Raw genomic sequence first — 144,179 nt, 5'->3', positions numbered from 1 at the left:
AAATTATCTTCGAGTGTCACAATTCCAGAGCGTAAAGCTCTGACTTGTTTTGGCTTGACACTCAAGCAATTAAATGTAGGAATTATACCTTTGTCTCAGGAATGTTGGCCTCCACTCCATCAATTTCCTTCTCTAAGACCATCTAGGTAAGAACAGTCACTCGTCAGCGCACACAGTTCTAGCATAATTGTGCTGCTTTTCCAGGCACTGGGTAGCCCGGGTACTACAGGATTGACAAGTGCCGCTGCTAATCTAAACATTGGCCACACATTTTAATGAATGTTGCCAAATAAAATATCTGCACAGTTAGCTAGCAACGTATCAGAAATTGTTGTAGGTGCAGATGCCTGGATTGGACTATGTAGGCAGATATCCCTAAAAATAGGTAGGCTAGCTCTAGCATCCTCGGATTCAACCATCCCATCCTCTTTTGACACTAATCTTTGCAACGTTGATCTTTTTCAGTTACTCAATCATGTAGCCAGCCACATATCAATAATCATGAAGAGTCCAAACGCAACGTGCAAACGCCATCTATATATTTGCAACTAGCCAGATGTCGTGCTGATGCTAATAGTGAAATATTAACGTTAACAAATTAACGTGGTGCTAGTAGCGGCGTAGCTAATGCTGCTTGCGATGCTAACACACCTTGTTAGCTAGCTAGCCAACAACACACAGAAAAGGCATACTGTTTCTAGGTATACCAAGAATCCATTGTACAGTCTATTTTACATTTACTTAAATGTACGTAGATTGTCTGGTCATAACAACCCTCTTCCAACTTACCGCTTGTCTTTAAAAGCCAGGCTTCTAAGTTTTAAGTGTGTATTTACAGTTTTTTTTCTTTAAGAGCACAATAAAAGGCCCATCCCATCCATGGCCTCCATTTTACTTTCCCAAGTACCGGACAGAGGCTGATGGGAAATGATGTTCGTCTTCTTCTTCTTCTTGAGGTTATGGCTGTTGCAACCAACGTTTCTGAAGTGCATTCCCGCCACCTACTGTTCATGAGTGTGTGGTCGGTTAAGCATTCTCTCAAAATAAACCAAATCAGCACAATTAATCAATAAAAAACATTCAATAAACAAAATCCTTACCTCCACCCCAGTTTCCAGAAGGAATGAGAAGAGAGCCCAACATCCCTCCCTATGTTAATCCCTTCAAGAAACCCCTGAAATTGCAGTTTATCCATGACACCTCATCCAATGAGCACAGCTTGCTCTAAAATAAAGCTATAATTTTAACAATATTTTTTTGAGGCAAAAGGGAGATCTACATTTTTAAAGAGTATATGCGAATTGGTTAATAAACCATTACCAAATTTCAATAGTATACTTTCTCAAAGAATTAGCCTACAGAAAACATCCATAACTGAAATTCTGATTTAGGCCGAATCCCAATACTCTGTCTTACCCCTAGCCCTTAGTTTACGGTAAACCCCTAGCCCTTATGTCTCGAAACTGAGGGGTAAGTATACCTAGCTAGAAATTGTACGTTCCAAGAACGTTCCCAGAACGTTCCCGTTGGTGTAAAGGACGTCGCCTTATAACGTTCCCAGAACGTCCCATATTGGTCTCAATGTGGAGTTCTTTAACCCTTGTGTTATCTTCGGGTCATTCTGACCCATCAGTCATTGTGACCCACTGTCGTATTGCGACAACTTTACCGCATACAAAAACAAAGTGAAGCATTTTCTTTTAATCTTGGGCTGTCTCAGACCCCCCACATTGCAAAGGTTAAAAGAAAATTATTTTTATTTGTTTTTGTATTGGGTAAAATTGGGTAAACACAACGATGGTTCGTTACGAACCTTTGGGTCATGTGACCCGAAGGCAGCACAAGGGTTAAAGGGTAGGAGGACGTTATTTAGCGGCCTTTCAGGACGTTCTGGGAACGTTTAGGGAACCATTATAGGACCTTTCCTCTGTATCAATGCTAACCTTTGCAGAACCTTTTAGTGACATATCAAACCTTCAGGGGACCAACCTATAATGTGTTTTCGGTCCTTATCCCGTTACCTGAACTACTATTGGAACAATATTGCTTCATCTTTATAGAAAATGAACACGTATAGGCTACATCAACTTTGATAGAAATATAAGGAGACCAACATGGGCTATTAGCAGTACTGTAGCTACTTGATTCAACCTGGATTTTCGTGTGTGGGTATTAAAATGAAGAGATACAATTCAAGTTAATGATCTTTTATTATCAGACTGGATGTTGATGCCATCAAGCTCTTAAAAGAAGTCCAACAGAGAAAAGAGAGAACAACGGAACAGAGAAACATAAGTTTTGCCTACAAGTCTTTGTAATTTGAGCGAGTGCGGGTCGCCCGTGAGACTGCCTAGGCGGCAGCCATGCAAGTATGGAGCTAAATCAGGGCCAAATGTTTTGTTAATTCGAAAAAAAAATCTTTAGTCGAAAAACTAAAGCTTGACATTGAAAATGTACGTTTTGGTCGAAAACTTGAAAAATAAAACCATGTATTCAAAGAAGACGGGGAGTCAGGTGGCTGAGCGGTGAGGGAATCGGGCTAGTAATCCGAAGGTTGCCAGTTCGATTCCCGGTCATGCCAACTGACGTTGTGTCCTTGGGCAAGGCACTTCACCCTACTTGCCTCGGGGGAATGTCCCTGTACTTACTGTAACAGTGCGTTCACACTGCAGCGGAGCGGGCGGCGCGTGGCGTCGGCTTCCAATTCATTTTCAATGAAACCAGGCGTTGACGCTCGCGTAGGGCATTGTGGGAAGGCGAGCGGAGCGGAGCGTTGCAAGTTGGATTTTCTCAACTTTATGTAAATGAGGAGCGTGAAAACGCTAGCGTTGGCCAATCGGATTGTTTTCTTGTTTCTTGTAACGTAGCAACCTTTGGTCATGATAAACATTTCTAGGTTTCACAATTTCAAGATGGAGGAGAAACTTTTCGTATGTGTCTGCACACCCAGTTCTGTTCAGAACAAAGTTACTAATGTGACGAGCCTGAATTTAAAGATTACATTAAACTAATAATGCATGGTGCATGGTTGCCGATGTCGTCATTGTTCCTAGTGTGTTTTTATAGCCTACTTTTAAATTCAGTCTCGTCACATTACGTGACTGTTCTGTGCCATTGCTAGCCCAGCCTACAAACGACTGGTTGAGTGACCGGTGGCGTAACATGTATTCTACTGTAATCTTGCACTAGTAAAATCTTGCACTTACATAAATGTTGTGTAAAAGTGGTATTTTGATCGATATTGTGAGTACATGAACCCAAATCTGCACGCTTGGCCATGACTACAACAGTGACCTTAGAGAACTACAACTCTGTATTAACTTGTCTAACACGCCCCCGAGCGTGGTGTACTGTGGGAAGGCAAGAGATGCAGAGCGTTAAAAAACGCTGCAGTGTGAACGCAGCGTCAGTCGCTCTGGATAAGAGCGTCTGCTAAATGACTAAATGTAAATGTAATGTAAGAAAAAATAAGTGTACCAATTTTTTTTTTCAGGTTGAATAATATTTCGATGACATTTTGGAATAATTTTGAATTAACATTTTTTTGTCATTAACACATAAAGGGGAAAATAGGTGGACAGCTGGACAAAGCTGGAACACTTTTAACAAAACTGTCCAGGCCACACAGAGACTCCCGCTGGATGTGAACTATTTACAGTTTTGTTAAAAGTGTCTGAAGAAGGTCTCTTTTCATTTGTTCCTAGAATAGAATAGACAAATACAACTTTACATTAATGCTCTGGCCTGATAAATTACGTTTTACACACTAAACAGAGGTTAACAAAGACACTAGGTTACACTACGCGTTAAAGTAAAAAAAAAAGAACTGAGCTTGACTGACTGTAAAAACACCAGCTACGTACAGTACTATACTGAAGTGTGAAGCTAACGTTAGTTAATGCTAACTTTAGTGCTAGCGATGCTTAATTTACAGCTTTGTCCAGCTGTCCACCTATTTTCCCCTTTATGTGTTAATGACAAAAAAATGCCACTGCGGGGATAATGTCCCAAAGTATCTATTCAAAAAGGCTAATATCTTTCACATGTGGAGTCAGGTGGCTGAGCGGTGCTAGTAATCCGAAGGTTGCCAGTTCGATTCCCGGCCGTGTCAAATGACGTTGTGTCCCTGGGCAAGGCACTTCACCCTACTTGCCTCGGGGGAATGTCCCTGTACTTACTGTAAGTCGCTCTGGATAAAAGCGTCTGCTAAATGACTAAATGTAAATGTCTTACCTGTGCGCTGGCGCCAGCCTGTTGCCTTGGCGGAGCGGACGCCATGCCAACAGCCGAGTCTTCTGCCTCTTTGTTAGGCTGTCACTCATAATTACCGCCTCTGAGTTGAAGCCACGCCCCCTACGCAAAATCGGGGCCAAAAGTCTGAAACTGAAGAAAAAAAACCTGAAACTCAAAAAAAAAAAAAATGAAACTAAAAAAAAAAAAAACTCAAACTCAAAAAAAAAAATTTACGCCGTAAAAAAAAAGTTTTTAATCTGCAAACATGAAATGTGAAACTATGTGAAAATATGAAAGTGAAAATTAATAACTTATTCAAAATTATTCCAAAATTTCATCGAAATATTATTCAACCTGAAAAAAAAATTGGTACACTTATTTTTTCTTTGAATACATGGTTTTATTTTTCACGTTTTCGACCAAAACTTACATTTTCAATGTCAAGCTTTAGTTTTTCGACTAAAGATTTTTTCTTCGAATTAACAAAACATTTGGCCTGATTTAGCTCCATATGCAAACGTCATAGTAGTTTAGTATTTTTGTAATTTTATAGTTCGGTCAATTCTACACCAAAAAACAGAAGAAGGGCAATGTTATGACGATATGACTATTGTGAAGACAGCCAGATGGTGAGATTTTAATGTAGGTTGCTGTAAAAACTTTGATTGGTTTGCTATGTGAGAGCCCCGTCAGCCTCAGTTGACGATTGCGTCAGCTGTTGTCGATCTCTGATGAGTATTTTCTTCATCAAAAATCAGAAGGAGGGCAGTGTTTTAAAGATATGGCGATTGCGAAGATAGCCAGCGGGTCAACATATTTTTGTGATTTGTGTCAAACTTGGAATTTGAGTGACACCGCGGCTTGTTTTGACGTTAGCCGTCAGACTCGGCTCGCCCACTGGCAGTGTGTAGTACTGTCTTCAATGCCACAGCTAAACCTTATGTCAAAAGAAACTCATTTCCGGCGCTTTCAAACAATCAGTGAAATGTGGAGCAACAGCAGCTAGCTTGCCTCTAGCAAACTTATTTTGAATTAGCCATTTCCCCCAACATTAATGTCAAACTTATTGGGTGTGCTCAAGCCTTCGGCGAGAGCACAACCTTTGTTCTCTCACATATATATATATTTATTTATTTATTATTGTTTATTTTCGCCCCCCTAAGGATCAGTCAGTATTTGGACTACATACACAACGGCGGTGTCAAAAGGTTCGTCTTGGTAGCGATTGCGTTGGTTGTATTTTTATTTACGTTCCGTTGCATGGTTTAAGTAGAAATTGCGTTTTTGTGGTGAAAAGTGAAGCTAACGGTGGCTAATTTGCTAGCCACAGTCACTGACGTTACTAACGTCACTACGTCACTAACGTCACGAAAACACGCGTGACTACCTGTAGCAGAACATTCGTTTCACATCTGTTAACTTGGTGGATAGCTAGGCTAACTATAGCTTTACTGCAAGGCAGCTGCAGGAACGCCACAAGCAAAGAGGCCAGGGTGATAACTATTTACTCATTTTACTTTGTGATGTGAAACACAATTATGAAATGTAATGTACAATATTAGCTGATATTATTAAGGAAGTAGGCCCACATCTACTTTTGGAAACGGTAGTCTACTATTTCACTGAAGGATTAGCATCATGACATTAGCCTCTGTTGCCCGGGCAACACATACTACAGTGGTCTATGATGCATCTGTTTTCAATCTTTAAAATAAACATTCCTCACAAATACATTTTCGTTGTAGGATTTATTATGACATTACATTACAAGTAAACGATTTGTGGGTGAAATGATCATTACCTGTGGTTTCAAACCAGTAAATCCAATTCAACCAACGCAATCGCTACCAAGACGAACACAGCAGCAGTCTACTGTACTAGTACTGTACCGTAGTAGTACAATTTACCGGGGCAGCTTCTCCACACAGGGCTATATCGCATTTTGCGTTGTTACTGACAATGATCGCTACCAGTGAGCTTTTTATGAATGAGCGATTTTCCACTAAATAAATGTCAAGCTTATTTACGTTTTGGGGGGCATATTTTCAGTTAGCAGATGGTACTGTTTGAATCGCGATTACATCTTCTACTGCCGGGCAACGTCGTAGAATAATCTTCAAAGGGGGTTCTTTATTAACCCTTGTGTTATCTTCGGGTCATTCTGACCCATCAGTCATTGTGACCCACCGTCGTATTGCGACAAATTTACCTCATACAAAAACAAAGTGAAGCATTTTCTTTTAACTTTCGGGCTGTCTCAGACCCCCCACATTGGAATGGTTAAAAGAAAATTATTTGTATTTGTTTTTGTATTGGGTAAAATTGGGTAAACACAACGATGGTTCGTTATGAACCTTTGGGTCATGTGACCCGAAGGCAGCACAAGGGTTAATGAATGAATGCTATGAGTAGGCTAAATGCCTGAAAATATCATGAGAAGGGAAAAACTTAAAATGACGTTTAAGTCATAGAGATTAGGTCAATTTTTACAACGGTCTGCCCAATTTATTCGTTTTGTTTCAACGATGAGGCTGCCTCTTGCAGGGGAAATGAGAAGACATCTATTTCATTCTACACTTCACTTGTATTTTCAGTTGTAAATGAGCAGCAAAAAAAAATGCTTTTAAATCTATGTCATCTTTATAACTAATAAGTATGCATTTTTATATAAAATATACAGAAATATCAGTTGTAAAAATGTCATTCAAAAACGGACCCCTGTGCAACCGACGCAAGCAAGCACACCCTACAATTTCCCCAGAAATTGTACCCTCTCTAGTTTACGTTTTGGGGGGCATATTTTCAGTTAGCAGACGGTACTGTTTGAATCGCGATTCCATACTGCCAGTGACAACGTAGTAGCTTGTTTCAAAGGGGGTTCGCAGCTGTTTCAAAGGGTGTTCTTAATGAAATATGCAATATGAGTAGGCTAAATGCTTGAAAATATCACTAGAAGGGAAAAACTTAGAGGACGGACCCACCTGCAACCGACGCAAGCAAGCACACCCTACAATTTCCCCAGAAATTGTACCCTCTCTAGTTACTTATTACAATACAACGCTTTGACATAACATGTATATGTTTATTTTGCTCTATTAGCTAGCTACATCCCTTAACATTTCTGACGTGCTGGGCCCCGTTCGTCGTAAGGGTTGAAGCTAAGTTAATCAATTGTCCCTTTAGCCCGTTAACATTAGCGAGATGATTGAGAACAGCAAATATCGGTTCGTCAACGGCTGATCCGCATCCAAATCATGTGGTTAATTTCAATCAGGCTAAACTTATCAGGGAAATCGCACGTGCACGTCCTACTTCTAAAGGCAGGAAAGGTCGATCACCAAAACCGTGATTTTCTAACGGTATGATGGGGGAAAAGACGAAAGAGAGAGCGGTGATAAGCTGTTCTCGCCATCCGAGCAAACTATTATAATGAGTCTCAACGAAGACAATAAGCATATTATCATGGCTAAGTCAAACACCGCTGCCAGAGCAAGCAGCTTGGCAAAAAATTGCCGATAAGCTATGCGAAAGTTTTGGGGAAATGTATAGGCTCATCTTAAGTGCCTCATTACCCCAATCAGATCACATTTCTTTAAATCAGAATCAGAATGGGATTTATTCGCCATGAAAGTTTGCACAGACAAGGAATTTGCTTTGGCAGGAATGTGCATACAATAAACATATAGGGACCTAAAATTTAAATATGTGGACTATCTATACTAAGGGTACATAAACTATCAGTACTAAGTGGGATTAGAATTGAATTAAATATAAAATAAAATATGAGTTGTCGTAAATTACAATATAAAAATACAAATATTACAAAAATACAAATGTACAAGATACAATTTAGTAATGCAGTGCAAAAAGCAGTGTGTTTTAAGCAGGAAGTCATTAGAGTCAGTGTGGTCCCTTGGCCTTGTTGAAGAGGCCAACAGCGGAAGGGAAGAAACTGTTTTTGTGGCGTGAGGTATTGGTCCTGATGGACCGCAGCCTTCTGCCGGAGGGGAGTGACTGAAACAGGGAGTGTCCAGGGTGGGAGGAGTCGGCCACAATCTTCCTCGCTCGCCTCAGGGTCCTCGAGGTGTGCATGTCCTCGAGGGTAGGCAGATTGCAGCCAATCACCTTCTCAGCAGTGCGGATGATACGCTGCAGCCTGCTCTTGTCCTTGGCAGTAGCAGCAGCGTACCAGACGGTGATGGAGGAGGTGAGGATGGACTCAATGATGGCTGAGTAGAAGTGCACCATCATTGTCTTTGGCAGGTTGAACTTCTTCAGCTGCCGAAGGAAGTACATCCTCTGTTGGGCTTTCTTGATGAGGGAGCTGATGTTCAGTTCCCACTTGAGGTCCTGGGAGAGGATAGTGTCCAGGAAGCGGAAGGACTCCACAGTGTTGACTGGGGAGTCACACAGGGTGATGGGGGTGAGTGGGGCTGTGTTCTTCCTGAAGTCCACAACCATCTCCACTGTCTTAAGAGCATTGAGCTCTAAGTTGTTCTGGCTGCACCAGGTCACCAGGTTGGCCGCTTCCCACCTATAATCAGACTCGCCCAATAAGGGTGGTGTCGTCCGTAAACTTCAGGAGTTAAATGTGCCTGCTGGCAGTAGGCTTAATGGAAATTAATAATCGAATGAGATCTTGCTAGCGAAAATAATGATCTCAACTCTTTCAGAATAAGTAGGCTAGATAAAAACAAGGCCAAAGAGTATCTAATTGATACGAATTCATAGACACTTATGAGGATATATGTAGGCTACTACTCTTATATCATGTACTATATATGTGTATATGCATGTAGGCCTATGTGTAAATCCCTCTTTGATTTCATTGACTGGGACATGGCCAGGTAATATGATGAATTGATTCATCAGCTGGTTAAGCACTTTTCTTACAGCAACGCATGCTGCGGCTTTGCCAATGTTTTCTGCATCGCCTATACTGTATAAAAATTTAGCCTATACCTGACGCAAAAAAACTCAAGGCTATGCAGAGTCTGAAGCACAGTTAAAGTTTCAAGTAGCTTTATTGTCAATTTCTTCACGTCAAGACATAAAAAGGAATCGATATGACGTTTCCCACTCTCCCACAGTGAAACATATAAAAAGCACAGGCACAACAGATAAGACAAGACATTTCCTAAAACATAGCGTTACATATTCACATACAGCAGCATAAGCTCATAATAAAGCATAAAGCTTGCTGTGGCGTGTGATATTTGCAATGTATGGCCCGAGAAGGTCTTGCAAATAAATAAGTCCTTGTCGGCTGAATCGATATCGCTCAAACAAAAACTCATCCGTGTGAAATAAAGGATCTTGGCAATCGCGAAGAACTCGATGGAAAGCTAATCAAACTAAAATATAGCTCCTTGGTCAACTGGGTCTCTCAAAAAGGGAGCTGCCATGTTATTTTCCGGGGGTGTGGCAAGCTTATCCAGCTACACTTACGTTAGCCTGCTCTGGAGCAGGTTAGTGCTAATTGATATGTTACTATGGTGATTTATCGAAAGTTGCTTCCACGAACCAAAAAGAGGGGCATTTTTATCTTAGCCTGAAAATTAGCTCGCTAAACCGCTTAGCGAGCTACGACGAATACCCCCCAGGGGCCTGTACTACGAATCAAGATCGACATGCTCTGGATCACTTTCAGTTACCCGGCTACGCAAAGCGTAACAATCGCAATCACGGTAAGTGGTATCACGACGGCGGTTATCAACTCTCTAACTCAACCCAGATCTTTACAATCTAGACACGTGCGCTTTCACATAAAGGGGCGGTGATTGCACCGTATTAGTGATGTGTCGTTCGTGAACGATTCGTTCATTTTGAACGAATCCTTACAAGGACTCGGGAGTAACGAGTCCTCTCAAAGAGTTATTCGTTCATTTTCTCGTGGCCGCGCATCGGGACTGTTGCATAGGCTCGTCCAAGTAAACAGAAATGATTAGTTCATTTCCCGACTCGGTCTTCGGGTACGAGTCTTTGGATCATTTTTCACGTGACCTGCATAGGCTCTGTAGTGGTAGCTAGAGGAAACGCTAGAGGGAACGATTCGTTCATTTCCCGACTTGGTCTTTCTACGAGTCTTTGGATCATTTTTCACGTGACCTGCATAGGCTCTGTAGTGGGAGCTAGAGGAAACGAACGATTCGTTCATTTCCCGACTCGGTCTTTCTACGAGTCTTTGGATCCTTTTTTCACGTGACCCGCATTGTATTTTTTAGTAGAGGAAACAGTTTCCCCATTCCCTTTCGTGTGGCCGCTGTTTTAGTAAGACATGAATGATATTCGCTCAAGTCATCATACTGACTGGTTTTGTTATTTTCACTTTACATTTACACTTACAGTTTAGTGCAGTGTAATTGTTTGCCGTGATAATTAAATGCTAGTGTGATAATAAATGACCAAATCATACAAACTGTCATGATACATTATTTTAATGCAAGAATTTATTTTAAAATAGTATCTGCTGGTGCACATGTCATGCACTAACCTACATGAGAATATGATACGGATAGCCCCCCCCCCCCCCCCCCTTGAAATGAACGAATGACTCAAAAAAAGATTTGTTCATTTTACTGAACGAGATTCAAAGAACCGAATCAGTAAAATGATCCGAACTTCCCATCACTATCTTCTATGAACGGTGACGGCATTATCCTCAAGAATGAGTTAGTGGGCGGGGCTTTTATACCGGTTGATCTCTGATCTCCAACTTAACCTGCTCCCGACCAGGTTAGCCGTTCAGCATGTGTTACCATGGCGATCTACCCCGGTAAAGGCCGAATTATACTACTCCGACTCCGTTACGGACAGACGGACGAGTTCCTCGTCGGAGAGGGCGTTCCCTGTGTCCGTCTCCGTAAAAACGGAGAAGTATAAATCGGCCTTAAGAACATCCTGGGGCCTGTACGTAGAGTTATTATAACTAGAGGAAGCAACTTTTGTCTTCCAAGATGGCGTCCCCATTCATTTCTATGAAAAGTGCTCAGTGGCGCAGTGAGGCAAGCGAGAGCACGAAACTGGACCGTGCCATCTTTCCACTTCCGACTCTTCCGGTCTAGCTTTAAACAGTGGCTCTTTTTTTCCCTAGCTCCGAGACCTCGTGCACGATTGCAACTAGCTGTACACGTCATACTTTGCGACAACCAGTCGCGAGCATAGATTTATATGGTTGCGAGCGTGTGAGTTAAGGCATTGCAGTGGCAGAATGGGGTACAAGTCCGATAAGAATCAGAGACATGATGCAAACTTTACGGAAATGTATGCTGTCACTGTATAGTATTCCTTTCACTTGTTTTTTAGAAATAGGCTATAGGGCTAAATATAGGGCTATTCTAGATGGAACTCATCACATATGTTGTTTTTTTTCTTCGTGATTTGAGTATGATTTCCAACGCATTGTATCGGATTAAATAAACTGTTAACATGAACACATAGCTCCGTCGTTGTTCTCGCCAGGCAAAGAAAGCTTTATAGTTATTTTTGTAACAGAAATCTTCCATAATGCAGACTTACCATAGCTTACAGTCAACTTTATATTCAAACGAAATGCCACGAAATTCACACTGCCTTCAATTTAACATCAGTGTAGAAATGTGGCCTGTGTTTTATATGTTCAACCTACAAAACCAAACGCCTATTAATGGGTATAACGTGATCTAACAAGACTTGGTAATAATGTAATAAATAAAAGCTTGAGAAGTGTCTAAAATATACTTCATTGAACATTTGACTTTGAAAGGGGCATATTAACAGAACTATATACAAGACATTTCCATCAGATATAAGTGGGGGTGAAACATAGTCACTGAAGACCTTCATTGTCCCACAAAAGCAGTCTGGCTTGATGACACGATAATTTAAAAAAAGAATAGCCTAATGGGTGCGTTTAACAAAAGCTTCTGAAGGCAAGGCAATATTATTTAAATATATATCATTTCCTATTGTGGTTATCAGTTAAAGTATTAATCTTCGTCTTTGCTCCAGATAGCCATGTGAACAATCTATGCTCACGCTTAACATAATATAATATTTGCCATCATGAAAAATTTAATCTGTTTTAAAATAACGGGAATAAACTATATTAACAACATTTCATGTATGTGTGACAACCATTTGCTAAACTTGCTACATCAGGGCAGGCAACTCAAGCCATTTTTCCCTGTGCTCATTCAATATAAGTCTGTCTCATTCAGCTCCAGGTAAATCGGCAATCGGCCAATGTGAACATTTGTGCTCGTGCCCTGTTCGTATCCGCGAGCACATTGGCAGGCAACTTTTATTGACGTAAGCAAATAAATGGGGTGCTACTTTACCCATTTCGGATTGGTTTCAAACTTAGCAAAAATCAAGAAAAATTCTTCTATGAAAAAGCTAGTAGTATGAGCCAGGTTCGAGAATCGAACCAAAATTATTGGGGGAGATAGTTTTGTAAATGTTGACTGGAGTTAATAGAATAAAAACGACCGGAAGAGCCGGAAGTCTAACAAGAAATGCAATACCACCTACATCCACCGGGGCCGTTGCTTTAAGCCGAGGGGCGAGGGGTGGGGGCTTGGGCCTGTACTACGAATCAAGATTTGGCGTTAGCGAGGTAACTTCAAGTTCAACCCAGGGTTTTCTGTACTACGACGGAGGATCACTTGTTAAGGCCGATTTATACTTCTCCGTTTTTACGGAGACGGACACAGGGAATGCCCTCTCCGACGAGGAACTCCCTCTCCGTGCCCTCTCCGAGCCCCTCGGAGAGCTCTACGTGCACCTCCTGATTTTCCTGACTATCCGTCCGGCATTTTACGGATACCCCTTGGCTGTGATTGGTCCGTATTAAGAACCGCTTGCGTCAGGGTCGGGGGCGGGGTTGCCGTGACCAACAAAACGGAACAGAATCCTTTGACCGCCATTGCTGTAAGTTTACAATTCATATTTCAGCTAAACATTAAATGTAAATCAGCATCTGAATTAAAATGTGACAAGAAATGGGCAGTGTAGTTGCTGAAAATGTGCTTATTTTATTGATGAAACGGATAATTTGTAAATTTGCTCTGACTTTTCGATAACCTAGCTAGCATCGCAGTGCCACCTACTCTTCTGGCAGTGAAGTGTTTTCAGCACCCACAGGCTTCAGAGTACTATAAATTCAACCAATCCGTCCGACTCCGTCCGTCCGTCTGTCCGTAACGGAGTCGGAGTAGTATAATTCGGCCTTAATTCGGCCTTTAGTCTAATACAGTGAATCAGTCGATGATGCCAATGCAGCTTCACAGAAACAGAGTCCCAGAATAGATCAAACGAAGGCCTTCGTTGAGAAAGTGGTTGTGACAGAGATCAGAGAGAGTTCTGCCCCGTCCAAGTTCTGTCTCCCTGTCCTCGGGAGACAAGTCTTGTACCCCCAATGACAGGGAGAACTCTGATAGGTGATTGGTCAGAAGACCATGGGGCGGGAATGTGGTTGTCCAATTAAATGTCCAGGGCGTTCATGGTGGCACATGGGGGGCAGTCCAAGGATCTGGTGATGTTCAGAGAGGGAGGGGGCAGAGAAGACCCACAGGTCTGCTAAGGGAGGGGGGCAGACAAGACCCACAGGTCTGAGGTAATCCAAAGGGGGGGGGGGGGTTCTCCAGGGAAGGGAGTAGACCACCCCAAGGTCTTGATGGCGTGCAGGGAGATGGGAGCTCCGTCTCCAGGGAAGGAAAGGGGGTTGTGTCTCCAGGAGAAGTGGTGAGGCCGACCAGGCCAGGGTCGATGATGTATAGGGGGAGGTGGGGCAGGGTCTCCAAGGGGAAGGGGTAGATCATCCAGTGAGAAAGGGGGGGGACAGGGGGGCAGGGTCTCCAAGGGGATGCAGGTGGGGCGTTGGAGATGCCCCACCTCGCATCTTTGCTCGCATCTTTCTCCGCCGCCATTACGGAACTACAATACAAACTAGCGCACAACATCAATGACATCAAAAACAGTTTCTTCTCTTATGCTGTTGGCCTCTTCAACAAGGCCAAGAGTTCACACTGACTTCATGACTAAATGTCCTTAAAACACACTGATTTTTGCACTGCACTACACAGTCTTGTACCATTTGTATTTTTTGTAATATTAGTATTTTTATATTGTAAATTACTACAACTTATGTTTTATTTTATATTTTATTGTATATTTTATTTTAATTCTAATTCCACTTAGTATTGCTAGTTATGTACCCTTAGTATAGTTAGTCCTCAAATTCAAATTTTAGATTCCTATATGTTTAATGTTTGCAAAGCAAATTCCTTGTCTGTGCAAATTTTCATGGCGAATAAAACCCATTCTGATTCTGATTCATCGTTCTCACCCACTCCCTCTGTTCGCTGATTGGACAGGTAGAAAGTTTAACCGGAGACATCTGACTTACGTACCTCAAGCCCAGACGCAGTACAGAAGCAAAATCCAAATTGCCCAATTGTACAGAGAGCCCAGACTCTCTGTACAAATGAAATGTACGAGAGTCTGGTTAGGACCAGGCTACTTTGGCCTGGCATCAAACAAGCACGTGCTGAAGGGAAAATTGCGTACTTTCACGGTCCATTTGCTTTCGTTGAGCACCCAATACAGTATGAATCTGTCGATTTATTCGCAGAAAGTCACAAATAAATCACCCATCTGAATCAAGTAGTAGAGTACCTCCTGACCTACTAGTAGTTTAAAAGGTTGGAATTACTCGATTTGTCTAATGATCACCCTGGACCTTAAACAAGCAGAAGGGCAGTAGTTTACAATCGCCCCTTTCATATAGTGATCCCAGAGCCATATAAAAACCCGTTCTCATTCCCAAGTCGTCAAATACAGTATACGCTTTAGGGCTGTGACGGGCGTCGGATGCGGACGCACAGGGTACCCTTTGGCGTCAGTGTGAGACGTCTTGGGGTTTCATCTAACTCCAATGTAAACCCATCCACGGCAATATTGGACGCTTTGAACACCATTCCCATTGGATAAAGCATGGGTGGGATGCTGTTGTATACGGAAGATTTTTCTTATATCCTCCAATATTTTTCCCCAAAACACGAACGTCTCCTTGATAATTCCACAATAATGTGGGTTAATGTTATGTCCATCCAGTTTTTAGAAATTCTGCATCGATTCTGGAAAATAATTAGAAACGTTTCGGATATAGCGGAAAATCTTCAGTCACCATCGCTAGACGATCTATGATTGATGTATTTATTAAATAGGATTTCCTTGTATTTATTTATATTTGTACACTGTTGATATGAAGAATTTTAAGATCAAAATGAATGTGAACCTGACCGGAAGGGGAAGAAAATAGTCTTAGTTTATTATAGGCTAATTATAAAATTTTCTGTTTTAATTTTGCGCTTCATGCATGTACTGTACAGTACCGGAAAGAGATTAGTTGTAGTAAGTATATTATTAATAGTTTAAACACATTTCTCTGTCAGTCTGTTTTCAGAATCAGAAAGGGTTATAATCGCCAGGAAAGTTTGCACAGACATGGAATTGTGGATACATTCAACAGTAAATCTTAAATAAGTGGTGTAAGTTTAAACAAGTGTTACTATACTATACAAAAGGTGCAAAGTCTAATTAACTAATACTAAGGGCACAGGTATGTAAAATAAAATAGGGAGAGGATAGTGCCCAGGAAGCGGAAGGACTCCACAGTGTTGACTGGGGAGTCGCACAGGGTGATGGGGGTGAGTGGGGCTGTATTCTTTCTGAAGTCCAGGGTTGTCAGCTTCCCACCTATAATCAGACTGTGTACAGGGAGAAGAGCAGAGGAGAAAAGACGCAGCCCTGAGGAGATCTGGTGCTGATGGGCCGGGAGTCAGAGACTTGTGTTCCCAGCTTAACGTATTGCTTCCTGTCAGACAGGAAGTCTGTGATCCACCTGCAGGTGGAATCAGGCATGTTCAGCTGGGAGAGCTTGTCCTGAAGCAGGGCGGGATGATGGTGTTTGGTCTTTAACTATGGCTTGAGTGCATAAAAAATTCCTTTAATAAGAATGTTACACAATATATCACATAATGTATTCACAGCTCACATATTCACAGCTCACATTTATGGTGTACTTATTCATTTTCTACGTCAAGCAACATTCTGGATGCCTAAAGGGGATATAGGCTCTAGCTTCTATAGGCTATTAATTGGTTACCCTTAATGAGACATCTTTATCACCTTCTTCTATTTATTAATGCCAAGCATCTGTGTGGCTGTGTTTTTATAATGGGATTTTAGGGCAGCCAATAAATGAATAGTTAAAAACATGACTAAATATATAATTATATACAATGCTTAAATAAATGACTTAATTATCTAATTAAATGCCTAATTGACATTCAAAATGTATGAATTACAAAACACTTTATTTCATAATGGTCACAACGTGACACAACGCGTCACAACGTGTGGTGAAGTAACATGAACGAGACACATCTGTCGCTCCCTGCATTGAATGATTATTGTAGGCGAGATTTATTGAATTTCGCCTAGATGAGGCAGTGCCCGAATCTGTGATGCAGCTGGTAAATATAATGTTGGTTAGTTAATTTTGTGTTCGTTTATTTGGAGTTTGTGTACATTTGCTATGTGGAGTGTTTGCATCAGGCTCACCCGTTCTCATTCCCAAGTCGTCAAATACCGACACTTTGTCATGGCCGTAGGCGTCGGATGCGGACGCACAGGGTACCGTTTGGTGTTAGTATGAGACGTAGACAATTAGGGTTAGGGTTTTGAGTTCCTTTAAGGGTACATAGTCATGGCCTGGTACAGTGAATAATTGGGGTTAGTTAAACACAATTGTTCAATATCATGACCCTAGTCCCAACAGGAGATCAACAGCGCCACCTACAATACCACATTTTTGGGTAAAAGTCGAGGTTCAGATGTCAATATTTCACATCAGGAACCAAGTAGAGCCTTCAGACTGGCATTGTGTTACTCTCCTAATCAAAACCTATCCAATGATATATTTGGTTTGGTCCTATGACGAATTCTAATTTTTACCGTGCTGGACTTCGATCTTGTGTCGGGCATACATTTCAAAGAGACAAGGAAATAAGGTCAAATGCAATAAATCATATTTTGTGTATATAGTGGCAAAAAATTGTTTTACTTACTATTATTGTTAAGGATTTAACATGGGGCCAAATACAACATTTACACAAATGTACAATACAAATAGGGGGTATGCAGTTTTGGTCAAAAATTAGGGTTAGGATTTTGAGTTCCTTTTATGGTACATAGTCATGGCTTGGTACAGTGAATAATTGGGGTTAGTTAAACACAATCGTTCAATATTACGACCCCAGTCCCAACGGGATCAACAGCGCCACCTAGAATAGTTAATTTCTTAAAATTAAATTCGACTTTTTATTTCATCTGAAGCTATAATCCGCCTGAGATTTTGAATTCAGACTCAAAAGGGCTATCTTTAAGTATAATGTTGAGTTTAAAATGTAACGACAGTTACATTTGGACGAATTGATAACTGATAAATTATGACTTTTTAAAGAGACTGATGTAAGTAAATATTACATAGCCTAATAAGCGAATATGGTACTACTTTAGGACAAAGAACATGAATATGAACAGACAGAACTACAATTCCCAGAATTCCACCAGAGTGTTTTGAAGAAAAACATGCGCCATATTTGTAGTCCGCTTATATTCACATTCATGCTAGTTGCTACTGCTAGACTCCATGAATTAATTTTCCATTATTACACAGCTCTTCTTAATGCTGTATAATGCTGCATTCACTTGAATGGGGCTTCCCAACGTTCTGTGGTCAACAATTTTTCCATATTTGACCGTTGCTTTGCATAATTGACCGCTGTCAAGGGAAGTGGCCTTTTTGCCTCGGATTCACGTCTTTCGTAGCACTCCACAAGTAGTCCGTTAACTTATCAACCCCAGCGTATTCCGTTGCTTAGCGACGTCTGAAGTTCAACGTCTGAAGTTCAACGTCTGAAGTTCAACGTCTGAAGTTCAACGTCTTTGGCGAACTATTTCTCTGCTGATCAACACTACAAATAGTAACAAATACATTGTAAAAAGACACACTGTGCTAAGTAATTATTTCGTTTTGGCAAGTAGCCGTGTAATAAGCGGGATAATGTATAGAACGCGGGTCATTATCGGGAAAATAAGCACCGACAGGGCGAACAGCACCCCGACGCAAAGCGGAGGGGTTTTGCTTCGCCCTGAAGGGGCTTATTATATTCGTAAAATGTTACGAATTACATGTTACAAATGGACTGTGAGGTCAGGTTGGGTTGTTGTGTTCTCTGTATTTAAGACTCTGGTGGGAAGCTCCTCCAGCTCACCCTGGAGGTGGTGCTCCTACTGATTGTAGGACAGGGTGGGGCTGTGAAGGTCAAGGGTGAGGAGGGGAGGGGTGAGGCCCACCATAGACCTGTTTGACTATATTCAGGAGAGAGGAGGATATCTCCCAGAGGATCAGGTCAAGGTGAGTGTGTGCAGACAAGTTCATCACAGCCATCCACCTCCAGAGAGCTATTTGTGAAAGTAAACATTAGGGGTGTAACGATACACTCAGCTCACGATTCGATATGTATCACAATACTGGATGTATAATGCAATACGTATCACAATATTTTGAACAAAATTTTTAATGAAACTGAAATTCAATGAACAGATTTATTCCCAAATTGTCTTTGTTGTACATACAATTTAGTTAAGAGTATTAGTGAGAAAATGAGCTAGGACCGTGCAAGCGCGATATTGGTTTTCATATTGGCTTGTAAACGACCGAAGCATGGCAGTTAGCCCCGCCTCTTTCTTCCTCATAGCATTTAAAGCTACAGACACAGAAACAGCACGTCCTGAGGAAAGCTCATTGTGGGACTGCTCGTAGTGGCTGTAATTCTGCACCAGGGAAAGAAACTTCAGATACAGTATTAGGGGACAACTAAGGCCTATATAAAAGCATCCAAAAATAGCATGTCATGGGATCTTTAACTCAGTTCAAGCAATTTCTGTGAATGCGTGCTGGTAGCTCAACCAATAGAAGCAAACGGCCGTTATATTGTACAAATATTGCCATAACTCTACAATACATATTGTAAACATTTTGTATTGCGATTAATTGTTCCACAATATATTGTTTCACCATTTGCCCTCCCTCTCCCAACTGTCCATCTTTCCTCTTTCTCATTCATCATCATTCTGAGGCAGCTGGTTGAAGCCTTGATCAATTTTCACTCCTGGGGTGTCCTCCACTGAGACATTAGGCCAGAGAACCTTCTGGTTGAGGTTCTGTGGTTCCACGCATTATGGTTCTGGACTTTGGCTGTAGCGGCATTATTAAAGAAGGACCCTACACCGAGTTCCTTGGTACATTCCCTACTCTTGTATTTTCTCTCACCCCCCCCCCCCCCAATCCATATTAAAGAGCAATATATCATCAAAGATTTACCATGATGACGAACACAAGGACTTGAGCGAACTGTACTTGAACTGTACATCCCTCCTGAATGGTACCTCCATGGTTCCTACCAGGCGGTTCCATCCGCTGTCTGTCAGCTGGGGGGACTGTTGTTTAACGTTGTGTCTGGGGTATACCCCTTCCAACCAGGTCATTTGTAGTGAGCCTGTCATGAATGGGATGTCCAGCCGTAAGACATGCATCCACACGCAGATGAGAAAAATAATCATACACACTCTCACACAGAGACACACACATGCTTTCTGTCTGTATTCAGCTGACCACAATCTCCTCCATTTCTCTCATATTCTCTGCTATCTCTCTCCCTCTCTCGTTCTTTCTCTCTCTCTCCAGAATTTGAGAACCGGCTGATGTGGTGTTTAGCAAAGTGTCCCCAAAGACCGTCCCACTCTAGAGGAAGTTCTCTCCACCCATGGCTGAATCCAGAGGAGAAGAGGAAAGCGAGGAGACAGAGGAGGAGCAAGAGAAAGGAAAGAAAAGATGCAGAGAGAGGAGGGGAGAGAAAGAGGAGAGGATTCAACGAGTGTTGGAAGAGATACAGGATTCGGGGGAGTCTTTGACGGCACTGTCCTTTGAGGACGCCTCATCTTCTACCTCCGTCTCTGTCCCAGGGCAAGACCAAGAGGTGTAGGGTAGATCACAGGAGCCCCGAGGTGTCCCCTAATAACACCACTGCCACAACAACAACAACCTCACATTGTACACATGGAAAAGGTACACACACAGACAGTCACGGTCATGGCCATGCACCAGTTCATGTTCTCCTGGTCTTCCTTGCTCCTTGTGTTCTGTCTGTCTCCATGCGTGTGTTTTCTGGTCTTGGTTTGGTTTGGTCTCTTTTCCAAGCTCCCTGCACTCCTCTGCCTTGTTCCAATCCCTCAGCTGTTGTTCAATGTGATCACCCCGACTTCTGTATTTATGTATGCTCCCTTTGTCAGTCCTTGTCATGTCATTGTCCTAGTATGTGAGAGTTTTCCCTCCATGTTCTAGAGGTTGGTAAAGAACTACTCTTGGTTTTTAATCCTGTCTTGCTTTTTCCTGCTTTTGTGTCCACCCGCTACTACTACTGATGCGGCCAAGACAAGGTCCCAGAGGAGAACCAGGTCTACATGGCAAGGGTGACAGAATTTGGCAGGTCAGTGGTAAACCTCATCAACTCTGAACATCCTCAACTGAGTTTTCAGATGAAGCAGTGATTCAGACAAAGTTATTCCCCCCAGGGCCTGTGCTGTGTCACCAGTCCCAGAAATGAGTGCTACAGCCCTGCTGCCCAGAGGCCCTGTGCTCATGCTGCCCAGAGGACCTGGGCCTGTGCTACCCAGCACTGAGCCCTCTGCTCCTCCTGAGCCCCCAGCAGCATCCTGGCCCACTCCAGCGTCCCTAACCAGCCTGGCCTTTTTCACCCCCCCCCCTTCTCCCTTTTTCCGGGTTGCCCTCTGAACTCGCCCGGTAACCCTGCCCTGTGTCCCTGGTGGGTGCCCAGCGGCCCTGTCTTTAGGCTGCCCAGCAGCCTTGTGTTTAGGCTGGCCAAAAGCCCCCACGCCCCCAACTGGTAAGTGCTGGACCAGGATCTGATGGGCTGGAGAGGCCTGTTCCCACCGAAGACCTGTTGGACTTCATCCAGGATAGGAGGGTATCTCCCAGAAGGTCAGGCCGAGGTGAGTGTGTGTTTCATACTCACAAACTCGTCTCTAAAGACTGGAACACAAAATCATGTAGGCTAACAGTTACAGAGCACAGACCCTGGATCCCAAAAAGCTGTCAAAGGAAGGTTGGAACAAGGTTTTTATGGAGCCAGACAAACACCCAATTGGCCGGGGACGCGTGAATGATGTTGAACAGATATGAATGAAGCAGACAAGCCCATGGAAAACGGACACCTGAATGATTGATTCTAGTGTGGATAAAGACGGACAACTACACAAGCACAGACATATATACATGTATACATATATAAATATATACATATATACATATATATATATATAAATGTGTATATACATACATTTAGTCATTTAGCAGACGCTCTTATCCAGACATACATACATACATACATACATACATACATACATACATACATACATACATACATACATACATACATACATACATACATACATACAGAGAGGAGAGAGGAAGATATCTCCCAGAGGATCAGGCCAAGGTGAGTGATGTGGTGAGTGTGTAGACAAGTTAATCACATTCATCCACATCCAGAGAGCTATTTGTGATAGTAAATATTCATCACCATTTGCCTCTCCTAACTCTCCTTCATCTTTCTCTCTGTCTCTCTTTCTTTCTTTCTTTCTTTCTTTCTTTCTGTAGGTCATTCTGAGGAAGCTTATTGAAGCATTAAACCAGAGAACATTCTGGTTGAGACCGGTTCTTCTTATCCAGACATCAGGGTGGAGAAACGGAAAGATGGATCCTACTCTGAGATCTGTAGTACGTTCCATTTTGTTGTATTTTGTTCTCAAAAATTACAAATATCTGTAAGCAGCAGTGGCAGATTCCTCCTCAAAATTGCAAAATATTGTAAAATTGACACTTAACTGGCGACAATGGAACCAACTAAATCATTCTCTACTTGCATTTAGATGTGAACCACCACCCCCTTGCAATAGGCTACAGATGCTACGCTTAGAAAACGGAGCCACAGGGACCTGCATAATTGGAAAAAGAATTTGCGTCAATGTTCAATGTAGTCTCACAATATCGATCAAAATGTAAGGGATACTGCCCGACGAGGTGTACAATATCACCTGATAATTGACGATGCGGAGGACGGTTGCTTCCGCGGAGTCCATTAAGGGGCATTATCCCGCTTATACCATGGTCACTAAATATAATTTTACAGTATGTTTTACAAGAAGATTAGCTATCTAACCAGCCATATCACTGTCAAGGGATGCGTATTGATAAGATTTTAACGATTCCGACTCCTTATCAATTCCTGCTTATCGATTCGATTCCTTATCGATTCTCTTATCGATGTTCCCCTCTACAGCCATAGGTCTGTGCGTCCTGCACCCCCACACACACACACTCGTTCTAAACAAATTTCTCAAACTGGCTTTGACTGGCTCTGAAATGAGCTAATACCTACCACCTCTAGGCCTCTTCAGGCCTCTGTTTTCAAAACTAAATCTAGTCGGAGACAGTTTCCTTGTGTTCAAGCTTCTATTACTCAACACCAGTAGAACTTACAGGGGTCCTAACAACAGGGGAAATAACTTCAGTGTCACCTTTCAAAAGAGACCATTTACATGCATGTACTCCAAATGGTTCAACAACAGCTTTCAATGTACTTTGGGTATGTTGTTTAGGCGTTTTCAGGCACATTTAACAGGACTATTAAAAGGTTAAACAATTAAAATGCTAAATTTAATAATGGATTAAAAATCGATACGCTCAGTTTAATAATGCGACACGCGAATGTTTGCTGATAACACACGCCGCCCCGATAACGTGAAATGATCAATAAGATAAATACTAATGGGAGACAAATGCCGGAGCTTTAATGTATGCTTCAAACGACGGGACAGAAGATAACTAGATCGACTACACACAATAAAGGCAAATTGCTTCACACAGTAACAAGTGGTTGTGATCACGTTTGAGCAGTTTAGCTCTACCTTAGATAGTTAGAGATGAAGCGCGAACGTTAGCTGCGCTGCTGCATGCATCGAACACATGACGTTCCAGTAACTTTATTCCATGCTGTGTGTTCAAATGCTTCTTCATATTTGTAGTATTTCCTCCCTTCGACGAAATAGACTTTTTACACGCGTTACAAGTGGCGTTGTTGTCATTTTGTCGTGTGAAATACAACCAAACTTTAAAACGCTTCTTCCTAGTTGCCATGTTTGCTGCAGTCTGTCTATGCGCGAACTTTTATAGTTTATTCAGACAGACGTTCGCGTGTCCCATTATTAAACTGAGCATATCAATTTTTAATCCATTATTAAACTTAGCATTTTAATTGTTTAACGGCACAGAGAATCGTTAACAGAATCGTTAAGGAATTTTGCTAATGATTCCAAGGAATCGATTCACTCGATTCCTTGGAATCGAGTGACTCGATATCCATCCCTATCACTGTCCCAAAATCAATATCAAGATTTTCACGAACAAAGTAGCCTATATCGGCCATTGTCGCCGGCCGCAGCCTGTAGCGAGTTGAATAGCAAATGGATGTGAGATGATCGCATCAAAGTTGACATAATATCCTAACCAGTAAATATAACAGTAAATATAATTTGACAATATGTTTAACATCAAGACTAGCCAGCTCGTGGGAATTTTCTTTACTCAATGTTGTCCTGAGAGCAGAAACATTTGTGATTGGTTTAATCTGACAACCAATCGCAAGAGAGGAGAGAATTGCAGAGGCGGGGCCACCATTTTCAATCTTTTTCATTCTCAACAACGTGCCGCCAGTTGCGTGCAGCCAAGATCGGAACTGGTTGTCATTTCAAAGTATTCAAAGTAAGTATGTAAATGTGATTTTCACACATTACATTTTTTTTTTTTTACCTGCTAGTCCTATCAACATCATGTGTGCCCATTAACCATAAGCGCTAGCTAAGCTAGCTAGTCAAGCTAATCAGGTTAGCTAGAAAGCTTAGCTAAGCTAGCTAGTCAAGCTAATCAGGTGAGCTAGAAAGCTTAGCTAAGCTAGCTAGTCAAGCTAATAAGGTGAGCTAGAAAGCTTGTTAATGTACATTGCATTAAGCTTTACTGTACTCGTATTCAAAAAAACAATGGCTATTTAAGGCAGTGTAGTCTAATTTATATATTTGGCTTTTCTTCATGGCTGTTTAGTCTCATCTGGTCCCAGGGCAGAGACCATCGTTTCCCGCAATTTTGTCTGAGGGCAGGTGAATCTCTCCTGGTCTCAGGGCAGAAGTCATATTTTTCTGTTCTCAGGGCAGGGAGTCAACTGTCTCCTCTGGTCTCAGGGCAGGTTGTCTGAGGGCAGGTGAATCTCCTGGTCTCAGGGCAGGTTGTCTGAGGGCAGGCGAATCTCCTGGTCTCAGGGCAGAAGTTGTATTTTTCTGTTCTCAGGGCAGGGAGTCAACTGTCTCCTCTGGTCTCAGGGCAGGTTGTCTTAGGGCAGGTGAATCTCTCTTTAATGCTTCAGGAGAAATGCATGTTTTTAATTTTTGTCTTTTGTCTTTGCCTGTTAAGGGAAACTTAACCAAGCCAAATGAGCAGTAAGTTATTCAATACTATTTTTTTCCTAATCTTAATTAATTTAATTTGTATGCTACATGTACTACATGCAAAGGGGTAATTTTCCTTTTTCTGGACACACCCGTGAATTTTACAAAAGCCAGCTTGTGTGCTTTTTGGATGGTATTGTACAGTTCCGGGGTATGTTCGAACGCTTCGGACTTGCTCCACTCAAGTAGGTCTGATAACATGGACTGTAGGGGAGGATTCCCATGGGAGGCTTCAGACACTTGTGCATTTTCTTTGGGGTCTGTGAGACTGTTTTGAGGCTCGAGGACATGTGCGACATGTATGCAGATACATCTTTCTCCAAAACTATCTAACCAACTAAAACAGTGTAATCTAATTGATATATAAATTAGATTACACTGCCTTAAATAGCCATTGTTTTTTTGAATACGAGTACAGTAAAGCTTAATGCAGGGGAGTCAGGGGTGCGGGCGGAGAAAGAGGAACAATGCAGACGAGTTTCGACCACAGAGTGTGGGAAAAAGGCTGTATTTTGTGTCTCTATCGCTTCATTTTCAGAAACAACCTTGAAACTGAGTGGAGACGGCACCCGAGCAGGTGGGACGCGTAGGCAAGAACAACTCCCTGCTGCACAGGAGAACAAGCTCAACCCTCTTCTTGTGTTTTTTGTTTTACTGCACTGTATAATATATGCTGGGGCAGGGACAGATAGTTAGTTGGACTTTGTGAACCAGCCCAAACTCTGTTGCGGGTAGGGAAACGTAGACAACCCCAGAGCTCTGTACTTGTTGATTTACAACTGCTGCATTAAAGCTGATATTATGGGACCTCTGCGACTCCAGACCACTCTTTCTAGAACACAGATTTGTGTCATTGAATACCATCATTAGGGTTCTTCCGATAGGAGGGAACTTATTGTTTTTGTTAGTATTCCTATTATTATTATTTTTCCTCTTCTCCGCTAAATGGCTCAATAGCTCAAGAAGTCCTTGACCCGATTTTTTCAAATTTGTCCCAATGATACAACAGGTCACTCACTACTCCCAGACCGCTAATGGCCCATGTACGCCCATAGGTGGCGCTATAAGATGCCTGAAAATTGGTACACATGCCTTATTTCTCATGGGGAACAAAAAAGCCTCAAGAACCCATAAGGTCCGCCATGATGTCCGCCTCTGTCTCTCCTGCCACCCTCAAGCACTGCGCTGACCAGCTGTCTCCCTACAATGTAGGTGAACACCAGAGACAGCTGGTCATCTTTAACACCTCCCTGGAGACATGCCATGTGCCAGCCTGTCTCAAGTCCTCCACCATCATCCCTGTGCCCAAAAAGCCAAGGCCAACAGGACTCAATGACTACAGACCCGTCGCCCTGACCTCTGTGGTAATTAAGTCTTTTGAGCGCCTTGTGCTGGCACACCTCAAAGCCATCACAGACCCTTTCCTGGACACACTGCAGTTTGCCTACAGAGCCAACAGATCTGTGGATGACGCCATTAACATGGCCCTCCACTTCACCCTACAGCACCTGGACTCCCCAGCATCCTATGCCAGGATCCTGTTTGTGGACTTCAGCTTTGCCTTCAACACCATCATCCCTGCCCTGCTTCAGGACAAGCTCTCCCAGCTGAACTTGCCCGACTCCACCTGCAGGTGGATCACAGACTTCCTGTCTGACAGGAAGCAGTGCGTTAAGCTGGGAACACAAGTCTCTGCCTCCCAGTCCATCAGCACCGGATCTCCTCAGGGCTGCGTCCTTTCCCATCTGCTCTTCTCCCTGTACACCAACAGCTGCACCTCCAGTCATCCGTCTGTCAAACTTCTGAAGTTTGCGGACGACACCACCCTCATTGGGCTCATCTCTGACGGGGATGAGTCTGACTATAGGTGGGAAGCTGACAACCTGGTGACCTGGTGTAGCCAGAACAACTTGGAGCTCAATGCTCTTAAGACAGTGGAGATGGTTGTGGACTTCAGGAAGAATACAGCCCCACTCACCCTGTGCGACTCCCCAGTCAACACTGTGGAGTCCTTCCGCTTCCTGGGCACCATCCTCTCCCAGGACCTCAAGTGGGAAGTGAACATCAGCTCCCTCACCAAAAAAGCACAACAGAGGATGTACTTCCTACGGCAGCTGAAGAAATTCAACCTGCCAAAGACAATGATGGTGCACTTCTACACAGCCATCATTGAGTCCATCCTCACCTCTTCCATCACCGTCTGGTACGCTGCTGCCACTGCCAAGGACAAGAGCAGACTGCAGCGTATCATCCGCACTGCTGAGAAGGTGATCGGCTGCAATCTGCCTACCCTCGAGGACCTGCACACCTCGAGGACCCTGAGGCGTGCGAGGAAGATCGTGGCCGACCCCTCCCACCCTGGTCACTCCCTGTTCCAGCTACTCCCCTCTGGCAGAAGGCTGCGGTCCATCAGGACCAAAACCTCACGCCATAAGAACAGTTTCTTTACATCTGCTACTGGCCTCTTCAACAAGGCCAAGGACTCCCATTGACATTCATTCACTTATTTAACTATTATAAGTCCATCTAATGGAAATTCAGTATGCATAAGCCACTTTATCTCAGTATCCGATTGCACTATGTTGACCATTCACGCTGCTCATTCTATTCTTATTTTTAAATATATTTTATTTTATATTTAAATTGTTGTATTCTTAGATTGTTTAGTTCTTAGAAATAGTTAAACTTTTGTACTTTTACTTAATTTAAGATCTGTATATGTTTAGTGTTTTGCACCTCCCTGCCACAGTAAATTCCGTGTTTGTATAACATACATGGCGAATAAACCGAATTCTGATTCTGATGGATTTTGCTGTACTGTCTTAATTTGGTACAACCTTCAAAACCCTTCTCCTCATGAACCATAGATCCAATCGACTTTAAAATTGTTACAGATTTGTAGAATACATGTTTCTATAGGGTGAAATTGAATAAGGAATGCAATACAAAATGGCTGAAAGAAGTGTATTTATGTAAATGTCCACATTGCCACAATATCTTTGTGTTAATAAATCAAATATAATTTTGACTGATGGTTTTTCAAACCTTTTGTGCCTTCAAGATGACATCATTCTGAAGTACCATACGCAATTTCACCTTCATATGTCAATATATGATTGAATTCAATTGAATTGCTCCACAGCATGCGTGTTCCAAATTCTCAGACTCATCCTGTCCCTTGACACTAGGGTGACCACCTGTCGCGCTTTGCGTTGTGTCGCACAGCATTTTCACCCCTTGTCCCGCACGTCTCATATTGAAAATGCTGTGTGATACAGCGCAAAGCGGGACAGGTGGTCACCCTACTTGACACACGCGCGAGCTTGGCGAGACGCACACACATCCTTTCTGGAAATTGTGTGCTGACCAAGCCCCCACCCTCTGTTTTTAGCTCCTGTTTCATTTCGCTTCCAATCGCAGCTCGCCGTTACGAATATAAATTATTTTTCGGCGGCCATTGTTGTTTTCAACTAGTGATGGGAAGTTCGGATCATTTTACTGATTTGGTTCTTCGAATCTCGTTCAGTAAAATGAACAAATCTTTTTTCGAGTCATTCGTTCATTTCAAGGGTGGGGGGCGGCTATCCGTCCACTGCAAACACGTATCATATTCTCATGTAGGTTAGTGCATGACATGTGCACCAGCAGATACTATTTTAAAAGAAATTCCTGCATTACAATAATGTATCATCAAATCAAATCAAATTTATTTGTATAGCCCTTTTTACACGCAAGCATGTCACAGAGGGCTTCACATACGCCCATAGAACTGCCCCTCAACCAACCTAAACCCTCAAGGAAGACAAGGAAAAACTCCCAAAAAACTCTCAACAGGAGAAAAAAATTGAAGAAACCTTGGGAGCAGCAATTCAGAGAGGGATCCCCTCCTCCAGAGACGGTTGGTGAGAGAGAGGAGCAGAACACAGGCTAAACATAGTCATACAGTGTCGATGGGTTTTGAAACACCAAAATCCATTGTTCAACTTTATAGATGTAGGACAGGACCGGGAGACTCGCGACCAGGTCCAGCGTTGGCTGACCGACGACCAGGCAGGTGCTGACAACTCAAACCCCCCACACCACAAGGGATGTGTGTGGGGGGGGACAGAGAGAGGAGAGCAGGGATTAGAGAATGCCAGGAGCAGCTAACAGTTACAGTCATAATAGAATGAGATCCCCACCGGTCAAGTGTGGACTGGTGCAGCAATTTAACAGAGCAAAGAATTGGAATTTGATGCAACCCCACACACCAAGACAGCGACAGCCCCCCTCATTTGGAACATGAAATCTGTTCCAAGGGAAGAGAACATGACAGTTTGTATGATTTTGTCATTTATTATCACACTAGCATTTAATTATCACGGCAAACAATTACACTGCACTAAACTGTAAGTGTAAATGTAAAGTGAAAATAACAAAACCAGTCAGTATGATGACTTGAGCGAATATCATTCACGTCTTACTAAAACAGCGGCCACGCGAAAGGGAATGAGGAAACTGTTTCCTCTACTAAAAAATACAATGCGGGTCACGTGAAGAAAGGATCCAAAGACTCGTAGAAAGACCGAGTCGGGAAGTGAACGAATCGTTTGTTTCCTCCAGTACAGAGCCTATGCAGGTCACGTGAAAAATGATCCAAAGACTCGTAGAAAGACCGAGTCGGGAAATGAACGAATCGTTCGTTTCCTCTAGCTACCAGTACAGAGCCTATGCAGGTCACGTGAAAAATGATCCAAAGACTCGTAGAAAGACCGAGTTGGGAAATGAATGAATCGTTCGTTTCCTCTAGCTACCACTACAGAGCCTATGCAGGTCACGTGAAAAATGATCCAAAGACTTGTAGAAAGACCGAGTCGGGAAATGAACAAATCGTTCCCTCTAGCGATTCCTCTAGCTACCACTACAGAGCCTATGCAGGTCACGTGAAAAATGATCCAAAGACTCGTATCCGAAGACCGAGTCGGGAAATGAACGAATCATTTCTGTTTACTTGGACGAGCGTATGCAACAGTCCCGATGCGCGGCCACGAGAAAATGAACGAATCACTCTTTGAGAGGACTCGTTACTCCCGAGTCCTTGTAAGGGTTCGTTCAAAATGAACGAATCGTTCACGAACGACACATCACTATTTTCAACTGGAATCGCCTGATGGTGTTGGAGGCAGCCACGTTCGGTAAGTCCTATTTTTACACATTTTAAGCAAGAATCAATGATTGGTTTCATGAAAGTACACTACTCTTGAATTATGGTGAAGGTTTTAGCACTTTTAGACCTTTAGATCGTGAGTCTGAAGTGACGGAAAACCGAACTCGAAAAGTAGCTACTGTAGCTCTAGCTTTTTTCCTCTGTGTTTTTAATTAGTGAGTCATTTTGCATCTCGGCGAATTGTTCATCAAAAAGGTCGAGAAGGGCAGCCTTTAAGAGAAAAAGCAATTCCCCACAGACCTGTCGGCTCAGAATTTTGATTTGGGGCGTGAAAGTCTTTGTAATAAGCCTATGTGCCAGGAAGACCGCATAGGCTGCGTTCACACTGCAGCGTTTTTTAACGCTCTGCATCGCTTGCCTTCCAACAGTACACCACTCTCGGGGGCGTGTTAGACAAGTTAATACAGAGTTGTAGTTCTCTAAGGTCACTGTTGTAGTCATGGCCAAGCGTGCAGATTTGGGTTCATGTACTCACAATATCGATCAAAATACCACTTTTACACAACATTTATGTAAGTGCAAGATTTTACTAGTACAAGATTACAGTAGAATACATGTTACGCCACCGGTCACTCAACCAGTCGTTTGTAGGCTGGGCTAGCGAGCTAGCAGTGGCACAGAACAGTCACGTAATGTGACGAGACTGAATTTAAAAGTAGGCTATAAAAACACACTAGGAACAATGACGACATCGGCAACCATGCACCAGGCATTATTAGTTTAATGTAATCTTTAAATTCAGGCTCGTCACATTAGTAACTGGGTGTGCAGACACATACGAAAAGTTTCTCCTCCATCTTGAAATTGTGAAACCTAGAAATGTTTATCATGACCAACGGTTGCTACGTTACAAGAAACAAGAAACCAATCCGATTGGCCAACGCTAGCGTTTTCACGCTCCTCATTTACATAAAGTTGAGAAAATCCAACTTGCAACGCTCCGCTCGCCTTCCCACAATGCCCTACGCAAGCGTCAACGCCTGGTTTCATTGAAAATGAATTGGAAGCCGACGCCGCGCGCCGCCCGCTCCGCTGCAGTGTGAACGCACTGTTAGGCGGCAGCCATGTTTTGGTCGCTTCATCTTCATAAGTTCACCATTTTACAGTTAGGTCTACACGAAAAAGGTCGAGGAGGGCAGCCTTTAGGAGATGTGGGAATTATGCTTTTAGCCAGATGCTCCGATTATTTTTGTGATTTGTGGACTTGCAATTGGAGTGATACTGCGTCCAGGGGGTATATTGTTTTGCCGTTAGCCTCAGAGTCAGACTCGGCTCGCCCACTGGCAGTGTGTAAACAATTTTGTATTTCACTCAATTCTACTCCAAAAACATCAGGGATGACTGCTTGTTGTAGACAAGGGCCTGCTAAAGATAGCCAGTATATATGATTTTTCAAGGCGAGCCTGTTTCATTCGTCATATGCCCTGAGAAAGCAACCTACGTTAGCCAGGCTAGTTTTGCCAATTTCAGTAAGTCAGGCTATTAAAAGGTCTCTGACAATCAGAATCACTGTTTACAGGCAAAGGTCGAGCTGGTCTTTTGTCAGATGTGTATATATTGACCAGTTTAGAGCTAAATACTCTTGCCAGAGCCTGGAATCGAACCCGTGTTTTGAGTGACTTTGCATGGGTCTCCATCAGGTCAACACATTTGGATTCAAGTTCAAGTAATGCCACTGCATTTCACAGTCAAAACTGTAGTTTATGTCAAGTGTAGATGGAAAAAGCTGCATTTTTCACAACTGAACTGACATGGATCCTTTCTTCACTTTTACAGGTCTGGAGGGTCATGCAGAGACCTGCTCAACATAGTTCAATAGAGGATGCTGAGAGCAACAACAGAGAATGCTGAGAGCATCACAGACCCCTTGCTGGACTATCCCTCTCTAGCTGGACAGCTTCATTCAGCTGGCCTGCCTGCCTGCCTGCAGGCCCTGCTTGCCCCTGCCTGCCAGCCCTCCAGAGACAGACAGTCACCCCACAGACACAGAAGCTGTGCAGCCTGCTTTTTTGAGGACATTGATGAAAAAGGATAAATCAGCATTTTTTACTTTGATGAAAGTCTAAATGTTTAATCCTTTCCATGTCCCAGTGCCAAGCTGCTGACTTTGAGTGTCTTAAATTATGAAACCAGTTCAAGTGATAAACTTTTGACCTGAATCCAATGATTATTCATCTGAATAAAAACCACTCAAGAGGAGTACTGCTTCTTTATTAATAGTATTTATGTATATATAATTGCGCAGCTACCCTGTCATTGATCTAGCACCTCCTCAGCACCTGTATTAAAAATTCTCTGGCGCCGTCCCTGCCCAGGGTTGATTGTAACTGGTGTTGGAAAACACATGTAGTAGGGCAAAATAGAGGGACTGGGCAAAGGGTGCTGGTGTGGAAAGTCCCCAAAAACTGTGCAGAATGGGCAGAAAATATTAGATGACATTGTATCGAGGCCCAATTGGAGAAGAAGCCATAGGATATTTACAATTGTAGTAGGCCATTAGATCTGTTTTAAAAGTTCAGGGGTGTAATTTGTTGGATATGAAGCCCCCACCCTCCACTCCAGAGACAGTTGGTGACGGAGAGGTGCAGACATTAAGTTAAACATAGTCATGCGTTAAGAGTAGAGTAAAAAATACAGATCCCCCCTTTCTGAATAAAGTTCGACTGATCTGATTTGTTGATTTCTGTTGCTATGAAAACTAAGCTAACTAACATTTTTAGCTAGCTTGCATTACCATTCAATAGCTAACAAAACATTCGTAAAAATAGCTTGCTAATCGAGCAGAACTTGTTAATGCAGGAGACTCAGAGACCTTAGCGCGTCACTAGCATCTTGTCATATCACGCAGTAGGAGCACAGCTAGATAATCAGCTGTCAGCGCTCTTGAGTACCCAGCATGCAGTGTGGCATGTCTAAAAACGCAAAGACTTGTGGAAAATAGTTCGGTTACAACGGCCATACGAGGGATTTCAGTTGTTGTCTTCGTTCAGTTAGATTTTTGTTATTGTTTGTTAGTTAATATAATCTTATTGGTCACCCTGAGTGTGCATGTCGTGTAGTTTAATGGGAACAGAGAGTCGGCCATTTTACTGTCAGAGGCTGCACTCGCAAGGAGCTGGATGTAGGCTGTACCCTAGCCAGTTGCTTATGAGGCTTTTCTTGAGATCTACTCAAAGAAAGTGAACATCTGTGGTTTTCATGCTATGTTTGACAAAGTTTGAAAACAATGTTGCGGTTGGTATGTATTGATTGTGGGAGGTAATTTTTGGGCTACATCTAAACCTCATGCGGCTGCTGCAGCATTTCTGCTTTGGCATGACCTGCGCTGGGAGAGAGGGAAACAGCATGGACGGGGATAGTGTGCGGGCAGATGTGTCTTTATATAGGGTGAAATGGAATGAGAAATGCAATACAAAATGTCTGAAAGGGGTGTATTTATGTAAGTGTTCACATTGCCTTGATATCTTTGTGTCAATAAATCAAATATAATTTTGACTGATGGTTTTTCAAACCTTATTGGCTTCAGGTGACATCATTCTGATGTACCATGCGCAATTTTATGCAATTTTACCTTGAAATGTCAACCGTTTCTTAACCCTTGTCCCAAAGCTAATACTGTGCCCTTTCTATTCATAAAATCTCAACAGTTGGTGTGTAACAGAGAGGATAGAGAGACTGACTTGTAACCTCATGTTCATGAGTTCAAATCCCCATTCAGCCTATTGTTATTGGCCAAACATGAAGTAGTTTTGCTCTCTTGTGGTCCAACTCTTGACCTTCTACAATGTACATTTTTGTAATATTTTGCAATTTTGCGGAGGAACCCGCATCGCTGCTTGCAGCTATATTTCCATATTGGAATAGACACAAAATATTTCAGTCCTTCACTAGCGCTTATGGTTAATGGGCACACATAATTTTGATAGCACTAGCAGGTTAAAAAAATACACGTTTTAAAAAAATGTGTGAAAATTACATTTACATTACTTTGAATACTTTGAAATGATAACCAGTTCCGATCTTGGCTGCGCGCAACTGGCGGCACGTTGTTGAGAATGCAAATGGTGGCCCCGCCTCTGCAATTCTCTCCTCTCTTGCGATTGGTTGTCAGATTAAACCAATCACAAACGTTTCTGCCCTCAGGACAACATTGAGTAAAGAAAATTCCCACGAGCGACTAGCCAGCTATCCAGCTATGTCATTATTCCCAAATCAATATCAAGATTTCAAAGTTTACTTGACAAAGTATCAGTAGGGGGCGGTGTAGTCTACTTCTTGAAGCTTTTTCATTAATTTCTAATGTGATGTCCGTAGCCAGTTTATGCCAATGCTTGCAGGCCAGACTAGATGTAGTATTGCAACAATTTAGCTGTCGAGTCGTTTTCACAAGGCATGTTTTTATTGCAAAGAAACATGTTAATAATACAATAATTGCGCTTCACAGATTGGCGCCAATGGAAATCATATAAAAATTAAAAAAAGAACGGACATTTTGCACCAGATCAGCATGTTGCACAACAGGTAAACCATTTTGCTAGCAACAGGCCTTTTTTTTTAATTTAAAATTAAATTTGACGTTACCATTTATCGTGAAATTTGATAACAATATAGGCAATTCTGGTATAGGGGCCTTGGAAGGAGGCTGTTTGACAGGGGGCTGGCCATGATGGGCACTGCTTGTCGGTGTATTGGAAGACAATATGTGGCTCCAATCTCTTCTCTCCCGCACTGACGGAGCCCAGTAAGCCCGCAGGCTTCCCTCGCATCTATGGCCTGTCACCGAGATTATTTGACGGCTCTCCAGGCCGGCGTCCGAGAGCCGACCTACAGCGGTGCTTCGAAGGCTGTGATTTGTGTAGACCCTTGAAAGACGCACCTGAAATCATCCAATCCACCAAGCAACTCAAAACGAGTTGAGTGAATACCAACAGAAGAATATTGCAGGGATTTTGAAAAACAAAAATTGGGCCGCTACCCACACGGTTAGCTGTGTTGCTCATTCCATGAATGCACGATCCTTACAAGTTGTACCTCGTTGTAAAGGTGACTAATCAGGCTTTCCAACGATATAAAATACAATACCAATTGGTATTCTTGAAGGGGAGGAATAATCAACAGAAATAACGTTTCCGAACTTTTTTGGAGGAGTTTATGTAGCCAGCGCAATAATTCAGAACGGTGAAAAGACAGTTTTGCTGCAATTACGTAGTAGGTGTCCGTATATCACCTTTTAATGGACACCCCTGCAGCCAATCAGAATCGAGTATCTGATTGGCTGCAGGGGTGTCCATTATCAGCCTCCGCATCGTCCATTATCAGGTGGTATTGTACACCTCGTCGGGCATTATTATCCCTTACTTAACACACATGATGCAAGAAATCCATTACGCTGCCTAGATGTAGCATGATCATATAAAAAACACACAAATACTAATAGTTCTGGCTCTTTTTGTGTAGTAATCCCCTCAGAGTAAAACATTACAGTTATGACTGTATGGGTTATGTTTATGGAATAAATGTGGTTCTAGCCAGCTACTTTAATCATTTAACATAACAACAATATTTTGTGATCATGTTCACCATACGTTACACTATAGCGCGATGCAAATTTAAACACTATTGACTTAGCGAAAACCGTAGTTCACCGTAAGTTGTAAATATAAATGCAATACATCTTCTAACCAGCGGTGGCGGTAACACCTAGGCTACACCTGAAAGAGGGGCCTGAGGAGAGAGTTCTGGTTTGAGGGGCCTGAGAAGAGAGTGCTGCAGTTTTTCTTTTTTTCAAGATCTTTATTGAATTTAATTAACACATTATACATCTATAATGGAATTCATAATATCAATATCAAAACAATATGCATTAACGCAAGGCACATGGTGTAAACAAAGAAGAAATTAAATATAAATAAAATCTGTCATTTTGAAAAGTATTTAAATGAGGGGTCTCTTCAGGGGCGTAGCCAGGACATTATTTCTGGGGGGGCCAGCTCTGGCCAGTCTTTTATTTGGGGTGGCACTTGATTGTCAAAAACTACTATTTTAAAACTCAAACACTGCATTACTCAGAGCGGTAACACTTTATAATAAGTCAACGCTTTTTGGCATTTACTAAGTGTTAACTAATAGTTAGTTAATTCTTTATAAAACGTTTTGAAACATTAACAATACATTATTTAAATAGTTAATAATCTTATTATTAAACACTATGTTGATCATTAATAAACACTGTTAAATATTATAGATTTTATCATACTTTATAGACAGCTTGTTAATATAGTTGCAAACCAGTAGTTTAAAAGGTGTTAGTGGTACATGAGCTGCTATAGAAAGCATTAGCAAATGGTGAACAAACCATTTACATTACCTTTACAAAGCATGAGTAAATAACTAACAACATATCTACTTATGTCTTTAATTAATGTACGCCAAGTCTAATACATTATGTACACCAATACTTAGCAGATATCTTAACAACTATTTTATAAAGACTTACTAATGATGCAACTTCTGATTAGTAATGCAAGTTATAAAGCATTCACTAACTGTTAGTTAAGGCTGTTGCGTGACCTAATCTAAAGTGTGAACTATCTATGCCTTATTAAACATTTATAAGTTATTTATTAAGGTATTCTTGTCCATTCTCGAACCTCACATTCACAAAGGCTGAACATACGTTTCTCAAAAGGAAACAGACACAACACAATGTGATACACAAAATTACTATTTTATTAAAGTAATGACAGGCATGTGTCTTACTAACTTAGCTCTAACGCTACTAGCCGAGAGTGACAGCGGTCGATACGTTAAAACCTCAATTTTATATTTCCCGGCATGACCGAACGGTCGAGGTAAGTTGTTTATTATATGGCATCTTTAGCTCTTTTCATTTAGCTAAAACATGTCGTTTTGTCCAGCTCTACTCAAGTCTTCTCACGGTGTGTTTCAGGTGTTAGCACCTAGCAACCAATCTGAAATATGAGCAACCAAACCTAGCAATCTGCCTAGCGCTTGTCGTTTATCTCTCTGTGTTCACACTTTTCTGCTCTTTTAGAAAGTTAAGAATTTCCTCGTCGCTGTTGATGTCTTCACTGTCATCTGGTTACTAAAACGCTTCGATCTCGCTCATTTTGAAGATGACATCAGCGGAGGGCAATAAGAACACGTATCAGACCGCAGATGAGGTCAATACGCGCATAGATATATATAAAGACTTAATACGCGTCTGGAATGACTACCCATTAGCCAATCAGAACGCTCGTACTGTTGTTGCAATTGAACCAATATGCTGTTCTTATTGGTTCAGAAGACGTTCTCAAAAGAGTTGTTGATATGTTGCCTTGGAGATGTAGTGACGTCACCAGTACAAGTGCAGCTGATTGCTCTGACAAGATGGCGTCTGCTCCAGATTCGCCGTGTTTGATTTGGGATCTTCCCACGTATTGTTGTAGTATATAAGAAACCAAATGTTTACTCTTTGACAGGTCAGCAAACGCTTTGTCGCCTCAATTTGTTAAAACGATTTGAACGTTTTAACAAATCTCTGCTTTCAAAGGCGTTTGCAGACCTGTTGAGGAGTAGCTAAACATTTCCAGTTTATTACAGCCATTTTTGGAAAATAAAATACAGCTTTGGGTAACCAACTTTTATACCAATTCTACTGTATTGCTTCTTAATGGAAATAAAATACTATTTTATTACTCAGGTAAATAAATTAACAGCTATTTCTTCTAAAAAACAAAAACACAACATCTATAGGCCTATAGTATTTCTATAAATGCTTAATAAGGCATAAATAGTTCACACTTTAGATTAGGTCACGCAAAAGCCTTAACTAACAGTTAGTAAATGCTTTATAACTTGCATTACTAATCAGAAGTTGCATCATTAGTAAGTCTTTATAAAATAGTTGTTAAGATATCTGCAAAGCATAGTGTACATCCTGTATTTGACTTGGCATACATTAATTAAAGACATAAGTAAAAATGTGGTTAGTTATTTACTCATGCTTTATAAAGGTAATGTAAATGGTTTGTTCACCATTTGCTAATGCTTTCTATACCAGCTCATGTACCATTAACACCTTTTAAACTACTGGTTTGCAACTATATTAACAAGCTGTCTATAAAGTATGATAATGCAGTTATCAAACACCTTATGAATTGTATTATGAATAAAATACATAATTTTTAACAGTGTTTATTAATGATCAACATAGTGTTTAATAATAAGCTTATTAACTATTTAATAACGTATTGTTAATGTTTCAAAATGTTTTATAAAGGATTAAATAACTATTAGTTAACACTTTGTAAATGCCAAAAAGCGTTGACTTAGTATAAAGTGTTACCCTCAGAGCAGCAGTTTTCTAATGGTATCCAGTGGTTAGCTGCTAGTCTCCGTTGAAGCGCTGTCAGAATGCACGTTGGTTTGTGTCTTGCGCTGTTGATGGGGGCGTGGCCCAACATGTTGCGAATATGGTGCTTTTAGTGTAAGTGACAAATGACAATATAAGATGGCTTGATAATTATTATTTTTTTAAATACTTGTTTTTTGTTTTTTTTTTGTGCCTTGAAATTGGGGGGGGGGGGGCGGCAGGGTGGCCATTCTCTGACCAATGGTGGCCGTGGCCCCCCCTGGCCACCACGTGGCCACGCCCCTGGGTCTCTTCATTTATCTTCTAATAAACCAAGGCCTTTTGCTATCACAGTACATTTCTGGGCTCTTCTAGATTGCATGTATTGCAATGATGGAGAGAGTGCTGCAGTTGGACCCTTCTCATGTGGAGTGCCTGCAACCCGGGAGCACTGACGGTTATACGGCCCTGACAGTTTTACGCCCCTGCTGTTCCTGGTGTATACTATAGGGGGAGGAGTATATACTGTGAAATAATATTGAGGCTTGATATTGTTTTACTTTCAAAACATGCACACTATTACCAATAACGTCAATAGTTCATTTTATAAGCCACAACCTCCGCCAAGTTGCTTAAATAAAGCCTAAAAATAGGCTTCTGGTTGCATCTTTCATCGCAGTTTATCTATTATTACCTCATTTAGACCAGCCTCCTTGTCAGAGAGCTACGTTGTCCCACTCTTCTAAACAGTTACTAACGTTTAGTTAATAATGGGGGGAAACTCAAATTAACAAGGTTAAAGGTTTCGTAAAATTCTTCATGAGCATCGAGAACTAGCCAGTCGACAATCAGTTCCTGCTAGAAAACTATCTATTGATATATAATTGATAATAGGTTGAAATGAATTGATATCAAACCGTAGCTAATCCCTTCTCCAAATAACCCAACGAAGAACAATAACCTTTGCAGATTATTTAACATCTTGTGTCCAGGGGCGGCTGGTATAAATGGTCTAGCAGGGCTAAGCCCTCGCTATCTTTTACAATAAAGTTGAGAAAATTATTGTTAAAAAACTGAAAACATCTAGGCTTACTTTTTCCAGCCCAAACTCATCAGCTACCATTCATAGTGTGTGTGATGCACTCCCCTGATTTGCTGCTAGTTTGGGCTAAATTAATTCAGCCCACAGGCCACTGACTTTTGACCAATGACAGCCGGGGGTGCTACTGTAAAACAGTGGGGACTTGCGAGTGACAGGTGTTTGGCACGCCCTCATGATTTTCTGCTAGTTTGGGATAAATGAATTCAGCCCACACAGGCCATTGACTTTTTCACCAATGACAGCGGACGTATGACAGTACGGTCAGGTGCTAGTGGCAAGTGTGTGAGAGAGTGGGGAATGTGATCGTTGACATGGCTAGAGTTAGCAAAATTTTGAATGGGGTGTATTATTTACTTTCTCATCCGTTTTCTTTGGAAGAAAAATTAGAAGTGAAGCGACTTGGGACCAACCAAGTCGTCAAGTCACCAAATTACACAAAAGGACAAAAGACAAAATCGTACGTTTTCTGTAAGTTGGTTTGAATTTTTTGCTTGAATTTGAAAGGATTCAAACCAAAATATCCCACCCCCTCCCAAAAAATCCCTTCCTCCAAAACACATGACTGACTTCTGCCAGGAGGTGGGTATACAGACAAGTAACCCGTCCAATCATTGGATTGCATTTGGACCGAATGCAATCATTAGTGCCGGATCAGCCTTAAGGATTGGTCATGTTTATTACAGTCCTGCCCGCATATATCGGATTGATTTCATTTTACTGTCAAACCTTTAGATGTATGGTTGCTAACAGGATGTGAAGTTTATTTCAGCAAAAATGTCAAAAAGTGTTTCTCAACAAGATTACCTACCAAAAACGAATTTTGGTGTCAAAGTTTGTCAAAAATGTAGAAGGTGATTTTCAACCGTCGGACCAATAGTCTGTCAGAATGAATTCTCTCTATATTGAACATGGTCTTTCTTCTATTTGGTGAAGAATCCACCCAATAAATTGTGTCATGGTTTATCTACAATACATATTGCAGATTTAATTAGTGCACAAAGAACCAAGACACAAGTTTTTTTTAAGGATATATTTTCTATAAATAGGACATAAAATAATGTGCTGAGATTCAGACAGAATTAAAACGTGTTTATTACAACATGCAACAAAACATACTGAATCATTGGCACACAACAAGCCCTGTGACAGACAACAAGCTTCCTTATAACACTAAATTTATTTTCTAGATGTGGCAGTAGTGCTCCAGATCATCGTAGTGAGATTCCACAGAGCTTGTGGTTCCCAAATAAGCCTCCGGCAGGCAGTATGGCAAGAAGGCACAGTGCCATGAAGGGCAGATTCAATGAATGCGTCCAACAACAGAGGCGAGTCAAAGAGTATACAAAAAAAGTGACAGGGTAAAATAAAGTACAACTAGACAGAGCTTGAGTAGGCTATGCAGATTTTAGGAAGCAGGTTGAGCAGCATAGATGTTTCAGCAAGTTTGTCAAGTAGAGCGCAAGAAAGTGCTTCATAAAAGACTCATAAAAGACTCTCTCTCTTTCTCTATCTCTCTCGCCCCTGCTCCCCCTACCCCATAACTAATTTCCATATTAGATTGACTGGCAGAGGCCAGTCATCTCTTTACCTTCATCCTTGCACTCTCATTTCCAACTGGATCACAGGAAACACCAGAGATGGAATTAATGGAGAAAATGACCTACTCCACAGTGTAAAGTCTGATGTTGGAGGGCTGTTCCGAAGGCTCTGGTCGCCAAAAAAGAAGATGGCTGAGGGATGGAGAGAGAAATAGAGGGATAGAGAGAGAGAAAGAGGGGGGGAGAGAGAGATTAGGCAAACTCATAGCTGTGTGCCAAGCTTAGAGTGGAGAGAGAAACGGCACAGAGAAAGAGGAGAGAGACGTTTCTAATTCTCTAAGACTTCGTCCTGCCATCAAACAGACAATAACAGGTTAGTTTAGGGGATTGGATTCAAGTAAATGCTCTTAATTAAACTTCTTGGTAGATGTTAGTCTGTCTTTTATGATGTAATATTTCAATAATACTTTCCCTGTTTTTTTGTGCAGAGCACTGTTTCACACTCTTCCATCCACACAACAAATGTTCCCTAATAATGTGTAATACATGTATTTAACTCTTTGTGAACGTAAGGTCAATTTTCTTTAAAGGTCCTGTAAAGTAAATTCCATGTTTTGCTTCTAAGTACATTATATATGTGTGAAATTAGTTCCTGAAAGCATGTGCAAAGCGCTAAAACTTTGTCGCACTGAAATGTGGAGTTAGACCGAAGAACAGTTTCTCTTCCGTTTTCAGATCAGGTTTTAATGGGCAGAGCCAAAAAATGCCCTATCTACGTCATTTCGCCCCATCTACGTCAGATCACTGAATGACTCCTCCTGCTGTACTGTTATTGTAGCTTACATCAGCTAGCTAGCTAGCTTCAGGATGTCTCCCACCACCCGCAACTGCATCTTCCCTGGATGCAAGAACTCCAGCTGCGCTGCAACGCCATTTAAGTTCCCTGTTGATAATGAAAAGAAAAATAGGTGGATAGATGTTGTGAAGAGCCACGCTCATGGAAATATATAATTAGTCTAAACCGCTAACTTGATATTAGGTTACTCGGTGTAGAATGAGGGTATTTTGGTGAAATGGTAGCTAATGTGCTAGTAGTTGGAGAGCTCACTGTCTGCTGTCTCTACTGTAAATGTTTACTCCTGTGTTACAGCTCAGGGGAATATTTCATTTATATGCATCTGTATGTTCCACTCATTGAACAAATACATTCTAATTCTATACTGTTTTGTTCGGCTTGACGTAGCGTCCATTATCTGGGTCGTAGGTAGCTTACTTGAGAGAGGCGGCGCCTTCCAGCGAGGGGGCCGAGCTTCAGCTCCTTCAGGCGACACGCCCCCCAAGTCTCGAACAGAGAAGACTGCTAATTTTCTTACGATTTCAAAGCCTAATTTAACATACTTGTCTGTGTTTTTTTTCATTCGAATTTGGATGGGTTGTTAACACTTTACAGGATCTTTAACTTATCAGTTGGTTTTATTGTTTAGTATTGCTTGGTTGGTATTTTGTGCATAGACATGACTCTGGATTTGGAGAAGATTATTCAGTCCATTAAGCATGGGGATCAGGATGGGGTTCAGACCCAACTAGACGCCTACAATGTTGAGGTACCATTTTGCTTGTTACTATGACCACAGCAATCTGCTTTCTGTAACCATGGCTACAGTACTGAGCCTGTTCCCACATCAGACTCATAATGTGCTGTCTGTAGCAATGATATACAGTGTAACAGTAGTCACACATTCAAACTGTCCAAGACCACCATATCTGTTCATGTTTTATGTTAGTACATTTATGAATGCATACAATCAAATTGTTACTCTCCCTTGTCCCCCCGCCTCTTCCCAGTATGCAGAATGTTTTTTCTTCAACGTTGAAAAGAGAGAGAGGAGAAAGGTAGAACTATCATCTTGCCCTGACTTCATGTGCCTTTCTATCTCTCCCTTTCCCACCTGTACATCTGTCTCAGCTCCACTCCACTCTTTGACTGTCGCTCTCTCTCTTTATGTTCCCGGTTCTCCCCTGCCATTTCTCCATCTCTCCCACTCTGTCTCAATCTCCTTACACTTTTCATGTACTTGCTCCTATATTTAGCTCCTTTTCTGTTCGACTGTCACTCTCTCACTCTTTGTTCCATCTCTCTCACTGTCTCGCTGTGTGTCTCTCTGGCCCTGATCCTCACACTGTCTCGGACTCAGGACAATGCAGGCTCAGATTAACCTTGTCATCTGCCTTGAATCCCTCTAATCCACTCAATTTGATCCCTCTTCACTTTCCATCCACTCACTTTCTTGGTCTATACTTTGTTTGTTCAGTTGATTCTTTCTTTTTTCCTTTTCTAATATAATGTTCAAAGAATATACCTCATATTCAGTTTAACCCTCTACCACCTCTCACTCTTCCACTTTCTCTTTCTTCCATGATAATTTATGAATATGTCATTAATTATGTCATGGTTTTGTGCTTTCCTTTGCTTTGGGATCAAAATGACAACAGCAACAAGTGCTGGATGAGGTAAAGCCGAATGAATCAAGGAAGTGTGTGTGGTTGTGTGTGTGTGGTGGGGGGGGGCTTGTTCAACTATTCTTGTGAGTACCCTAAGTCCCCTCAAGATTTGTAAAACAAGAGAAATTTTGAGAACATTTTCTTGGTCTTCCTAAGTTCAAACGTTATTTCCAGGGGGTTTTAGGGGGTTTAGGGTAACAGTACCGTATATGGACACCTGCTTGTTGAACCTCAAATTTCAAAATCCTGGGCATTAACATAGAGTTGGTTCCCACTCTGTTTCTGCATCCACTTTTCTGGGAAGGCTTTCCAATAGACGTAAGTACATTGATGCGAGATTTGTGCCCATTCAGCCAACCTGGCTTAAACCAGCCAACCTGGCTGGTATGGCGTTGGAATTGATCCCAGATGTGTTTTCCCCCATGTACAAAATGAGGTCCATCAAACACATTTGGGTTTAATTCGAATACAATCTGCAACACCAGTGCCCAACTTCTATAATGCTGTGTGGTTGTATGTTGTGGACAGCTTTCCCACAAGAGTGGCAGGAATGTCATTGATACACAATAAAGGTTGCACTAGAAATGCATATGAATGAATAATAAGACAGAAGACAGAAATAAACAACAGATAAAAAGGCAATAGCTGATCTACAGATTTAACAAAATTCCTAATCAATTAATAAACCATGCATCCTTGTTTCATTCCTCTCTCTCACACACTGCCTCATTTCTTCTGATTATCTGATCAGTTCAGACAGAACAAAATGAGGGAGTATGTTCCAGACTCAGACTCAGATTTCAACTCTGACCCAGACGATGCAGAGGTCTCTGATCTTCTCCTTAGACGAGTGAGTTTGCATGTGTGTTTGTATGTGTACGTACTCTGTGTACCTCAAATTCAGAAAGCACAATCCAACCCCAGTTTTATTTCTCACACTCTAACCCTTCTCTCTCCCCTTTTCTTCTCTCCCTTCCGAATCTCTTCTCATTTTACTTCAATCAGAGGCTGGCAGCAGCGTTGGTGTGGTTCATCCGTACCCACCTTCAGCCTGGAGTGTTACAAGTGTGTCTGCGCACGCTCCGCATTCTCTCCCGTGACCGCCAGGGCTTGGCACCCCTAGTCACAGACACGGCTCTCCTTACCCTCGCCCAGCTGGGGGGAATAAGCTCTCTGCCTGTCCTTGATGGCCAGGATGAACAAGAGAATGACAATTACCACTTAGAGCTACACAGCCATGAAACCAGGAAACCCACAGTTGATGAGGTGAACACTTGCGAGGTAGCCTCAGAGGTTTGCTTATTATCAGTGGATGCCAATGAAGGATCTTTCACCGAGACCTGCTCTATAGTTGAAGTCTGCTCCAGTATTACCACCCCGGAGAAGCACAGTGATATGGTGGGTGCTGGCATGATGGTATCCTGCAGTGATCACCACTGCCCCAACGTTAGAGGGGAAGGAGGCCACAGGACTCTGGCATGTGGAAAGAAGGAAGCCAGAGAAGAGATAAAGGTGGAGGAGGAGTATGCGGAGGATGGCGAGGTGTGGAGAAGAGAGGCCATAAAAACCTTATGTAACATTATTTATAACAGCCAGAGGGCGCAAGATAGAGCCAGTGCATTGAGGTGAGAGTTGATCATCCTAACGAATGCATCCCCAGACTACTTTGTCAACTGAATAAATACGATTTATAAAATTTTATTCCATCATGAAACATTCTTGTCCTCATCTCCAACTCTTGCATTTAATTTCACACCCATCATTTCATTACATTTTCCCCTTTTCATTAGGTTGCTTCCTGGTCTTTCAGAGAAGCTGAAGCTGGGGGTCAGTGACAGAGCCCCCTCCAGTGGTCAGTTTTATGAACTGCGTTTGCTCTTCTTGATAACTGCGCTGAGGCCTGAACTCGGGGTGCAGCTACGGCAGGTAATAGCTCTGGCCTTGTTTTCAAGACAGTCTGTCACCAGTCTTGCTTCTACATTTACATTTACATTTAGTCATTTAGCAGACGCTCTTATCCAGAGCGATGAATTGTGAATGAATGAATGAATTGGAAGCCGACGCCCCGCGCCGCCCGCTCCGCTGCAGTGTGAACGCAGCGTAACAGTGCGTTCACACTGCAGCGGAGCGGGCGGCGCGCGGCGTCGGCTTCCAATTCATTTTCAATGAAACCAGGCGTTGACGCTCGCGTAGGGCATTGTGGGAAGGCGAGCGGAGCGGAGCGTTGCAAGTTGGATTTTCTCAACTTTATGTAAATGAGGAGCGTGAAAACGCTAGCGTTGGCCAATCGGATTGGTTTCTTGTTTCTTGTAACGTAGCAACTGTTCGTCATGGTAAACATTTCTAGGTTTGACAATTTCAAGATGGAGGAGAAACTTTTCGTATGTGTCTGCACACCCAGTTCTGTTCAGAACAAAGTTACTAATGTGACGAGCCTGAATTTAAAGATTACATTAAACTAATAATGCATGGTGCATGGTTGCCGATGTCGTCATTGTTCCTAGTGTGTTTTTATAGCCTACTTTTAAATGTAGTCGTCACATTACGTGACTGTTCTATGCCACTGCTAGCTCGCTAGCCCAGCCTACAAACGACTGGTTGAGTGACCGGTGGCGTAACATGTATTCTACTGTAATCTTGCACTAGTAAAAATTAGGTATTTTTTTCTGAATTTAAAAGTAGGCTAGTAGGCTGCAGTGTGAACGCACTGTTATCGGCGATAAAAAAATATATCGCCGTTAATCTATTCTCAAAGTTGGGTTGGGAGCTGGGTCTATACTACGCAAGCTATGATGACTTTCACCTTGATATTTTAGCGGAATGTATACCTAGCCGAATTGCACTGTAGGGGGCGAGAACCAGTCTTCGAACCTGTGTGTATGCCTTGTGTATGAAATTATCACATCAAACGTGACGTGCTAACATGGATGCAGCTATGAAGCCGACTGGTTTGCTTCAGGGAAAATTTATTTTTAAGAAGCTTCCCAATGGAAACCTCGACAAGACTAAGGTTGTTTGCACCTTGTGCTATGCAGAGTTAGTTTACTGTAGGAGTTCTTCCAGTCTCAAATACCACCTAAACGCAAAGCATCCCTTAGCTAATGCGGAAGATGCCGGGCCAAGCACTGATGTAGCGCAGGGGAAGAGTCGTCGTCAAACTACGAGTGCAACCGAGGCAAGCCCGTCAGCACAGCTCTATCAGCCAAGCTAACTAATCTAATAAACAGTTAATAAACACAAGTACATCTTATTGAACATCATTTATTTTCATCACCAATTATCATAGTAGAACAGCTTTCTCAAGCAGTTTGTGATGCATTTTGGAAACAGGAGATGACCTCCTGGTCTAATGCGCCACCTGGCTTGAGAAACCCGTTCTCAAAGACTTACTTTTAGTCATTATTTGCGTAGCACACATATTCTGAATGCCTTCGGCGGAATTCAAATGAGCCATTTTAATCTACATTTATCTAGATTAATGCCAAGATTACAGTGAGATTAATCTAGATTGAAAAAAATTAATCTATGCCACCACTAATAATTTTATAATTTGCTTTTCTCTATAAGGAACGAGGAGTTTCCATGTTGATTGCGGTTCTGGAGCAATGTCTAGTGGTGCAGTGGGCCGACTCTCACAAGGTGATTCTTGACCACAGAGCGCCCCCTGTCTCCAAGGAGGTGTCACAGCGGGCTATTGAAATCCTCAAGATCCTGTTCAACATCACCTATACCTTGCACAGAGAGGACCCTGATGAGGTGAGGGAAAATGTCCCTGATGAGGTGAGGGAAAATGTGTATTAAAAAGAAAATATCAAGGTTGATGTTGGGTTGAGAAATAGGGGGTATGACATACAGGTTAAGGGGGGGGGGTGTTCAACAATATTTAAATTTGGTGTTACTAACTATGACAAATGTATGAGCAAGAGGGTCAAAACTCAAAGCACAATATTATAACAAAGTGGTATGTCCCAATTATATGCATCCTGCATGCAACAGTACGTACTTTGCAAAGGCAGCTGCAGTACCTACTAACAGAAAAAAGTATGCTATTTACAGTTTTTCACAATTGTTAACACACAAATAGCAAAAATTTGGCAGAATCTTCACAACCTTCACTTCATGTACCAATTGCTCGACCCAATTTGGCACTACTTTACACTCCCTTATCTGCATTAGACTCTTTCCTTGTTTACACACTGATGTCAATTACACATCACCTTGTTGTCAAAACACTACACACAATGTTCAGTTGTTGCACACACTTCTCAAGTAAAATCTCAAAGTATCAACCTACAACACACAACTATTCAAATCTCTAAACACTCAGGTCTGGTGAGCAATTTGCAATCTGGGGCCCGTTCTCCGTACGTCGCTAACTCAGTTAGCTGGATTTGATTGTTGACGATTTGTCATTATCTTGGATTGTTCGGTTCTTCGAAGCTCATCCTGGACTTGCTGTCATAGCAACAGGTCCGTAAGCTTAAACCTGCTCGGGAGCAGGTTTATTTTATGTAAACACGATTAGATTGAGGCTTTACAAGCAGAGGTGATACAGGAAGTCTGTCACAGACATGTCTTGTCCGTTTTTACTACAGGAACCTGTTGCAGAAGGTGCAAGAATAATTAGCAGAATTTAACATGAAACCGAATTAATTGCTCATTGCGTGAGGCTCCTTAAGCACAGCGCAATATGCTAGCCTATACTTTTTGAGAGGATAGCCTATCGTTTTTTTGTGAGGGTGTCATTTACATAATACATTTGTTGAAACCACATCATATGACATTAAAGATGATAAATGAAAATATGAAAGTATGAAAAAAAAAAAACATAGGCCTATAGCTTACTGTAATAAGCGATAAAACGCGTCACTCCTCTACATTTACAGTTTTTCTCAATTGTTTACACACAAATACTGGTACTTGAGACACAATGACCACAACATGTAACTCATGCACCAACCCCATGAACCAATTCTGCAAAACTACAAGCACAATTCCTGCTTTACACTCAAATTGCAGTTCTAAAACACACTTTTTTCAAAACACTACACACAATTCTCTGCATTTGGCACAATTTTCATGAAGAAAATCTTTTGTTTTCACAAAGAACACACTGCCATTCAAATACGCACACTGACTCATCGCATGGACAAACACCTGTCACACAGTTTTACAATTAGCAATCAGAGCTTTAGCATAAAAGGTGACCAAGGCAACAGGTGACCTTTTCTGTTGTTCTTTGAGCAATGGATGCCAACATTGGAAACAGAGGCAGAGGAGTGAGAGTAAGAGGAGGAGGACATGGAGGACGAGGATCGGGAAGGCCAAGGACCATAATCTCTGATGAGATCCAAGCCGCTTTGGTTGACCATGTAGTCAACCATGGTCTAACAATGAGGGAGGCTGGGCAAAGAGTACAGCCAAATTTGAGCAGGTACACTGTAGCATCCATCATCCGGACTTTCCGAAATGAGAATAGATAAGAAATCTACTCTCACTACAAAATTGCAGTAGGCCTACTGCATATCAATACAGTACTCAATGAGTACAGTAGTACAGTATTGCCTGTGGACTGTTCTGTAGGACTGTAAAATAAAGTATGTTTCAAGTATTTGGAAAATGTATTCCTACTTTGTATTCCTACACAGTATTTACAGTATTTTACTATTTGTTTGGCAGAACTGAAAGATTACCAACACAAGGTGGTCGGGAACGTCTTCTGTCTCCTGAACAGGAAACTGAAATCATGAACATGGTCCTAGAAAATAACACCATAACATTACGGCAAATACAAAGAAAAATTATAATAATGTAACTGTATACACTATACAGTAAATTATTCTGTTGTTTTGTATGTAAACCACTGTATGTGCAACTTTGTGTTGGTTGGGATGTACACTGTGTACATATAAGTAAAATATATTTGTTACCGTGTATTTCTGTGTTCTGAGTATAAAAACAATATTCTCAAATATTTTACAACACACTTATGTATGTACTGTCTGTAGTAAATGTAACACTGAACAAAAAAAGGCCTAACTCACTATGATGAATGAAAAAGAAGTGTTTTCCATTCATCATAGTGTTTTACATTGAGCACATCAGTGTTCAAATGGTTCTTATAAATGTCTATTCATATGATGGTTTGTGTTTGTCATTTGAAAACAAAATACCATTTTGAGATTAAATAACATTGTTTTGAATGTTAAGTTTAATTTTGCAGGAGAAGTGAGGGGTTTTGCCCATTGTGTGTGTGTTTTTTTGATTTGTGTGTAGAGTTCTGAGAGTATGACGTATGCATTCAGAAAATGTGTGAAACCAATCGAGAAAAACTGTAATTTGGTCTGCTACTTTTTGCCAGCCCTCTTTCTTGGATTTTGCAGACTTTGAGGTGTTCCCTGGCGTTCTGATAAAATCTTCAAATTCGGAGTAACCTTCGAGCAAGCTGTTGCTCTGTTGGCTCTGTTGCGGAAAAAACAGGGCGCTCATTTTGGCCACGGTGAGCAGCCATAGACTTATGTGAGCAGCCAATAGCAGCGTTGCTGATCAAGGTTTCTACTATCGATACATACCCCCTTTTAGACCAACGTATAACTCAATCCAGCTATACTAATCATAAACAACAAGTGTGTTCGAAGAACCGAATTAGCCAGAACATGAGAAGCAAGATGATGTCATCTTGGATGTGTCATTTGATCTCGGATGTAATAAGCGACGTACGGAGAACGGGCCCCAGGACTGCAGCATAAAAAGGGCCTTGGGCCTCTTTTTTGTTTGGTGAACAATGGAGAACTTAAAACATATTGACAACCAGAGAAGGAGAGGGGTAAGAGTGAGAGGAGGAGGAGGAAGAGGAGGACAAGAAGGAGGGGGATAAGGGGGAGGAGGAGTAGGAGGACAGAGAGAAGGAAGAGGAGGAGGAAGAGTAGGAGGACAAAGATGAAGAGGAGGACAAGGAGGAGGAAGAGGAGGAGAAGGACAAGGATGAGGAGGAGAAGGACAAGGAGAAGAAGAAGGAGGAGGAGAAAGAAGGAGAACGGTCATCTCTAATGAGATTCGGGCCACTGTGGTAGACCATGTGCTCAACCATGGTTTGAGCATGAGGGAGGCTGGCCAGAGGGTCCAACCAAATCTCAGCCGCTTCACAGTTGCTGCCATCATTAGAACCTTCAGGATGGAGAACAGGTACAAAATCTATTTGCCTTGTGTACTGTAATACTGCATATCAATAGAATAGTGTGCTCACTGTATTTGTATTTTGCAGGACTGAAAGAGAACCACACCGTGGAGGAAGAACACAAACTTTCACAGCCGAACAGGAGACTGAAATTGTAGAAAGGTACATTTCCTGAAGAAAATGTGTGTGTTTGCTGAATGCAGATGAAACGATTTTGTTTTGATGGCTTGAATAATAAAGAAGGTTTTACAAAGATTTTACAGTTTTTTTCAAATGCTTACACACATTTTTTTTACTTGTCGTCTTTTTTTCAAAACTTAACACACAAATCCAACAACTGCACACACAAAATGCAAAATGCCTCGCTTCTCTTGCAAAATGAAGCACAGCAATCAAAATATCACAAACACGTCTCAAAAGCACACATTTGTCTCATGTTGCAAACACTTTTGCCATTATATTACATTTTTGGATATATCATATACACACAGTTATTCAAAACCTTAAGCTCTTCTTTCATGAGCTCCTTTGTACATTTCTGTTGGCAGAGATGATGAAAAATTCAAACCAAACATATTTTTTTACTATAAGCATTTGTGGTTGTGAATACAGTATTACACAATACAAAAGAAAGAGTGTAGTAGGACAGAAACCAAACCTAATTTTGAAAAAGGTGATTACGGAATGGTGTGTCTGTGTGTGCCATGAACTGTAGCATACAGTAATATGTACTCATTTCTACAATATTGTCAGAATGTCTTCTTACAGTCACTGTACTGTTGCACGGTATATGATACAGTAATCCACCAGACTTTGACCAATCATGAAGTGCACTGCAGTCAATGGATGCATGGGTGCTAAAATATATGTTTGTGTATAGTATACCGTGTGTTGTGCTGAAACAGCTATAATGTGTACATTAGAACATGTGCACATTACAGTATATTGTTACATACCTGTTATCTTTTCTACAGTAAAGGTTCAAATTATACCCACCACTGTAAATCAACTCAAACTAGAGAGGGTACAAGTTCTGGGGAAATTGTAGGGTGTGCTTGCTTGCGTCGGTTGCACAGGGGTCCGTTTTTTAATGACATTTTTACAACTGATATTTCTGTATATTTTATATAAAAATGCATACATTTATAAAGATTACATAGATTTAAAAGCATTTTAATTTTTTTGCTTATTTACAACTGAAAATACGAGTGAAGTGAAGAATGAAATAGATATCTTCTCATTTCCCCTGCAAGAGGCAGCCTCATAGTTGAATCAAAACAAATAAATTTGGCAGACAGGTGTAAAAATTGACCTAATCTCTATGACTTAAACGTCATTTTATGTTTTTCCCTTCTCGTGATATTTTCAGGCATTTAGCCTACTGATATTGCATTCATTCATTAATAAATAACCCCCTTTGAAGATTATTCTACGACGAGCCCAATTTTAACTTGTTCCTCATTGAACTTAAAATACTATTTGAATCTATTTCTAAATTACACAATAAAAAAGCTATTAAAACTTAATAGCTAATTAGTGAAATTATGTCGATATGCTTTCCTATAATGATGTTGGATTTCTATTTTGTTTTGATTATTTGTTATATTGTGTCGTATATCCCCTTGCATACATTACTAATTCATTGAAGTGTTTCTAGTGTCTGCAGATTTGTTATGTTTAATCTGACACAAATACTTTTGTTACGTAAGTGAACATGTAATTGTTGAACACTGTATTACTGTATTTGCAAACAATGTTGTATAAAAAAATATATATATTCTACGACGTTACCGGCAGTTAGCCTGGCTCTGCCCTCCTACGTACTTCCGCTCAATTTTATTTTTGCTTCTGTACATAGGTCTGGCCATGAGGTACGTAAGTCAGATTTTTCAGGTTGATTTTCTACCGGCGAATCAGCGAACAGAGGGAGTGACTGAGAACGATGACGTTGATGTCGTGCGCTAGTTTGTGTTGTAGTTCCGTAATGGCGGCGGAGAAAGATGCGAGCAAAGCCATTCGGTCCGTTGTGGCAACGCTGCCGAATATCCAACAGCTAAAGCCGGAGGAAGAACAAGTTTTGTTGAGTTTTGTTGGTGACCATGATGTTGTGGCCCTCCTCCCCACAGGGTTCGGGAACAGTTTGATTTTCCAGCTATGGCAGCTAGCTCTGTTACACTGTAGTGGTGAAGGAATTGGCTAAGGCGAACGCTAGCGATTGGTTATGGCAGATCAGAGTGGCTCTGGGCAGATCCAATAGTTTTAAACTTCAACAGAGTACCCGCCTACAAGGAAGTCAACGCTTGTCAATGGAGCGAGGCCAGACTCTGTACAAATGCAATGTACAAGAGTCTGGTTAGGATCAGGCTAACCGGCAGTAGGCCTAGAAGATGGAATCGCGATTCAAACAGTACCATCTGCTAACTGAAAATATGCCCCCCAAAACGTAAATAAGCCTCACAATTATTTAGTGGAAAATCGCTCATTCATAAAAAGCTCACTGGTAGCGATCATTGTCAGTAACAACGCAAAATGCGATATAGCACCGTGTGGAGAAGCTGCCCCGGTAAATTTTACTACTACAGTACAGTACTAGACTACTGCTGTGTTCGTCTTGCGATTGCATTGGTTGAATTGGTACGGTTTAGGCTGAAATAAATTATTTTCATGAACAGATTGACAAAGTTTAGGCTGTGGCAATGAAGTTCAGGTTAGTAGTTTTGATTTAAGTAAGTGGAGTGCCGAACATGTTCTGTCGCCGTTTGACTTCCTAAACAGCTGTGTAGATGTTTTTGTAGTGTCTCGCGCAGGGGCGGCCTTAAGCATCTGGGGGCCCGTTTCAATAACTAATATGGGGCCCTACCCACATAAAACATAAACATAATAGAGCAGAAAAAGTAAGGATTCCTGTTGTTTGCATCAATATTATTTTATTGCGTGCACTTTCAGCTATCAGGCAGCTCAACATATAAATAATCCAACCTTATTTGATTAAAACTAAGTTATATACAATTATACAGCGTTTTACGTTTGAATAAGCCTCGCCCTTTCACGCACTTAGCAGTATTAGCGCAGTATATTTTCAACTGTCTGGGCTCAGCTGACTTAAAAAAAACCCTGCTCAAACATCCCCTCAACTTGAAGTATTTAACAAAAGCACAAAAAAAGTGTCTGACTGAACCGAACTATATACAACGATGCTCGGGGCTCCGCGTTACTTCAGCACCATCATGGATGCAGCTCACCTGGCGGCGGGCGTAGATTTCACCTGAGCCCTTTTTAGAAACCCACCCTTCTGTGTTTGATTGCTGAGAATGCCCTAATAAGTTCATCTTTGTCCAGCGATTTTGTCACCTCGTGCTCAATTGATACCTGAGCGAGAGCTGACAGCCGCTTAAGCCGGTCGCAGTAAACTTCGCCATGGTAACCGTGAGTTCGACCAATCAGAGAGACGTCAGTCAGTGTTGTTTTGCTTAGGATTGTGGGTAATGTAGTATAACAGAAGATCGCAAATAACAAGGTTGATTTCATACGGACTTGTGGCTTTTATAGGAGCAGAAACCTTTGTTTCACAACCTCGTAGCTCGATTTTTGCTGGTCTGTTGGGGGCCCCCTTGGAGGGCGGGGCCCGTTTCAATTGAAACAGGTGAAACATAGGTAAGGACGCGTCTGGTCTCGCGTAGGCTACAGCGTTGCAGTGAGTAACACTGGTTTAAAACCGCAGGTAATGATCATTTCACCAACAAATCGTTTACTTGTAATGTAATAATAAATCCTACAACGAAAATGTATTTGTGAGGAATGTTTATTTTAACGATTGAAAACAGATGCATCATAGTAGTATGTGTTGCCCGGGCAACAGAGGCTAATGTCATGATGCTAATACTTCAGTGAAATAGTAGACTATACTGTTTCCCGAAAGTAGATGTACTTCCTTAATAATATCAGCTTATATTGTAGATTACACATCACAATTGTTAGTCATATCACAAAGTAAAATTAGTAAATAGTTATCACTCTGGCCTCTTTGCTTGTGGCGTTTCTGCAGCTGCCTTGCAGTAAAGCCATAGTTAGCCTAGCTATCTCCCAGAAGTTACAGTTTTTCTCGATTGGTTACACACATTTTTTGAATGCATACCTCATACTCTCAGAACTCTCCACACAAATAAAAAAAACACACACACAATGGGAAAAACCTCTCACTTCTCCTGCAAAATTAAACTTAACATTCAAAACAATGTTATTTAATCTCAAAATTGTATTTTGTTTTCAAATGACAAACACAAACCATCATATGAATAGACATTTATAAGAACCATTTGAACACTGATGTGCTCAATGTAAAACACTATGATGAATGGAAAACACTTCTTCTTCATTCATCATAGTGAGTTAGGCCTTTTTTTGTTCAGTGTTACATTTACTACAGACAGTACATACATAAGTGTGTTGTAAAATATTTGAGAATATTGTCTTTATACTCAGAACACAGAAATACACGGTAACAAATATATTTTACGTATTTTTCCCAGAAAAACAATGTACACTGTGTACATCCCAACCAACACAAAGTTGCACATACTGTGGTCTACATACAAAACAACAGAATAATTTACTGTATAGTGTATACAGTTACATTATTATAATTTTTCTTTGTATTCTCCGTAATGTTATGGCGTTATTTTCTAGGACCATGTTCATGATTTCAGTTTCCTGTTCAGGAGACAGAAGACGTTCCCTACCACCTTGTGTTGGTAATCTTTCAGTTCTGCCAAACAAATAGTAAAATACTGTAAATACTGTGTAGGAATACAAAGTAGGAATACATTTTCCAAATACTTGAAACATACTTTATTTTTACAGGCCTACAGAACAGTCCACAGGCAATACTGTACTACTGTACTCATTGAGTACTGTATTGATATGCAGTAGGCCTACTGCAATTTTGTAGTGAGAGTAGATTTCTTACCTATTCTCATTTCGGAAAAATCAAATTTGAGCAGGATGTGTACCTGCTCAAATTTGCCTTTACTCTTTAACCAGCCTCCCTCATTGTTAGACCATGGTTGACTACATGGTCAACCAAAGCGGCTCGGATCTCATCAGAGATTATGGTCCTTGGCCTTCCTCGTCCTCCTCCTCTTACTCCAACCTAAATCCCCTTGAGGGTTTAGGTTGGTTGAGGGGCAGTTCTATGGGCATATGTGAAGCCCTCTGTGACATGCTTGCGTGTAAAAAGGGCTATACAAATACATTTGATTTGATTTGATTTACTCTCACTCCTCTGGCTCTGTTTCCGATGTTGGCATCCATTGCTCAAAAACAGAAGAGGTCACCTGTTGCCCTTTTATGCTAAAGCTCTGATTGCTAATTGTAAAACTATGTGACAGGTGTTTGTCAATGCGATGAGTCAGTGTGTGTATTTGAATGGCAGTGTGTTCCTTGTGAAAACAAAAGATTTTCTTCATGAAAATTGTGCCAAATGCAGAGAATTGTGTGTAGTGTTTTGAAAAAAGTGTGTTTTAGAACTGCAATTTGAGTGTAAAGCAGGAATTGTGCTTGTAGTTTAGCAGAATTGGTTCATGGGGTTGGTGCATGAGTTACATGTTGTGGTCATTGTGTCTCAAGTACCAGTATTTGTGTGTAAACAATTGAGAAAAACTGTAATGAGCTGCTAAACTAATGTTCTGCTAGAGGTAGTCACGCGTGTTTTCGTGACGTTAGCAACGTCAGTTACTGTGGCTAGCAAGTTAGCCACCGTTAGCTTCACCTTTCGACACAAAAACATAATTTCTACTTAAACCATGCAACGGAAATTAAATAAAAATACAAGCAACTCAATTTATTTTTGACAAGGGTCAAAAATAAATAATAATATATGTGAGAGAACAATGGTTGTGCTCGCCGAAGGCGTGAGCACACCCAATTAGGCTATTTATAGGCCTATTCTAAAGCCATGATTGGTTGGTGTTGAGTAAAGCAATGAGTGTTTGCACATGTGAGGAGTTAGTGTAAGGCACTGATGAATTAGTGTGGCATTTTGATTGGTTGTGTTTTGAAAACGAAATCAAGATGCTTCCCGTTAGAATTTTGTGTGTTACCTGGAGAATTGTGTGTTGTGTTTTGCAAAAAGTGTTTTATGAAATTGAAAACTGAGTCAAAGGCCCAAAATGTGCGTATGGTTTTGCAGATTTGAGGTGTGGTTCTGGTGTTTGAGTGTCAGGTTTCAGAAATTGTGTGAAAAGTAAGGAATTTGTGTGTAAGCATTTGAAAAAAACTGTAAAAGAGGTATGTGCTTTAAAAACAAAATGGTGAGAAAAAGTATTAAAAGAATATCTGTCATTGTTATGCATTGCGATATTTAGCAGACGCTTTTATCCAAAGCGACTTCCAAGAGAGAGCTTTACAAAAGTGCATAGGTCACTGAACATAACGAGATAGCCCCAAACATTGTGGGTAACCAAACATGAAGCATACATTGTGAAAACCAAATAAGTCCTAAAGGGAAGAACCATAAGAGCATGTAGTTAGACAAGTTACAATTAAACAGCATGAACCTCAAAAGTGCAAGTGTGTACCTGTGGAAAAAGCAAGCAACAATAATATATTTCACAGTGAGTACAATCATTTAAAGTCAGTTACAGCTAACCAACAAGAGCAGCAAGTCTCTCAATAAGACTCATTGTGATCCTGGAGGAAACTAACATCAGGTCCAGCCAAACATTCCTAAGTACCGTTGTACTCCCGGAACAAGTGCGTCTTGAGCCTTTTCTTGAAGGTGGGGAGACAGTCAGTGTCTCTGATGGAGGTGGGGAGTTGATTCCACCATTGGGGGGCCAGACAGGAGAAGAGCTTGTGTTGGGACCAGGCGCTCTTGAGCGGTGGGACCACCAGACGGTTGTTAGAAGAAGACCGTAGGTGGCTGGTGGGGGTGTAAGGCTGGAGGAGAGACTTGATGTAGTCGGGTGCAGTCCCGTTCACCGCTAGGAAGGACAGTACCAGAGTCTTGAATCTGATACGGGCCGTGATGGGAAGCCAGTGGAGGGAGATGACAACAAAGGATGTACTTCCTACGGCAGCTGAAGAAATTCAACCTGCCAAAGACAATGATGGTGCACTTCTACACAGCCATCATTGAGTCCATCCTCACCTCATCCATCACCATCTGGTACACTTTTGCCACTGCCAAGGACAGCAGACTGCAGCGTATCATCCGCACTGCTGAGAAGGTGATCGGCTGCAATCTGCCTACCCTCGAGGACCTGCACACCTCGAGGACCCTGAGGTGAGCAAGGAAGATTGTGGCCGACTCCTCCCAGCCTGGACACACTGTTTCAGCCACTCCCCTCTGGCAGAAGGCTGTGGTCCATCAGGACCAAAACCTCACACCCCACAAACAGTTTCTTCCCATCCGCTGCTGGCCTCTTCAACAAGGCCAAGGACTCACACTGACCTGACCACTTATCACTTTATTTGCACAAGACACCTTGCCATATTGCACTATGTTGCCCTATTTGTACTATAGCCATTTTATATTTTATTTCATTCTAAATCTGATGATGTTTCTTGGCGAATAAAACCCATTCTGAAAAGTATTAATAATTGAAAGATGTAGAAACAGAAAAAAGTTTGAACAGTGAAGAGCGTTGGCCAATCGGATTGGTTCCTTGTTTCTTGTAACGTAGCAACCGTTTGTCATTGGCAACATTTCTAACCTAGAATCTAGGTTTCAGATTCAAGATGGAGGCAAGGCAAGGCAAGTTTATTTATATAGCACAATTCATACACTGTGGTAATTCAATGTGCTTCACATAAATACACAACAATGTGCTTCACATACATAAATACACAATGGCAATACAATGTGTAAAAAATAAATAAAAAATAAATAAAAGCAAAAGGTGATCATCAAAACATGATCATAACAACAGTAAATTATAGGAAATAAAAGCATGAGAACATTAAGGCATAACAACAACAAAAAAGCTTCGTAAATTAAGAGTATTTACTTTTTATTGGCGATATTGACAACAGAGGTTAAGGAACGTTTTCAATTTGAAGCAGTAGATCTAGCTTACTGTAGGAAATCTCCCATTGCATCCTCTCTCTAGCTTCGCTTCGGCTGAAGATGGACAACGATGACGAAGCATGCATTATTCACGCCTACGGTGTTAATACAGTCTGTAAAAATACCACTTTGACACACTTGCAAGCAATGATCTGCTGGTTAGATGTAGCATGATCTTATTTACTACCCACAATAGTTCACCTTTTTTTGCAGCAGCATTTTAATCTGTTAGAGTAGCTTTTGCAGTTGCACAACAAAGTCACATAATGTGACGAGATTGAATTTAAAAGTATAAAAAACTCACCAGGGACAACGACAACATCGGCAACCCTGCACTATGGATTATTATTTTGATGTCATCTTTAAATTAAGTGTCTGAACAGGACTGGGTGTGCAGGCACACATGAGTAGTTTCTCCTCCATCTTGAACTTGAAACCTAGATTCTAGGTTAGAAATGTTGACAATGACCAACAGTTGCTACGTTACAAGAAACAAGGAACCAATCCGATTGGCCAACGCTCTTCACTGTTCAAACTTTTTTCTGTTTCTACATCTTTCAATTATTAATACTTTTCAGAATGGATTTTATTTGCCAAAAAACATCACACAGACAAGGAATTTACTGTGTCAGGAAGGTGCACACATTAAACATATAATAATCTTAAATAAGAAGTGTACAAGTCTAACTAATACTAAGGGGCTAAAAATGTAAAAGATTTAGAATGAAATAAAATATAAAATAGCTATAGTACAAATAGGGCAGTCGGTGACGGTCTGTGTTTATTCTTAAATAACTGCTGGTGCACAAACGCAAGCATTGTCGAAAAGTATTGCTGCCCCGAACTGGAACTTATGCTTTTTAAGTGCAGGCCCTTCTACTTACCGAGGGAGTTTGGCATTGTTTACTTTGTTTATTGTGCTGTGTACATCCCTCCGGACGCTAATGCTAAACTAGCATTAGTGTAACAGACGTGGTCTTGCAAGCTCCGTCAGAGTCAAACGAGACCAGGTGTACACTAATGTTGTCAAGGCTTACAAAGTACAGTCTGACTCCCAACTTAGCCTGTTTGACCGCCTCTCGCTGTTCCTGTACCCCTCATACCAACAAAGAATCAAAGCGACAAAGCCTGCCACCAAGTCCATAACAGTGTGGAATGAGGATGCCATCCCTCAGCTACAGGACTGTTTTGACAGCACGGACTGGACGATATTTAACAGCCTGGAAGCTCCTGTTGACCTAAAAATGGCACTGGAGGAATATACATCTCCAGTTATGGACTACATCAACTTCTGCGTGAACAATGTCACGAGAAGGAGGACTGTGAGAGTGTTCCCCTACCAAAAGCCATGGATGTGCAGAGAGGTGCGTACACTATTGAAGGCCAGAGACGCAGCCTACAGATTAGGTGATGCACCAGCGTACAGCGTAGCCAGGGCAGCACTGAGGAGAGGCATAAAATCTGCAAAAGCTAAGCACAGGCAACGTGTTGAGCAACTTTTCCACACTCACGCCAATCCGAGACAAGTATGGGAGAGAATAATAATTTCTGACTACAAAGGGACTGCGTCATCCCCCCAAACCATCAACCCCAGGAAAGCGGCAGGACCAGATGGTGTGGCAGGCCGCGTACTAAGGAATTGCGGTGACCAGCTGACAGAGGTTTTTACAGACATTTTTAACCGCTCTCTAGCCCTTTCACATGTCCCCCCATGTTTCAAAGCATCAACCATCATACCTGTGCCAAAAAAGACTGCGGTCACATGCCTGAACGACTATAGGCCAGTGGCTCTCACCCCTATACCTGCTAAATGTTTGGAAAGGCTGGTCATGAAACACATAAGAGGCATTACACCAGCTTCCTTTGACCAACACCAATTTGCCTACAAAGCGAACAGATCTACAGAGGATGCAGTAGCCTTGCTGCTTCACACTGCACTGGAGAACCTGGAGCTAAAGAACACTTACATCCGTATTCTCTTTATAGACTACAGTTCTGCTTTCAATACGATCCTTCCAGGCAAACTCATCTCCAAACTTCAGGACTTAAACCTCAATGCAACATTGTGTAACTGGGTATTGGACTTCCTGACCAATCGCACACAGAGAGTACAACTGGGGAAGCACCACTCTTCGAATCTGACCATGAGCACTGGCGTCCCACAAGGTTGTGTGCTCAGCCCACTATTATACACTCTCTACACCCATGACTGTACTCCCTCCTGCCCATCCAACCATATCTTCAAATTTGCAGATGACACAACAGTGCTTGGCCTCATCTCCAACAACGATGAGGCTGCCTACAGGCAAGAAGTGGGAAACCTGGCAGTCTGGTGTTCTGAGCATAACCTCAGTTTCAACGTAAAGAAAACTAAAGAGATGATCATTGACTTCCGGAAGTCTGCCCAGCACAATCAACATCTCCCACTCCACATTAACGGCGAAGAGGTTGAGCGAGTCACCAGTTTTAAGTTTCTGGGTCTAACGCTGACGGAGGAGCTGTCCTGGGACAACAACACATCTTCAGTCTTGAGGAAATCCCAGCAACGCCTCTTCTACCTCCGGAAGTTGAGGAAAGAACACCTTCCTCAGAGACTACTGAGCAACTTCTACCGCTGCGCTATAAAGAGTGTGCTGACATACTGCCTGAACGTATGGTTCTCCAGCTGCACAAAGGCGGAGCAGGCAGCCATCCAGAGGCTGATTAAAACAGCGGGAAGGGTCATCGGGGCAGAGCTGCCCAACATCTATTCCATCTCCTCCTCCCGATGCCTGCAGCGTTCAAATCGCATCCTCACGGACCCTTCCCACCCTGCCCATTATCTGTTCCCGCTTCTCCCGTCAGGGAAAAGGTTCAGATCGACAAAAGTGCGCACCTCCAGAATGGCAAAGAGCTTCTATCCTAGTGCAATAAGACTTCTCAACAGCTTACCCAAAACCACCCACCTCCCACCTGCCCCGCCCCCATGGACTGCAGTCTTAACACTCTATCCTGCAACTATTGATACAACTCAATGTATATTTATTTATATATTTATTAATTGTTATTTATTATTATTTAGCTGTGGCAGTTAATGTCCACAGCAACTTAAGTTTTTAGCTGTCTGTTGCTGCCTCTACTGTCTCGTTGTTTTTGTGACAATGACAAATGAAGTACTTACTTACTTACACTACCGTTCAAAAGTTTGGGGTCACTTAGAAATGTCCTTATTTCTCAAAGAAAAGCACTTTTTTTCAATGAAGATAACATTAAATTAATCAGAAAAACACTATACATTGTTAATGTGGTAAATGACTATTCTAGGTGGAAACGTCTGTTTTTAATGAAATATCTACATAGGTGTATAGAGGCCCATTTCAAGCAACTCTCACTACAATGTTCAAATGGTACATTGTGTTTGCTAATTACCATAGAAGACTAATGGATGATTTTAAGAATTAGAATTAGAATGCCAAAGGTCTCCAATGCTGTAATTGCTGCAAATGGAGCATTCTTTGACGAAAGCAAAGTTTGAAGAACAAAATTAATATTTCAAATTAAAATAATTATTTCTAACCTTGTAAATGTCTTGACTATATTTTCTATTCATTTGGAACTTATTTGATAAACAAAAGTGTGAGTTTTCATGGAAAACTGTCTGAATTGTCTGGGTGACCCCAAACCTTTGAACGGTAGTGTACTTACTTAGGGCAACATCTAACCTCTGTTGTCAATATCGCCAATAAAAAGTAAATACTCTTCATTTACGAAGCTTTTTTTTTTTTTTATGCCTTAATGTTCTCATGCTTTTATTTCCTATAATTTACTGTTGTTATGATCATGTTTTGATGATCACCTTTTGCTTTTATTTATTTATGTATTTTTAATTTATTTTTTACACATTGTATTGCCATTGTGTATTTATGTATGTGAAGCACATTGTTGTGTATTTATGTGAAGCACATTGAATTACCACGGTGTATGAATTGTGCTATATAAATAAACTTGCCTTGCCTTGCCTCCATCTTGAAACTGAAACCTAGATTCTAGGTTAGAAATGTTGCCAATGACCAACGGTTGCTACGTTACAAGAAACAAGGAACCAATCCGATTGGCCAACGCTCTTCACTGTTCAAACTTTTTTCTGTTTCTACATCTTTCAATTATTAATACTTTTCAGAATGGGTTTTATTCGCCAAGAAACATAGTCAGATTTAGAATGAAATAAAATATAAAATGGCTATAGTACAAATATGGCAACATGGTGCAATATGGCAAGGTGTCTTGTGCAGATAAAGTGATAAGTGGTCAAGTCAGTGTGAGTCCTTGGCCTTGTTGAAGAGGCCAGCAGCGGATGGGAAGAAACTGTTTGTGTAGCGTGAGGTTTTCGTCCTGATGGACCGCAGCCTTCTGTGGCTGAAACAGTGTGCAGGCTGGGAGGAGTCGGCCACAATCTTCCTTGCTCACCTCAGGGTCCTCGAGGTGTGCAGGTCCTCGAGGGTAGGCAGATTGTAGCCGATCACCTTCTCAGCAGTGCGAATGATACGCTGCAGTCTGCTCTTGTCCTTGGCAGTGGCAAAAGTGTACCAGATGGTGATGGAGGAGGTGAGGATGGACTCAATGATGTCTGTGTAGAAGTGCACCATCATCGTCTTTGGCAGGCTGAATTTCTTCAGTTGCCGTAGGAAGTACATCCTCTGTTGTGCTTTCTTGGTGAGGGAGCTGATGTTCAGTTCCCACTTGAAGCCCTGGGAGAGGATAGTTCCCAGGGAGCGGAAGGACTCCACAGGGTTGACTGGGGAGTCGCACAGGGTGATGGGGGTGACTGTCTTAAGAGCATTGAGCTCTAACATAACGCTTTAACATTTATGAAATTAAATAAGATACCCTTTTCATCACTTTTTTGTCTCTTTTTCAACCGTAAGAAAATATTGCAATGCATAACAATGACAGACATGCTTTTAACATTTTTTCTCACCATTTTGGTTTCAAAGCAAATCTTTTTTTCACCTTCATACTGCTGACATACTTTTGTATGCTATGATATTGATAACTGTTATGCAATATACTCTTCATAACTATATTTTCTAATTTTTCGAACTTCAAACTTTTTTCTGTTTCTCAGTCTTTCATTCTTTAATACTTTTTACGCTTAAACACTTATGAAAGTCAATAAGATACTCTTTTCGTCACTCTTTTTTCTCCTTTTTCAACAGTAAGAAAATATCGCAATGCATAACAATGACAGATATACTTTTAATACTTTTTCTCACCATTTTGTTTTTAAAGCACATACCTCTTTTAAAATCTTTGTAAAACCTTCATTATTCAAGCCATCAAAACAAAATCGTTTCAACTGCATTCAGCAAACACACATTTTCTTCAGGAAATGTACCTTTTTTAGTTTTTTTTACACTTTCAACTGTAATATCTTAAAACGTTTAAGTTATCAGTGAGAAAAGTAATAGCACACTAGAGCAGTTCAGACTTTATCAAATGACGTTTGAACAGTGTTTCTAGCTCAAACGGTGTGAAACTAGTAGGCGAGCAAAAAAAGTGGTTGTGGAGGAAAATTAATAATAAGTATGCAGAATAACAATAGTGTTTTTGCAAACACAGTAAATATGGTTCGTGAGAACAACGCTATCACACTCCAACAAATACAAACTAGGATCCTGGCTGACCATGCTACATTCAGGAACGTCCAGACCGTCAGCCTGTTCTCTGTGTGTACCGAAATAAAACTTTTTTTGCTGCATATTTGTGTGCTGTTTTATGTTTGACTATGAAAAAAGTAGGCCTACACTGAGACATTTTACAAAAGGAGAAATGGCTCATTCTCCAGAGCCATTGTCATTCATATGGTGTGTTCCATTTCTATAATTGTGTTTTCAATTTTGCACTACAGTGTGCTGTGAATGCTTGGTAGTGTGCAGCAAATGCTTAGTTGTGTGTACTGTTATGAATGGTATGTGTGTGTCATTTGAAAATATGGCTGTGTGTACCAAATGAGAACACAAGTGAACAGTGAACAGTTAAGAGATTTGATGGCAAGGAGTTATCTTGCAAAGGGAGTGTCAGATTTAGCATTTTGTGTGTGAGGTTTTCAGTTTTGTGTGTGCAGTTTTGAGAAAGCCGTTATTGTTTTGAGAAACGTGTGTTAACAATTGTGAAAAACTGTAAGATGCAGGGTTGGTCTCCTGTCACTCTCAGGAGGATGCTGTGCTCTATCGCCGCCTAGCTGCAGTGCTACGCCATTGCCTGCTTCTCTCTTGTGATGGAGAGGACCTGACTGAGAAATTACAAGGGTAACATCACTTCTGTTTCATTGTAGTAAAATAAATTGTAATGCACAAGTACACACACACACACAATTATTATTTTTTTACATACGGTTGACATACCATCCATAGACACACGGTAAACATCCTCTCCACCCTGCCCCTGAGATGTCTGGATGTCCTGCTGTCTGTGCGCCTGTCTGAGGGCTCCCGTGAGTGGGAAGGGGTCAACATGGACTGTGTCCACACCCTCCTGCTCTTCATGGAGAAGCTCCTGGATAGGGTGAGCCTGTGGGACTGGCTGGGATGGGAGGTAGAGGAAGCAAAGAGGCAAGCATCCTAAGAGGCTAACTCCTCTCCATTCTCTCTCTGTCGTCTAAATCCTTAACTATTTGTCCAAACCTAGGAAAGTATCAAAAGGAAGTTTCATCAAAATTCTGCCTAAACTTGTCCAGCTTTTGATAAAGGGAAGTAAAAAAATGTTACTTACTTATTTTGAATGTTTTTGAGCAAAACAAGTTACTGTGTTGAAAACAATACTAAATCAGGATGTGTTTGCAGTGTTTGCAATGTTCTGAATTGTTATAGAACAGTTGGCAAAGATAATACAGAATTTTACCTTCATTAATTTCCATTGGTGTATCATTATAATATACGTATATCAAATGACTCTTTTAACAACAGGCAACACCTTACATTACTATGAGAGAACAGTAGAAAGAAGGGTCGCAAAGTTGACACACACATCTCTGTACTCGTATTAAAGGCAGGGTGGGCAAGTTTCGCGAACCTAGCAATTATATCTCCAGTTTGAAAGGATTCAAACCAAAATATCCTACCCCCCTCACATTTCAAAGCCACTCCTCCAAAACACATAAACACGCTACCTGACAACTGCCGGGAGGTAAGTAGACTAACAAACAAGTAATCATTGAATTCGGTCTGAATGCCGTCAAATCATTACTCTGACTTGAGCTGATTGGTCGTGTTCATTGCAGTCCTGCGACGTCCACAGATATTGGATTGATTTCATTTTACTGTCAAACCTTTAGATTTATTGGGATGTTTATTTCAACAAATACAACAATAATTACTTCTCAACAACATTACCTACCCTTGCTTTAAGGGTCAAAGGTTGAAGGAAAAACTGACCCCTGTGCTAAACTTGTTGACTGAGAGCTGCCGGGTCCACCAGGAGATGCGTCACTACCTCAAACAGCAGGTACTTCACCTCCTTTCTCTCGCATGCTTTTTTCATTTTTCTTTCTGCATTTTTTCCACATGCAACAGGTATACCTGAATGTGTATCATACACAGTAGCCCTCTTGACCTCCTCATACAAGCCTTTTTCATCTCACCAGTCTGTTTCACCAACAGCATTATTACTTACTTTCTCTTTCCACCACCAACATTTTTGTCAAATGGGCCTAACTAAGTGTATCTCATGTTTGTGTGATCAACCCCCCTCCACACACACACACACCACAAACTCAGATCTTACCCCCACTGAGGGACGTTGCCATCAGACCAGAGCAGGAGTCAACACTGAGAGGCTGTCTGGTCAGGCTGATGACCAACGTGGACACCGCCATCAAACACTGCGCCGCCGAGCTTCTCTTTGTGCTCTGCAAGGAGAACGGTACCCATGTGTCCCTAGAATGAATATGCAGTGTTACTTACATTAGTTATTAATTACTGTCATTACTGACATTCGTTATTAATCACTCCATATTGATGTGAACCTAACATACAGAGTGTTACTGTGACCATTATTCTTGCCTTAAGTGTGAGAAACAAATGTTACCAGACGTGTTTGTGCTCTGTGGCTTTGTTGTAATTTATGTCCTTGTCATTCGCAAATAACCACTTGATCCATCCTTCTCACAGTGTCTCGTTTTGTGAAGTACACGGGATACGGGAACGCCGCCGGTTTGCTGGCAGACTATGGTATGCTGGGCGGCAGTCGACCATCAACCAACACCCAGTACTCAAGTGATTCCGACTCAGATACGGAGGAGTACAGAGAAGCCAAAGGTCGCATCAACCCGGTGACCGGGCGGGTGGAGGAGGAGCAGCCGGACCCCATGGAGGGAATGACGGAGGAAGAGAAGGAGGAAGAGTCCCGGCTTCTCATCAGCATGTTCAACAGGCTCTCACAGTAAGAGTGTGTACGTGTGTGTGTGTGTGTGTGTGTGTGCCTAGGTGTCACTATGTGTGTGTTTGTAAGTCAGAGAGAGAGATCTCTCACACAAAATGCTAATTTAACACAATATTTCTTTCTCTACCTCAAACCTCCCTCTCATTCCTACCCAGGGACAAGATCATCCAGCCAATGGGAGTGATAGCAGAGGGGAGATTAGCTCCACTGTGTGGTCAGATGTTGGGGTGTACTCTAGAGGAGGAGGAGGAAACTGAGGGAGAGAGTGAAGATGAAATGGAGCACTAGGCAAGGAGGGTGAAATGAGAGAGCAATATTAAAACCTACAAGATCTTGTACACAGGAAAGACAGGAAGTGTTTCATTTTGGCAAGATCGCTTGTATTTGTATTATATAGCCCCTTGTGTCTATTGTCAAAAAAGCACTTTACTTCCCTAGCTGTGTTTAAGATTTGAATCAGCTCCCACTGATTTGGTAGTAGCTTGACATGAAACAACACATAAGCCATGCATACAATATAACATATATAGCTAGGCAGCTTTCAACTGGAAAACAACTAACACTTTTGCAGCTAAATAAATTGGCACAAGATGTACTATTTTATTCTCACCATGGCAACCATAGCGTATCTTTTATTTTGTCCATTATCTTTCACATGCTGGTCTCGTCTCAACCCTGAGTGAATAGCACCAATTATGTTCAAGGCTATGTTACCATTTTACAGAAGAGAGAGGAATGTATTTTGCTTGACTAATGTTTAAAAGCTCTTATCAACTGTTTTATCAGTGTTAGGAACCTCAACACACCAGATAACAGTGGATAGTGATTTCCCATGTTAAAAGTGATTTTATTATTTTCTGTGGTAGGTATGTCTGACTTGGATAGGAGTTGCTAAATTTAACTTGGGAAAAAAAGCATTGGGCCTCATTCACCAATATCTTCCTAAGTTATTTCTTAAATTTGTTCTTAAGAAAGCTCCTAAGAAAAGTCTAAGTATGATTCATGACGTGTTCCTAAACAGCAGAATTGTTTGCAGGTGTTGTCTTAGAATGATGAATCCCAATATGTCATAAATTGAAAGCTCGTACCCCGTTGCTCTTATTTAGCATAGGTAAACACCCCGTTAATTCCCATAAAAGGACATGAGATGGCAGGGCCGTGTGCACACAGAGAAATGTCGAAAAGACGTGGTAAAGACGGTGGAGGCCTTGACTCCAAAAAAAAGAAAAACGTAGTAATTCTGTCCCAACAGGTAGCCTACTCGTCACTCTCTGCAAATGAATCGGTATGGTCACAGAAGATGCGTTCCCTCCTCAGGGCATGATCTGCAAAGTTTTGCAGCAGCAATAAATACGCCATTGTGTGGTGTAGTCCTAGTGTGCGGAAGAGGCCTACTTTGGGCCTATGAATACCGTGATAAGTCACTTATTATTGTATGGCAAGGTTTACCGTTAACATAATTGATGTGAATTGAAGGCAAAGCAAGGCTAGTTTATTTAAGGCCTAGCACAATTCATACACAAGTGCTTTACAAATATATAGAAGTGTAAGTGTAGTGTGTATTTATTAACATGACATGTTCACTTTCGGAGGTTATTTAACATTAATATGAGTTCCCCTAGCCTGCCTTTGGTCCCCCAGTGGCTAGAAGTTTCGATATATGTAAACCAAGCCCTGGGTATTCTTCACCGCCTTTGAGAAAATGAAAGCTGAAACGCTCGGTTTTGAAAATCCTCTCCTTATGTCGTCATAAGGAGGAAGGTTACCTCCCCTTTCTCTGCTTTGCCCGCACAGAGAATTTGGCCCACCAATGAGAAAATGAGATACGACCGTGCGAGCACGATATTGGTTTTTCCTCGAGACATCGCTTGCAAACGACTGAAGCATGGCAGTTAGCCCCGCCTCTTTATTCCTCATAGCATTTAAAGCTACATACACAAAAACGGCACGTCCTGAGAAAAGCTCATTGTGGGACTGCTCGTAGTGGCTGTAATTCTGCACCAAGGCTGAATTTCGGGAAAGAGACTTCAGATACAGTATTAGGGGACCACTAAGGCCTATATAAAAGCATCCAAAAACAGCATGTCATGGGATCTTTAAAACAAACAAACATATAATTGTGTAAAATAATGAAAATTATTAGTTGCAAAATTATAAAGGAGAGAAATATTCAATTTTAAATTAGAACGGACGAAAACGGTATAACTACTTATTTTGCACAAACACGTCAGCTCTCAATTGTGTGTAAGAGTGCTCTTGTGTGTGCGTAAATTCTGTTCTTACCTAAGAACAAATCCCAAATAAGTAAACATTGGTGAATGCCAGAATCTTCGTGAAAACTGCGTAAGTGGGGTTAAAGAACACATTTGTTCTTAAGAACATTTGGTGAATGAGGCCCAATGACTGTTTAAGTGTTTTGTCAACATCTATGTCAAAATTTGACTCAAAATACCATTGTATGCAAAACTGCAGATATGTTTGGCAGAAGACAGGTCTCATTTGTTTTATTATTTTCTCTCAATATTCCTGTATCTATTGGATTAGCGTTGACTTCTTCAATGTCTTTCCTATTTTGTTTTCTTCTGGGGCCTTTAATTTCAACACCTCTTGCAGACTATTGAAGTTACAGCTAAATTAACTCATACTATTTATAACGGTTTTGAATTGGCTCTTATTAATTTTATCATCATCCAATTTGAATGTCTCAGAATAGCTTATAATACAAACTCTTCTATTCAGGAAATACATTTAAATTCCAGTTTGTTCTTTAAAGGTGTAGGGAAAGCTAAATAACTTGCATGGTACCAGTTATTCACGTCATTTTCATACTTTTTAGCAGTTTTATTAGCTGTTGTCAAATACAGGAAGTTTCATGTACAGAAGAGGGAATGGGAATTTGACTGAAGAAGCTGTACAATATTTACAAACAAAAATGCTCTGTAAGAGTTTCAACAAATTATAATTATCATAATTAACAACAGATAAAAAAGACATACAGTAAACACGCTTTATAATCGTAATTCCAACACTGACACACTTGCTTTCAGAAAGTGCACAGTTACTTTATTTTTATTCTGGCATAAAATCCTTTCTTATTGTCTTTTGAAGAACCAACAGAAAGAAGTTTGCTTAACTTTAAATACACTTTCCAAATGTAAGCAGACGGTAAATAAGGAACATCAAACACTTGTTTGTTTCGTACCACTCAACTCTGCTTTTCATAACTGTTCCCCCTTCAGCTGTCAAAGGGGGTTATAGCCAAGGATTGTGGTTGGGCCATTTCATGTATACCCAAATCAAATATTATCATTTAAATCAATAACTGCAATCCCATCTGGGGACAATAATGTTAAAAATGTCCTTGTATAAATAATACAAATCATAATTATTAATACATATTTATATATTGTGTGTATGTGTGCATGTATGCATGTTTGAATGTAGGTCAAAAGAGTAGTCTCTCCTGTAGTGCTAGCCGATTCACCATAGTGCTCCTGCTGCCCTCCACAGGTCAGGACAGAGCCCTTCACACATTCACAATTTTCACATTGCCTCCTCTGCTCGTCTTCTCTCATTGAGCCAAGAGATACTTTATAAGGGAATAAACTAAGTGTTAAAAAGAGTTTGTAGCACAAATTTAAGTTAAAATCCATCCTTCTTAAAAAAGAAAAGACAAAGAACACCGGCTGTTTCCTCGCTGGGCAAGGACTGAGTGGGTTTAGGACGTCCGTTTTTTCTGTCTTGTCTTGGTACAGTTCAGTTTTCTCCGCTTTCAACCTCTTTTTGTCTCCCAATACGGTTTATTATGTCTTCATTTCATTCCTGGCTAGTGACCTCCTGTTCAGGTGTTGGTGCTCAGAGTGAGCAGCTCTATGAAGGAGTTGAAAAGGGTCTCCAGCCAGCCCTGGTTGGCCATACATTGCTGAACTACCTCCTCCTGGCCAGGGTCCTCGGTTGCCTGCTCAATACTGTCCGTCTGTCAGATCACAGAAGAGAATTGGGGCTTAGTATACATAGGTATTATGGTACCACACCAGAGGTTTATTATTATTATTATTACAGTGTATCATATCTGACTGCACTTTCCTTTGCTTTTTACTTTATTTTTGGCTTTTCATAATATCACATTTTATTATTAAATGTGTGTTAAGACCACAATGTGAATTTCTTTATCAGTTAGCCAGTTACAGACATGCTTCTTGCAACACTTTCGGGCTCATCCACACTAGTCTTACCTCCTTCTTGCAGTGCAGGAAGGTGTGGTATTTGTAGTGGTGGAGGGAATGGTAAAGGCTGTAGATTCGACACGTCTCAGTAGAAAGCTTTAGATCCTGATTTTGAGAGAAAGAGAGGGAAGGGTGGATACAGTTACAACACACATTGTAGTTTGATAAACTCTTTAATTTCTTTGCATTTTCCACCCTAGCATCAGAAGTGGGAAAATGTCTAAAAGGACGTGAACACTGTCGAACTAGCTATTTGGTGGGACAACACACAGATTTGCTTCATACCTGTTGCTTGGGCATGCTTCTCTTGACCCGGTTTAGAGTTTTGCGATTGTAGCCCTCACCCCCAAGGTGCAGTTTAACTGCTCCAGAGTCCAAGGTATCAGCCGTCATTTTCGGAAACATGTGGAGAACCTCCTGCAGGGAAATTAAAAAGATAGTGGTTTGTTGTTGAAGATTTCAGAACATGGAAGGGAAAGACTGTTGGAGGAAAGTAGTAGAAGGAGCAGAGTATAAAAATAATCAAATATAATTAAAACAGATTAGAACAAGTCTGTAGAAAAATTAAGGGGCGTACTAACATACCTGGTGCTGAGCACTCATGTTGACTCTCCTCAACAGTCTCCTCTTCTGTTCGTTGAGGAGGCTGTCAATTTTCCTCATGGGCGGGAGGTACAGTTCATCTAAGGAAGGGGAGACAAGAGGACAAGTCTGCGTCACTTCCTTGTATTCCCAGGACTGACATCAACTCTAACATCACCCTCAGTTCATATTTTCTCTCTCTTTGTCATTCAACCACAAGTTCCCCTTTTCAATTATGTGGCCTATGTGCAAATAGCGCATATAGTGCTTATATAATCCTCATAACGTTACTTACAGTGCCAATAGGGGATCTAATCGTGTGTATGTTCAGGCAACTTTTATAATGTTACTAAATAACATCATTAGGATATTCAGAGGCCCCCACATTTCTATGTCCTGAATACACTTGGGACGTAACTCTCGTCAATTGACACCACAGGTACGTAACCATGACTTTGTGGAGACTAAAATAACATTGTGGTCACGTTCTGGAATGTAATTTTGTTAGCTGGGACAACATCTTATCTCAAATACACCATCATAAAAAGGTGTAGGTATAGTTTGTGTTTACAAAGCATTGCTACATTTCTAACTGCACTAAAACATTCTCTGAAAGCTTCCAATCCATTTCAAACGTTTACAAAAGTTGCCATGCACACATACATCACTTTGCCTAACAGAAAACTGCCCATTTATATTTTATTAATTCATTTATTAAGACCCTTTAACCCTAGTCCACAAGTATCTCTCACACTATAGCACTTTCACTCTCTTTATCACAAACTCTCATGGTTCGCTGTATCCATGTTGCCCTTCTCTCCCTCCCCTCTGCCCTCTCCCTCCTTCCTCTGACCGTGTGTGTCCTCCAGGGCCTGGATCATGTCAGGGTCCAGGGCGGTGCTGACTAGCATCTCCACATAGCTCCTGAACATCTCCCTCATGGCCCGGCTGTTCATGCCACCTCTCACTGAGGCTGCAGGACAGAGAGAGTGTTTTATCACCATGATGTTGATATTTTACCATTAAATGCATTAAACATACATTACAATATCTGGGTTCCTCACCTTCATCCTCACTGGGTTGGTCAGGGGAGGAGTCGGACTCCGAGGAGGAGGGTATATCCTTCAACCACTTCTTCCTCTTCTTGGGCGGTGGTTCAGCTTTTACTTTCATAGGCCTTGCCCTAGATGGACGATCCACCTTCTTCTCTCCCCCTCTTTTCTCCTGCTCTCTCCCTAGCTCCAGTCCACTACATCTCCTCTCTACCTTCTCCACCTGATGTTTCTTCTCTTTCTCCTCCCTTTCCCTCTGTTCTTTTTCTCGCTCTCTATCTCGTTGTTTGTCCTTTTCTCTCTCCTTCTCTTTCTCCCTTTCCCGGCGCTCTCTTTCCTTTAGTTCTCTCTCTTTCTCCTTCTGTTCCCTCTCTTTATCTCTTTCCCGTCTTTCTCTCTCCTTCAGCTCTTTCTCCTTCTCTTTTTCCCTCCGTTCTCTCTCCCTTAGCTCCCTCTCTTTCTCTCTTTCCCTCTTCTCTCTGTCTTTCAACTCTCTCTCCTGCTCTTTTTCCCTTTGCTCTTTTTCCTTCATCTCCCTCTCTTTCTGCTCCCTCTCTTTCTCCTTCATCTCCCTCTCTTTCTGCTCCCTCTCTTTCTCCTTCATCTCCCTCTCTTTCTCATTTTCCTTCTTTTCTCTTTCCCTCAACTCCCTCTCTCTCTCCCGTTCCCTCCTCTCCCTCAATTCCTTTTCCCTTCTCTCTTTCTCCTTCTGCTCCCTTTCCTTCTCTTTCTCCTTTTCCCTTCTTTCTTTTTCTTTGAGCTCTTTCTCTTTTTGCTCCCTTTCTCTCTCCTTCAGCAGCCTCTCTTTTTGCTCCCTTTCTCTCTCCTTCAGCAGCCTCTCTTTTTGCTCCCTTTCTCTCTCCTTCAGTTGCCTCTCTTTCTGTTCCCTCGCTCTCTCCTTCAGCTCCCTCTCATTCTGCTCTTTATGTTCCCTCTCTTTTTCTCTCTGCTCCTTCTGCTCCCTTTCTTTCTCCTTTTCCTTTTCCTTGTCCCTTTTCTCTTTCTCCTTCACCTCCCTCTCTTTCTGCTCCCTCTCTCTTTCTCTCAATTCCTTCAGCTCCCTCTCTTTCTGCTCCCGCTCCTTCTCTTTCTGTTCCTTCTCTTTCTCCTTCTGCTCCCGGTCTCTTTCTCTCTGTTCCTTCTGCTCTCTCTCCCGCTGTCTGTCCTTCTCTCTGTCATCTCTCTCCACTCTGGGAGGAGTCTGACTGAGAGCAGGAGTTGTTGGCTTAGGGAGGGACTGGCGCCTGTCAAGAGACAATCAGAAGACTCACAGTTTAGAGCTAACTCTTGAAAGGTTCATTATATCAGGGCCTGACATCCAATTGTTATGATTTGGCTACGTAAATTAAATACAATTAGTCATTTATATTTCAAATAGTAAAAAAGCTACTCAATATCCATAGAACTTTCACAATGTTTTTAAGTGTATTCATAATATATAAACATACAATGTATAACTGTTACGGGTCTTATTAGGTTGTACGGGTATGGCCATTGAGACTGACATACCTCAAAGTGAGACCAGGTCTGTGCCAGGGCTTTCTTGAGCAGACTCGAACATAATCCTTTTTATTTACATTCTCTAAGAACTTCACATACAAGCGCTGGTACCGCATTTTTGCATCACCAAAGTAACCCAGATACTAGATGGGAAAAGAAAAAAAAAAAGCCACTTAACACCTAAACACAAACACAAAAAAGTCACTTTCAAATGAATAATAAAAAGCATCAGAATTGTATTTTTCCAATACAATGTTTTTTATACAAGATCTATTACCAGCCTTAAAGGGAAGCAACAAGAGTGTGGTCTTAACCCTTGTGTTATCTTCGGATCATTGTGACCCTTCAGTCATTGTGACTCCCCCACGTGTTTCGACAACTTTACCTCATACAAAAATAAAGTGAAGCATGTTCTTTTAACCATCGGGCTGTATCACACCCCCCACAGCCCGAAGGTTAAAATAAAATGCTTTTTATTTGTTTTTGTATTGGGTAAAGTTGTCGCAGCACAACGATGGGTCGTTGGGGGGTTAAAGAGAATGTGGACTCACATTGCTGGTGGCACAAAACTGTCTCTGTCCATCTTTGATCTCTGGGCTGAACTTCTGTAGCAGGGCCTTTTGGACCCTCCAGATGGGGGGGGGTTCCCGGCCTGTCTGTAAGGCCATCTGGACACACACAAAGTAGTTTGTCAGTATGTGTGTGTGACAGTTAAACAGAACAGCAGCTAAAACACGATTCATTTGCTGTAACAGCTAATTCACCAAACCCTGTGTGGCGTGGGTGGTCTTTGTGCAGCCCCATTGCACAACCACTCACTTAACACGGCAGTCCTGTCACAGGAAGAACACCCAGTCATCTTCATCAACAGGAAATGGACCCCATACGGAATGCCGATATACGGCCTTCGAAAGAGAGGCCCTGGCCATCAAGTGGGTGGTCGATGAGTTGCGTTACTACCTCTTTGGACATAATTTCCTACTAATCACCGACCATGCCCTCCTGGAGTAGAAGGCCATGGCAAAGGACACAAACGCCAGAGTAACCCGATGGTTCCTGTCTCTCCAAGACTACCATGGCAATGCAGACAGCCTCTCCCTGATGCATGCCCTCTGGTCAGGTCTTCTGCGTCCTCCTTGGAGTAGCGCATCATTTTGGGGGCGAGAGACAATGACGTGGGTGGTCTCTGTGCTGCCCCAGCACACAATCACTCATTTATAACGGAAAGTACAAGGACCCAGGAGCGCAAGGATACATCGGCCAGAGGCGGATGAGGCACAGATGACCCCAATGACCCCTGATCAGCCATCCTATAACGTGTGCCAGAGGTGCATGAAGAGAACTGGTAAGAGGACAAACTAGAAATTGTATTCTAACACGTAGATTGTACAGAAGAGAAACCCAACTGCCCAGGCACCACAGACAGTTAACAGCCCGTTTCCTGCAGCGCAACGTCTGATCGCTAGCTACCCTCTCTGAGCTCTCCCAATAAATCTGCCTCTCTGAGGCTTTTGTGTTCAACCACTGTGTTGTGCACCTCATATTTCGCCACAACTGTGACTCCAAAAAACATTTATTATATATAAGGTAATAATTCAAGGTAACTGTGAATGTGTAGATATGAACGAATCACCTATAACAATCTTGAAATGAAACCCACAACAATATAGCCAGAAGCACCATGCTACACTCAATAAGCCAGGCAGTCTGCTGCTCACCTTGAGTGTGCCGATATCTTCAGTCCGGACCACAAATTCATCCCTCTCCCGAAAGATGCCCTCCCCACCACTCTCGCTGTCCTCCTCCTCGCTCTCACCAGCAATGGCAGCGTTCGCCTGCTTCTTAGCAAGATGAAGCGAGGTGATCTGGGGGGTAGTTGCGTCCTCCGGGGTGGGGGGCGATGGTGGGCAAGAAGAAGGGGAGGAGGAGGAGGGCTGGGCAGTCTCTGGGTCCATGTCTGGGTCCTGGTCAGGAGGGGAGGAGGATGGAGGTGGTGTGGTGGAGGAGGAAGGGGGGAGGGCAGGCAGAGGTGGAGAGGACGGCGAGGGGAGAATTGGTGGGGGGTTGAAGGTGGTTGGGGAGGAGGTAGCACGGTCAGGGTGGAGCTGTAGAGGATGCAATGCTCCCTGGAGTTCCTGCTCCTCTTCCTCATGGTGCTGTGGGGGAAGAGGTGAGGGGAGGGACAGTGGCGGGGGAGGGGAGGGAGAGGATGAGGTGGGTGGGGAGAGGGACAGGGATGGAGGGGAGGTTGGCACTGGGCCAAGGGGAGGCCCAGATGGGGAGTCTGTGGATAGAGGAGAGGAAATCAAATATTAGAATATTAAGAAAAAAGGCTAGAGAGAAAGACCAAAAAGATGGACACACACAAAAATGTAGATCACCTTCCACTTTAGGAGCATCTAGCATTGCAAAGTCATGGTCTCTCTCTTCTTCGTCTTCCTCCTCTACGAGTCTCCTTTCTACACTCTCCTCTTCCCTCTGCTCATCCTCCATCTCTTCCTCCTCCTCTTCCCTCTCTTCTCTATCCATGGCCTTAGGCTGATTCTGCTCTGGGGACTCTATATGAGGCTGTGTGTCGTTGTGGGTGAGAAGCTGCGTGTGTGTACGTTCGTTTCCCTCAACCTCCATATGGCCCACATAAGTCTGTGCCTGTGCAGTAGGGGTGACTGGCATGGATGGGCTCACAGGCCGGACTTGTGGACTGGACGGGGAAGGTGTGCGCAGGGGCGGAGCCACAGCAATGGCAGCGACCAAAGAGTGGGGCGTGTCGTAAAGGGCAGAGATGGCCGAAGAGATGCTCTTCTGGAGGTCCTGGTTTTTGCTGACAGAGTCCTCCTCATCGGAAGAAAAAGAGGGCAGTGTCTCCAGGTTCCTCTTCAGTTCCTCATCCAGACGCTTGCAGGGGCTGGGGCAGTTGCCAAGGGCTAATCCCCCCTCTCCTTCCCCTTCCCCAAAGGCTGGTGGTGGAGCCAGAGGTGGTGGAGGAGGCGGGGATAGCGGGCGGATGCCACCCTTCAAAGAGATGGTGTCGGTGGACTGAGCCTCTCCCACTGGGCTCAGGCCCTGCAGGCCTGACCCTGGTCCTCCAGGCTGCTTCTTTCCTGTCTTGAGAAAGTCCAAGAAGGAGGCCATGAAGCCAGGCTTAAACTCTGTCTTGTCATCCGCCTGGAGCATTATGGCAAGAGGAGAGGAGAAGAAAGCAGAAGAGTAGATAGTAGAATATTGAAAATAAAATCAGAAAAAGGATAAACATTCGCTTGTACTCAAATAATTTAATACTTAACATAATCTAATAATATTATAGCCATAGTATCAACTAACAGATTTTTCAATCTTCATACAATTATCATTGTGGGGGTTGCAACATTTCTGTTGACCTAAATTGAGGAAGTTTACTATAACCAACAGCAGGGGGAGTCCAAGAGCACCAAACTATAATTGAGTAACCGTGGCAACAGATACCCTGGCAACAGCCTTCTCTTTCCTCTCCCCCTTTCTCTTCTTTTGTCAGTCAGAAAGGTCTGGCCGTCAATCACTGCTCAAGTCTTAATTTTGCCCTCTATTGGCATCTAACATGCACACACAAACCCTCCTCCCACCCTCCTTAAAACAAAATATTAACAGGTTTTATCTTCTGTGCAGTACATGATCTTAATATTTTTTTGTTTAGGAACAAATATCACCAACTCCCTACATGTGTCTTTAGTGACTGCCAGTGCAAATTGTTATTCAGAGATATATAGTTTCAGAAGCTTTTTGCCCATCTCTAAAGATTGGGCAAAAGATTAAGGTAGAGTCTATGGGTTTTTGCTGCACAACTGAAGGCACCTCTGAGTTATGACTTGCAAATATATGACTTATGAATTATAAATGGTACTATGAGCCGGGTTGTGATGAGTTGTAGGATTCTGGAAACTTACTGAACTGGACAGTTTCTGCATAGCGGCCCAGGCTTCTGGGGTGATCTGGTCCTCAATGTCTCTGTCCCATGTCATCTGTGTTGAAACATAAATTTTTATTTTTTTTTGCTAGCTATGCTGATTGCATGGTGGAGACAACAAACTATACAAGCATTGTCCATTTCAAGATATGCCCAGTTCAATTCAATTATAACTGAAAAGGGTAAAAGGGGGTTACCCTGTTCACATGACACAAGACCATACTTTTATGTACCTATATTGGAACAATATTCATGTGGCCTGCATGCTACAAAAGGCCAAATTAAAGCCCCTGCAGCATAAAAAATGTTTAGGACTGATGTAGAAACACTGGTTTAGTATTTAGTGCTTGGGTAGTGGCTTGATTAAAGGCAGTGGTTTGATATTTAAACTCACCTGTTACAATAAGCATATTCAATCAGATAATAGAAAGACAATGAGGTGAGTGTGGAGATATAAAAGAGGAGGGGACATTTTTCCCTTCTCCTCTTTGCCCCCTCAGCCTGTGCAAATTGCACTCACAGTCCACACCTCATTTCACTGGGCACTTTCCTGCATTCACATTCTCGCTGTTGCTGAGGCAACTACCTACCGCCATCTTACTTTTACTGCAACCAACTAGGAGACATAAACAGATGGAAATCAGAACATCTACCTCAGACAAAAGACTGTCTCGAGCACCACTCAATACCTCCATGATAGACAAAGCAATAAGGACATGTCAAGGAGCAACCATCAAGATTTCACTGATGTCTTCCAATTTCCAGTGAAATTAAAAATAATTGTTAATAATTATAATAATAATAATAATAGTTATATTTTGTGATTGTAAATTATATTATACTTAGTCTACTACATATTAAACAACAAATGTATCTTTTAGGCAATAAATTGTAAGATTATTTTTTTAGGAAAGGTGTTTCCTCCGAAATAACCCTAGAACTCCCTCCAAAGTGTAGGTATAGGATATTCTAAAACGGATTGTTCCAATCCTTGATTGTGATTGGCTATATCGCGTTCCATGCCGTTGTAAAATCCAGCATTACCTTTCAAGTTGTCCTCATAACAGTCTATTATAACATTCCATATTACTGTGCATCGAATATTTCAAATAAAAAAAGACGTTACAAGGTAGCAAGCAACCTAGTCGTAAAGCATTCTTAGGATATGTAAAGCAGCGAAGCCGCGATATACACAAATCACTGCTTGCGAAGCACCACCGTACAAAAACTCCCTGACGCTGGCCTAGAGGGGAGAGAGATTATGGCAGTGATGGGACATAGGTGCGAGTCGTCACTGAAATCGTACTGGCGTCCAAATTACAGTGAGAGGAAGGAGTGGAGCAACATCCTTGCAACAACATCTGGGACACTGAAGCGTCAACATTAAGATACCCCTGTCGCTGCACCAGCAAAGAGGAGCCCGTTTGAAAACTATTTCAAAAATTGCACTATTAATGGCGATATACAAATTAATGTGAATAAATAAGCACCCTTTTTTGTCGGTAGCGCAAGTGTTCCATCTGGCTGTTGCGTGGCAACGATTTATGTAGGAACTATACTTTGTAGTGGCGGAAGAAGGATGGTTTATTATTAAACTATTTTGTTTCTTAAATTTAATTGTCTTTATTTATGAAACCATATCAAATATTTGTAGTAACAGTTTTAGAAAAGCAATAAGCCCCGCAAGTCCGTGTTTGCCTAAAACCCCCTTACCTGTTCTAAAATCAGCGCAAAAACACGGCCTCTTGGGGCTTATTGCTTAAGTGTGACATGGAAGATGACACGATGACAGATGACAAGGAAGATGACACACAACATTGTGATAACCCTCCCCTTTCTTGGACACCCTTAGTGCCATTTCTATAGAATCAGCAGTGAAATTAACATTAAATTGACTTTGACAATATATTATTCAAAAGTCAGTAAATAACCATATTTGCCAGACAAACAAATAACATTATATTTGTAAGCAGAGACTAATCTAAGATTCCCACACATCCCCACAGCAGAAACTGTAAGCAACTGTGAGAAGTATACACAAATACTTTTCCTGCTAGTCAGATAGACTCTGAAGTCAATGTTTCGTCAAACAACAATGTGAGTTGCGCGTGGACATACAGAGAACAATAATAAAATGAGAGTAAAAAAAACCAAACCATATTTATATTATCAATGTCAGATTATACCGGTGAAGCCTTCTAATCGTTGTGACTGAAGAAATAATATGTCTTGCAGACACAGATAGTATCAACTAGGCATATATAAAAAAATAAAATAATAATAATCCTACTGTAGTCTGATAACATCCCACATTACACCCGGTTGCATCTCACCTCTTGGGCTTTCTGCTTGATCTTCTCCTGGGACCTATTCATGTCACTTTTGTTCATGTCAATCCCAGCTGTTGGTCCAGGACTCAATCCAAGGGACGGAGCGGAGCCCACCGAACCATCAGACAAAACCGGATCAGTGCTGGACAGGGAGTCTGTCCTCAACAAGGAATCTGAAGGAGGTATCGAGGGGATAGGAAGCTTTATCTGAAAGAGAGGTAAGAAAACGATTATGGGGGATAGGGGTAAGGATAGGTAAAGGCGGATATGACTAGCAAAGCAGCGTTTTGATGGGTAAACATGACTCAATGGTGCTCAATTGTCAATTAATGAAGCTCCTGTCTCCACTCTTTACCCATCTTATTTCATGCTTTGCATTGTTGGAGTCATTAGCTACCCAAATATTATGCAGTAAGCTCGCTTGACAGCTACTTAATTTTTTGATTTGTATTGTGAAAAACATAGCAGGCAAAACCACAGGGACACACACAAATAAAGTAATGCATGTATTTTCCTAATTGATTCAGGTTCAGGAAATAAATTACCTTTATAGGCCTAATGGGCTCTTGATGCAGGGGCTGTGGTTGTTGTTGTTGCTGTTGTTGTTGATGGTGCAGATGTTGCTGTTGGAGGTGTGAGTGTTGCTGTTGCTGCTGATGCTGGTGATGCTGTTGTTGGTGGTGGTGTGGGTGGTGTTGAAGGTGTTGCTGTTGGTGGAACTGCTGATGTTGATGATGATGTTGTTGTTGTTGTTGATGTTGTTGTTGTTGGTACTGAAGGTTTGGTACTTTGTTCATGTCTCGGTGCATCTCCATCATCCCTTCATCTCTCCTGCCACGACCCCTGCCCCGCCCTCGCCCCCTACGACTTTCACCACCCACTGCTCCCATCAGCCCCCTGCAGTAAGAGGGCTCTGGGAGAGGGCGGATGCGAGGTCGCCCCCGTGGCCGTGGTGGACCTTCGCGTTTGGGTTTGGTTGGCTTCCGGCCTCTTTTCTTGGGGCCGTCATGAGGAAGAAGCTGCGGAGGGGGGCCTAAAGAGGCGTATCCTGTGTTGTGGCAGAAGTCCATGTCACCCATCAATGGGCTGAGGCCACCTACGCCAGATGCAGCACCCTTCCTGCAGCTAGACACCAGGTCAGGAAGCAGATCAGGGAGGCGGCGACTGTTGAGGCGAATGTCGGCCGGCACATTGGCCTTGTCCTCATCATCCTCAAACTCGTACTCCTGAGCGTAGTTCTTTTTGGCCTGGGGCTGCGGTTCACGCCGCTGCTTCAGAAGGTGGAAAGAGCTGGTCTTTAGCAGTTTTTTGGGCCGTGATGAGCAGAAGATTGGAGAAGTTAGCCCCCCTGCCCCTCCACCCTGGCCTACTATCATCTTGTTGACAGAGCCATCCGCAGGAACTCCAGTTGGACCGCCCATACCAAGGCCAGGGGTTTGAGACTGGATCAATCCAAGCTGTTCAGTGTTTACAGTGGAGGGTAGCTCGTGGGTCTTTAGAGTGTCCAAGTCCAGGTGCATGGTCCCATTTCCAGCTTCTGAAAGACCGTGGCAGTACTGACCATACCCTTGGTCGCTATGGTGACCCATCATGTCATAACCACCTCCTCCACCACCTGCCTTGATTGCTTCCAGGCCCTCTTGCCCCTGCCCACGGACTTGAGGGATGCCCTCTTGCACCCCGTGGCCTGCCCCAACCCCACCCGCACAGCTAGACTTGTATTCATCGGAGCAGAACATATCTTCCATGCCTGGGAAGAAGGATCGGTCTTCGTCCTGGAGGAGGGAATCAGGGAAACAGATGGAGGTTAGAGGCACAAACCTCTGCTGCTGCTGTTGAGCTTGGTTCTGGCCTCCTTTCCCCACTGGGCTCACTGTGTCAAACTGGTGATCTTTGAGCTGCTCCAACTGGGATTGTGAGAGCTGAGCCTCTTGGTCCCTTTGTTGAGGCTGCTGCTGCTGTTGGGACCCCACATTGGGCGTTAACTGGTGGGCGTGTGGGTGGGCATGGGGATGTGGGAGCTGGTGGTGAGGGTGGGCTTGCTGTTGGTTGTGGACATGGGGATGGGCATGGTGCGGGTTGAGGTGGTGCAGGTGAGAAGGCGCAGAAAGGCCCAAGTCGGGCTCAGAGAGGAAGTCATGAAGCTCTGACGCCGTTTGTTGGGGATGGTGATGGGCTGGCAGCCTATGCTGCTGCTGTCTATGTCTATTGCTGCCACCCCCTTCCCCAACCCCGACACCTCTTTCCGAAGCACCTCCACTGTCTCTACTGTTGGCCCGTGATAGGGAGCGCTCCAGCATGTCCAATGGGGAGACTGAGTTCTGGCTGGCTTGATCTCTAGGCTGGGCTCCCCGGCCATAGTGGGCCTCCAAAGCCTGAGACTGGAGTTGGAGCTGCAGCTGAGAGGACTGGGACTGAGGGTGGGTGTCAACCCCGCCTGGCCCTGTCCCTCCAGATGATCCCAGCAGAGCTTGCTGACTCATTGGGTGCTGCTGCTGCTGCTGAGGAGGAGCTTGCTGGGCATCCATCTTGTTGCGGGTGGTATGGGACAGGACAGACTGGAGCATGTGTGCGGAAGGCGGCTGCTGGGGTTGGTCAGGGGAGGCATCCATCATTGAGAGGGAGGACTGGGACTGCCGTGGCTGCTGCTGGCCATCGGGAGTCTTGCGCAGGTATGGTAATTCTGATGGATCAGGGGGCTTCTTAAGCTCCATGTGGGGGTGACCATGGGCGTGGGCATGTTGGTGAGTATGTTGGGAGTGCTGGCCATGCTGGGCATGCTGTTGGTGCACAGTGTGATGGGGGTGTTGCATGTGTGGGTGCGAGTAGGGGTCACCCCGTCCATAGTGTACCACTGAACCCAGCGAGTCATGTTGGTGTGTGTGGGGGTGCTGGAGGGAGTCACCGCCCACGCGACCCGAACCTACACTAGACAGCACCCGCTCGTTCTTTGATTGCTGCTGCTTCTTCATTGACTCCAGGTGGCTCTCCAGCCCGCCACCACTGCCACCCACACCTGCAGTTACAGGTACCGTGCTGTTGGTTGCACTATTGGTGCGGATGACACTCTGAAGGTGATAGCGCTCTTCAGAGGCCTTGTTCATGTCGTAGGCCAGCCCTTTGCCGGAGTCTCTGGGCTGAGACATGGCCTGAGGAGGTTGCTGCTGTGTGGGCTGCTGCGTGTGGTGCTGGGAGGGATGGGGAGAACTCTGGGCGTGTAACAAGTGCTGAATCAGAAAATCATCGTCATCATCTTCATCCTCGTCTTGGGAGCGCTCCATTGCCAGCATGTCAGAATCTGGTTTAGGCTTGGGGGGCGTGGGGTGGTAGCTTTGCTGCTGCGGAGCCCGAGTATCGGGGTATCCTTGTGGCGAAGATAGGAAAGCAGGCGAAAGGACAGAGGAGAGGAATTTGCTGCCGCCCGGTCCCCCAGGAGACTGGGCAGGGCGGGCCGGGGCGGGGGAGTGTAGTCCAGGTCGAATAATAGCAGAGTTGTTGGATGGGGAGGGGCTGGAGTCAGGCAGGTGATAGGAGCCTGCACCCCCACTCCCTACACTGCTAGCCGCACCTGCCGATCCTGCAACCCCCCCTCCTGCGGCACCTCCGCTGACCCCTGAGGCAGGGCCGCTTCCCGCTGACCCTCCAGCTCCTCCAGATCCCAGGATCGCTGGGGAGTGTCCTTGGCTCCCGTAAACCAGGGAGGGACTGCCACCTCCTCCGAGGGAGGCCGGCAGTGAGCCATACCCTGAGTCTGTCCCATAGACTACTTCAGCAGAGAAGGAGCGAGCCCCTGGCCCTAAGCCTCCATAACCCTTCGCAGAGACTCCCGTTCCAGAGCTCAAGTCCTGGGCCTGAGGAGAGCTGAAGCCTCCATAGGGCTGGCTGAGGTGTGAGGGAGGGGGCTGGCTGGGGGAGTAGGACTGTGGCTGAGGCTGCTGCTGCTGCTGGGGAGGAGTCTGGCCAGGGACGCCTGGATTGGACTTGACGGAAGCAACAGGGGAGCCATAAACAGAGAGACAGGGCTTGGGTGGGGGCTGTTGGACAGGGGTGGAGGACACTGGAGGGGGTGGCAGTGGTGGGGGGGGAGGAGGCGGTGCAGACTGGGAAGGAGCCTGTTGTCTTGAAGGGGCAGAAGATGAGCTGGAGGCAGGGTTGGGGTTGGAGTTTGAGGATGAGCTTGAAGAGGTTGAAGAGGTGGAGGATGCTGAGGGGGGGGTGTGGGGGGTCCGGGAAGAAGAGGACGCAGATCCTGAGGAGGAGTAGCCGCTACTGGAGCTTGAGCTTTTGGCCCCCTTGGATCCTGAGGAGGAGGCCGAGGAGGTGTAGGGTGTCTGGATGATGGGACGGTACACCTGCTCGGCCCGGGACGAGGATTTGGCATCTGAGGACGGACTCTGGTCACCCAGAGGACTGCAAGACACTCCTCCATGCCTGTGATGTGCCATCTGTTGGTACCCAGTTGCCCCGCAGCTGAGGTAGTGCTGCAGGGGGTGGGGTGCCGAGGAGGAGAGCTGTGACTGGGCTGGAGAGGAACGCTGGTAGTGCTTGATGACGCTGTCCTGACGCGGAATGGCCCTCTCCTGCGGGGGCTGTGGTGGCGGGGCCGGCGCAGAGGAAAAGACAGAGGCATTGTACAGCTGAGATGACTGGTCTTGAAGCTGAGAGGACAGCAAGTTGAACTGGGGAGGGGGCAGGTGACGACCGGAGGGGTTGGACGGGGCCTGTGGTGGGGGCCCTGTAGGGTCCTGAGTCCCTCTGTATGCAACACTTTGCGAAGAGAGCAGCCTATCAAAGCCTAAGCTGGACTGGGAGGATGTCTTAATGTGCAGTAAGGGGTCATGGGGGGACAGGAGCCCGTTGGTTGTAGGGTTGAAAGTGGGTGTGTCCTGTAGGGAGAGGGATGGGGTGAAGGAGCGTCCGGAGAAAGAGGCCGGGTGCTGATAGGCAGACAGCGCTGATGAGGAGGGAAAGGAGCCAGAACCAGGGAGGGCACCAGAGATGAAAAGTTCAGCTGGGTTCGGTGTGTGCATTGCTGTGGGAAACAGAAAGTGAATGACAAACAGTAGGTGGCAAGAAATTCCAAAAATGTTTACAGATATTTGTTAATGTGCAATGTCAATTAGCAATTGTTTAAGACCTGGATGTGTAATGTGTTATGTTTGGTCCTTCCTATGATGAAACAGATCAATAGATTTTTTTGCACTGTAACTTCATAGAACAACACCAATTAATGATCGATTGAAACCCCCATCTACATCCAAATGAACAGACACATACACGCACTCACCAGTTTGCCAGGAGGGTGTGCGGAACTGAGAAAGGAGAGAAGAGGCCGAGGGGGGGGGCTGTGGTGTCCGGGACTCCAGCGCAGAAATCAGGTTCATGACAGACGGGTCGGGGCCAGAAGCACTGGCGTGGTGTAGCCCTGCATCAAACAGTCCTGACAGGCCTGAGGGAGAAGGTGCCAGTACAGTCAACCATAACCACCTGGACAGTCAGTCTGAGTAGGAACTGATTATTCAAGAATGAGGTAAATGACAGGTAAATGACACTCACACAGACACAGTTATAGCAGTCCTGTACTAAATTATTGTACTTCAACCATCATTTGACTTGCGTTGAATCAAAGGTGACAATAAGTACCACAGGAAAAACACCTATTTTGTAGTAAATATCATCATGTATTTCTTATTTTGTAAAATATTTATGTGATCACCATATCTAACAGTGATGGAGAAAAAAAATAAGAAAAAAGATCACTGGTGTACACTTCTAGTGAAGCATATGGAACCAAACAACAATATCAATACCTTCTTTGACAAGCTATAATAAAGGATGGAACCCCCATATATTTCACAAACCCCTTGGGTAGTTGACCTTACCTAGGCTCCGTCCAGCCGCTCCCCAAGCTCCACCCTGTCCAGAACTTCCTGGGTGGTGATTGGTTGCATAGCCCTGCAGAGGGTGGGGTGTGCCATAAGCCTGGCGATGGAGGAGCTCGGAGTCTGGATGGGAGGACCTGGAGCTCCCATACACCAGGCTGAAATAAATTAAGGAGAGAGAATAAGAAAATGTTTCATTTATTTGATAAATGGCTCAAAAGCGCCTATATGGAAGGGGGTCAGCTATATCCAGATTTTGACTCCAAGGTGTGCAGTTGCATCAGATATATTTATTTTCCAAAATATGAAAATTCCTATTCAACTTCCTTATATCTATGATATTGTACTGGAGTGATACTGTTTTTCAAACGAGATAGAGTCCTTTTTTTCACAGGTCCCTTCAGGGGCTCCATAGAATTCTGATTACAAGTTTGATATTAGTTTAAACAATAGGTTTGTAGGTGAGATAGAACATACACAATTTCCCCAGAAATGTACCCTCTCTAGTTTCATTCATGTAGTCAATTTCTTTGGAAGCTTTTTTCTACAATTAAATCTAATTATACCATTACTATATAATAAACCGAGGTAATACATAATACACTGTTGTAATACATTCTAACATGTCTCGGATGTCACCTGCCCAGTTTTCTGCCCCCAATTTCAATAAATTATGGCTGTGGCCAATTAAATATCAACAAACACGATGCACTGGTTCCTGTGTCACCCAGGCCATTGTGATGGATTGCCTCTCTATATACACTCTATACACTAACGGTATATTATTTCCTCGTAGAAACTCTGTGCTATGAAGAGTAGGCTAGCTACTATATTGTCCTACATGTCGCATGTTTATAACATTTTATGTAATTGATCCTCATATCCTATCCTTTTCAGTTTTTTAAGTTTAACATTTAAAGAAAAGCATTGATGTGTCTGCGGTGCCTTTATCTCATCAGCATGACAAGCAAACATATTACAAAATGTGAGTTCCAAAACGACTATTAAGCTACAGTTATTTGGGGGTCTCATTTTGGTGTTTTTTAAAACAGTCTCTATAGTGTTAGACAGAAGGGCCAATTTAAAAAGACACACTAACATCGTAAATTTAACAAACATAGAATTGCCTATAGTTAACATAGGCTAATGGCCCTGGCCAAAAAAAGTTGGGCTGCTGGAGTAACTTATAAGTGGAAATGGCCTGTTGGTAGAATCATTGTCGTTTTGGCTGTTAGGGCCTAATAAACTTTGAATTCGAAAATGTGATCAACCCTTGTGGACTGTCCGTTTGTGATCTATTAGGTATCAAGTATCGAATCAGTATCGTTTCAGTTTCAAGCAGGCCTATAGTTTCGGTATCAAGTATTGTGATACTAAACTTGGTATTGGTATCGAAGTCAAAATTTTGGTATAGTGACAAAACTAGGGGAGAACCAGGGCGAAAGTAACGTGGGACAAAAGTAACAAAGCGATTTTCTCTGAGCCCTGACTACATTTGCATTCCAAGTTATGACAGCACCTTCAGCACGCAACCATTGATGGAACTGACAAATTTCACGTGATGTCGTCTTTGTTTGACGCGGTTAGGTGCGGAAAGCACTTTTCGAGTGCGAAAAGTAAATTACTGAGGCCAAGGGCGTAGGTTTGCATAGGGTCCAAAGGGCCTAGTCACGACCAAAGTTTGGGAAAGACACAATTGTCCCCACCAATATTTTGTTAATTTTCGAAAAAAATATTTTGCACAATATATTTGCAAAACTCATTCAGATTATTATCTATACTATGTTCGTATATCCTGGCTCTGCCCTCCTACGTACTTCCGCTCAATTTTGATTTTGCTTCTGTACTAGGTCTGGCCATGAGGTACGCAAGTCAGATGTCTCCGGTTAATTTTCTACCGGACAATCAGCGAACAGAGGGAGTGGCTGAGAACGATGACGTTGATGTCGTGCGCTAGTTTGTGTGGCGGCGGAGAAAGATGCGAGCAAAGCCATTCGGTCCGTTGTGGCAACGCTGCCGAATATCCATAAGCTAAAGCCAGAGCAAGAACAAGTTTTGTTGGTGGCCATGATGTTGTGGCCCTCCTCCCCACGGGGTTCGGGAACTGTCTACTACCGAACACTTTACGAAGTACACTGCAATACGGTGCACTGCAATACGGTGCACTGCAATACGGTGCACTGCAATACGGTGCACTGCAATACGGTGCACTGCAATACGGTGCACTGCAATACGGTGCACTGCAATACGGTGCACTGCAATACGGTGCACTGCAATACGGTGCACTTACATCTGTAGTGCACTCCGTCGCTGATTAGTGCTGTCTCAAATGGAACACTTACGTTAACCACTTGGCAGAAGTGACGGACGCAAATCTGCTCGCGGCACTCGCGAATCTAAGGCGGAAGTGACGGACTCAAATCTGCTAGCAGGTCATTTCGTCCATAGATATATATAAACACTAGATGTCTTACGGCGGAGTCTAGAACGTCCGCACGTGGCGGCCATCTTGCGACAGTCAACTCGCTCACCCATAACATTGTGTTGATGCTACATGTACTTTTTAAATGACCATAACTTTCTCAATTTTGAACCGATTTTGAAACGGTTTGGTTTGTTATCAACGTCAGAGATGTCGGTATGCCACTGCATACTTCTATTCTATATATATTTTTTAATAACATAATTATTCTATATATATTTTTTAATAACATAATTATTCATAAGTATGCAGTGGCATACCGACATCTCTGACGTTGATAACAAACCAAACCGTTTCAAAATCGGTTGAAAATTGAGAAAGTTATGGTCAAATTTGATGAAACTGAAATTAAAAATGAAAATGTAATTCATAAATGTTGTGCAAAAATAAAGGACAAAATATGTTTGCAGCTACATATTAACAAGGTCATAGTCAGGTATATTTAATAAAAACAAGAGTAACACAAAAAATCTAGCTTGTATCGTTGTGTTACTTTTGACCCACCAGTGTGTTATGTAAATGACTAAATGTAAAATGTGTTACTTTCGTCCCAACTGACGGGGTCGAAAGTAACAATGTGCAACTTGTGTTCAAAATGAAATTATACTGAAGTTGTTCGACATTTGTACAAAATACCACCTAGTATTGATAGGCCACACTTGTGAGTTATTGACCCAAGCAAAAATATATCTAAGTCTAAAACATTGTCTTTTAAAATTAAGTTTTTCTAAAAAATTTAGCCCCTGTTCTCCCCTACCCCCACACATCTGACACACAAATACACAATCTTCTTGCCTGCTCCAAGTTCTATATATAGAACAATTGATCATTTATTTAAAAAAAATACTTTTGGAGTGTATAAAAAGGTATACAAGCTGCTTTTCCTATAGCCCTACACTGTATATTGACACCCAAGGGTAGGCCTATTAGGTGAGAATAAAGAGATCATGTAGATTGGTCGACCCCCCATTGCTTATCCAACTACAGGCAAGCTTTCTAGTCGTTCACATTCCATCAGCAGTAGCAGTCAGTTATAGCCAGACAACAAAACCACAAGACAAGACCGAGAGTTTTTTCATTGATAAAAGTGTGGTGAGCTGAGTGCGTATCTGACTCCTCTTCAGACACTGTGCTAAATTTAGCAACAGCACTGCTAGCATATGCCACTCTGACTCAGACTTCAGACCAGCCAGCACTGTGTGTGTGTGTGTGGGTGTATGTGTAATTGGTGTGTATGTAAAAACAGCATGTGTCCTCATATTTGAATATGTTTCCAGTACATGGTGGGGAAATATTTGTTGAGCTATAGCCATAACTGTATAAATGGACTTTAGCTGGTGATTTATTTTAGTGATCACCTTACTTCATTCACACACACAGTTGTGGCTGGCCTGAAGATTGTCCCTGCATCTCAAATTGCATCATTTCTTTTACTTTTAGAATACTGCAGCTGCCCTTACAAAGTACGTACTGTTGCATGCAGGATGCATACAAAGGGACCAACTACTTTATCATAACATTGCGCCTTGAACTTTGACCCTCTTGCTTATACAGTACTGTGCACAAGTCTTAGGCACAATAAAACATTTTTTTAAAGTAAAGCAAAAATTCTTTAGGGAATAATGAAATGAGACAACTAAACACAAAAATTGCACTTTCATACTGCTGCACGAATACCGAAGATTTAAAAAAATATATAAGACAGTATTAATATAAACAATATAAACAACTGAACGACAGTGTCGTTCAGTTGATGAGACATATTCCACCGTGCAAAGGATCGTTGATCAGAATTGCCAGTAAAACACATAGGGTATGTTGTACTTATACAGCACAGCATTTTCAAATGAGCTTCTAACCTCTCTGTTGCTCTTATCCATCTCTTCTCCCTGGTCCTTTACGCACCTTATTTTTCAACCAGTAATCTCGTTCTTCCCTTGTTCCCATCCACTCACTAGATGTTCCCCACATTTGCTTCTTGTCCAGCCCACTCTTCTCTTTCCATGTCTTTTCCTCCTCCATAAAAACACTGTCTTCTCCTACACTACCACTAAGTAATCCCGTAACACTCACAGTGAAGTGAGCTTCAGTCCTTAAGACTGTGAACGAGCAATTGAAAAAGAAGGGGGGTTGAGTCAATTGATCTTTCATTTAGATGGACTCTCACAATCAAGCACTGTTTATTTACAACTGGAATTTCTTTTTAAGCAGGCACTTGAATTTAGACATTTGATAAACGTCATAAATATTTTACAGCAGAAATTGATGACATTTGTTAGAAAAAAAAGTGTTTTGGTAGATACAATGAGTATCAAAGAACATTGAACAATAACACATTTGGTGCTATTTTGTAATGTCTTACAGCATTTTGTATTTGACATTAAAGAATTACTAAAGTCAAAATGCAGATGGCATTGATTCACCTTATGAGCATATTCCCTACTTTATTGAGGAATTTATTTAACCAACTCCACAGCACTCTTTCTTTTTCACTTTCTTTTTTAACCCTCGTGCTGCCTTCGGGTCACATGACCCAAAGGTTCATAACGAACCATCGTTGTGTTTACCCAATTTTACCCAATACAAAAACAAATAAAAATAATTTTCTTTTAACCATTCCAATGTGGGGGGTCTGACACAGCCCGACAGTTAAAAGAAAATGCTTCACTTTGTTTTTGTATGAGGTAAATTTGTCGCAATACGACGGTGGGTCACAATGACTGATGGGTCAGAATGACCCGAAGATAACACAAGGGTTAAGTCGTTCATTAGTGTATTCATGTGTGTCATGCAGGAAAGCTGTCAATGTATAGTCTTGATTCTCGGCTTTCCTTTTGCAGACTGTTGTTGAGCAGTGACAGTTTGAGAAACACAGCAGTGCTAATGCAAATTAAGATGCAACAATGGCAAGGCCCAAATCAACAGTTATATTTTTCAGTAAAAAAGCCTTCTCAACCGATTGAGACGGCCAAGAAAGACTACTCAAAAACTCAACCAGATGTAGGCCTTCATGAGTCCATATCATAAGAAGAAAAACTACACTGGCAGAATCTTAGACCGTGCCCTTCACAATGCAAATCACTAGTGTGCCTTAGAAGCAAAAAGGCCAGGTTACGTTTATCCAAAAAATACCTAAATTATCCTGTAGAGTTCTGAAATGATATGTGATAGACATGAGATGAAGAGTAACTTATGCCCGAGTGTTGAAATGAAGAACATGTAAACATGGTGGAGTTATGGTTATGGTTTGGAAATGGCTGTCGCTGGAAGTGTCTAATTTATCTTCGTTGATAAAGCAATTGCTGATGGCAGAAGCTGGTTGAATTCTGAAATGTACAGAAATATTTAATATTTTCAGATACAACTAAATGTCAACAAACTCATTTGTGGAAGCTTAATCATGCAGCAAGATAAATGACCCCTAGCCAAGGTAGCCTAATATCCAGACCTAAATATAATTCAGCTTGTCAAAGAAAGTCATTTAAAAAAATCATTTAAAACAAATTGATCTGCTAGATATAAGACCTGAAGCTATATTTGTGTGCTACAGAGTAGTGGAATTTCTGTCTATTTGGTACTATGACAATTCATTTATGCCAGGTTCTTAACTCCAGGGGCCAAATGTAAGAAGGCGCTTACGCGTGAAAATGGGTGCAGAAACGTGTATGGGTGTTTTTACACAATTTCAGATTTATGAAAAAGCATGTGAGAATCTGCGTACCTCTGCGCACTTTAGAACCCATGCGTATGTATATTTTTTATGTGATATAGCGACACACTGACCGAAAGGCAGAGAGAAAGTGCATGCATTACAAATGACAGTTTTACGTGATTTACAATAGGAGAAAATTGTAGGCTATCTAGGCTAAAATGGTAGGCTATATTACAAATTATGCCAATTATCTGGCTTTAGCCTATTTAGCCAGAAAGAACATGTATGAATTGGGGCCACAAATGAGTTATTCCAAATGTGATATATAGATAAGGATAAGGATACATTTATTGTCATTCCAAAAACATGGTACATGAGCTGGAACGAAATTAGGTACTGAGGTCCGGTTAAAACCACTCACAAATAAATAACTAAACTACTCATCATAAATAAATACAATGGATACAGATAACCAACCATACACACACATAGATACATACTTAAAGAACCTGAGAAATTAGCAGCATAGTAAAACAATTTCAGTGTAACTTTTAGATCAAAAGTTCAGTTTGTCTGTTCTGGAGTGTGGCAGAGTTAATAAGTCTGACAGCTTCTGGGAAGAAGCTGTTCTTTAACCTGGTTGTTCTGGTTCTGATGCTGCGCAGCCTCCTGTCTGACGGGAGAGGGACAAATAGTCTATTGGCAGCGTGGGAAGTCATTCATAATGCTGGTAGCCCCAGTACTGCATCTGTTGATGTATGTGTCACCGATTGCCGGGAGACTATTTCGTTTATACTATATCCAATAATACTATATCCAATAATTTTCTCTGCCGTCTTGACCACACACTGCAGGGACTTCCTATCTTTATATTTGTCATATACTATTGGTGCACAATGCTTTAGCGCTTTTGGAGGACATTGCCAATGGGAGATTAAGGCAAGCGGGAGTTCAGGGATTGTGCCGATTTATTGGCCCACAATTATGACTGGCTGCTAGATATCCTCCAGCTATTCTTTTGAAACTCTGTACTGAGTGAGCTGGGCCCTGTGTTGGAATGCCCAACAAAAGTCAAGCACATCGACTGTAAAAGTTCTATAATATATATATATAGTTCGATATATATAGTGCCACAAAGTACCATCCCATTCTTATTCAAACCATTTTGAGCCCTTGCAGCCTCTTGCACTCAAGTCACTTACAGGTGAAGTCCATTAAGTCTGTGAGGGTTTAGGGGGGACATTGAGATTGGACCGATGAAAACGAACGTGTGATATTGGTCGCGTATGCAGTGTTCATAAATCTGAGAAAAACATTGCGTAGGCTACGTAGTTTTCCGGTTTTCTCCGTGGGCGTACTTTTACAGATGAATGTACAGAGTTTGATACATTTGACCCCAGGTCACTTGGAATAAGTGAATTTTTTATAAATACATTTTATGAAATTCAAATGTTATTTGAAGATGTGTTGGATTTCACAAATATTTTGCGTCAAAAATATTTTCCACATCTGATTCAAATGCACAAAATATATATTGTCTGTGGCACAGGGGCGTGGGATGCAATAAGATACCTGGACCACATCACTAAGCTTCTGGGATTGGAGATGCCCTTGACTTTGGGCTTTAGCCATAAAACAACTGGCGGCTTGTTTGGGTCTAGGCCTACTCCAACACAGGGGATGTGACAAAGGAGGGGCATATCTGATGGGGAAAGGCTGGATGAAAGTAAATAGCTATTTCAAATTGACAAATGGAAAACATGTTATATTTTATCATGTCAGCAAGTTCTTTTGAGTTTATGCTTTGAAGCAAGCACACTTGAAGCAAAATGAAGCAAATGTTTACACATATGGATACTATGCATTTTCTGTGTTAACCCTTGTGTTATCTTCGGGTCATTCTGACCCATCAGTCATTGTGACCCACCGTCGTATTGCGACAAATTTACCTCATACAAAAACAAAGTGAAGCATTTTCTTTTAACTGTCGGGCTGTCTCAGACCCCCCACATTGGAATGGTTAAAAGAAAATTATTTTTATTTGTTTTTGTATTGGGTAAAATTGGGTAAACACAACAATGGTTCGTTATGAACCTTTGGGTCATGTGACCCGAAGGCAGCACGAGGGTTAAATGATTGGGTTTGTGAGATGGTGTATGAGTAATCTACACATTGGCACACGTTTAACTTAAAACTCAAAATTCAAAACGTATGTAGGCCTATTGATTCATTTCATTGTACTGTAATAATAGACAAACCATAGGCTATATAAGAATTAACATTTCAATAAATTGTATTGTATGCATTTGTTTTAATGTGTAGCCTATAGAGTAAGAAAATGACATACAATGAGACGTCTATGTGGTGCAAGATTGACAAGTTAGGGTAGGAAATGAATAATAATAATATATGTCAGATAACAATAGGGAGCCTTGCTGAGAGCAATCGCACCTAATTATGGACACTCCATTACTAGAAGGCCTGTCTGACAGGAAGCAGTGCGTTAAGCTGGGAACACAAGTCTCTGACTCCCGGTCCATCAGCACCGGATCACCTCAGGGCTGCGTCCTTTCTCCTCTGCTCTTCTCCCTGTACACCAACAGTTGCACCTCCAGTCATCCGTCCGTCAAACTCCTGAAGTTTGCGGACGACACCACCCTTATTGGGCTCATCTCTGGTGGAGACGAGTCTGATTATAGGTGGGAAGCGGCCAACCTGGTGACCTGGTGCAGCCAGAACAACTTAGAGCTCAATGCTCTTAAGACAGTGGAGATGGTTGTGGACTTCAGGAGGAACACAGCCCCACTCACCCCCATCACCCTGTGTGACTCCCCAGTCAACACTGTGGAGTCCTTCCGCTTCCTGGGCACTATCCTCTCCCAGGACCTCAAGTGGGAACTGAACATCAGCTCCCTCATCAAGAAAGCACAACAGAGGATGTACTTCCTTCGGCAGCTGAAGAAGTTCAACCTGCCAAAGACAATGATGGTGCACTTCTACTCAGCCATCATTGAGTCCATCCTCACCTCCTCCATCACCGTCTGGTACGCTGCTGCCACTGCCAAGGACAAGAGCAGACTGCAGCGTATCATCCGCACTGCTGAGAAGGTGATTGGCTGCAATCTGCCTACCCTCGAGGTCCTGCACACCTCGAGGACCCTGAGGCGAGCGAGGAAGATTGTGGCCGACTCCTCCCACCCTGGACACTCCCTGTTTCAGTCACTCCCCTCCGGCAGAAGGCTGCGGTCCATCAGGACCAATACCTCACGCCACAAAAACAGTTTCTTCCCTTCCGCTGTTGGCCTCTTCAACAAGGCCAAGGGACCACACTGACTCTAATGACTTATTGCTTAAAACACACTGCTTTTTGCACTGCATTACAAAATGGTATCTTGTACATTTGTATTTTTTGTAATATTTGTATTTTTGTATTTTTATATTGTAATTTATGGCAACTTATATTTTATTTTATTGTATATTTAATTATATTCTAATCCCACTTAGTACTGCTAGTTTATGTACCCTTAGTATAGATAGTCCACATATTTAAATTTTAGGTATATGTTTATTGTATGCACCTTCCTGCCAAAGCAAATTCCTTGTCTGTGCAAACTTTCATGGCGAATAAATCCCATTCTGATTCTGATTAACTGTCAACTCAGCCGATAAAGCACATGTATCCACGAGGCATTTATCCAAATGAATATTTCAAAGATGCTTCTATGTAAAAAATAATAATAGTAAAAACACAAAACCCTGATTAAACCAACTGTGGGCTTTTTCTTTGGAATATGGAAATAAATGCAAATTAACTAAGGCCTTGCTAAACATTGCCTTCTCAATGCTTTATCAAGGACGTGAATATCAAGCTCAAGCAACAAAGTAGCTAGGCTAGGCTACAGTAGCATGGTCTACCAAGATTGATTTGGTTGTCAAGGCGACTGGTAATGTGCGTGGCCAGGTCGCCTTCTTTCAACCGTAAGTAGGCCTCTATACCAACAGACTGGGGCATTATAATTAACTGCTATTTTAACTTGCAACATTTTAACAATAATTAACTAATGTTTTGTCAATGTTGGTTGTTTTCTTAAGATGCCACTTATTGATGCCCAATGAAAGACACTTGTGATACTCCTTACAAAGTACCCTCTCTGCTAGCTTGCTTGTCACTTCATGGTTAGGCTACAGTAAAGTAGCTATGCCAGCTAAGCTAGCTATTTATACCAAGCTAGATGGTAGTACCTGCCGATAGCAAACATGATCTGGCATGGTTTGCTATGACTTTAATTAAACCCTAATCTGAAAACTCTCAATGTCAAGAAATGAATGACATTCGTTTAAAACGATTCACATCCAACATGCTAGTTTAGCTAGAGATTCTCAGTGAATTGGCATTAACTTAATGTGTCTGCAGTATAGTACCCAGTTTGTTGCTTTTGGATTAGCTGACGTTAGCTTGCTGGTTCACTAGCATTGCTAGTGTGTACCTAGCAATTATGGTTTCGCTGGCTAACGTTCGAGTGAAAATGCATAGATACTTAACATAGCAACACAACACAGTATGTTTTTATTCTTAATATGGGTACTGTAGCTACCTTGCAAGGTATATCCTATATTAAATCATCCTGATTTAGTCATTTAAATGTCGCTGGAACGATATTTCATTAATTACATTTGATAATTATTAATTCAACTATGCAGTCCATTAATTGTACTACAAGTACTAGTAACGATACTGTCAAGATTGCTTGTATGATAGTCTAGCTACTGGGTTGCAGTCATATTTTGAACGCGTTTTATACGCAATAATGCAAAGATTATATTTATTATTACATTTTGGCTATTTTGTATAGTAAATACCAAAACCGTCGTTCAAGTTTATTTCATTGGGTAATAGCTAGATATAGAAGACGCTGAACGGTTATACGACGACAACCACCACTGCACCATACTTCGACTCGACTTTGCAGCACTAGAGCCATTGCATTTCTGAACAGTGAGTGAGCTAGACTAGTAGCTACTTACAGTAGCCATGCAAGCTGCCGACAGTAGCTAGCTTTCAACCATCACATTACCAAATGTATTTGATTTGTAGGAGGTAGCTAGCGAATTAGCAACCGTCATTGTTTTGTAAATATTATACGTGGAATAATTTATAAGCAATGTTCAGTCTATTAACATTAAATAGCTATTTAAATTTAATAATTGATTTTCAGCAGACAGGCTTTTTTCTATTTTTATTTATTTTTGATAATACGTTCGATAGCAAGCTGTATACTCAAACCCATCCCCCTCTTTTCGCCCTACTCCCCCCTCTTTTCTGTCTCGGTCTACCTTCAGTATCACGCATTAACTCTCAATCGCATTCCTTGCATTTTCAAGACACCCCTTCCTTGCTAATGCAATACAAATGGCTGTACCTGAGACTTCCAAACAATTGAGTGAGCAGACCTATGTATATGAATACAGTGAGAGCGATAGAGGGAGCACGAATTGCAATGCCTCTATCGGCATGGGCATTGTTACAGCAAGCAAAGCATGTTTATGCATCCAGTGTATATGGGTGCACATGCAGGGGTACAAATGCTTACCTTGCCTTCGCCGATCTCTCGTAACTCCATCCCGTTCCAGCGCCCAAATCACCGAATCCTGTACCAGGATAATTTCTATCCATTAAAGAAAAGACGAGGGATGAAGATGGAGAGATTGTGAAGGGGAAGGGGAGGGAGGAGATGTCTTAAATTATCGTAGCCTACGCTATCACTCCCTGTGTCTTTTTTTCCTCTGCTCAGTGTCTGTTTATTTCTCCCGTTTCACGAGCAAGTCCTCGAGACTAGGACCAGCGCGGAGGGGGAGAGGAATGGAGGGGAGGAGGAGGGGGAGATGGAGGATACAGAGGGGAGGAGGGTGTATATATATATATATATATATACACAGAGAGAGAGAGAGGGGGGGGGGGTCACACCAACCACCACCACAAAAATCCGGTTTCTTCCTTCCCTCCCTCTCCAGCCCCCTATATATTTCAATGTCTATTGTCTTCTCTGGCATAGCCAGCGGTTCTACTGATGCCAGCGCATAAACCAGTCTTTGAGTTGTACAAAATGTATGCTCACATTTCAAACCATTAGGATGTGCGACTGTGTGATAAACCACATAATTTCATACAACTTTGTTCACGTTGTCATTTAGAAAATATGATTCTACAAACTATTACGCATTGTGATTTTTTTTATTTTCTAATCATGCCCAAATTAATTCTAAACAGCAAAATACAACGGCTGCTTTGCAGGGCTGGTGTTTTGTTACTGCAGAAAGGCGATCAGGCGAAGATGGCAAATGTGTGGTTTACGGGCGATCTGAAATCTTAATCCAGGCCTTTCACATAAAGGCCCCGTTACAAGAGCTATTTTCGGTCATTTTGTTCAGAAGACGCCATTTTTGAGAGGGAATGACTGGGCTGGCTGGCTTACGCATTTGTGCACTCCCTCTTTCTCCTCACTCACCCACACACTCACTCACTTTCTCTCCCTTCTTAGCGCACACACACTCGCACCCGCAATCCGTCTATAACTCATTCTTGGTGTCTCAGTTTAGTTAGAGCAATGAGCAGTGAAGATTAGGGCAATTTTCCAACCATGGTGTGAATATGGAAATGATGTAGTCAGGACTACTATCAGAATAAAATGTGCATGGATTCCACTCCACAAATAGCACCGCCGAGATATTGCAGCTGCATCCAGACAGTGACGAATGGAGTGATGCTGAATAAATGTTCGTTTTTTTGCAGCATGTTGCTAACACATTTTTTTGTAGGCCTATTTCTGCAGTCTTATTTGGAAACAGGCACATTGTATATGTAAATATTAGCCCAATAATGCTTGTCAATTAAAATATCTGACGGTTTCATAACTTCTTTATAAAAAAAAAGATAATTCACAGGATCACTTAACTATATGGCAAAAAAGGAAGACGGTTAATAAAACTAATCAAAATCAAATGATATAAATGACACATTTTCCACAATTGTATAACATACCTAATTTAGATTGACAATGGCACATGAACACATAATTAGGAAGTTTGAAACATAAGATTTTAATTTAAAATGTATCAATATAAAAGTGGCAGAACACACTCTTAAAACAATGCGAAAACTGAAACATTATTGCAATTGACTTACCCACAAAAGCAACACGTTTATTTATTTTTGTAAATGCTGTCCATCTTTCACAGTCGGCTGCCTAACTAAACAAATTTATATTCCAAAACTCTAAGCATCTCATATCTAAAAGAAATAAACAGCATATCTAAGAAGGCACAACCCTTGCTTTATAATAGACAAGAAATTATTCATATGGCTTTTGCCTTGTCAAGATTCTCAAAGTCAACCCATTCTAGGTGTCAATGTGGCCATTTGGATTTGAGTATTTGTGGATGTATACATTCACCATTATACTTTCCGTCTCTATATTGTACACCCACCTGATGTGGGAACTCAAACGGTTCAAGGGTATTCTTATCTCCCTAATAAAACAGTACATCCTGACTTCATTCATACTCATGTAACATGTTTGGAAGTTGTTCCACTTCACTCATTAGCTGCCTCGGGAGGTTCTGATGGCACCCCCCTGTGGAGAAGAAAAAAAGAAGAGAGAAGTGTATGTGCCATCAAAATAAAAGAATACAAAAAAACATGCAGGCAGGCACTCTCTGTCTCACACATACACACAGTATTCATGGAGAGGGATGTCATTGGATTGCTTGCCACATATTTAGTTATTCTCACATACCCAGAATAAGGTGGAGGGGGGGCATCATGTTGCCCACTGCGGTTCAAAGCTTCATTGTAGGATGGCAGTCCTGCAATGATCCCTGAAAGCGGCACTGTCTCTGGGGCCGGACGACCATCTAAAGCCAACCTCACTGGAGCGCTGGACCAAGAGACATAAAAATAATATCAAAGGAAAAGATAGAACTTGAAATGCCTCATTACACCTAATCTCCATCTTTAAGTGTCAGGTAAACCAATGCACCAATCAAACAAATCTTTCGCAAAAAAAGACGCTGGGGCTCTTACCTGCCTGCCGTCCGCACATTCTTTCTCCTGGCTTTGTAACAGTAGATGCCCAAAACAATGGCAATAATAGCTGACACTACAGTGGCCAGTATTCCTGCCACCAGAGCTGAAACATCCACTTTTGGTGTAGAATCTACACAATAATACAGTCAACAAGTTAATAAAGCTTATTACAAACAAGGTCTTATATGTTATTGTGTTCAATACATTAATGACCTTCCCCAATCCCCCCCAAAAATATGACATGTATTCTGATTAGTCCAACAATATTTCTCTGAATACTCCTGTCTGCTAAATGAATATACTATGTAAAATGACATTTCTGAGAATATTCCCAACGGTAATCAAATATGACCTTGACTGCTGACATATGCACTCCAGAATAAATCCTGTAAAACAAAGAACAAGATCTTAAGTAAAATATTAGATTTCCATTCAGGCATCAATAAGTCTTCTGAAAGAGCACAAGTTCCTGTGATCACACCCTCCATATGAAAAGCTCTGTACTTGTGTTAAATGGATCTGTGTGTTAAATGGATTATCAGGTTGAATGGTAATCATGGCTCATTTAAAGAATCTTCAAGTTTCTCTCTCTGTCCCCTCTTTCTCATCTCCACAGATGAGAAAGAGGTTCAAGTCTCCACAGACTTGAACTTTACATTAATCCGTGTTTCTTTGAGTGAGAGTAAAGGGAAAGACAGGACAAGCAGGAAGAAGTTTCCATTTCAGACTTGAACACTCTCCATCATACCGTTTGTGTGGTGTCCTCAAACACCTCCCTGGCTTCCTCGTAGCTGCATATCTCCTCCTTACATTCCCTCTCCAGGCTGTCTGGCACAATCAGCTCAAAGTCCCAGCTGTTGTAGAGCAGTGACCGTGACAGAAATGACAATGCTGACCTGTCTCCTAAGAACACTGACCCCATCCATAGAAAGTGGTCAAGGAAAGAGGTGTACATGATAGTTCATAAAATCAGAATGGCCTGGAAGTTTCTTAAGGATTTATAAAGTCAATAAAATGTAAATAGATCATCAAAAGAGGGAGACAGATGCAAATGTTAAGAGACAAACTGACACACTAAAAAAGAAAACACAAACTACAAGCAGCAAGGCATAAAGATGACATACTACATGGACTGCCTCAGTGTGTAAAATGAATCAATTACTTGTTTAAAACATTAATCAGAGAGATGTTTACACTGGCTGCTTACCACCATTGTGGTTGTTGTAGATGACTCTGGCCCAAGCCACATGGAGAAGCACAGCCATGCTTAGACATATCTCTGACAATGCAACCATTTTGAAATCTGAAAAGCAATAACAACTATTCACACCATGAACATGATGGTCTATAAACATCCTTGCTAAAATACTGTGATTTCTCATCAGATTTTTCATCTGAACATCATTTGTTCGTGTCGCCACCTTGTGTCCAAAATAATTTCACTCCATTAGATACATTTTGAAATGTTCATTAACAAAATGTGTTCCACTTGCAATTTAAATTCTGTCACATTATTACAGGAAATTGTGAGAAATTGTTTGGATTAACGGAAAAATGCAGGAATAATGGGTTTGAAAAAATTATTAGCTACGTAGCCTAATAAGGCATAATTTAAGACGGTAATTTGGTGTACGTTACGTTGACAGAAAAATAGTTAAAACCCGCTTGAGTAGCTTGATCCAGTAGGCCTAGCCTTTTTAAATTGAAAGTGAATGAAGAGAAAATCTCCGCTACTTCCTTACCTGGTGCGTCCGCCTTTCCCCCCAAATCAATTAAATATATTAGCCCACTTGGTGGTATTCAGTCCCACATCTAATAAGTTGCGGATTCGTCTCAATTATTTACGTTTATAGAATAGACGACCAATTTCTTCACGGGTTTGGGGCTCGTAAAACAGCCTACACAATCACCTGTTTTCCCATCAACTTCCTACCCAGATTACGTCACAAGACATTCCAGTTTGACAACATACGCGCTCGCGGGGTGTGGGTAATCGGTAAGGGAGTTTACTAAATGTTGAGGAACAATTTAAAACAGTGCATGTTTACAGCCATGTATGATTCCGTTATTCTTTAACCCAATGTGAAGTACCGGTAATAGATTTCCACAAATTTTTTAATGAATTAAGTTTCATCATTCATTATGGTAGTAATACAAAAAGTCTTTGGCTTTTATTTCAATACAAAATACATTACTGGTGGATTACAGGGTGCAAGTTAAATACAGATTCATAATGAAAGGCAAGGTGTCACCAAGCCATCTTATAAATTTAACATAAGAAAGCCTGGTGAGGATTACATTTCAGACAGAGTCATTCTTTTCATCCCTTAAGTACAAACATTTAGTAAAGACCACTAACATCAAGGACTGCTTTGTACCAAGAATGTGAGTATTCCAGATTATTAATTTGGACATTGGCACCACCTACTAAGGATTTCAGTTTTCATATGCATTTCTTTAAAATGTATTTGATTCTGTGAAGCATAATTGGTAGCTGTGTGTGCCCAAAACATTGCAAGCGGCATTCAAAACTGAAATGTTAAGTTAAAAAGGCTTACATTACTACATGCATAGACAAATGTACCTGGACAAACTTTAACCTCCTCCCACCCCCACAAAATTAACAGCACTTTAGTGTCAACCTACTTCTACCTACCAGTCCATCTTTTGTGCAAACATATAACATTATGTGGTCATGAATACTAAACTGCTAAATAAAAAAGGTACCAGTGTTATAAACACTTACCAATTCTCAAGTCTCTCAATGTAAAAACAAATCTGAATGAATTCTCGTCTTTTAGTTCCCATTTGTGCTATCAGCGTGTCTATATCTTATATAAAAATCCAGAACTAACCACAAAGACTACTGTTGTTGGTTCAAATGACCATAAATCAACTTCCATCTCCTTTCCCCCCAAACCCCTACCCTCTTGCTGATCTTTTCTCTCCCTGCCCTCCACTTTTAAAAAGAAAAGAAAAAGGTCTGGTGGCATATGTTAGATGTGCCATTGCGCTGATACAGTTATTTCAAATCAACTCAAGGTGTCACTGCTGGACTGTCTTACTTGAATGACACACAATACATCAACTATCCACCCATACAACTCAAACATAATTTCCTTTTACAACCTTTTTATAGACATGACAGAATACCAAATATAAAATAGCATACATAGAAGAAGAAATAGGAAAATGTTACACAATCACTTGGAAAATGTTACACTATACCAAATGCTTGCCACTTTAAGCAACCCCAACACTAAAACCTCACCCCCTAGCATTACACACATCACATGCAAACACATACACACACTTTTTCCACTCATCTTCACCATAACATATCGCCACTCTCCCTTCAGGTAAGCAGGACAGACTCAAATGCACATCAGCAATGAATCATGGGTTTTGGTCTCTATGGCAACAATGCTGCAAAAAAAGGGTTGGGGGCATTTAAAGTAGGGTGCAGGGGCAGCCTCTGTTCTGCTGTTTTCCTGTGTGGTTGGCTGGGAGAGGAGGGCTCTCAGTCTCCTGAAATTTCCTGTGTGGGGGAGAGATAGGAAGGGTGTTTACATGTGGTGAAAATATGGAAAAGTATATCAGTGTTTGAGACAGGAACAGAGAAGGTAGGAAAGAAAATGCATAATTTAAAATGTTTTATTCTAACATGTACAGTGTAGTGTACATGGCATAGACTAGCCTCTTATCTTGCTTTTGTGTAAAAATCACAAGTTACTCATCACTTATCAGATGATACCTTATAGCTCGCACAACCTCCAGGAAGGCCTCATCCACATTGTAGCGGTTCTTGGCAGAGGCCTCCATATAGTGGATCCGGTTCTCTCTTGCAAACCCCTGAGCGTCTTCTCTCGAGATCTGGGGTAAGGGAAGAGCAGACACGTCAATTGAGAAAACTTGTGACATTTACAATTATCCACCAGTGATTTGGGATGCTGTTGAAGGATGCTTGTTTGAGAGTTCAGGTCCGAAAACAATCATATTATTTGTGAATTGTCAAGCATACACTGTTGAGGAATGTCCGTTTGAGGAAGCTGAAATACAACAATAAACTGCCAACTGAGTAATGATAAATGCCTTATTTTATATTTCATTGACTTGTTGAGAAGGCACATCCAAGTGGCATCCCAACAGTCTATCCAGTCCTTCTCTGCCCCTTCCTCTTCATTATATGCACTAATCCTGGCCTTAAAAAGTAAAGCCTAGTACGCAACACAGATGCTGCCCATCTTCACCAGTCTGACTCAAACTAGGCCCTTCTCTACACACATAAATGAGACCAAAAGATGGAGCTATGTCAAACTTTTGGATTTGACACAGCTATGTCAAACTTTTGAATTCGACACACCTTCAACCACTAACTTTCACTAACCTTTTTTCTACCAAGAAATCACTATGAAACAGAGAATCACTTCTATAATGGAGAACTAAGAACTGTCAGCGACTGGGATTCAAAAGAAAGCAACACTTGTTTTTGAACACTGGGCTTTTAAACATTATTTCATGGGCAACAAATGTACAATTTCTTCTTTCTTTTTCTTCTTTATGCATTTAGCAGACGCTTTTATCCAAAGCGACTTCCAAGAGAGAGCTTTACAAAAGAGCATAGGTCACTGATCTTAACAACGAGATAGCCCCAAACATTGCGAGCAGCCAAAACATGAAGCATACATTGTGGAAAACCAAATAAGTGCCAAAGGGAAGAACCATAAGAGCATGCAGTTAAACAAGTTACAATTGAACAACATGTTCATCCCCACAAGGGTGTAATTTCACCAACAGCCTTATTTCCCCCCTAAATTGTGAAGACACGCAGTGTAAAAGTCGGTGCCATGTAATTCTCGCAGATCTACACATGGAGAGGTCCCAACCCTTTCTGGTTAACCTTTACTAAACAAATATGCCATCTAGGGTCCCCAAGATCCAAATGTAGAAGCTCTATGATCCTTAAATCTAACTGAAAAAAGAAGGGCAACGTACCACTCTCTGCTGGTCCAGGTCTGCCTTGTTACCGACCAGGACCATGGGGAAGTCATCCCGGTCCTTCACACGCAGTATCTGGGTGTGGAACTTATGGATCTCATTATAACTGTGGGAAAAGGGAGTAAGGAAATGATCCGATCTTAATTAAAAATTGTACTGTGCCTCTCACCACAACTGATTGAATGCTAAATTGGAGTTGTAATAACGCCCTTGGATTAGATAAGTGTATTTTCTTATCTCTGTTTAGGCTGTGTTGTTGGATTGAAGGTTCCAGTTTTTGTGTGGACCTAGCCACTTGTGATTTTGTATTTCAGAGTCAGATGGCTGAGCGCTTAGGGAATCGGGCTAATAATCAGAAGGTTGCCGGTTCGATTCCCAACGTTGTGTCCTTGGGAAAGGCACCCTACTTGCCTCGGGGGAATGTCTCTGTACTTTCTGTAAGTCGCTCTGGATAAGACTACGGCTAAATGAATTAATGTAATGTATTTGTTTTGCTGTCATGTTCCTTGACTAACCACTGAAATAATGTTACAACTATGCTGTTCTGATCCTTGATTTCTGCTGTACTTTCTATATGCACCATGTGCATGTCACTTTGGATAAAAGCATTTTCTAAATAAATAAAAAAAACACTTGTCATGCATGCACACACATTTATCACTCTCACCTGCCACTGTCATTTAGGGCAAACACCAGCAAGAAACCCTCTCCTGAGCGCATGTACTGCTCCCGCATAGCTCCGAACTCCTCCTGACCAGCTGTGTCTAAGACTAACAAAGACACAGACAGTTAAGCACACTCCACACGGATCACTCCAAGCTGGACACAATACTGAGTGACACAATTACACACTGCCATAGTGAGTCGTTCAGGACAGCAGGCGGGCTCGGGCCAGTTTAACAGTTGACACCTGAGTCAACCTCACTTTTATCTCCATTACCAAATGGGTCAGGCAAGCTAACAGTATCACCTCCATGTGCTTCAAATTCAGAGGATGTTTCTGGGCAGTGACTGGTTAAAGTGACCAGTAGTGCGTGTACTCTGCCTCCATTGCAAAAAAAAATGGTCTGTTTCTACTATTACACTTCTGAAAGCAACACATGCCTGTCAGTGACATGTTAACTGTCTCCATCTCTGTATACAGTATCTGTGGCATTTGATAAGGGAGCAGCTGCACCCACAGACAAAACATTTTTCTGTTTGAAAGGGATAACCAAAGACATTTGGATGAAGACAGAACTAGTTGTTTAACCCTGAAACACGCAATATTAATGGGTTTCTATGCATGCGACCCTCCTCTATTAGCTTGCAATGTTCCATTAACATAAAAACTAAGATGACACGCCATTTTAGGCTCACCCTTAAGACAACACATTGGCTTAAAGCATCAACATTTGCCAAATGCAAGTCATAACAGAGCAGAGGGAGATGAATCATTCGGACTCAGCTCTTTTTGTTGGCTTTGCAAACTGGCACCATTCAACTCTCCTTCTTAGTATCAGGGATCAGCACGAACTGTGGAATACATAGCAATACTTACTGTCTAATCGTGTCTCCTTCCCATCCACTGTACAGATTTTTGTGTAGGAGTCTTCAATGGTAGGGTCATAGTCCGACACAAAGTATGACTATGGGAGATTTAAAGTCTACAGTTAAAGAAGTGTGTATCACCGAGCTGTTCATTTTTGCCTACTACCTACCATAACACAATATGCTCTTAAATTTAACGTTGATCTATACCATGTATATCCTATTAGTGTACATTTTATGTAGTTAATCAAACATGGACTCAACGCATCAAATAACCAAGGACACTGCGTTCCCAGGTTATTTCACCGACAAGGTTATTTCATGGAAACATTGTAACACTCACCTGAATAAATTGTATGGTTAAAGCGCTTTTGCCCACACCGCCTCCGCCCACGACAACGAGTTTGAATCTCTCCTCTTCTGCAGACATGGCTACTTAAGTGTATGGTTTTACCTTTTTTATTCTTTTGAAATAAAACACTGACTGTAGCCTAGGTCTAACGATACAGGTTGATAAAGTCTGGGTAGAAATGTTTTTAAAACCCCGTCTTGAACAAAGCTTACCAAGTAGACTACTAAAGCGTAAAAGAAGTAGCCTATTATATATTTAATGTTCAAATAACCTGAACGGCTGTATTATTGATTAGGTTGTTCCACAACATCTATAAAACAACGATATATTTTAAATCAAACACAAAAAGAATGGTCTGGGAACGTTTCAAAAGACCCCGACTGAATATTTGGCCCTGTAAAGCCTAACCCTAAAAACAAAGTATCCAATCCTCAAATAAGTGTGTAGACTTAATGACTGCTTCCTGTTATAGAAAGATTGTCTATATAAATAAGGAAAGTCGACAGAGGTTACATGTTATAATAATTCTCATACTTTAGTCCGAAGGAAAGCGCCTTCCGCACCCGCCTTGAGTAAATTAGGCTACCGATGCCAACTTTTATGACTCGATTAAAGGTTGATAGACCGTCAAAGCAACAGTAAAGCTTTTCTCTTACTTTCGACGTTCATTATTATCTCAGGATTTCCCCTTCCAAACAATAGGTAAAACCATAACCCGACTATCCGAGGCGACTAGTGGATCTTAGCGATTTCTTCATTTTTTCTCGTTGACTTCTTTTTTTTCACCGCCTCAGGCAACTTTTTTTCTAAACCCAAGGTTTCTCGAAATCTCATGCGTATGACCCGGTGGGCGTGTCTGATTATTCCGTTTCCTCTTGTAAATTCAGTCGAGTCTATTTTCCAGGCTATGATGCTAAACAGTAAATATCACACAGGGGTAACTTGATGGTTCGTTAAAATTATAGGAGACCAATCTAACTTCGTAAGAATGTATTGTTTAGGCTGATTTCGGAAAAAAATAGCCACCTTTAATAAACCCCAGCTGTTCACTTCCTTAATTGGCAATACTGCCAGTTGTGGCTGGGTTTGAAGTCTACACGGATGTTTGATAGGCCTACTCCTTTTACGCTTTTAGCCTGTCACATTCAAACGCACATGGACTATCCCTATAAGAGTAGAATCTGGACATAAACATATGTTGGTAGGCTACTTTATAATGTTTAGAAAACCATTTAGCCTACCTACAGTAACCTGACCAAAATACAGTATGTACGGCTACTCTCAAACCATAACATAATATAAAGTAATTTGAGCTGCAATTTCTACGTTGTATTTTGTAATTTGTATTTTGGTGGACGGAAACTAATCAGATGCAATCTGTTACAAAATACTTGTATTTTGTGTATGTAAAATACTTCAAATGCTTGATCAAATCTGACATTTAATTTTCTAATATAAGATAAACACTTTTTCCAGGCTTAATAGAACTACTAAATATAGCCAATAACAGTTTTTGGCTAGATTCAAGTAATTCACGTCAGACATCCTGTTGGGTTCAGCGCGCTCATTGTAAACTGTTTGTTTTCCTCATGTGTGACCAGTATAAGAAAAGCAGCTGCTTTCGTGCCCGATCATAGAATATAATAACTAGACCAAGCCAATGAGCTTTTTAAAAATGGGGGCCTATTCATTTCTATGGAAAGTGCCCAATGGCGCAGTGAGGCAAAAAAGAGCGAGAAATGGACCGTGCCATCTTTTAACTTCCGGCTCTTCCGGTCTTGCGCAGAACAGTGGCTCGCCATGCTCCTAGCTCTGACGGGGCGTGTCCACTGCAGCGATGCGAGCGACGCGATGACATGCTTTCCATTCATTTTCAATGGAGCCAGGCGATTCGAGTTGCGATTTTCTCAACATTATGCAAATGAGGAGCGATTTTTGCTAGCGATGGCCAATCGAATTGTTTTCAGTACAGAGACATTAACAAAAAGAATGATGCACGGCGCAGGGTTGCCAAAGTTGTCTGTGCTCCTGTTTTTTTTGTTCTCTCATATTCAGTCTCGTCACATTAAGTAACTTCGTTCTGTGGTAACTAGCTAGCTAGCCCGGCTGGGACTCCCTAGTCGTATAGATAGATTAGCAGAGATTTCAAGAAATATAATAAAACGTTTTTACACATGTCAATGCGTATGTCTATTAAACAGTTTAGTATTTTGTATGTAAGTTATTGATTTTGATCAATATTGCAAGTACGTAAACCCAAGTCTGCACACTTTGCCATGACGTTATACGAACTACAACAGAGACTTTAGAGGACTACAACTCTGCATTAAAGGTCCCATGGCATTCTGTTTTTGGATGCTTTTATACTGTATCTGAAGTCTCTTTCCCGAAATTCAGCCTTGGTGCAAAATTACACCCACTACGAGCAGTCCCACAATGAGCTTTCCTTAGGATGTGCCATTTCTGTGTCTGTATCTTTAAATGCTATGAGGAGGAGAGAGGAGGGGCTAACTGCCATGCTTCGGTCGTTTGCAAGCCATGATGTCTCTCGAGGAAAAACCAATATCGCATAGCTCATTTTCTCATTGGCGGGCCAAATTCTCTGGGTGGGAAAAGCAGAGAAAGGGGAGGAAACCAGCGGGGAGGTTCCAGATTGGACCGTTTGAGTTTTTATTTTCTCAAAGGCGAAGAAGAATACCCAGGGCTTGGTTTATACTTAGCAAAATTTCTAGCCATTGGGGGACCAAATACTAGGGGAACTCATATTAATGTTACATAACCTCATAAAGTGAAATTTACATGCCATGGGACCTTTAATCTGTCTGACACGCCCCCGGGTGAACTGTGGGAAGGCAAGCGATGGCAAGTGATTTGCGTCGCTGCAGTGGACACACACCGTGAGGCTCGTGCATGCTCGCAACCAGCTGTACATGTCATACTTTGCGACAACCAGTCGCAAGCATGCAAACTAAGGCATTGCAGTAGAATCCGAAAACTGGCAGAATGGGGTACCACGTCGATCAAGAAGCAGATACATCATGTGATACAAAAATCAATGCTATCAGCTATTTAGTAGGCTACTCCTTTCACTTGTTTTTTAGAAACTAGTGCACAGTGCCTGTGATGCAGTCAGTGATTAAGATGTCAGTGAAACACACAAATACAGATTCCTTGAGCTATAGATAGTGTATAGTGCCCGTGATGAAATTGGTGGCACACATACAGATTCCTGGAATTATGGATAGATAGTACAGCTGGTAATGACAGTTCTTCTCAGTGGTTTTGGTATCTATTTCTCAGATCACAATTGAAATTCTCTGTCATCTCTGAAGTACTTGTTCAACCTCCACATCTTTTCTAGTCAAATTGCCAATGCTGTGGTAGCCTACCACCCCATAAGTCCAAAATGTCTGGAAATTGGCAAACTTTGCTTATTTCTCATGGGACCAAAAGCCATTGGTGATTGACCTCCTTGGTAAAAAAAAAAGTTTAGAAATTTGGCATATTGATAAAACAGGCCACGGCCAACTCCCACCCCACAAATGGCCCACAGTCAAATATAGGTGGCGCTACAGGCACCGCCCAAAGTCTATGGGATGTTCCCACCACCCCATAAGTCAAACATGTCTGAACATTTGTGCCTTATTTTTCATTGGGAACAAAAAAGCCTCAAGGACCCATTAGGTCCGCCATGATGGATTTTCCTGTACAGTGAAAATTTGGGAACATTTTCTTTCTTCTCTTGAACCGTAGGTCCAATTGACTTGAAATTTGGTAGACATGGGATGAATTGATGTCTTTCAATTTGTTATTTAGCTAAAATGAATACAATACAAAATGTCTGAAAGGGGCATAATTATGTGAATATGTACACATTGCCTCAATATCTATGTGTCAGTAAGTAATCAAGTGTCATTGAGACTGATTTTTTTTAAACCTAACAGGCTTCAAGATGACATCACTCCGAAGTACCGTGCAAAATTTCATATTGTTTTTATTTATTTATTTATAACCTTTATTTAACCAGATAAAAAGCCCATTGAGATCAAGACCTCTTTCACAAGGGTGACCTGGCCAAGAAAGGCAGCAGCGCATGCCATAGTGGTCAAAACAGACAAACAACAATAACACACAGGCAGTAAAAAACAAACAACAAAAAACAAAACAACATTTAAAATCTTAAGATCGAGAAAAATAAGAAAATTAAAGTGCAGAAGTTATCGATACAGTAACAATTTAAGAGCATAGGCACTGTTCAAAAGATTTCCATTGTCTTTTTTTTAAAATAAAAATTGAAGGGCATTCCAAGCAGACAGGGCAGAGAAACTGAATGCTTTTTTTCCCGTTTCAGTTCGGACTCGAGGAGCAGAAAGATGCAGAATGTCATTTGAGCGTAGTGCATAACGACTTTCAGTTTTCCGAAGGAAAGTGCATAAAAAAGTGGGAATTAGGCCAAGAAGAGCCTTATACACCAGAGTCATCCAGTGTGTGCAGCATCTCATTTCCAAGGAAGGCATGCCAGCTTTTAAATATAGTTCACAGTGATGGGTGAGGCGGCTACAACCAGTGATGAACCTGTAATACACAGGACTCAGGGAAAGAAGGCAGCTGATTGACGCTGACATATATACAACATCGCCATAATCAAGAACAGGCAAGAACGTGGCCGATATTAAAAGCTTCCGAGCTCTCAGAGAAAAACATGATTTATGTCGGTAATAAAAACTGAGCTTCACCCTTAATTTTGATATCAAGTTTTTAACATGTAGTTTAAATGAGAGCTCCTCATCAATAATGAAACCCAGGTACTTATAGCTGGTAACTATCTCTAGAGTTTCACCACGGGCAGTTCGGATTGAAGGGATCTTTTCCATAGGAACAGATGAATTTGAAAAAAACATTAATTTGGATTTATTTGCATTCAAAAGCAGTTTCAGTTTCTCCAGACGGATCTGTATTGCATCAAAGGCAGACTGTAAAAATTGAAATGCCTGAGTAATTGATTGTGAGCAACAATAAATGACAGTATCATCTGCATAAAGGTGGTATGAGGCATTTGACATGTTTGCACACAATTCATTAATGTAGATTGTGAATAGAATGGGTCCTAATACTGAGCCTTGAGGTACACCTTTTGCAGTGCCGTTTTTATATATAAAAAAATAAAAAATTGGTGGGGCACAAACCATTTCGAAATATAGGATACATACCATTAAAGCTACAAAACTCCCTCTTGCTACTGATGTGTTTATTTAACACATCAACAAACAGCGTGGCTCCACAAAACACTTTTAACGACAGAGCGGCTTGCTTCTACCAGGTGTTGTAGTAGCCTACACAGGCCTACTTGAGAGACCTTCTTGTGTAATTGCTCTCCTTCTCTCACACACACACATGTAAAATTACCACTGTCACATTTGCAAACCTAAATTAGGAATGCAACCAAGCTCAGAACCAATTTGCCTACAGGGCCATACCCGAACAGCAATGAGCTCAACACCACTGACAGCCCCAACAAAGCGGTTTTGACTAAAGGTTCAATAAACACTAAAATAAACACTAAACACTAAAATAACAAAAAACTGAATTTTCTGTCTATTAGTTGATGTGTCAGGCTTCACAGGGTTAAGCATCTGGGGGCTCGTTTCAATAACTATATGGGGCCCTACCCACATAAAACATAATAGAGCAGAAAGCGCAAGGATTCCTGTTGGTTTGCAGCAATGGTTTATTATTTAATTATGTGCACTTTCATCTTCATGAACAGGCAACTAAACATAGAAATAATCCAACCTTATTTGATTAAAACGATATACATACAGCGTTTTATGTTGGAATAAGCCTCGCCCTTTCGGTAACTTCACTGCTTAGCTAATTGATTAGCGCAGTATATTTTCAGCTGTCTGGGCTGACTCAAACATCCCCTCAACTTGAATTATTTAACAAAAGCAAAGAAGAAAAAGTGTCTGACTGACACTGAACCGAACTTAGACTACTGGTATCATAAATAGCAACGATGGGCTCCGCGTTTCAGCACGGTGGACATGCAGGTCACCGGGCGCAGGGTTAGAGCTAGCTCTACAGATACTGGACCAAAGAAAGAGGTCACTTTTGGTAGACTGAATAAGCTTTTCTTTTGTTGTCCGATATGTTCAGCACCACTGGCATATGTACGTTTCATTTATTTTCCTGCTCAAACTAACATTTTAACCTTCAGATCGCTTAAACCGGTCACGGGGGTGGTAAACGTCGCCATGGTAACCGCGAGTTCGACCAATCAGAGATATCAGTGTTGTTTTGCTTAGGATTTTGGGTAGTGTAGTATTTCAACAGAAGATAGCAAAAAAGGACTACTCGCTCTTCTTCTTGCCGACTAATATTGGCGCCAGACAGACAGACAGACAGCCAATCAGGTATGAAATACAAGATGACGCTGTGGTGGGGCTACCGGCTCTCTGCCCCACTTGGCATCAAATTCGTGTGATCTACATTGATGGATTAGAATTCTGAGCATGCGTATTAATACTTTCCCACGTCCAATGTACATTGCATTGTGAGAGAGGGGTTAGCCACACCAGAGCCCCACCTTCACGATTAGCTTCTGCTAACTCGAATCGGCAGAACGCAGTCTGAAGCAGCAAGGCAGGGACCAATGAACAGGAAATAAAATCCTAACACAAACGAATGAAACGAAACAATTTAGGAAGATGCTATATTCATAGATAATAAATGATTCGAAGTAAACGAAAAAATAGAGAAATAAAAAATAACATAATTTTGTTGCAGTTCTTTCTGTTTATAACAGGTGGGGCACTGCCCCACCTGCCCCTAATGACCAGTCGCCACTGACCTTTTGTGACCTCAAGAAAGGTGGAGCTAACTCCAGCCATCTGAACACATTGTGTTCTACTGGTCAAATAATCGGCAAACCAAGAGGCCGTGTATTCGGTAACGCCATTCCTGCAGAGACTATTTAACAGTAGATTGTGATCCACGGTGTCAAATGCCTTAGACAGGTCAATAAACAGAGCCACACAGAACTTTTTTGAGTCCAATGCCTCAAACACATCATTGAGGACTTTTAGGGCAGCAGTAATAGTGCTGTGATGCTTTCTAAAACCTGACTGAAGGGGATTTAGAATGTTCCTAGATTCCAAAAAATCCTTCAATTGATCACAGACCAATTTTTCAAATACTTTTGCCAAAATACATAATTTAGAGATAGGTCTGTAATTATTAACGACTGAGGGTTCGCCTCCTTTTAGCAGTGGGAGGACAAACGCTGATTTCCAGACTTTAGGTAATTTGTTTGTGCTGAGGCTTAGATTAAAAATATTAGTTAAGGGCTCAGCAATTAAGTCAGCAGCCAGCTTTAGAAAAAAATGATCCAAACTATCTGGACCAGCTGATTTTTTTATGTCAAAAGATGACTAAATTACAACCGTTTCAACTTGATCGAAATCTGACAATGCTAGACATAAGAGAAACTGGTTCTTTTTTTATACAGAAACTGAACACTGAAACGTTCTGCACTGTGAATAACTCACTTGGTTAAGACATTGCACTAGTAAGTTAGGGATGAGAGGTCAAATCCAGCCACAGCCATTCTTTTTCTTTTTGGATGACATGTTTTCAGGATTCCTCTGTCAGGAAGATAAAACCCCGACCCTCTACTCTTAGAATCTTTCAATCATTTGTCATTTTGAGGCGGAATCCGCATTGCTGCTTGCACCTGTATTTAGGGTTCCTCCGGTAGGAGGGAACCTATTGTTTTTGTTAGTATTCTTATTTTTCTTCTCCATGAAATGGCTCAATAGCTCAAAAAGTCCTTGATCAGATGTTCTCAAATTTGGCCCAATGATACAACATGTCACTCACTACTCCCAGACCGCTAATGGCCCATGTACGCCCATAGGTGGCGCTATAAGCCACGCCACATGATTTCCCCAGCACCCTATTTCTCCAAAATGCCTGAAAATGGTTATTCATGCCTTATTTCTCATGGGGAACAAAAAAGCCTCAAAGACCCATAAGATCCGCCATGATAGATTTTGCTGTACTGTCCAAATTTGGTACAACCTTCAAAACCATACTCCTCATGAACCATAGATCCAATCGACTTGATTTTTTTTACTGATTTATAGAATAAATGTCTTTATATAGGGTAAATTGGAATAAGAAATGCAATACAAAAGGTCTGAAAGTGTTGTATTCATGTAAATGTCCTCAGATTGTTTTCGGAACGGATTGGAAAATTGAGTATAGCCTAGGCTACATGACACAAAAAACTTTTGACACTTTTTCAAACATAACAATTATTGGAATTCTGTTCCAATGTACAACCATGTGGACGACAAAGATACACTGTCTCAAGCTGATGGTCAGCTCAGGTCGATCTCTCACCAACCCATCCCTGGAGCCGGTACTTGAAGCCTCAAGCCACGCCGGATCCAGGTGTGTCCAATCAACCCAATCAGCATGGTAGCGCAGGAAAGGGGAGGGCCGTCACAGGACGTTGGTAGCCTGGGTGCCAGCCAAACTTAGCCCGCCCACAACAAAATTTGGTCGGGAAGTTGGGTCTGGGGTCGCTCGGTTGGGGAAAAATTATGTCCGAACAAGAGCTGTTCGGACCAATCAAATTGTCAGGGCGGGCTTTATACGATGATGGACAGATGATCAACAGTAACGTAATCAACCACATCACCAAAGAGCGCTTGGCTTGAATTAGTTTTCAACAAACAACATACTACGTTGCTCTGATTGGTTGTAGGTCTATCCAATTGAGTGAAGAGGCATTTTTTTCCGGGTTCGGTTGAAACACGCCCCATACTCACAGCCCAACGGAGCGGTATCAGACTCATATTCTGACTAGAATTATGAGTATGACAACGTCAGGCTAGGACGTTGGTCAACTGTCAACAAGAATCGCCCAGCCAGCAGACCGTCTGTATCTGTAAGTTAACACTTAGTTTAATGTTGTTTTAATGCCAACAATGTATTTTCCGAAACAATGTTACACAAGATATTACAAAAAGCCACCTATAGAGCAAGATTATCTTTCTTTTAATTCATGTACAAGACTAAATGTAGGGGAGAACTGTTTTAATTGGTTAAGGTGAGATAAACCTGTCCACCCTCATGTACATAACAAGCACAGAAGGCTGAAAGTTTGTTCTTGTTTTTTCTTGTTTTTTTTAGAAATGAATAGGAAGACTGCACCGGTGTCCACCTCAACTTTAAGAAGGAGGACACGTGTAGACTGAGATAAAAGACTTGGACACATTAGGGATGACTGTACAATAGGTGTAACAAAAACAGGCCTAGGTGGATGTGATAATTCAGTTACAGATAGTGTCAATGACCCCATAGATAACTCTGACCTCTCTGATTTTGAAGACATGGATACAGATCCTGGTGGTTTTGATGCGTATTACGTAGATGGAGATGTGAAAATATTTGATTCAGATCAAGACATGATGATCCAGAGTTAGAACATCCAAGTACCCTCATTGATAGGTTATCAAACTGTGCCCTTACTTTTGGCATCTCAATAGTTGCATTACAACAGCTGTATTGCGTTTCTATCACCCAGATCTTCCGAAAGATGCAAGGACTGTTCTAAAGACCACAACTCAGTACACCATTCTTGAAAAGGCTGGAGGTCAATATCACTATTTTGGAATTCTCAAATCTCTGAACAAAGCTATTTCCAAAACGATAACGTCTGTTGTACATGGTTGTACTCTCCTTTTACAAATCAACATTGATGGGTTGCCATTGTTTAAGAGTTCCCGTATACAGCTTTGGCCCATTCTAGGACTGTTACTAAGTGCAAACATGAAAGAACCAGTGGTGATTGAACTGTATTGTGGACATGTTCGGCAGAGGAATTCCTTAGATTTTATTACAAAGCTCCAAGAATTAGAACAGGGTTTTAACTTTGAACAAAAAAGGCTATTTTGAAGTTAGAAAGTATCATTTGTGATACTCCTGCTCGATCTTTTGTGAAAAACACCAAGGCTCACAATGGCTATTCAAGCTGTGATAAATGCTCTCAACCAGAACTCTACATAAACAACCGCATGACATACCCTTTAACTACTGACTACCTACATCGGACAGATGAATCATTTGCAGAGCAAATTGATGATGCACACCATAATGGCCCAAATCCATTTAGTCCATTAAACATTGGTATGGTATCTCAATTTCCAGTATATGCATTTGGTTTGTTTAGGTGTTGTTCGAAGACTGCTTAACCTTTGGCTTAGAGGTCCCTTGAAGTCTTGTTTGTCTGCCAAAGTTGTGGACAGTATATCATCCCAACTCGTAAAAATGTGCCCTAACATACCTGTTGAATTTTCCAGAAAACCTAGATCCCTCAGGGAAGTCGATGGTGACTCGCAAGCGATTTTCGCAAATAGCTGAACATGAGCTCTGCCCTAGCCCAGTTGCCCACATGACTATTCTTTCTTGTGCATTGACTGAGATTCTTGAAAGAGATCAACTCAAGAAGACTTTAAATATCCACAGTTTTCAAGCCATCTTTGGGAAAGTTTGAAAACAGTGTCGCGGTTAAAATGTGTCTATTGTGGGAGGCATGTTTTTGGGCTACTTCTAGACCTCATGCAGCCGCCGCATTTCTGCCTTGGCGTGACCTGCGCTGGGAGAGGGAAACACTATGGATGGGGATCGTGTGCGGGCAGATGTGTCTTTATATAGGGTGAAATGGAATAAGAAATGCAATACAAAATGGCTGAAAGGGGTGTATTTATGTAAATGTCCACATTGCCTCAACATCTGTGTGTCAATAAATCAAATATAATTTTGACTGATGGTTTTTCAAACCTTATTGGTTCCAAGATGACATACACTCTAAAGTTTTGGTTTCCAACCCAGCAGCTGGCTAAATATAGGACAGAACACACATTGCACAACTCACCAGTGAGCAGCGTCTAAATGTTATTTAGTTGCTATTCTAATTTAATCACACTTGCATTTATATAGATTTGAAAATAAAAAAATAAATGCTTTTATTGATAAAGGTTAAAACCAGTATTGTGTGCATGACAAAACTTAAGCGTTCGTGGAGAGCTGGTGGGCGCAGCGAAGATGGGGAGCTGAATGCGGTTTCTTACCCCACAAACATGGCAGGAAAAATAAAGAAAACTTATAATGTTCACAGTGAATGGGAGAAAGAGTTATTGTTACTTATGTGAAAGAAAACTGTATCTCATTTGCAGGGCGAATGTGGCGACTGCAAATCGGCTCAATGTGGAGAGACACTTCACTACCTGTCACAAAAGCTACCATGCTAACTACCCATCGGGCAGAAAAAGTAACATAGTTCCTGATTGGTTAAAAGGGTTTGTCAGTGGCTAGTGAAAATGGGACATTTTTCCTATGAAATGTTGTAGAAGTGATCATCTGAAAATGTAAACAATTGCTGAGATTAATAGAAATAAAGTGTTAAATATTGATATTATCCGTTTCCCACCTTCTTAAGTCATTGTTAATAATTATTGTGAGAAATCATTAACGTGATCAGTGTCCTCACATGGATGAGTATCATTAATAATAATATATAACTAAAGGTAAACTGAGCAAATTTGTTATTTCAGAAGAGTGTATCAAACTGGTAGTTCTTCGTATGACTCAGTACCCATGAAGTAGTCCAGTTTCAAAAAGGTTGGTGACCCCTCGTTTAAACCAGAGAATGTCAAATATGGGGAGAACTGTTACTCTCGGGAAACTTCCGGGTTCTGAACTGGTGGCAGTTCCACTCTGGTTCCATATGAGGGCGCTCACCAGTGAGGGCAGAATGAATGGAGGTCTATGGAGCTATATCCTTCAAAAGACACTTTTCTCAGAATATAATTTTTTGTCTATTAATTTGAACGTTGCATTCGAAAGGGGAGGAAAAGAAAATACACACTGCTGGGTATTAGATTTTTTAAGTCGCTTTTTTGTTCTAAAAAGCCTTTTAAAATGTCAATGACATCATACAATCAGCCTTCATTAGCAGAATGCTAGCGTGTTATGGGCAACAACGACTCACCCTGTAAGAAATCGAAAGGACATACACTACCGTTCAAAAGTTTGGGGTCACTTAAAAATGTCCTTATTTTTCAAAGAAAAGCACTGTTTTTTTCAATGAAGATAACGTTAAATTAATCAGAAATACACTATACATTGTTAATGTGGTAAATGACTATTCTAGATGGAAACGTCTGGTTTTTAATGAAATATCTACATAGGTGTATAGAGGCCCATATCCAGCAACTATTACTGTATGTGTTCGAATGGTACATTGTGTTTGATAATTGCCTTAGAAGACTAATGGATGATTAGAAGGATTAGAATTAGAATGCCAAAGGTCTGCAATGTTGTAATTGCTGCAAATGGAGCATTATTTGAAAGAAAAGTTTGAAGAACAAAATTTATATTTCAAATAAAAACTAATTATTTCTAATAATAATAATTAACCTTGTAAATGTATTGACTATATTTTCTATTCATTTTGAAAGTTATTTGATAAATAAAAGTGTGAGCTTTCATGGAAAACACAAAATTGTCTGGGTGACCCCAAACTTTTGAACGGTAGTGTAAGTACTCATTCATTCAACTTTCGATCTATAATCCATGTTGAACTTGCAAAAACTACAATCAAATCTGAGATTTCTAAACGACAATCAGACGAACGAGACAAATTTAGCCGTCTAGCTCCATAGACTCCCATTCATTTTGCACTCATTGCCTCATGCCGGCGATTGCCCCCAGTGGAACTCTGGTGGAACTGCAAAAACTAATAATTTTGCTTTGAAAGGTTTTTCAGAGATTGGGGCTGTTTTCCCAAATATATTCAATACAAATTACAGCATGAGAAAGAGCTGCTGGAAGAGTAGTAGTCTGTTTGTCTCCTTGGTTGGCACCGGGAAATACATACACTCCAGACAAAGGTTGGTTACTCGTGAAGACTCTTCTTCACTCAATTCTTCCTTCAGCAACTTCAACAAAGTAACATTAAAATACACATCAGTTTGTGGACATGAAACATGAATGACGCTGATCTTGTGACAGAAGTTATTCTTTACTCATCTGTGGAAGAAATTGGGATTTCCTGTGTGCTTACATTATTCACTAATCAATAGAACTAGTCATTGGATACTAGTTAGTACGTTCTCATGTAAGCTTGCTATTAATAAGAGTATATTGTGTCTATGTGTCAGGGTTAATAGATGTTCGGGGTCAGGAGAAAGTACTGGCTAAACGTTCCTTGTCATGACTACAAGGAGAGCTCCAACTATGAACTCTCTAGTCTGAGAGTTGTCATGTGTTGGGAGCAGTGAATCTCTTTCTCTGAGACTGTTGAAACGTCATTACTGCCTGACTGTCACAATCTATGTTTACATTCTTGTGCCCTATAAAAGATGGTCCTCCGGCTTTCGGAGCGGGGAGAGACATGATTGAGACCTAAGCCTGGTGTTGTGTGGTCATTTATTGTCAGAGGTCTGGTTTTCTCTCCCAATCTGCAGATTGATAATACTTACTAAAATCCAGAACTCAACTGAACTTAGTCACTCCGTTTATGAAGAGACGGACAAAACACTTTCTTCATCACACCAGACCGATGGTTTCCCTGTTGTTTATATCTGAGCAGTCCTCTAGGCAGAGCTTTGATGTGGCCGTTTCCTTTGAGCCATATCTCAAGGCATCCACCACTGCCAGACTAAGACCTGACAGAGTAGGACCGCCATGAATTGCGGAGTGACCAATCATCCTACCAGCCATAAGGAACAGGTCACTGTCAATGAGGGCTGCGGACAAGGCAGGCACAAGGTGGTCTGTTTGTCCTTCAAACATTGTAGTCATTGCTGCATTTCCTGAACAATTACAGATAAATACACAAGCAAATCAAAGTTAATTGAAGAATGTGACAGGTACTATAAGGGCAGTTTGAAGATAACACATTTGAGAAATTTAGTGTCAGGAAATGTGTTTACACTGGTATCCATATCTCTTTCCAGCCTATTAGTTTATGTTTGAATAGAAATAAATGCCAAATGTTAGTGAAAAGTACAAACCCAAGTTCAGTTTAAACCCATGTTTTAATTTGGAAATAGGTATGTCTAGCAACCCCCACACCAACTGCAGCATCCCCTGCAATAAAAACACTTATGTGAGACAAGTATTTTACTTCCTTCTCTAACAAAATGCTCATATTTTGTCACTCTGCTCTTCAAAATCTTCCACCTACTGGTTAAAACAAAAGTAAATGTAAACACAGATGTGTCATTCTGAAATAGATATAGTTAAAGACCATGGTACTAACTCATCACATAGTTTGGGAAATGTCCCAATTCATATGTGAAATGCTAAGTTGCTGGATTTACTGTACAACTATTATGGGGGCATTACAGAAATGTGATTGATACAACATAGGCATGATTTCCAAGGCATCGGAGTCCATAAAAAACGTATTAATGCTGATTGCACATTAACATGTAGAATGTTTAATTAATGTGTTGCATCTGTCAAACTATATTTAGAATGCGGCACTTGAAAGGTGCTGTCCATTGGCTCTTTTGACGCATTTCTTTGTAAAAAGAAATAAGGGCACTCTCCCGCTCCTCATCATCATCCCTGGCATCCAGTGACAGCAGTAGAGGTGGCTGGTCTTCTCCTCCTTGCCTCAGTTATTCTAGAAACAGATGCATGGCTTCTAGGGGGGTATCTGCTGTTTTCCATGCTTTTTCTGAGACAAGGATGGAATGTGTGTAATTATACTTCACTGATCATGAACAGTTTCATGATCAGATGATTGTATGAGCAGTTGATCAGGTCCAAGAAAGCTTTGGTGTCTCCCTATACCACAATAGTCTTGCTTTGTTACCTGTTGCTAAAGAAGCTGTCAAACGAAGGGCTGATCGAGCCACAGAGGAATCTGCAGATGAAGGGTCTGGAACCTCCATATCAGGCTCCACAATTGTGTTGTTGCAGAAGGATCTTACAACAAAGGGACATAACACAAAACATTATGGCACATGTCACTCGACACTCTCTGTCCCCTGTCAACCAGGCCTGCGCGATCTTCTCCCTCCTGCCCGTGGTTCACGGATGTGATTCGTGAAGAACGGTCCATCCTTCGGGCAGCTGAGAGGAGATGGCGCAAGTCCAAAGACGGTCTGGACCTCGATAAGTATCACTCCCTCCTCAAATCCTTCTCTGCCCGCATAACTGATGCTAAAACCCACTACTTCCTGAACAAAATTAACTCTGCCTCAAACCCTCACAAACTTTTCTCTACCTTCTCCACCCTTCTTAACCCACCTCCCCCACCCTCCCCCTCCACCCTGACAGCAGACGACTTTGCCTCCTTCTTTGAGAAAAAAGTTGCTGACATTAGCAGTCGGTTCCCTGAACCCACCTTTCCTACACACTCTATGACTGACCCAACTAAATGTCAAAAACGCTTTCTCTCCCCTGTCCGAGGCAGAGACCTCTGACCTCATTCTCTCTCATCGCCCCACCTCCTGTCCCCTTGATCCAGTCCCCTCCCCTCTCTTTCAAACCATCTCTCCCTCCATCATAACTTTTCTTCTCCATGTCCTTAACTCTTCTCTTACTTCCGGCACTTTCCCCTCTGCCTTCAAACAGGCCAGAGTTAGCCCTCTACTCAAAAAACCCTCCAGTAACCCAGCTGTCCTCCAGAACTACAGACCGGTATCACTACTACCCTTCTTTTCTAAAACAATTGAACGCGCTGTATCTAACCAACTATCAAACTTCCTCTCTCAGAACAACCTGCTTGACCCCAACCAATCGGGCTTCAAGACTGGCCACTCCACAGAAACTGCCCTCCTGTCAGTCACCACGGCCCTCCAGTCTGCCAGAGCGGCTTCAAGGTCATCCGTCATCATTCTGCTGGACCTTTCTGCAGAGTTTGATATGGTTAACCATCAAATCCTGCTGGCCAGACTTTCTGAGATGGGCATCACTGGCACTGCACTTCAGTGGATCTCATCCTACCTGTCGGGAAGATCCTACCAGGTCTCCTGGGGAGGCAAAGTGTCAGGCCCCCGCCAGCTCTCCACTGGTGTCCCACAGGGATCCGTCCTTGGACCCCTCCTCTTCTCCCTCTACACCACCTCGCTTGGACCAATCATCACCTCCCATGGCTTCTCCTACCACTGCTATGCTGACGACACGCAGCTGTACCTGTCGTTCCCCCCGACTGATCCGGGGATCTCAGCTAGGATCGAGGCCTGCCTCGCAGACATCTCCGCCTGGATGACCGAGCACCACCTCCAGCTGAACCTCGCCAAAACAGAACTCCTCATCATCCCAGCCAAACCCTCCATCTCCCACGATCTCTCAATCACCCTGGGATCGGCGACGGTGACCCCTTCATCCTCTGCCAGGAACCTCGGGGTGACCATGGATGACGAGCTCTCCCTCACAGCCCACATTGCTGCGGTCTCCCAGTCGTGTAGATTCACCCTCTACAACATCCGGAAGATCAGGAGATACCTGTCTGAGCATTCCACCCAGCTGCTAGTCCAAGCACTTGTCCTCTCAAAGTTGGACTACTGCAACTCGCTGCTCGCCGGTCTCCCAGCATGCGCAACCCGCCCTCTCCAGATGATTCAGAACGCGGCGGCCCGTCTGGTCTTCAATCTACCCAGACGCTCCCATGTTACCCCGCTCCTCATCTCCCTCCACTGGCTTCCCATCACGGCCCGTATCAGATTCAAGACTCTGGTACTGACCTTCCGAGCGGTGAACGGGACTGCACCCGACTACATCAAGTCTCTCCTCCAGCCTTACACCCCCCCCCCCCCCCCCGCCACCTACGGTCTTCTTCTGACAACCGTCTGGTGGTCCCACCACTCAAGAGCTCCCAGTCCCAACACAAGCTCTTCTCCTGTCTGGCCCCCCAATGGTGGAATCAACTCCCCACCTCCATCAGGGACACTGACTGTCTCCCCACCTTCAAGAAAAGGCTCAAGACGCACTTGTTCCGGGAGTACAACGGCACTTAGGAATGCTTGGCTGGACCTGATGTTAGTTTCCTCCAGGATCACAATGACTCGTATTGAGAGACTTGTTGCTCTTGTTGGTTAGTTGTAACGGTTTCAAATTCTTGTACTCGCTGTGAAATATTTTTACTGTTGATTGTGTTTTATACAGGTACACTCTTGCACTCTTGTGGGGTTTCATGTTGTTCAATTGTAACTTGTTTAACTGCATGCTCTTATGGTTCTTCCCTTTGGCACTTATTTGGTTTTCCACAATGTATGCTTCATGTTTTGGCTGCTCGCAATGTTCTCGTTGTTATGATCAGTGACCTATGCTCTTTTGTAAAGCTCTCTCTTGGAAGTCGCTTTGGATAAAAGTGCCTGCTAAATGCATAAATGTAAATGTAAATGTCAATACCACCGTAATTGTGTACAATAGCTTGGATCCTCTTTCGTTAACATACACTGCTTACCATACTCTTACAATCATTTCACAACCTTAAACCTTTAAAACACATTTTATTCACCAAGCACAATTGTTTTCTGTGCCATTTCTGTTTGTACACTTCCTATGCTATAGCTGGAAAATTAAAATTAAAATGAACAAGTTGTTTTACCTTTCTGCACAAACACTGCCATGAAGAGGGAGCACTGAAGTAGGAAATACTTGTTGGCATATAGGGCACACCTGTACAGATGACAATATTGACAAATAGGAAACCATATATTCAACATCACCTACAACAGAAAACACTGATGACAACAAGTATAAAAAAATTAAGATTTATAACAAAGTACATTAATCGCCATTTTCCATAGTTTGTTTCAAGTAGGTCAAATTTGGCAACAGTTACCCCTTGCTCCTCTGAAGTGCCAATGGCATCATTCTCCTCCTCTATGACCACCACATTACTCTGCTCCTGTTAGCAATGTTGTTGAGCCATGTTACACAATGTTACACAATGTAATAGTTTAAATAGTGCACATAATACGGAATACAGTTTAAAGATCAATTAACACAGATGATCAAAGATGGTCACAATGTCAATTGTGCCCAATTGACATTGTGACTGCAATTGACATTGAAACATCTTATCAACATGACATCCAATCACAGATCACACAACTCACCTCTGTTGTTGGTTGGCAGTTCTCTGCATGAAGTGCCAACATTTGCAGGGGCATTGTATTGCAAGTGAGGCAAGGCACCTGTGGCATCCTTGCAAATTCTGCTGCATTGTAGGGAAGTGGCTCTGTGTCCGACTCCTCTTGCAGGGGAACCAAAAACAGATTTTTTTTCCCATTGTTTGATGCAGCGCGAAGCTGCCGGACAGAGTATCCTTCTGTGTCCATGGGGACGATAGAAAGTTTCCCTTGGCCACTGCCTCCTAATCATAAAATAAAATTGTCAGTATGAAGACAAAGGGCAGTGAAATCCATAATATATAAAATAAGGCCTACGTAAATGTCATTATCATTTCATAGCAACATATAACATCAATTAAGACCTCTTTATGTTTGCTGTCCTCTGGCACTGACACCACTCTTTTACCTAGCCCTGTCTGGGCTAACTCGAGCTCCTTAGAACCTGTGGGGGTCCGATTGATGGGTCCTGCCATAACATTTATTAAGAAGTCAATGTTCTTGACAGGAACAGACCGGGCCGAGCTAGAAAACCGTCCTTTTCCTCTCTTGTCTGTTTTAGAAAGAAACATATTTGGAAACTGCCTACAAAAGGAGACAAACAAGATAGCATTTACAAGAATAATGGAACTCTGGAAAAATTGAAATTTTTATTCATAACAGAAATGTAATTGTTTCCCACTGGATGGCCATATTGTCTAAAGTTTGCCATCTTCAGTCTTACCTCTTTAATGACTGGTTAACGCTGGAAGTCATGGTGGGGGTGGTGGGGGTCTGGCAGGTAGTTATACAGTTGGGGAGGATGCCGGGTTGAAGAGATGGAGGAAAGCTTGAAGGAGTATTGGCTGCCCTAGTTATAGCAGTCAACAAAGCCTGAGCCATGGTCTCCTCCATTTTCTGTTATTTAAAATATGGTACAAATTTCCATTCAAAATGTTGTTACGAGGAGATATGGAAATGGAATCATTATCTTTTCAGTGTAATCTAACTCTAAAAACAGGGCTGCAAACTAGGGCTGTCAAAAATGCTGTGGTAAAGGAGATGTAGCCTCAAGTTTCTAGTTGTTGAATGGTAAGCTAACTCTAGCTTACATAGCTTACACACTACTTTAGCTGTAGGCTCAACAAGTTTACCATCAACTGACCATTTTCAAATTCAAAGACTTTAATAAGCTAACTTGTAGTGCTATTTACAACAATGAGTGACTTCAATATTTATTTTAACCCTTTACTGCCTAAGCCAAATCGATCGAACAACACTGCCGCCTATCATGTCACTGTCGAAAGCTAGTGAGTTAGCTAGCTCCATTGTTAATGTTTGGTACAGCTAACAGTAGCTAGCTAATTAACAAGAACCAAAGTAGTAAGGTAATGTTTTTATGAGCAATTACAATCACTTCTCTTAGCAAAGTTACACATTTTATTAGCTAGCTAGCTGGCTTGCTATCTCGCTGTTAAGCGAATAAGACATTTTCAAGCGATTTTTACTTACTGTCGAAGGCACACCATCAGGAGGCGATCCTTGTTCAGCCATAGCTTTAAAGATCCTGTAAAGTAAGTTCAATGTTTTGCTTCTAAGTACATTATATTTGTGTGAAATTAGTTCCTGAAAGCATGTGCAAAGCGCTAAAACTTTGTCGCACTGAAATGTGGAGTTAGACCGAAGAACAGTTTCTCTTCCGTTTTCAGATCAGGTTTTAATGGGCGGAGCCAAAAAACTACCTATCTACGTCATTTCGACCTATCTACCTATTATCTAGGTCCGATAATATCAGCTTTAATGCAGCAGTTGGAAATCAACAGGTACAGAGCTCTGGGGTTGTCTACGTTTTTCCTACCCGCAACAGAGTTTGGGTTGGTTCACAAAGTCCAACTGGCTCACACAGGGTGTCTGCCCCTGCCCCAGCATATATTATACAGTGCAGTAAAACAAAAACACAAGAAGAGGATTGAGCTTGTTCTCCTGTGCAGCAGAGAGTTGTTCTTGCCTACGCGTCCCACCTCATCGGGTGCCGTCTCAGCCCGGTTTCAAGGTTGCTTCTGAAATAGAGAGATTAAGACACAAAGTACAGCCTGCTTCCCACACCCTGTGTGAGACACAATGTTTAAGCCTCAGCACACTTCATAAGACAGAACTTTAATAAGCACAATGCATAACTTTAATAAGCAATATATATTCTTTACAGTTTTAACATGGACCAGAGACAGACGGGGTTCACCCACACACGGCTTGTCTTGCAGCGCGGAGCCGTACCGAGCATCGCGCCCCCGGCCGTTCATCCTCCGGTCGCACCTGGACCATCCACCGCCGCCAGCAGTTCATCACTCAGTTCTATGTGCTTGTTATAATTATACTAGATAACTTTTCCAGAGGTATCTCTGCTATGAGTTTGCGCAAACCGCTAACTTGATATTAGGCTACTCTGTGTAGAATGATGGTATTTTGGTGAAATGGTAGCTAATGTGCTAGAAGTAGTTGGAGAGCTCACTGTCTCTGGTGTCAATTTGTATTTCTGTGTTACAGCTCAGGGAATTTCATTTATATGCATCTGTATGTTTCATTCATTGAACAAATAAATTATAATTCTATACTGTTTTGTTCAGCTTGACGTAGCGTCCATTATCTGGGTCATAGGTAGCTTACTTGAGAGAGGTGGGGCCTTCCAGCGAGGGGGCCGAGCTTCAGCTCCTTCAGGCGACACGCCCCCCCCCCCCCCCCCCCACCTAGTCTCGAACAGAGAAGACGGCTGATTTTCTTACGATTTCAAAGCCTAATTTAACATAGGCCTACTTGTCTGTGTTTTTTTTCCATTCAAATTTGGATGGGTAGTTAATAACACATTATTATGTGGTGTGGTGAACTTGAAACTCGTTTTTAATTCCACTTTACAGGATCTTTAACCCAACATGTTGTGCTGATCATTCAACGCCTCAATGCCTAGCTAGCATTAGCCTACCTGAACAAGCTGTATAGCAAACATAGAAGCACATTCAACTATTTAAATGGAATTATACAAACACAGAGAAAACATAACGTTGTTATAAACGGTTGATACTAAGTCGAAATTATGAGATAGGCTACGTAAGTCATAATTATGAGATACTAAGTCATAATTATGAGATACTAAGTCGAAATTATGAGATACTAAGTCATAATTATGAGATACTAATTATGAGATACTAAGTCATAATTATGAGATACTAAATCGAAATTATGAGATACGTAAGTCATAAATGAGATACTAAGTCATAATTATGAGATACTAAGTCGAAATTATGAGATACGTAAGTCATAATTATGAGATACTAAATCGAAATTATGAGATACTAAATCGAAATTATGAGATACCAAGTCGAAATTATGAGATACCAAGTCAACATTATGAGACAAAAAGAATTATAGAGCATATTCAATTTCAAAATGGACATGGATTGTCAGTACATCGACGACTACTTTAAACGTGGTTTTACAACGGATGAAATACTTCAATTGCTTGCTAATTCACATGGGATTGTATTAAGCAAGCGCACCCTTGAAAGAATTTTGAGCAAGAAGAAGCTCTGGCGTAGGAAGAATAAAACCGATGTGGCTGAGGTGGCAACCTTTATCGAACAGCAATTGGAAACCTCAGTGTCATGGTTACAGATGGATGCACCAAAAATGTTGGTTACATGGAATTGTGACTGACAGAGAAACAATTCGAATATTGCTACAGTTATTGGATGGTGAAGGTGTTGATCTGAGGTCAAGAAACAGACTGCGAAGGCGTGTTTACCACAGTTGTGGTCCAAACTATGTCTGGCACATTGATGGCTATGACAAACTTAAGCCATTTGGAATTGCTATCAGTGGATGCATTGATGGGTTTTCCAGAAAAATGATATGGCTTGAAGCTTACAAAACAAACAATGATCCAAAGATCATCGCTGGCTACTTTATGGATGCTGTGATCAACATCGGTGGATGCCCTGCCAGACTCAGACTTGATTTAGGAACAGAAAATGGTCATATGGCTGAAATGCAGCGGTTTTTGCATTTTTCGGAGAACCAAGCAGGAACAGACAGTGTAACCTTTGGTCCAAGCACTGGAAACCAGCGGATTGAACGATGGTGACTGACCTTGCGAAGTGAGTGTGTCCAGTTTGGGATGGGCCTGTTTGACAAATTAAGAGAGGATGGCTACTTTTCAGACATCTTCTTAGACAAGTCCTTGATCCAGTTTTGTTTTCTTCAAACAATACAGGTAATTACACATTTTGAGTTCAATTATTGCTTAATTAGTTGTCTATATATTTAAGAGCCGTAATGACCGAATGAAATAATTATGAAATAATTTATAACATTATTTCCTTTTAATTGATTATCAGAGTCTGAAAGACGTTTTATTCTGAAAAATGACCTGATTCTCTCCTTCTCAAGGTTTCTTCAATTTTTTTTCAGTATATCCAGTTCAGGCCTATTCCAAAATTTTGTTTGATTGCTGTCACGGCAGAAAATCCCGCTTGATGTTGGAAATGGAAGCAGGGTTTTCAGTGCTTTAGTGGCGATCTCAGGATAGCCTTTGTTTCTGCAAATGCATTTGAATTTGAATTGTGGTCACGATTTTACAGCCACGTTCTTAAAATGAAAATGCATTTCTGGAAATGCATTTGAATTTGAATTGTGGTCACGATTTTGCAGCCACGTTCTTAAAATGAAAATGCATTTCTGGAAATGCATTTGAATTTGAATTGTGGTCACGATTTTGCAGCCACGTTCTTGAAAATGAAAATGCATTTCTGGAAATGCATTTGAATTTGAATTGTGGTCACGATTTTGCAGCCACGTTCTTAAAATGAAAATGCATTTATGGAAATGCATTTTAATTTTCAAATTTTACATTTCAAATTGAATTTTGGTATCTATTTGCTGGGGCATGTTTTGAAAATTAAATCTCAAATGTCTATTTCTTTTTCATTTTAATTAAGTGAAAGATTGAGCACTCTTGAAGAAGAAAATTAAAATGAAAATAGGATGATTGATTACTAATTTCATTTATGAGTCAAATAATGCAGCCACATTCTTAAAATGCAAATGCATTTCTGGAAATGCATTTTCATTTGAATTTTGGTAACAATTTGCTTCCATAAACAACGGATGTTGACAATGACACAAGGCATTTGCCAACTATTTTGGCCGGCGGGATTATAAACTGGACTATTGGCTAGATACATACATGTGGAAAAGTAAACTTATTGTCCGTTTGAGTACGTGATAAATCCAGCTTTGTTCACCAGCTAACTTTGCAAAATGATCAATGCTGTTCATTGTCTTTAGCCTAAATGTTCATAGTCATGTAGCGTTAGCTAGACGTTGCTAGCTCTAGTAACCTTAGCATTACACCGTGTCACAACAGGGAGTCCGACAGTACCACACGAAGATAAAATATATAAATTGTTTTATTGTCAACATCCATTGTTGCTCACTTCTCCGCTGTGTTGTGATTTTTGCATTTGTGTTGACATTTGTGTTTTGGCTTTTTGCAAAGCGTTGACACGTCTCGGCCACCGTATTTTACGACCAGAAAACAAATCTCTCAAATAAAACATGCCAATCACCAAAATTTGTATTCACCATTTGACTAAATACTATTTACATCCTAGGAAGAACTTGACAAGGTTGTATTGACTTGGAACAACCACAGAGTCCGTCAAGTCCACAACTCACGATCACCCAATGGACGTCCTTCCATATTACATGCAGTCCCTCACCTTTACGGCGGCAGAGTGTTTACACCACGTAGACACAGAGAAGGTTCAAGTCTGCCTCGAAGAGTGTGTGTTCAAGGACTTCCCGTGTGATGAAGATGTGTTCAATGTCTGTGTGGACCTAATGTCAGAGTATAATCTGAAATTAACAAATGATGTGTTTGAAACAGTTAACCTATATATGGAACTCAGACGACTGATTAACAATGAACTACATCTAGATCAGTGACTTTCCTGAGTCTGCATCACATGTTTTAATCTGTAGTGAAATCCAATATAATTGTACCTCATTTATACATTTCAAAGATGTACCAAATAATTTCAGTACAAATTCTAACTCCACAAATGTAATAAATGAATTCTTTATTCAATTATTTAAACAATCACAGCATTAAAAACAGCATATGATTTCATTTGAACTGCAAATTAATCAAACTTTCTACTGAAAAGAGCCTTTAATAGTAATCCATATGCTAATGGAATGGTTGACAATGCCATGCTGTTTTTTTGGTAATAACAATGACTACCCCTGAATAGAATGAGTAAAATAGTGTTTGTAATGTGAAATTAAAAAATAAAAGTACATTGTAACAACATTGCACTATTATGTGACATGTACTTATTTTAGTTACAATCCTTTGCTTAGGTCATGTTTTCAAAAAATAAATTTGGAAGATTTGGAACAGCAGCAGTTATGTAAACATATCAGGTAATGAAAAACCTCTGGTATTACAAATATAAAAGTAAGCAGCTTTAATATTTACAACAGTCAAACACCATTTATTTTGATGCATTTCTGTGCAGCTCACTAATGGCCACACATTAGAGTAGACCTGACATGGTGTTTTCAAAAAGAACAGTGGAGCTGGTTATTATCCGTGTTAAGGAGGTTAGATGAACAGCTAAAGCTTTCAAGTTTCAGCAAACACTAATGTTAAAATATAAGTTAGGTTCCTCCATTTTTCAAATATGCCAAATTACCCTGAGACTCATTTAGACTTTGGTTCAACAAAAGAAAATAAGTAAAAAGCAGCATTAAGAAAGTGGACAGCGTGTTTAAGCTGTGACATTCTGGAAGGTTCAACAAAGTGGCTGTAGTACTTCCTTCATTAGACAAATCTGTAAAACCTACAATGTATAAACACTAAACTCTGATGGCAGTCCAATTCCTGTTTGCTGAAATCTTTGTATTTTAGACTATGTCCATTACCCACACGTTGCTTTCTAAGACTTTGTTCATTTCATGTCGAAAATCAGGGTAGTTATCATAGCTTACTGGCAACTCCAAGTAACAGCCACAAGTATGAGCAACAGGTCTTCTCTGAAAACCCTGAACCTGTGTGAAGCTGACAGTGATGCTCTTTCCTGTGAACAAATCGGACCCAGTGCAAAATCTGAGGAGAGAGGAGAGGTGCTGTGTGTCTGACTCTCTAAGGTATGTGTTTACATACTTGACTATTTGTTTCTCCTGTGCATTCTGGGTACTAGGGTAAGTAATTGATCTCATGATCTTTCGTGATGTGGGTTGAAGCTCTTCATAGACTGCTGCGATCCCTCTCAGCTCTGATTTAACAGGTGTGAGCATGTTGCTCCACTGTTCAATCACAAAAGCAGGCTCTTGAATCATTTTTTGGTGAGCAAGCTCCCTCAAGATTTGCTCAATGTTATCTGCTGTTGGAAGCCTGCGGCAGTTGTGAATGTCCATGACTTCCAACAATTCTTCTTGGTCAACACCTTCAAAATCTGAACGACAAGATTCAAAGAGCACCCGCTCAGACTGAGACATACTTGAAGAAGCTGTCCATGAGGTCACTCTCCACAAAGCCCAAAACAGCTTGCTCCAGAAGTACTGGTGCCAGTTTCCCAGGAAGGTACTTCTCTTTTTGCCAGCCAAATGTTATTATTCTGCCTATACTTTCCCATTCTTGTTGACCAAAATCGTGATGTAGGTATGGCATTTTGAAGCCATTTCCCATAGTGCACTGCTCATAAAAGTCATTCCAAAATTCTGACAGTACATCCCTCATAACACCTCCATCATCCACAGCCTTTTCAGGCTTTCCATCTGGGAGAATTACTTTAAAGTAAACGTCGTCCTCCATGACAGTTTCCTCAGAAAACACTTGAATAAGTTCTCTAAGAATCTGTCCACGATGAAGAACAATAATTTTCTTCACTCTTTTGCTATGATTGACTTGTTCCTGCAACATATCCATGGAAGGAGGCATGGGTAACTCAAAAGGCAGTTCCTGAGAGAGAGACAAAGTATCATCAAGACTGGAGTAATCCACCGCAGTGATGATTTCTGTGCGGAAAGTTACAATGCCACTATCATCTAAAGAATCCACATTATGTAATTGTTCATGTTCTGACAAAATAGATGCATCAGTTGGGTCGACTGTGTTGTAAAGAAGGGAAACACTCTCACTGCTTGCATTTGCAAATACTGTGCTGCTTCCAACAAAAATTACATCTGAAATATTTTGTTCCCCAGTGTCCGTTGCAGAAGTGTTTGGAGAGTGGCGATAGATATCAGGTCGCTCCTGTGTCTTTTCAGCTTCTTCAGCAGGTGAATCACATTTCTCTTCATCCAGACTTATGACGCTGGCAATGTCTCTCTTCTTGGTTGTTAAGTAGAAACGCAAGACAGGTAACTTTGTTTTTTCATACAGTTTCCCAACTGTGAAACTATCGTCTAACGCATGCTGCTGGAAGTCAACTACATCAATGTCAAAATCAGTAAGACTCCCCTCAGCATTTTTCCCACCTGGAAAAAACAACTGTGCTTCCTTTTCGATCAAGTTGTATTTGTTACAGCTCTTCGGGATACTCTCTTTTCTGGTTCCCCCGCCCTTTTTGGTTTGTACCTGCATGAATCCCACTTCTCGGAAATGCATCCATCCTATTTCAATTTTTCTATGATTCTTCTGAGCATTCTTTGGAGGGGTTTGATGATCTTTCTCGGACACGTGATCACCTTTGTTTCGTGAGATTCTTGCTCTAAGCCGCTCAAAGATCTTTGACTTGCGACTGCTGGGTTGATTTTCGTTACGTCTGCAGTATCCAAAAACAGCCAGTCGATCGCCATAGGATGGCAGATACTCTTTAAGCTGGTCATCTGTCATGAGGTGTATGACACTGGAATAAATCTGAAATTAAGAAATATGTCATAAATTCTTAGGTCAAGTGCATTCAATTATAACAATGAACACCCTGCATGTACAGCACCAGATCATTACTAAAACAAAGCATTTCCTATATTAACTACCTTCTCATCTTCCATTCTCTGTATGTCTTCCTCAGGCACATGCCGTGACCTTAAATAGTTGCTTAACTCATCCATCACCACTAAACACCTATGCACCTCTGTTGAATAAAATGAATAAATAAAATCAGCTGATTTATACAAATGATGTATTATTTTGGGCAGTTTTAGTTTGTTAGCCATGTTTCCTTCGGGCACCATTGAGTTGTTTAGTTGCAAGCACCAGAAACGTTACCCTCTCTAATTGTAACTCAACACATAACATCTTGTAGGCTAACAAACAATTTACAGTTGACTATTTTCATATCAGATATTCTGACTTTGACTGAAAACGGAGTGTGCAAAAGTTGACAAGCATAAATTATACTTGACTGAAATTAGGCTGTGGAATCATTAATTTTAAGCCACACCTGAGACTGTCGTCAAAGTCATTTAATCACATTTAAAAGTTCCAGCAGCTGGAGAGTTGGTTGAGCTGGAACTGAATATGCTTGAGAACAATTAAAAAGTATTTTCTGAATTATATTTTGCTAACATACTCCTGACCCCATTATCAAACGCTTGTCTGCCGACGTGCTGCTAGACGGCAAGTAGGCAAGATATCCATGCAATCGAACAATCAATGTTATCCATGCTAGCTGTCTGACACCTAGCCATACGACATTATACAATCGCGAATTCATATTTGCTGCTACACTATACACGCATGCAATTTGTGTGAAAACAACAGACCAACCTAAAGACAGAAACCTATGGTTGGTGCTAGTCACAGCTGATAATAATCGGTATGGCAACACACAGCACGTGCCCCAGAATAGCTAACGTTAGCTAAACTGGAAGCGACAGAAGAAAACCCAGGGCACATGTACAATATTATTTTGACTTTTCAATACAGCCTGTTCTTCACGTCACTATGTTACATGTATAATTTGTAGGAAATTATAGCTGTAATAACAGTTGCCAGATATTGATTAAAGAGCTATGTGGAGGCTGATTTTAAACGCATTTGAGTACTAGTATTTGACTAAATAACAACTAACCGAAAACGATTAACGCTAGCGTTATGTAGCCTACATCTAGATTTTTACAATAAAACTGAGAGCTACATTAACAGCAAAGTTTGTTTACCTGCAACAACGAACTGATTAAAATATATCAAATCTTACATGTAACTTTACAAAAGTCACCTGCAATACGTACCTTTTTAGCATTGCATACGCCCCACCGCTTTGATGGTTAGGCTAGCGAGGTGAAGGGATCTTTCACTTTCAGCGCCAAACGGGAGCACATGCGCACTTGCTATCTCCTAATTATGACTTACGTATCTCATAATTATGACTTACGTATCTCATAATTGGGTGTGCTCAAGCCTTCGGCGAGAGCACAACCTTTGTTCTCTCACATATATATTATTATTGGGTGTCAACCTTTGTTCTCTCACATATATATTATTGCATTCTCACTATTGTTTTCCTGTTTCTCTTTATTATTATTGTGAGAATGCTGTTAAGCATTCTCACAATTCATTCTTCACAAGACATTCAGCTATTCCCAAATGATTCAGCTTTTTCAAACATTCAGCCAATTTTGAATTATGACAGTTTGAAATACATTAAAATGTTTGCTCCTTCTTGATTTTTATGAATGAGCAGCAAGCAGAGTGGCACACTGCTGGCTGCTCTTTTTCTGATATTCAACTAATTTGTCAAACAAATTCCTCTAACGTTCATATAGTTTAACTTACAGAAACAAGTTCTACCTTAAAATGTAGGAAAAATTGTCCTCTTTCAGCCAATGTAACTACTAAAGAGCTCACATTTACAGATTTTCAGCTATGAGCCTTGAAGCGAGAGCAGCCTTTCAAATTCTCTCACTAACTTCAATGGAGAGGTGAGTAAAATCAGTCAGAGAAAGCAAGAAATAACAAGATTTTGAAACTGCCGATAGAGTCGTATTTCTGACCGCACAGACATATAAAGGACATCTCTGGTTTCGGCAGAGTCTTGGGTCTCGGAAAATATCCTTATATTTTGGATTGGACGTATAGTTTTGTGTCTAGGTCAACTTGTTTGAGGTGTGAATGCTAGGTAAATGTTCGTTTTTCTCTCTGCCTAGCTCGTTAGCTATCACAGCTGCGCCATCACCGTGGCAACCAAACAAACAAGCACCAGGAAAGCAAAAGGAACACGTTTTTGAAACTGCAGTTAGAGTCGTATTTCTGACTGCACAGACATATAAAGAATATCTCTGGTTTCGGCAGAGTCTTGGGTCTCGGAAAATATCCTTATATTTTGGATTGGACGTACAGTTTTGCGTCTAGGTTATCTTGTTTGAGGTGTGGATTCTAGCTACATTTCTCTTATTCTCTGCCCTCAGCGCGTTAGCAATCATAGCTGCACCATCACCGTAACGACAGACACGCACCACTCAGTCTCTCACACAGGTGATTGGTACGTTTACTTGACCATGAGAAACACGATTACTAGCAATTGTCGGTTTATGCCAATAATACGATTACTCCGTTTACATGTGTAATTAGTTATGCGATTACTCAATAAACACGTCTACATGATTCTTTTTTATTAATCGTTGTATGCTCCACGGACAAAACTTGCACCATCATCCTTCTGCAACAAAGTGTCGCCGTGTCTTCCTGTATCGGCCCTACTGCTGTATGTTTCATTCCATCAACACATTGAATCCAACTAAGAAAGCCGAGTAAACGCATAGGCTACATCTGCTACTGCTAATACTATCCCAACTATAATTTAATCTGTTAAAACGATAATATTCTTGTTACGACTAGCTAGCCTACTTCTTCTTCTGTTTAACAGTTCAGCTTTCAGCTTCTCCCACATTGTAGGCTATTTTAGCTCTTAGCTTTGTTAAGATGATGCAGTTCAGCTTCCACACTGCCTCTTTTGTGTGACTCACACATTTTTGAAATTCATTTCAGCTTGCGGGTATTTTCTCATTTCTCACTTTTATACTTTTTAAAATATTAAGGTTTTTGTGAAAATTATTCTCCCTTTAAAAGTAATGGTAAATCCTTTCAAATCATTGTTGGAATGCTGCTCCAGTCCCTTTCAAAAATACCTTTCGGTTGCTTTGAAGCTTCAGCTTATAACTTTCTACTAAATTTTCACTATTTTCAGCTTTTTTAGCATGGTCAGCTATCCCCATTCAGGTTTTCAGCATTCTCACTGCTGTTTCGCAGGAACAGCCTTTTCTAGTTGTGAGAATGCTGTTAAGCATTCTCACTATTGTTTTCCTGTTTCTCTTTATTGTGAGAATGCTGTTAAGCATTCTCACTATTGTTTTCCTGTTTCTCTTTATTATTATTACTGTGAGAATGCTGTTAAGCATTCTCACTATTGCTTTTCAACTTCTCAGTTCTTCCGCCGTTTTTTGGCCTTTAACTCGTTCTGCATACTTTAACCGATTCCTACAACTTTTGTATCAAAACGTTCAGCTCCTTCAGGAGATGATGGCTATGACTTTTGGTATTTCTCACTTTTATACTTTTTAAGACATTAAGGTTTTTGTGCAAATTACTCTCCCATTAAAAGTAATGGTAAATCCTTTCAAATCATTGTTGGAATGCTGCTCCAGTCCCTTTCAAAAATACCTTTCGGTTGCTTTGAAGCTTCAGCTTATAACTTTCTACTAAATTTTCACTATTTTCAGCTTTTTTAGCATGGTCAGCTATCCCCATTCAGGTTTTCAGCATTCTCACTGCTGTTTCGCAGGAACAGCCGTTTCTAGTTATTATTGGTGGCCAAGCCGCGAAGCGGCGAAGCCACTTAAGTGTTTCTACCTTTTCTTATTATTGGTGGCCAAGCCGCGAAGCGGCGAAGCCACTTAAGTGTTTCTACCTTTTTAGGGGCCAAGCAGCGAAGCTGCGAGGCACCTATTGTTATTGTTAGTATTATTAGGGTTCCTCCGGTAGGAGAACCCTATTGTTATTGGTGGTATTATTATGTTTTACCCATGGGAGTCAATGGCAGCCCCTAGACCAGTACCGTAAAAAGTTTTGAAATTTGGCATGTTGAAACTGCAGACCATTAGTAACTACCATACCAAACATGGGCCATGTGAGACAATAGGTGGCGCTACAGGCCACGCCCCAATATGTCAATTTTCAAATTGATGCCATTTGCAGGCCATAAGTCCCAAAATTCTGAAATTCATTACATATGCCTTATTTCTCATGAGGAATAAAAAAGCCTCAAGAAGCTATAACGGCCGCCATATTGAATTTGTCTGTACAATAAAGATTAAGGAAACGCGTTTTTTCCCTACTCCTCCTACATTTTTGGTCGAATTTTCTTCAAAATTGCCATAGATGATATCCAGACTGAGCCTCACAAAAGTTATCGTAGGGATTTCTGATTTTCAAAACCGTTTGTCCGGTAGAGCCAATCAAAATCTGCAACAAAGCAACCAAACAGGACGTTTGGTCAAATCTCAGCAAATCTTTGAGATATCAACACCAAACTTGGTATGTCACGTGGAAGACACTACAACATGTTACCATGTGCAAAGACAACTTCATACCTCTAAAAATGATTGATATAAAGCAAATTGAATTTATTGCTAATGCTAAAATAATGCTTTACACATCCGCCGGCCAAAAAACTATACTCTGATTCAATCACTAGTTCATATGAAGACTCTTGAGAATGTTGAGTACACAAATCTGAGAAAAAGTTGACTGTAACATGAAAACTCGATTTTTAGTTAATATTTGAAACATGCATGCTTGGCTAATTTCTAGGGCTGTTTCCCCAAATCCTCTCTCCCTTTGCTCCTGTGCGCGCGTGCTCCACATTCTCACACACACAAGGGGCTAGAGCCCCTTGACACACGCGCGAGCTTGGTACACGCACAAGAAGACGACCATTTTATTTTATCGTTGGAGAACTCCTGCAGCCCTCAGAGATTTTCATTGTTACATTTGACAGTGAGTAATAAGATCCTACAATGGCAGTACAAAACATGTATTTTAGCGTTTGTATTCGTATGATAACTTGAAGACTTTTATACTGTCGTAAACAGGATAGCAGCTAATCTATCTAGGCTAGCTGAGCTAAGGATATCTCTTTGTACAGACAGTATTACAGGCTAGCAAGTCGTAAAATCTTTAACATTATACTTGCTTCTGTGAGACGCGTTTGAAATTTGTATACTGTGCGTAACTATGCGGTTGGGTTGTTCTATTTTTACATGTCATTGTTGATGTAATTTAAATTAGTACGGTGAGTTCCAAATGTGTCTTTCGATTAAACACTGCAGCGTGTATTACACAATGATCATTTGTGGTGCGGCGTCTATTCGAAGGCAACGTTTAATTAGTAAGACAGATTCAGTGAATTGTAGTTGCAGTGCGGCCATACACAAACAAATAGACAAGGAGGTCAAACAAATGCCGAGCAAGCTATAACCCTTAAGGCTAGTTTTTGCTTTTGTGGACGGCGTTTCAAATTTATGTACTGTACGTACCTACGGTTGGGTTATTCTATCTTTAGCTACATGTCATTGTTGATGTAATTTTGTTTGTTCGTTCCAAGTTTTTCTGACGGTCTTCCCATCGTAAGTTATTCTTTTTGAAACTGTAGCTAGGTAGCCTAGTTTGCTGCACAGTTAGAGCTACCTAGCATAAGCAAGTAGCAATGGTACCATGGTTGTTTTGCTTGCTAGCTTTGTTTGGGTTCATGGTTTGATCGTTTAGGAGTTCCATTGAAAGCCTATAGACCTACAATACGTTTGTAATCGGCATTTTGTACCATGCTGCACGATTTCCTATCTCTTGATAACATTTTATATTTGTATCAATTTTATACACTAAACTGCCAAAGTATTCGCTCGGTTGCCTTTACACGCTCATGAACGTGAGTGACATCTCATTCTTAAACCATAGGATATGATGTCGGACCACCCTTTGTAGCTATAATAGTTTCAACTCGTCTAGGAAGGCTTTCCACAAGGTTTAAGAGGTTTATGGAAATGTTTTACCATTCTTCTAGAAGTGCATTTGTGAGGTCCAACATTGATGTGGAACAAGAAGGTTTGGCTCGCAGTCCCTGCTCTAATTCATCCCAAAGGTGTTGTATTGGGTTGAGGTCAGGACTGTGTGCAGGCCACTCAAGTTCGTCCACACCAATCTCGCTCATCCATGTGTTTATGGGCCTTGCTTTGTGCACTGTTGCACAGTCATGTTAGAACAGGAAGGGGCCATCTCCAAACTGTTCCCACAAAGTTTGGAGCATGAAATTGTCAAAATGTTGGTGAATTATTGCATTTCAGGAAATTAACTTATGGGTAGGAAATATTTAATGGATTGGGCTCGGCGGGGTATTTTGTCATCCATCCATTCCTACTCCATGCTCTTGATTATGTAATTGACCTACAGGTACATCTTCTAGGCTATGTTTATTTGTTTTAATTTTCTAATGTGAGTCAGTGGCTTGGCAGTATTTTAACAGTAAGGTTTGGTTATTTGTGTTAAACTGTGATGATTCTTTTGGTGAAACATGAATTTAAAGTAAAAACCATTTGCAAGATAAATTGTTCTCAATTGGTCTTAATTTGTATTTATAGTCGAGTCCGTTTCTCTATGTTTACATTTTACAGACTTAAATTTGAATGTAGACAGTGTAAATTGAATAAAGGTAAATAATGGATGTCTAAATATTTTTTTTAAGTACAGAGATTGGTGTTTTGAGAATCCTAACCATTTCAATATTTTCTTAAAGGTCTGTATACTAGAACTGTTGAGTATGAAGTTATGATAATGTAAGACTATGAAATTGTTAAGCAGTAGTGTGGTATGTTACATTTCATAGTTTTTGATGGTTTTTCTATGTGTTTTTTAGATGCCATGTTCCAGCAAGAGATCCAGGGACCAAGGATCCACTGTTGAGGTTAGACTTCCTTGTGGGAAAAAATGCTAAACCAGTGTGTTTAAGTGATAAGATTAATTGAGAAAAATGAATGTGAATGAGCATTTTTAACAACGTCTTTGTTACGGACCCATGTTTAAAATGTCCTAATTCAGTCTGTATAGTTGTGGTTGTGTGTTTTTTCTTTTCTCCCCTCTTTCTTTCTATTCGCTGCATGCAGGTATGGTCTAGTCAGCGTTTGTTGGCGGTTGGCTATCAGTCTCCCTATCTCGTGATTGGCAATCAGCCGCGCACTTCCAATCAGCGGTTTAGTTGTCAACATAAAATTACCACACTGGTCAGCTGTTTCAGAGATTGCTTTGGAAAGTTGCTTGTTTAGAGAGTTGTCAAGTCAGAGAGACTTCTTGTTGAAATCATTGTAAATGTTGTTATTATTTTGTTAGAATGGTTTGCTTCATAGTGAACCCTTTTAATAGAGCAGTTAGTGGTGCAGCGTTTATTCGAGGGTGGCGTTCATTCAAGGGCAACGTTTAATTGGTAAGAGAGATTCAGTGAATTGTAGCTGCAGTGCAGCCATAGACAAACACAGAATAGACAAGGAAGTCAAACAAAAGCCCAGTGTAAAATGTATGCCGCGCGTGTCTCTACTTTGTGTACAAATCTGACGCAGCATGCCGTAACATTCTTACACTTTAGCTTTCAAACAGAAACCTGTGCAGAAAGCACTCACCACCAGCAACAGATCTATAGCACGCAAACTTGGTGTTGATGAAAAGCACATTCAGGAATGGTTAAGTCAGCTACCTCGCCATATTGTATACAATATGTATAACTATCTATAGGCCTGAATGCAATTGTCGCAATTGCATTATAATAATGTATAATTTTTTTTCAAGCAATGTCTTAATTTAGAATTATATAATTGTATTCAGAATTATTACGTGACTTTATTTTGAAGGCCTTTTGGGACGCTCATGAGTGAGAGAGTCGACAACCTAACAGCAAGCGAAGCACAGACAATTTAAAGCTCTGATAAAAGTTTCAAGTTCAAGTTTATTATCATATACTCATAAACAGCATTTATAAGTAATGAAATTCTTTGTGCTCAATGTCCGTTCAACTTGCAGAATAAAAAAATTCAATACTAAAGGATGGAGAAAAAGGGTAGAAAAAATAAGAAAAATTGTAGTACAAAAAGATATTTCAAGGACAGTTCAGCATCATTATGGCATGTGTGAGAAAACTATCCCTGTATCTGATGGTACAGGACCTTATACTCTTGTATCGCCTTCCAGAAGGCAGGAGGGAGAAAAGACTGTGGCAGGGATGACTAGGGTCAGAAATGATCCACTTGGCCTTTCTCCTGCACCGCTGGCTGTAAAGGTCCTGAATGGATGGTAATGCAGTCCTTGTAATACGCTGTGCAGATTTGACCACTCTTTGTAGTGTCTTCCTGTCCTGGGCAGTGCTGTTGCCAAACCATGTTGTAATGCCACCAGTCAGTATGCTCACAATGGTGCACCGGTAAAAATTGGTCAGTATAGTGCAGTCCATGCCAAATTTCCACAGTCGCCGCTGAAAAAAGAGCCTCTGTTTCGCTGTCCTTGTAACCACACCAATATGGTGGTCCAGCTCAGATCCTCACTGATGTTGATACCAAAAAATCTGAAACTTTTGACTCTCCACAGCTGTGCCCTCGATGTGAATGGGTGCATGTTCTCCCTGCTGCCGCCTGTAGTCCACTATCAACTCCTTGGTTTTTGCTACATTAAGCAACAGGCTGTTATGCTGACACCAGGATGTCATTGTTGCCACCTCTGCTCTGTAGGCAGACTCATCACCATTCTTGATGCAGCCGATAATGGTGGTGTCATCAGCAAACATAATGATAGTGTTGGAGCTGTTTGTGGCTGCACAACCATAGGTGAACAGAGAGTACAACAGTGGGCTTAACACACAACTCTGTGGGGCACCAGTGCTGAGTGTTAGACTGGTGGGGTGATGTTACCTAGCCGTACTGCCTGTGTCCTATCCAGCTGCACATGGAAGGACTGATGTTCCGGTCCTGTAGTTTCATGATGAGCCTGGATGGTACTATGGTGTTGAAAACGGAGCTGAAGTCGATGAAGAGCATCCGCACGTATATGTTGTTCTGATCCAAGTGAAAGAGAGCAGTGTTCAAGGCCAAAGCTACAACATCATCTGTAGAC

At 41.6% G+C, this 144,179-nt stretch overlaps 5 protein-coding genes across 12 annotated transcripts in view; 1 reads left to right on the top strand and 4 right to left on the bottom strand.

Moving 5' to 3' along the window:
- Positions 1-943, bottom strand: part of scaf1 (SR-related CTD-associated factor 1) — a 12,140-nt gene extending 11,197 nt beyond the window's left edge. For both annotated transcript variants that reach the window (XM_062478974.1, XM_062478983.1), the window contains exons 1-2: positions 790-943; positions 89-142 (exon numbers count right to left, since the gene is read on the bottom strand). In XM_062478974.1, the coding sequence (XP_062334958.1) occupies positions 89-142 (54 nt within the window). In that variant the 5' untranslated portion in view covers positions 790-943. The remainder of the gene's footprint in view (positions 1-88; positions 143-789) is intronic.
- Positions 944-41,192: 40,249 nt separating this feature from the next.
- Positions 41,193-67,903, top strand: si:ch211-195b15.7 (synembryn-A). 5 transcript variants are annotated; one of them, XM_062479337.1, is made up of 16 exons: positions 41,194-41,496; positions 42,636-42,727; positions 42,969-43,016; positions 43,617-43,634; positions 43,930-43,943; positions 44,377-44,409; positions 44,444-44,475; positions 44,631-45,250; positions 45,416-45,551; positions 47,193-47,405; positions 65,060-65,154; positions 65,260-65,410; positions 66,254-66,349; positions 66,622-66,766; positions 67,015-67,285; positions 67,441-67,903. In XM_062479337.1, exons 2-16 carry the CDS (start codon positions 42,720-42,722, stop codon positions 67,571-67,573), a joined length of 2,013 nt encoding a protein of 670 aa, XP_062335321.1. In that variant the 5' UTR covers positions 41,194-41,496; positions 42,636-42,719; the 3' UTR covers positions 67,574-67,903. The 5 variants fall into 5 exon arrangements, with proteins under 5 accessions (XP_062335291.1, XP_062335321.1, XP_062335308.1 ...); XM_062479324.1 differs by lacking the exon at positions 43,930-43,943 and having other exon boundaries at positions 41,195-41,496; positions 44,382-44,409; XM_062479307.1 differs by lacking the exon at positions 43,930-43,943 and having other exon boundaries at positions 41,193-41,496; positions 44,377-44,475.
- A 2,199-nt stretch (positions 67,904-70,102) lies between these two features.
- On the bottom strand, positions 70,103-98,769 carry prr12b (proline rich 12b). Its single transcript, XM_062478794.1, has 16 exons — positions 98,523-98,769; positions 86,798-86,955; positions 86,203-86,364; positions 81,461-85,947; positions 80,919-81,122; positions 78,566-78,640; positions 77,027-77,810; positions 76,364-76,929; positions 75,197-75,313; positions 74,655-74,788; positions 73,158-74,389; positions 72,947-73,066; positions 72,097-72,194; positions 71,797-71,928; positions 71,521-71,616; positions 70,103-71,261 (listed from the first exon to the last, which is right to left on the bottom strand). Exons 1-16 carry the CDS (start codon positions 98,603-98,605, stop codon positions 71,127-71,129), a joined length of 8,583 nt encoding a protein of 2,860 aa, XP_062334778.1. The 5' UTR covers positions 98,606-98,769; the 3' UTR covers positions 70,103-71,126.
- Positions 98,770-100,005: 1,236 nt separating this feature from the next.
- On the bottom strand, positions 100,006-102,968 carry prrg2 (proline rich Gla (G-carboxyglutamic acid) 2). Of its 2 annotated transcripts, none has more exons than XM_062480090.1 (7): positions 102,757-102,968; positions 102,222-102,317; positions 101,763-101,917; positions 101,367-101,400; positions 101,012-101,144; positions 100,725-100,865; positions 100,006-100,562 (listed from the first exon to the last, which is right to left on the bottom strand). In XM_062480090.1, exons 2-7 carry the CDS (start codon positions 102,307-102,309, stop codon positions 100,523-100,525), a joined length of 591 nt encoding a protein of 196 aa, XP_062336074.1. In that variant the 5' UTR covers positions 102,310-102,317; positions 102,757-102,968; the 3' UTR covers positions 100,006-100,522. The 2 variants fall into 2 exon arrangements, with proteins under 2 accessions (XP_062336074.1, XP_062336065.1); XM_062480081.1 differs by having other exon boundaries at positions 101,763-101,926; positions 102,757-102,965.
- A 186-nt stretch (positions 102,969-103,154) lies between these two features.
- On the bottom strand, positions 103,155-108,731 carry rras (RAS related). 2 transcript variants are annotated; one of them, XM_062480110.1, is made up of 7 exons: positions 108,551-108,731; positions 107,886-108,006; positions 107,553-107,640; positions 106,680-106,782; positions 106,010-106,118; positions 104,769-104,887; positions 103,155-104,552 (listed from the first exon to the last, which is right to left on the bottom strand). In XM_062480110.1, exons 2-7 carry the CDS (start codon positions 107,970-107,972, stop codon positions 104,465-104,467), a joined length of 594 nt encoding a protein of 197 aa, XP_062336094.1. In that variant the 5' UTR covers positions 107,973-108,006; positions 108,551-108,731; the 3' UTR covers positions 103,155-104,464. The 2 variants fall into 2 exon arrangements, with proteins under 2 accessions (XP_062336094.1, XP_062336086.1); XM_062480102.1 differs by having other exon boundaries at positions 107,886-108,730.
- Between the last annotated feature and the right edge of the window lie 35,448 nt (positions 108,732-144,179).

This window comes from Osmerus eperlanus, chromosome 2, assembly GCF_963692335.1.
Source record: "Osmerus eperlanus chromosome 2, fOsmEpe2.1, whole genome shotgun sequence".
In the NCBI taxonomy this organism is placed as follows: Eukaryota; Metazoa; Chordata; class Actinopteri; order Osmeriformes; family Osmeridae; genus Osmerus; species Osmerus eperlanus.
Note: the sequence above shows the minus strand (reverse complement) of the source record. Positions and strands in the feature narration are given on the sequence as shown.

What these genes read in the sequence shown, in the direction of transcription:
- si:ch211-195b15.7 (XM_062479307.1), top strand. Translation starts at nt 42,638, where the DNA reads ATGACTCTGGATTTGGAGAAGATTATTCAGTCCATTAAGCATGGGGAT. An exon ending in GTCACTACCTCAAACAGCAG is followed by an intron (nt 66,350 to 66,621) that starts GTACTTCACCTC and finishes CCACAAACTCAG; the next exon opens with ATCTTACCCCCACTGAGGGA. An exon ending in TGTGCTCTGCAAGGAGAACG is followed by an intron (nt 66,767 to 67,014) that starts GTACCCATGTGT and finishes TCCTTCTCACAG; the next exon opens with TGTCTCGTTTTGTGAAGTAC.
- prr12b (XM_062478794.1), bottom strand. Translation starts at nt 98,605, where the DNA reads ATGGATAGAAATTATCCTGGTACAGGATTCGGTGATTTGGGCGCTGGA. An exon ending in CACACCCTCCTGGCAAACTG is followed by an intron (nt 85,948 to 86,202) that starts GTGAGTGCGTGT and finishes TGTTTCCCACAG; the next exon opens with CAATGCACACACCGAACCCA. An exon ending in AGTTTTGTGCCACCAGCAAT is followed by an intron (nt 74,789 to 75,196) that starts GTGAGTCCACAT and finishes TTTCCCATCTAG; the next exon opens with TATCTGGGTTACTTTGGTGA.
- prrg2 (XM_062480081.1), bottom strand. Translation starts at nt 102,309, where the DNA reads ATGGTTGCATTGTCAGAGATATGTCTAAGCATGGCTGTGCTTCTCCAT. An exon ending in CTACAACAACCACAATGGTG is followed by an intron (nt 101,927 to 102,221) that starts GTAAGCAGCCAG and finishes GGATGGGGTCAG; the next exon opens with TGTTCTTAGGAGACAGGTCA. An exon ending in CCCCCTCCACCTTATTCTGG is followed by an intron (nt 100,563 to 100,724) that starts GTATGTGAGAAT and finishes TCTTCTCCACAG; the next exon opens with GGGGGTGCCATCAGAACCTC.
- rras (XM_062480110.1), bottom strand. Translation starts at nt 107,972, where the DNA reads ATGTCTGCAGAAGAGGAGAGATTCAAACTCGTTGTCGTGGGCGGAGGC. An exon ending in GAAGGAGACACGATTAGACA is followed by an intron (nt 106,783 to 107,552) that starts GTAAGTATTGCT and finishes TGTCTTTGTTAG; the next exon opens with TCTTAGACACAGCTGGTCAG. An exon ending in GCCCTAAATGACAGTGGCAG is followed by an intron (nt 106,119 to 106,679) that starts GTGAGAGTGATA and finishes CTTTTCCCACAG; the next exon opens with TTATAATGAGATCCATAAGT.